Source organism: Salvelinus fontinalis, chromosome 20 (assembly GCF_029448725.1).
Source record: "Salvelinus fontinalis isolate EN_2023a chromosome 20, ASM2944872v1, whole genome shotgun sequence".
Classification (NCBI taxonomy): Eukaryota; Metazoa; Chordata; class Actinopteri; order Salmoniformes; family Salmonidae; genus Salvelinus; species Salvelinus fontinalis.
Window position 1 is genome coordinate 25,657,654 of NC_074684.1, and position 102,427 is coordinate 25,760,080.

Below are 102,427 nucleotides of genomic sequence, written 5' to 3' on the forward strand. Positions count from 1 at the left end.
CATGACGAGCAGCAGACAATTCCTGCTCGTGTCTGCCGAGCATTGCTCCCTGGATCTTGATGGCAGTGTTGCGAGAATCCGTAGTCGCTGGGTCCATTACTGGTCGGATCCTTCTGTTGTGCTGGTGAATGAGGACCCAAAAGCGACTTAACAGAAACAGAATCTTTATTCCAGTCTTAAACAAAAACGATACTCCTGGATATATCTTAGGTAACACGCAGCATCTGAAGAAGGCAAAAACACGACAGGGCGGAACAAGGACACAGAACAGCAAACATCAAACAAGGATCCGACAAGGACAGAAGCGGAAAACAGAGGGAGAAATAGGGACTCTAATCAGAGGGCAAAATAGGGGACAGGTGTGAAAGAGTAAATGAGGTAGTTAGAAGAATGAGGAACAGCTGGGAGCAGGAACGGAACGATAGAGAGAGAGAGCGAGAGAGGGATAGAAAAAGGGAAAGAACCAAATAAGACCAGCAGAGGGAAACGAATAGAAGGAAAGCACAGGGACAAGACATGATAATCAATGACAAAACATGACATCTTGCCTATGCTGCTCTGTCATTGCTCATCCATATATTTATATGTATGTATTCCATTATTTTACTTAGATGTATATGTATTAGGTAGTTGTTGTGGAATTGTTAGATTACATGTTAGGTATTGCTGCACTGTCGGAACTAGAAACACAAGCATTTCGCTACACTCGCAATAACATCTTCTAACCATGTGTATGTGACCAATACAATTTGATTTGAGTGAGTGTGTGTGTGTGTGTGTATGGTGTGCATATATAGAGTAGCGGTGCATTTGTACAGTGAGTACAGGAGGGGACTAAGAGTAAATCCCTGAGGGGCCCCTGTGTTGAGGGTCAGCATAGCGTAGGTGTTGTTGTCTACCCTCACCACCTGGGGCTGTACAGGATCCAGTTGCAGGAAGGGGTTCAGTCCCAGGGTCCCTAGCTTGGTGATGAGCTTGGAGGGGACTATGGTGTTGAACGCTGAGTTGTAGTCTATGAACTGCATTCTCACATAGTTATTTCACCTCTTGTCCAGGTGGGAGAGGGCAGTGTGGAGTGCAATTGAGATTGCATCATCTGTGGATATATTGATGAAGCTCGTGACTGTAAACTCTTCAATGCTATTGGATGAATCCCAGAACATAGGCGCTTACCCTTTAAATAGGCGCTTACCCTTTAAATCCAAGTCACATTAGGATTGATTTATAATTTAAACCTAACCAAACCTATGTCCTGGCCATGGAGTTGTATGGAGTCTTATAGTGGCCAAAAGCCTGTGTAGCATTGGCACCGCCATTGAGGACTTTCGCCATTTTGATTTAGTTAACTGGGAGGGACAATCAACTTCATTGGCTGATCCCTCCTGATGACGCGGTTGGCATGACCTGATGACCCGGTTGGAGTCGTGACAGCCGGGTCATCAGGCGGGATCAGCCAATGAATTTTACTTGTGAAGAAGAATATTGACTATTTCAAGATGGAGATGGCCTCTCACAGATGCCATTGTGACACAGATACAGAGATGTTATGTCTATCCAAGTCTATGGTCCATCAATTTATGTATTACTGCCCCCCAGTTTCAAGAAGTGGCATCATAAAACAACTATAAAACAAACTATAGGCCTACAACACATAAATGGCTACTAGCCTCCGAAGCATGTCCCTAACACTAAAACGAAATATAAAAACGAAATAAAAATGTTTTTATCAAACTGAAACTAAATAAAATATAGTAAATATAGTTTGAAAACTAACAAACTAAACTGATTTCTTTTTATTCCAAAAAGTAATAGAACTAAAAACGAATTTCACAAAACTGTAATAACCTTGTTTGGGAAGCAGCCATGGAGGGAGTGAGGCACCAGGAAGTGTCCAACACCACTGCTCTCTGGAGAGTCATAGGAGGGGAGGAAATAGGATAATATTACTGGAACTTGATCAACTGCCCAACAGCTTCTGTGAGAGAATGTGGCAACCACAAATTCTCCTTCCTTGAGAGGTGGTGGGTATCCTCACATTCCAGATAAAAAGTTTGGGTGCCATACCCTTACTGAAGGGATACAGTTTCATACACAGAAACCACGTCATGGAGAGTGGCACCCTAAGTGCTAGCCTATGTCATAGGTTTGCAACTACACGATGTGAGCTAAGGGTTCGGAGCCAAGGCTACCCAAGTGCCACTGTTAAGGAGTGTGCACATGCACAGATATCTCTGCCTGTGGGAGAGCGAGCCCTTTGTGAATCCTCTACGCCCTGGAGATGTGGATATGGTTGTAACCTGGACCTACCAGCTGCTGTCATCCACCGGGTTTTATGGGCGCTGTGAGAGATACTTGTGAAGGTGTTGACCTGTAGCCAAGGCTTACGTTGGCACAGAAGTTTTGTTTGCCCACATCAGGCAAGGTAACAGCTTAGGTGTATTAAACATGTCATGTCTGCATTAACTATGATGTGTACAGTTATTAAAAAGCAAGCATACCCTGAGAAGTAATCATACAGGGAAGTGCTTTTCTATTATCTCATCACCCAGGTAGCATAAAAGTATACATTTTAAATGGAAAAATCTGCGTAATTCCTTAACTGTGAAATTGCCGATGATTCTCTGCAATACAGCATTGTAACTGACTGTACTTGATGGTAAAGTTGGAGTATCGCCCTAGGTTATCCTTCGGTGTCAGATTTTTGTGTGTTACTACAAAGTATAAATCACCGCATTCTTTTGAGACATATGATATAGCGGTCAATACCTCTCATAGAGTTTACAGTGGTTTTAATTTGATGCAGGTCATTAAGACATGCACGTCACAATACCCAAGGGTGACCATTTCAAAGCAGCGAGCAAGGTAGAACATTTTCAGATGACCCTCCAAACTTGTAAAGTGTAAACCTAACATCTGAAACTTGAACGGCCAAACAAACCGGGGGCTCAGCTTTTTGCAGGGCACGTGGAGTGTGAGGTTCCTGGTAGAGAGCCAGACACGGTCCCAAGAGTGGCACACGGGGGTCGCATTGCGGTGGCAGTCTGCCTGCTCCTTTTGACTGTGGACGGCGCGCTGTAGTCTCACGTGAGCATCACTCCACACTTCTTCTGTGCGCCTGAACCACTCATCAACTGAAGGAGCTTTGGTCTGGCCCGGAGTCCACGGAGCCAGAAAACCCTCCGGAAGGCCATAATGCCGGAAGACCTGCTGGAGTAGTTCCTCAGCGACCTGGAGAGCAGTAAGGAGACCAAAAAAAGAGATTAAACAACAGGATTTTGAAAATCTATCCACAACCACCAAATTGGTGATGAAACCGTCAGAGGGGAGATCAGTAACAAAGTCAATGGATAGATGGGACCAGGGACTAGTTTCCCTGCTGGCGCGTTCTGAGGGGATTTGGTTTGGGCACGTACGAAGCAGGAGTTGACGTAGCGAGTGACATCCTGCGCCAAGCTGGGCCACCAGTATGTCCAGCAACAACAGCTGTGTGTGTCCAGGTTAGCAGCCGATCCCTTATCCCTGTGGGAACGTAGATGAGCTCGGAAGGACAGTTAGTGGGTGCGGTCTCCCTCTCCAGAGCCTGGAGAATGTCCACATCTACGTCCCAGACCACAGGAGCTACGACTCGGGAGGAAGGGATTATAGGTGCATTCTGGACAGGACCCTCTCCCGAGTCGTAGAGACGGGACAGGGCATCGGCCTTGGTGTTCTTTGAACCTTGTCGATAGGTCAGCATGAAGTCGAACCTTGTGAAGAAAAGAGCCCACCTTGCTTGGCGCGGATTCAGCCTTCTCTCTGTCTGTATGCACTCCAGGTTCCGATGGCCGGTGAGGATGACGAATGGTTCCTTGGCGCCCTCCAACTTCACCTCCAGGAGCTCTTGATCACTGACGTTGTAATTCCTCTCTGCAGAGAGTCAGTGTCTTAGAGTAATATGCACACAGATATAATTTCTGTGGATTACCCTGTCATAGAGACAGAACTGCCCCCACGCCCGCCTCTGAAGCATCCACCTCCATCGTGGGATCTGGATGTTTGAGCAATGGGGCGGAGGTGAAACGACCCTTGAGTAGACTGAAGGCCTCGTCAGCTGCTGGGCTCCACACCAACTTACAGGGACCACCTTGAGGAGAGGTGAGAGAGGCAGCGACGGAGCTAAAGTTCCTGATGAAACGGCGGGCTGATTTGGTAGCCCAATTTCTTTTGCCACTTCTCAGCCTTGACCAACAGGTGGTTAGCCAGGAGGCGTTCCAGGACTGCTCGGATGTGAGTGATGTGATCCTCCAGGATAGCCGAGTAGACCAGGATGTCATCGATTTACACGACCACCTGTCGTCCGAGCATGTCCCTGAACACCCCATTAACAAATGCCTAGAACACTGACGGAGCATTGGCTAAGCCATATGGCATCACCAAGTACTCGTAGTGGCCAGACATCATGCTAAATGCAGTCTTCCATTCATCCCCCTCCTGGATGCGGATGAGATTGTGGATGAGATTGTATGCACTCCGCATGCCTAGTTTGGTAAAGACCCGGGTCCCGCGGAGCTGCCGGCACCAACAGGAGAAGGTAACGGTACTTCGTGGTGATTTCATTCTCTGTAATCAATACATGAAAGTAACCCTCCATCCTTCTTGGCCACAAAGAAGAAACCAGCCAATGCAGGAGAAGTGGATGTACGAACAAAACCTTGTTGGAGCACCTCTTGGATGTAATCCTCCATGGCCTAGGTCTCAGCCACCTCTGTGCTGGCCAGCACCCAGGCCAGCAGGTCTATGACACAATCCCAGGGGTGATGAGGAGGAAGACAGGTGGGAGGAGGAAGACAGGGGAAAGGGGAAGCAGATCTTCTGGCATACGGGTGACCAGTCTGTGATTCTCATCCTCGACCATGAGATGGTGGGGTTATTGCGTTGAAGCTAAGGGAGGCCGAGGATGATCTTGTGAACTGATGCACTGGTGATAAAGGGTATAAATGGACTCCACGGTGAGGGTGAGTGGTTGGGTGATGTGATTGATGGTTCCAGAGTGGCCGATTATCGAGGGCTTGAACCGGGAAAGGAGAGGAGAACGGATATGAGATGATGTTAAGAGAGGAGAAAACGATCTGGTCAATAAAGTTCCCCGCGGCACCGGAATCCACTAACGCTGTAGACACAGTACGAGGGACTATCAACTAGTGTGGAAGATCACGTGACCGTCCCTCTGCTCTTGTGGATCCCGGAATAAGGAAGTACCGGACACCGCTGGAGCTGGTGACCTCCTTGACCACAATACAGACAGAGCACCAGCTGTTTCTGTCTGCATTGCTCCACCACGGGGAGGCGTGACCCCTACCTCCATGGCTTCAGGCTCTGATCCAGAGTTTTCACTGAGGGAGGGAGAGAAGCGATGAGAGTACCAACGCTCCTGAAGTAGGTTATCCAGACGTATGGCCATTGCAATGAGTGAGTCTAAGGAGAGGTTGTCGTCTCGACGGGCCAGTTCCGTCCGGACCTCCTCGCACAGACCTCTTATGAATAGCGTACGAAGCTCCGGCTCATTACATCCGCTGGATGCTGCTACTGTCCGGAAGGTGAGCGCGTACTCGGTAGCCGTCTGGTCCCCTTGATGTAATTGGAATATGTGCTCACCCCCCTCTCTACCCTCTGGGGGATGATTGAAGATGCATTTGAACAGAGCCATGAAACCCTCATATGAATCTACCTCCTCTTCTCTCTCCCAGACGGCCGTGGCCCATTCCAACACCTCACTGTCAGCAGAGAAATAACAGCGGCAACCTTTGATCTCTCGGTGGTGGGGGCTCCCATCTGGTGCATAAAGTAGAGGGAGTACTGAAGTAGGAAGCCACTGCATTTAGATGGTGTGCCGTCATATTTATCAGGGAGGGACAAACGGGCATTGCTGACCTGAGTGGGTTGCTGAATGGGCTGTTGTGCTGGCTCGCTGGGTCGACTGGTTGTAGAGTATCCTTTGCTAGTTGATGGCAATGCCTCCCGGGTATATTTGAGACGTTGCACACTGCGAAGAACCTCTTCCATAGCCGTCCCCAGTTGTGCCAGCTGGTCTTGGTGTTGACGTAGACGGTATCCCTGCTCCTCAACCGTCTGGGAGATATTCTGTTTTCCTGCTGCTTCCATTGTTGGAGTCAGTATTCGGTAACGGAGACACTGAGAGTCGAGAAGCAGGTGCAGGTGAAACGTTTAATAAAACAACAAACATGGAACGAGACAACATAACAGTAGTGCCTATGCATAAACACCGGAACAATACTGACTGGAGAAAGAACCTAAGGGAGTGCCAGATATAGGGGAGGTAATGGAGTCCAGGTGTGCCTCATGATGACGTGCAGGTGCGCGTAATGATTGATGCCAGGTGTGCGTAATGATGGATCCCAGGACTGGTGGTTAGTATACCGGCGATGTCCAACGCTGGAGGGGAGGATGTCTGACATGTATTGGGGTGCACAGTCATGGATTGATTTAAAAACCAATAGAAGAATCTTAAAATGAATTCTAAATCTCTCAGGCAGCTATTGCAGAGACCTTAAAACCGGTGTAATGTGTGCTCTCCGTCTGGTCTTGGTCAGTACCCATTCTGCAGCATTCTGTATGTTTTGCAGTTGACCAATGGCTTTCTTGAGTAGACCAGTCAGGAGAGCAGTACAACCCAACACATTTCACAGAACTTGTTGTAGTCATTTTGCTTCTTTGATTTGAACTTGAACAGTCTTAGTTTTTTGTCTGTTTGTTTGTTTATATGTCCAGTTTGTCTGGTGGACGGTGCTGTAATTCCGGGTAGCGCCTTTGATTGCACACCCTCAGTGTGTGATTGCTCCATTATAGCTTACGCTAGTCCCGCACCATCACTTCCTGTCCTGTTCGGATATGGCACTCCCGGCTGCCGGAGAGCATCTTTGCTTGTTTGTTCAGCATTTCATTGTGCCTGTTTGGCTTCATGATGTACAGCTGTGTGCGGAGAGGCCACCAGATCATCAGTGCTGCTGGGCTTTCATTTGTCGTGGCATGTGGGGTGATTTGGTCAGAATTTAGTTTGCAAAGTCCCTTTGTCTCACTTTGCTGCACAAAATCCTTGCTTTAGGGTTTCCACAAAGCGTTCTGCCAGCCCATTGGTGGCAGGGTGGTATGGAACTGAGGTTGAGTATTTGATTTTGTTCACTGACATGAATCTTGTAAAGTAGTCACTTACGAAAGCTAGCGCATTGTCGCTTATCAGCTGCAGAGGCAATCCGAAGCATGCAAACGTTGTTCTGAGACACTCTATAGTCTGAGCTGAGGTGGAGGAGTCAGTGCCAAACACCTCTGGCCATTTAGAATGGGCATCAACTATGACCAGAAATAACTGCTTTTCAAAGGGGCCAGCATAGTCCACATGAATTCTCTGCCATGGGTGGACTGGGTCAGGAGCAGGCATGTGAAGGGTTTCCAAACATCCGCTACAGTTCTTCACCATGTTTTCTATCTGTTGACCCAGACTGGGCCACCAGAAGTTGCTCCTGGCCAGCAGCTTCATTGTTTTCTATCTGTTGAACCAGACCGGGCCACCAGACGTGGCTCCTGGCCAGCAGCTTCATTGTTTTCTATTTGTTGACCCAGACCGGGCCAACAGAATATTTTAATTTTGACAATTTCATTTATTTGCTGCAAAACCTGATGTTTCTGGGGTATCATGACTATCATTCCCCATCAAACATCCTTTGTGAGTTTTCATTTCTCTGCTGGAAATACGGTGCCAGGTCCTTTCTGCCCATAGCTTGCCCTCCTGACTTGATGTAGGTGTATACTTTATACAATGTCCCATCTTTCCTTGTCTCCCATTTGATACCTGTGTTTGTGACAGGTAGTGCCTCGAGCTGTAAGGTATGGAAAATATCCACTGCATCCACACTCCTTTGTCTTTCTCTTGTACAGGGCAGTCTGGACAATCCATCTGCATTTGTGTGGAGGGATGTTGACTTAAACTCAATGTCATATATATCACCAGCAAGAAACAAGGCATAGCGCTGTAACCTGGTCACTGTCATGGCTAGAATGCCCTTCTTTGGACTGAAAATGTAAAGCAACGGCTGATGATCGGTAACCAGCGGGAAAGGTGTGTGTGGAATTTCTTGACGCTCCACACTAGCACCGGTGCTTCTTTGTCGATTTGTGAGTAGTTCTTCTCTGCATCATTCAAAGTTTGCGACGCAAAGGCCATAAGGGGACGCATCACAAGCCAACTTCATTGGCAGTTCAGGGTCGTAATGCATCAGGACCTGTTCTGTCAATTTTCACACTGTGCTGTCCACTGCTGTTTCATATTATTTTCCAGAATCTTCTGTAGTAATTGATCAGTCCAGTGAAAGATCTAACTTGTGTCACATTTTGCGGTCATGGTGCCTGACCACTGCATCGATTTTGTCCTGTGTTTTGTGCAATCCATTGCGGTCGATTTCATGTCCACAGAATTCAATCCTGTCTTTAAAATAACTCACACTTCTGTAAGTTTGCCTGTAGTCCATACTCTTTGTCTTCTCAGGACCTCTTCCAGGTTAGCTAGGTGCTCTTTGACTGTGTGCCCTGTTATGATCATGTCATCCAGGATACACTGGGTTCTTTGGATTCCTTGCAAAATATGGGCAATGGGTCGTTGCCAAAGGGCTGGGGCCGATGCAATGACAAAAACCAGGCGGTTATACCTGCATAGACCTTTCTTTGTGCTTATTGTCAGGTACATGTTTGTAGATCTTTTCAACCTGTAGCTGCAGGTAAGCCTGTTTCAAGTCGACTTTACTGAAATGTTTCCCACCAGCTAGTGTAGAAAAGATGTCATCCAGACAGGGCAGGGGTTATTGGTCCACATGCAGCATTGAATTCACAGTGACCTTGAAGTCCCCACACATTCTAACAGACCAGTCCTTCTTTACAATAGGACAATGGGTGTGGCCCATTTGCTTCTGTCCACTTTCATCAGGATCCCTGATTCCCGCTTCTACCTTTGGTCTCAGGGAGTATGGAACAGATCTGGCTTTGCTGAATTTTGGGGTTGCATCATCTCTCAGTACGAGTTTGGCTGTGAAGCCTTTTACTGTTCCCATCTGACCATTGAAAACTGTGTCGTATTTCTTCAGCAAGGGTTCCAGTGTTTGGTTTGTGCCTTTCTCTTTAGGCTGAGACGTGTGAAGAATTTTCCAGTTTTCCACACCAATTCAGCTTTATTTTTGGACAGCCATCCCCTGCCAAATAATGATGAACCAGTTCCAGGCACCACATACAGTTGTAACTGCCGTGTCTGCTCCCCATAACTCACTCTGACCTGCTACGCCCCCATTGGGCTCAAACTCTCTCCTGAGAATGTCTTCAGCAACACATTTGTTTTCTTCAGTTTGATAGCCTTGAAGTGCTCAATGTAGACAGCCGTGGAAATTATAGACTGCAGATCTTGTATCCAGCTCCATTTTGAGGGGTATGCCTTTAATTTCTGATGTCACCCATATTATGCTACTACTGGGAGAATGAATTGTACCTGTCACGTTCTGACCTTAGTTCCTTTTTTATGTCTTTATTTTAGTTGGTCAGGGCGTGAGTTGGGGTGGGCATTCTATGTTGTTTTTCTATGTTTTGTTCTGTTGTTATATTTCTATGTGTTTGGCCTAGTATGGTTCTCAATCAGAGGCAGGTGTCAGTCGTTGTCTCTGATTGGGAGCCATATTTAGGTAGCCTGTTTTCTATTGTGTTTTGTGGGTGGTTGTTTCCTGTTTCAGTGTTTGCACCATACGGGACTGTTTTGGTTGTTTGTTCGTGTTTTGTTATTTTTGTTCTGTGTTCATTTTGATTTATTAAAAATCTATTATGGACACTTACCACGCTGCACATTGGTCCGATCCTTGCTACTCCTCCTCAGACGAAATACGTTACAGTACCAATGAATTGTTCTTCTGAATCACTGCCATTGTTCTCTACTAGTGCATTCACAAACCATTTCATTTTCTCAGTTTTTCTGTTGTGACTATTTTGCTCTGGATGCTCTTTGAATGTCCCCCTTCTATTGCATTTGTGACAAATGATGTCTTTGAAATGGCAGTCCTCTGCTTTGTAACCATCTCTGTCACAACTGCTGCATTTCTCGGCCGCTGTCGTCTGCGTAAAAACTTGAAGGGAAGTTGTTAGAGGAGGTCAGTATTGATTTTGCTTTGCAATTAACAGCCAATTTATGCTTGCTCCGCAATGCGATTCTGAGTGTGACGCAATTGTGGAGCTTCTGGAGGCCAAATCGAACTCTGTACCGCATCGCCATGCATCTCCCTAATTTTTTAACAATGGGGGGGTCCTGTATAAACACAAACTCACTTCCTTCACAACAGCTCTGCGAAGCGCAAGAAGTATGAATACTCTGACGGAGGCTGCATCACAGTAAATGCTGTACGGCCACTGCAGACGTCAGACTGGCCATGGAGAGCCTTTTAGGTCGAAATTTCCATAGCTACAGCAATTTCAACAGCCTTAGCAAAAGTGAGATCTGATTCTGTGAGCAAACGTTTCTGAATGTGTTCATGTTTCATCCTACAAACTAATCTATCCCTTAAAGTGGCATTTAAGTTCTCTCCAAAATACCAATTCTCAGACAGTTTCTTCAACTCTGTTACACATGTACTAACACCCTCCCCCTTGTTCTGGTCTCTCTTGTGGAAACAAATATGTTCTGCGATGAGGAGTGGTGTCATGACGCTGGCCTGGGGGTAGGTTTATGACAGTCATAAATACCTCTTCCCCCCCTTTTTTCCTCTCTCTACCCTACTGATGTGACTATTGAAAATCCCTTGGTTAACATAGAGATTCTGGGAACATCAGAAGGTGGGGGAAATGAACCATATTTTGGTAATCCAACCAGTTGAACATATGCGTTGGTACTTAATGAATATGATGTCAGTTCGGTTGTAATCTGAGACATTCTCATCAATGATAGGATGACATAAATGGTACAGTGGAAAGTCTACACATTATAGTTATCAGATTCACATGGACTTGTTGTGCAATTTAAATGTTTGAATATGAAATTATTTGTGAGGGGGTGAAATGTGATTTTAGCTTCTAAAATGTGAGAATTGGGTTTTCATGAGTGAATTAGGCCCGACTCAGTGGCCCGCCCACGTGAAGAGACATTGGTTATAAACTATGAAGCACGCCCTCCTCTCCCTTCCTATATAAAGCCTTGACGACAATATAACTTCCTGTTCCCGGGTACATTAGGATGACGATCCGATGTCAGAAGGGTTCAGACAATAACTACAGAATGAAGCCAACCTCAGCGTGAGCTTTGGTTGCGAATGGTATGAACTTTGAACTCTTATTCGCTACAGAAGTGATACCTCCTAGCCGTTGAGTTAGCAACAGCAGCTGCAAACATGGGCTAGGAAAGAACAGACAGAGTATCCCATCTACCACACAACGACGTTGCTACAACGTAGCCAATTTACCACCAAAGACATTCTTCCGAGGACAGGAAGATCTCTGTTGGCCAACACGACCAGCATCTACGACCAACCTACCGAAGCGCAGCTCAGAGTAAATATTGATTACATTTTTCTTTTCCAAATGGGCGGTAATTTAGAATGCATAACATTCTGTATTTACGATAGAGTAGCTGCCTACGGCCCAATAAAGACATCGCTTCTCCCTTTGTTCTTCAGTCTTCCCGTCCTTTCACTCAAACCCAGCCCCCTTTTCTTTGTGTAACCAGCTGTCATATCTGTTCCGTCCGCTAGGGATGTTTTCCTTTATGACATAATTTGTAATCAAGGTATGACTCATTCTGTGTATATGTAATTCTGTGTGATTAGTTAGGTATTTAGTAAATAAATAATTAAACCCAATTTTGTATTGCTGATTCAACTAGTTAGCCAGGGTTCGTGACTTTCTAATTAATTACATTTACATGATTAGCTCAATCAGGTGATATTAATTACAGAGAAAGGATTTTATAGAACAGCATGTCATATCACTTAATCCGGCATAGCCAAAGACACGACAGTGGTTTAGGTGATATGTGATTTCGCAATATATCCACAATCTCCGTGAATGTTTTAATGGAAGGCTTTAGAGGGGCAGTCAGATCTCTGAGCAAACTGTACGTTTTTGGGCCAATTAAACTCAACAACCCTGGTACTCTCTTGTTATCAGTAATGTCATTTTGCAATGGAGTACTGTTCCAGGCGTTCAATGTAAGTTGCTTGGTTTTCTTGCATGTCATCAAAAACATCTATTTTCCCAATGCTAGCCAATCTCTTTACCTTCGGCTCCGCGGGACTTTGATCTGCCGCCTTGTTCTCATCAGCACTCCCCTCGCCGTCACTGCTTGCTAGCTGCTGTGCTACAGTCAAAATCTTCCTCTCTTTCTACGAGCTCCAAGAAAGTGAGCTTCACTTTCTACAGCTCTGTTTCTACACCGACAAAGTCATAAACCCAACACAAAATACATGTACAACACAAAATACATGTGTACAGTGCGTATGTGTGTAGTGTGAATGTTATCGTGTGTGTCTATGCCTGTGCTTGTGTCTCTTCACAGTCCCTACTGTTCCATGTATTTTTATCAGTTTTTTTAAAATTAGGTCATCAGGAGGGATCAGCCAATGAATTCTAATCATGAGCAAACATTCTAGAACTGCAAGTGGCAGTAAATCGCCAACCGTGGCTTTATACCTATTCAAACAATAGTCCCACTAATCCCAAACCAGATGGGATGGCGTATTGCTACAGAATGCTGTGGTAGCCATGCTGGTTAAGGGTGCCTTGAATTAAAAAAAATCACAGACAGTATCACCAGCAAAGCAACCCCACACCACAACACCTCCTCCTCCATGCTTTGCGGTGGGAAATACACATGCGGAGATCCTCCGTTCACCTACTCTGCATCTCACAAAGACACGGTGGTTGGAACCAAAAATCTCCAATTTGGACTCATCAGACCAAAGGACAAATGTCCACCGGTCTAATGTCCATTGCTCGTGTTTCTTGGCCCAAGCAATTCTCTTCTTATTATTGGTGTCCTTTAGTAGTGGTTTCTTTGCAGCAATTCGACCATGAAGGCCTGATTCACACAGTCTCCTCTGAACAGTTGATGTTGAGATGTGTCTGTTACTTGAACTCTGTGAAGCATTTATTTAGGCTGCAATTTCTGAGGCTGGTAACTGTAATGAACTTATCCTCTGCAGCAGAGGTAACTCTGGGTCTTACATTCCTGTGGCGTTTCATCATAGCGATTGATGGTTTTTGCGACTGCACTTGAAGACAAAGTTCTTGAAATGTTCCGTATTGACTGACCTTCATGTCTTAAAGTAATGATGTACTGTCATTTCTCTATGGTTATTTTAGCTGTTCTTACAGTACCATGTAATACAATGGTGCAACAAAAAAAAGCTTTAAAAAAAAAAATCGGTCTCGCTCAGTTGTGGCTTGACCAGTAAAAATAAAAACACAGCTATTAGGACACACCATTAGGACAATTCAAGCTGATTTTTTTTTTTTTTCTGTATTTTTTTTCTGTATTTAAAAATAAAAAATAAAAAAAAATAACCCCTTTTCTCCCCAATTTTCGTGGTATCCAATCGCTAGTAATTACTATCTTGTCTCATCGCTACAACTCCCGTACGGGCTCGGGAGAGACAAAGGTCGAAAGCCATGCGTCCCCCGAGGCACAACCCAACCAAGCCGCACTGCTTCTTTAACACAGCGCGCCTCCAACCCGGAAGCCAGCCGCACCAATGTCTCGGAGGAAACACCGTGCACCTGGCCCCCTTGGTTAGCGCGCACTGCGCCCAGCCTGCCACAGGAGTCGCTGGAGCGCGATGAGACAAGGAAATCCCTACGGGCCAAACCCTCCCTAACCCGGACGACGCTAGCCCAATTGTGCGTCGCCCCACGGACCTCCCGGTCGCGGCCGGCTGCGACAGAGCCTGGGGGCGAACCCAGAGACTCTGGTGGCGCAGTTAGCACTGCGATGCAGTGCCCTAGACCACTGCGCCACCCGGGAGGCCCCAATTCAAGTTGATTTAGCAATGACAAATATACTTCAAATGAGTAGGCAACACTTACCAATACGCCTCCACACATTAAGACTGGAAACCTTATCTGTTCACATAGTTGAAAACGTTTTGGTATGGTTATTTTATGGCAATGTGGCTGCCATTTATTGCTCCATTTGTAAACTATGTGCGAACTCATTGATGGCATCATGGCAATGAATTCAACCTGTTGTGCGATGGTGTATAGAAATTGTATGTGTTACTGTTTTTTTTGCTGACGATTGCATCCAAAACATTGGCTCATCGATGGCTGTGAGGTGGAAACCTCTCTCAAGTAAGTTCAGTTGAGTGTGGTGTACTGCAGGGCAGCCAGCTAGGGCCATTATTGTTTTATATTTTTACAAATTACCTTCCACATACCTTGAATAAAGCCTGTGTGTCTATGTATGCTGACGACTCAACAGTGTACACGTCGGCTGCAACAGTAAAAAAAATAACTAAGACACTTAACATAGAGCTCTAGTCAGTTATAGAATGGGTAACTAGCAATAGGCTGGTGCTAAATATCTCCAAAACTAAAAGCATAATTTTTCTGACAAATCACTCGCTCAACGCTAAACCTTCTTCAGATCTATTGAGCAAGTTGACTCAATGATTGCTAAAATGGGAAGAGGTCTTTCCATGATAGGGCATTTCTCTGCCTTCTTGACATCTCAGTCGACAAGACAGGTCCTACAGGCCCTAGTTTTGTAGCACCTGGACTACTGCCCAGGTGTGTGGTCATGTGCGGCAAAGAAGGACATAGGTAAATTGCAGTTGGTCCAGAATAAAGCAGCATGTATCACACTTAGATGTGCATGGAGGGAAAGTGTCAGTAACATGCATGTCAGTCTCTCCTGGCTCAAAGTTGACTGCATCACTATTGGTCTTTGTGCAAGGTATTGATGTGTTGAAGGTACCGAAATGTCTGTTCAAGCCATTGGCACACAGTTCGGACACTCATCGGTACAACACAAGACATGAAACCAGAGGTCTCTTCACATTCTCCAGGTCCAGAACAGAGGCTGGGTGTAATAGCTGTCGCTTTCCTCATCCTCAGATGAGGTGAGGAGAGAAGGATCTTCTGACCAAAATGCGGAGTCTGGGAAATATGCCATCTTTATTATAAATTACAACGATGCAGATGGCAACACGAAAACTAAACAAAACACTTTAACAAACTACAAAATAACAAAACGACGTAGAACGAAAACCTGAACATAAACTCACATCAACAAACGTAAACTCACGAACAGGAACGTACATCAAAACGAACGAACAGCCAAACAGCTCCAAAAGTGAATACATCGAACATAACGAAGACATCACAGGAGACAATCACCCACAAACAAACAGTGAGAATGCCCTACCTAAATATGACTCTTGATTAGAGGAAAATGCAAACCACCTGCCTCTAATCAAGAGCCATACCAGGCAAACCGAAACCAACATAGAAACAGATAACATAGACTGCCCACCCAAAACACATGCCCTGACCATAAACACATAAAAACTAACATAAATAGGTCAGGACTGTTACAGTACCCCCCCCCCAAGGTGCGAACGCCGGGCGCACCAGCACAAAGTCCAGGGGAGGGTCCGGGTGGGCAGTTGACCACGGTGGTGGCTCAGGCTCCGGGCGCGGTTCCCACCCCACCATAATCCATCCTAACTTCCTCCCACAAAGAATGTCCACCCTCTTTTTTCCCCCACACAATTCTCTTAATAATATATTTAATAAGGATAACACCGGGACAGAGAGATAAATCAAGATAGAGGGATAGATAAGACTATAGAGATAGATGAAGATAGAGAGGGAGATTAGGATAGAGGGGCAACTCCGGACTGAAAGGCAGCTCCGGACAGAGAGACAGCTCTGGACTGATGGGCAGTTCTGGGTATCCAGCCTTTTCAGGCTGAAGGGCAGCTCATGGCTGACTGACGACTCTCGATGCTCATGGCTGGCTGACGGCTCTCGACGCTCATGGCAGGCTGACGGCTCTCGACGCTCATGGCAGGCTGACGGCTCTCGACGCTCATGGCAGGCTGACGGCTCACGACGCTCATGGCGCTCTGACGGCTCTCGACGCTCATGGCGCTCTGACGGCTCTGGCTGCTCATGGCGCTCTGACGGCTCTGGCTGCTCATGGCTCTCTGGCGGCTCTGGCTGCTCATGGCTCGCTGGCGGCTCTGGCTGCTCATGGCTCGCTGGCGGCTCTGGCAGATCCTGTCTGGTTGGCGGCTCTGGCAGATCCTGTCTGGTTGGCGGCTCTGGCAGATCCTGTCTGGTTGGCGGCTCTGGCAGATCCTGTCTGGTTGGCGGCTCTGGCAGATCCTGTCTGGCTGACGGCTCTAGCGGCTCCTGTCTGGCTGACGGCTCTAGCGGCTCCTGTCTGGCTGATGGCTCTAGCGGCTCCTGTCTGGCTGACGGCTCTGTAGGCTCATGGCAGACGGGCGGCTTTGCAGGCTCATGGCAGACGGGCGGCTTTGCAGGCTCCTGGCAGACGGATGGCTCAGATGGCGCTGGGGAGACGGATGGCTCAGATGGCGCTGGGGAGACGGATGGCTCAGATGGCGCTGGGGAGACGGATGGCTCAGATGGCGCTGGGGAGACGGATGGCTCTGGCCGGATACGGCGCACTGTAGACCTGGTGCGTGGTGCCGGAACTGGAGGCACCGGGCTAATGATAAGCACCCTCCTACTAGTGCGTGGAGCAGGGACAGGGCACACTGAACTCTCAAAGCGTACTCTATACCTGGTGCGTGGTACCGGCACTGGTGGCACCTGGCTGAGGGCACGCACCTCAGGACTAGTACGGGGAGAAGTGACAGTGTGTACAGGACTTAGGAGACGCACAGGTGGCTTAGTGCGTGGGGCCGGAACTGGAGGCACTGAACTGGATACACGCACTATAGGGAGAGTGCGTGGAGGAGGAACAGGGCTCTGGAAATGCACTGGTAGCCTAGTGCGTAATATAGGCACTGTAGGTACTAGGCTGGGGCGGGGAGGTGGCGCCGGAAATACCGGACCGTGCAGGCGTACTGGCTCTCTTGAGCATTGAGCCTGCCCAACCTTACCTGGTTGAATGCTCCCGGTCGCCCGCCCAGTACGGGGAGGTGGAATAAGTGTATTTCGTTTCGTCTTCGTCTTGTTTAATAAATCATTATGTCACATAACCACGCTGCATTTTGGTCGAATCACTACTCCTCCTCTTCGTATGAAGAGGAGGAGGAACGCCGTTACACTACAAGTACATTTAGTTCCAATGGAACGCTGCGTTTGCCTCCCAGCATTGCATGGCAGAGGCAGTTGCAGTGTGGTGCATACCTTGGATTTATCGAATTTATTTGTCAAACTGTATGCGTAGACAAAATCAAATCAAATGTTATTGGTCACATACATATAGTTAGCAGATGTTAATGTGAGTGTAGTGAAATGCTTGTGCTTCTAGTTACGACATTGCAGCAATATCTAACATGTAATCTTACAATTCCACAACAACTACAGAATACACACAAATCTAGTAAAGGAATGGAATAAGAACACAAACTCAGCAAAAAAAGAAATGTCCCTTTTTCAGGACCCTGTCTTTCAAAGATAATTTGTAAAAATCCAAATAACTTCACACATCTTCATTGTAAAGGGTTTAAACACTATTTCCCATGCTTGTTCAATGAACCATAAACAATTAATGAACATGCACCTGTGAAACGGACGTTAAGACACTAACAGCTTACAGACGGTAGGCAATTAAGGTCACAGTTATGAAAACTTAGGACACTAAAGAGGCCTTTCTACTGACTCTGAAAAACACCAAAAGAAAGATGCCCAGGGTCCCTGCTCATCTGCGTGAACATGTCTTAGGCATGCTGCAAGGAGGCATGATGACTGCAGATGTGGCCAGGGCAATAAATTGCAATGTACTGTGAGACACCTAAGACAGCGCTACAGGGAGACAGGACGGCCAACTGATCGTCCTCGCAGTGGCAGACCACGTGTAACAACACCTGCACAGGATCGGTACATCTGAACATCACACCTGCGGGACAGGTACAGGATGGTAACAACAACTGCCCGAGTTTCACCAGGAACGCACAATCCCTCCATCAGTGCTCAGACTGTCCGCAATAGGCTGAGAGAGGCTGGACTGAGGGCTTGTAGGCCTGTTGTAAGGCAGGTCCTCACCAGACATCACCGGCAACAACGTCGCCTATGGGCACAAACCCACTGTTGCTGGACCAGACATGACTGGCAAAAAGTACTCTTCACTGACGAGTCGCGGTTTTGTCTCACCAGAGGGGATGGTCGGATTCGCGTTTATCATTGAAGGAATGAGCGTTACACCGAGGCCTGTACTCTGGAGCGGGATCGATATGGAGGTGGAGAGTCCGTCATGGTCTGGGGCGGTGTGTCACAGCATCATCGGCCTGAGCTTGTTGTAATTGCAGGCAATCTCGTTACAGGGAAGACATCCTCCTCCCTCATGTGGTACCCTTCCTGCAAGCTCATCCTGACATGACCCTCCAGCATGACAATGCCACTAGCCATACTGCTTGTTCTGTGCGTGATTTCCTGCAAGACAGGAATGTTAGTGCTCTGCCATGGCCAGCGAAGCGCCCGGATCTCAATCCCATTGAGCACGTCTGGGACCTGCTGGATCGGAGGGTGAGGGATAGGGCTATCCCCCCGGAAAATGTCTGGGAAGTTGCAGGTGCCTTGGTGGAAGAGTGGGGTAACATCTCACAGCAAGAACTGGCAAATCTGGTGCAGTCCATGAGGAGGAGATGCACTGCAGTACTTAATGCAGCTGGTGGCCACACCAGATACTGACTGTTACTTTTGATTTTCACCCCCCCCCCCCTTTGTTCAGGGACACATTATTCAATTTCTGTTAGTCACATGTCTGTGGAACTCGTTCAGTTCATGTTTCAGTTGTTGAATCTTGTTGTGTTACAAATATTTACACGTTAAAACTTCTTATGGCTGCAAGCCCGACGTCGGTACACTTATGACAACAGCCAGCTCAAGTGCAGGGCGCGAAATTCAAAATATATTTAAAAAAAATATTTAACTTTCACACATTAACAAGTCCAATACAGCAAATGAAAGGTACACATCTTGTGAATCCAGCCAACATGTCCGATTTTTAAAATGTTTTACAGCGAAAACAGCGCGTATATTTATGTTCGCTCACCACCAAATACAAAAAAAGGACAGACATTTTTCACAGCACAGGTAGCATGCACAAAGCCAACCTAACTAACCAAGAACCAACCAAACGAACCAACAAACAACTTCATCAGATGACAGTCTTATAACATGTTATACAATAAATCTATGTTTTCTTCGAAAAATGTGCATATTTCAGGCATAAATCATAGTTTACATTGCAGCTACAATCAGAAATTGCACCGAAAGCAGACAGAATAATTACAGACACCAACGTCAAATACCTAATTACTCATCATAAAACATTTCTGAAAAATACATAGTGTACAGCAAATGAAAGACAGGCATCTTGTGATTCCAGCCAATATTTCCGATTTATTAAGTGTTTTACAGCGAAAACACAATATAGCGTTATATTAGCTTACCACAATAGCCAGAAAGACAAGCCATTTCCCAGTAGCAAAAGTTAGCGATCGTAACAAACCAGTAAAATATATATATTTTTTGACTAACCTTGATATTCTTCATCAGATGACAGTCCTATAACATCAGGTTATACATACACTTATGTTTTGTTCGAAAACGTGCATATTTAGAGCTGAAATCAGTGGTTACACATTGTGCTAACTTAGCTACTTTTTCCACAACGTCTAAACAGCAACGATATTTTTCGGACACGTTTTCTGACACACATATTCTGACCAAACAGCTATTCATAAACATAACAAAAAAATGCATGTTGTATAGGAAATGTTAGATCCATTAGTTCTTAATGAAATCGCAGTGTTAGAATTCTAAAAAATAACTTCATTACAACATCCAGCTTCGGTATAGCTGAGTACCCCAAAGTTGGGCGCCGGCGACTAGTTCACATGCACGACAGATATATGAAATAGCATCATAAAATGTTTCTTACTTTTGGTGATCTTCCATCAGAATGTTGGACAAGGTGTCCTTTGTCAAGAACAATCGTTGTTTGGATTTAGAACGTTCATTTTCCCTCTTGAATTAGCAAGCGCACTTGCCAAGTGGCACAAAGCTCTCCATGTCAACAAACGGAAGAGAACGGAACACGGCAAAACTCCCGAAAAATTTTCAATAATCTGATGAAACTATATTGAAAAAACATACTTTACGATGATATGGTCACATGTATCAAATAAAATCAAAGCCGGAGATATTAGTCGCCTATAACGGCAGCTAAACAGAAGGCAAATCCATGTCCCCTTTCGCTCTCTCCAGAAAACAGGAAATGGGCGGACACGTCATACAAAGAGCTTGTATTCCACTTCAGACCAAGATAAACACGAAATTTCTTCTCTCACCGCCTCTTGACATCCAGGGGAAGGTGTATGAAGTGCACGTATACTAATACGTATCATGCCCATGTATAGGCAGGAAGTAGAACAGAGCATCGATTTCAGACTTTCCACTTCCTGGTCAGGAAGTTTGTGCCAAATGAGTTCTGTTTGACTCACAGATATAATTCAAACGGTTTTAGAAACTAGAGAGTGTTTTCTATCCAATAGTAATAATAATGTGCATATTGTACGAGCAAGAATTGAGTACGAGGCCGTTTGAAATGGGCACCTTTAATCAGAGCTACTCAATACTGCCCCTGCAGCCATAAAAAGTTAAGTTTGCTGAAAATCAACGCATTTGACAGTGAGAGGACGTTTCTTTTTTTGCTGAGTTTTCATGTAAATATATGGATCAGCAATGACAGACTGGCATAGGCAAGATGCAATAGATGGTATAAAATGCAGTATATACATATGAGATGTGTAAGCCTTGGTTTCTCAAATGACTGGCTCGCCTGGTTCACCAACTACTTCTCAGAGTTCAGTGTGTCAAATCGGAGGGCCTGTTGTCCGGACCTCTGGCAGTCTCTATGGGGAACCACAGGGTTCAATTCTCGGGTCGACTCTTTTCTCTGTATAAATCAACGATGTCGCTCTTTAAAAAAATGTATATTTATTACAAAAAACACAAGGAAGGGGTAACATTATAGTATTAGAACAAGAAGGACGAACAATACAGCATCAAGACACTATCAAACATGTATCAGTCTTTCCGCAACAGAGCCATCCTTATGTGTGAGGGTGCGTGTGCATGATAGTGATATAAAATATATGTCATAGTTTCCTTTTTCATGATCACAATCTTATTGAAACCCGAACCCACCCTGTACCATAGAATCGGTACATCAAAAATCTCTTCCCAACTATTTTGCAATCTGTATGGCACAGTTGTCAACATCCTGGTCCTCAAATTAAACTGGTTTACTTTCCTATTTATGCTATTTTTATTCCTCCGCCAGTTTTGATCCTTTATATTGGGCAGACAGACCAGTTCCCTACCTCCTCCCGCAGCCACCCGCCTCCTCCATTTTTGAGGCAATGCTGTAATCAATTGGTTGTACTCTTGGATTGAGCAGACCTTCCCGTACAATGTCCTTAACTCCATTAAGGACACAACTCTACCATTACAATTTACAATGTCATTTAAGTACAAAATACCCTTTTAAACATCTTTCCCATAAATACAAGTATTTTATCAACCAGTACATTTGAGTTCAGCCGTAATATTTGTTGTAATATTTGTTCTATCTTTTCATGGGAATGAAATTGAAATTGTAGCCAGCTCTGCCATGCTTGTTTGAAAAAGACAGATACTTTGAAAAAAGTAGCATTTTCAATTAATCGAAAATGAGACATGGCAATCTGCACAAAGGCAAAAAGGCAATTTTTAAACAATGGATGAGCTTTTCTTATTAATATACTTGAGAACCATTTAGGGTTCAAGTAAAACTTTTGAATGAGTGAAGCTTTTAGAGAGAGGTTTAGTGCTTTTATATTTAATAATCTCAACCCACCCAATTCATATTCATTATATAGATAGGCTTGTTTTATTTTTTCTGGTTAGCATCCCAGATAAAGCGAAACATTTTTTGCTCATATGATTTGCAAAACAAATCATCAGGAGTAGGCAGCGCCATAAGTAAGTGAGTAAACTGAGATATGACTAAGGAGTTAATCAGGGCAATTTTTCCATAAATTTACATGTATTTAAATATGATCCCCAATTAGAGACAACGATTACCAGCTGCCTCTAATTGGGAATCATACAAAACACCAACATAGAAAAAATAAACTAGAACACAACATAGAAATAATATACTAGAATACCCCTGGTCACGCCCTGACCTACTACACCATAGAGAAACAAACTATGGTCAGGGCGTGACAAATGGAGCTTTTAGTATATCAAAAAATATTTGATATACCTCTACCGGTATGCCATCAAGCCCTGGGGTTTTTCCAGACTGAAACGATTTAATAGCCTCAAAAAGTTCTTCCTCTGTAATTTGGCCTTCGCACTGATCTTTCTGTACATTTGTTAATTATCCATTTTTTATATTATTTGGAAAGAATTCCTTAACGTAATCTTCATTCAGTGGGAGAAGATGAGACGGAAGAGAGAACATCTGCCTAAGATAATTAGCTTCCTCTTTTAAAATATAATTTGGAGAATCATAGATGACTCCGTCTTCAGTAATGAGTTTCTGCAAATTCTTTTTGTCAGTGTTCCTGTATTGGAGATTCAGGAAGAATTTTGTGCATTTTTCTCCATATTCCATCCAGTTTGCATTATTTTGTAATAGATTACATTAGATCGTTCTTGAATAAGTTCCTCAAGTTCTTTTTGTTTTTCCTCTAACTTATTTTGTATCTCTGTAGTATCGTTTTTATTACTATCTACCTGTACTATTAGTTCATGGATTTCCCTTGTTAGTCTTGTTTCTTTAGCCAGAAACTGCTTTATAATTATTGATGAATATTGAATTGAATGACCCCTGAAGGTACATTTAAAGGTATCCCAAACAATAAGGGGATTTGCTGAACCTATATTATACTGGAAAAAATAAGTTAGAAATTATTTTGTCTTAGTTAAAAATAAGTTGTCCTCCAGTAATCTTTGATTAAATGTCCAATATCCCCGTTCACGTGGAAAATCTATAAGAGTTATATGAATGCCAATTAGATGATGATCCGATCGCATTCTGTCTCCTATTAAAACTTTTTGAACCTTTGATGCAAGAGAGAAAGAGACAAGAAAGTAGTCAAGATGACTAGCTTGATTTAGTCTCCTCCGTGTATATCTCACTAGGTCAGGGTTTTTTAGTCTCCAAATATCCACTATTTCTAATGTGTCCATAATATTTGTGATTTCCTCATATTTGTGATGATAGTTTGTAGAGTGATTACCTTTACGGTCCATTGAGGTACTTAACACTGTGTTATAGTCTCTTACCATAATGATTAGATCATTTGTTGCCTGTAAGTTCAATAAATTGGTATAAATGTTTTTGAAGAAGTGTGGATCATCCTGATTTGGACCATATAGATTAATGAGCCAAATCTCTTTTTTGTCCACTTTCATATTCAAAAGGATCCACCTTCCTTGCGAATAATTCCTGATTATTTGCACATTCAGATCGAAATTTTTGTTAATTAATATCATCACACCCTTTGAGTTCCTTTGTCCATGACAGAAAATTATTTCACCACCCCTGTCACGCTCTGACCTTAGAGAGCCGTTTTATTTCTCTATTTGGTTAGGTCAGGGTGTGATGTGGGGTGGGCATTCTATGTTTTGTATTTCTGTGTGTTTGGCCGAGTGTGGTTCCCAATCAGAGGCAGCTGTCTATTGTTGTCTCTGATTGGGAATCATACTTAGGCAGCCTGTTTTGCCACCTTAGTTGTGGGTTGTTGTCTTTGTTAGTGGCCTGTACAGCCCTAGTAAGCTTCACGTTTGTTTTTGTTGTTTCTTGTTTTGTTGGCGACATTTATAATAAAGTCAAATGTACGCTCACCACGCTGCACCTTGGTCCGGTCTTTTCCCTGACGACGTTCGTGACAGAACTACCCACCACAAACGGACCAAAGGGGCGTGGCCGGGAGGAGCAGCATTTTCTGGAGGAATGGACATGGGAGGAGATCTTGGAAGGCAAGGGCTCCTGGGCAAAGGCTGGAGAGTATCGGTGTCCAAGGGAGGAGATAGAGGCGGCGAAAGCAGTGCAGCGACAGTACGAGGAGTTGGCACAGCGGAGCAGGCACGAGAGAAAGCCCCCAAAAATTTTGTGGGGGGGGGGGGGGGGCACACGAGGAGATTTGGAGTCAGGTTGGAGACCTGAGCCAACTCCCCGTGCTTACAGTGGGGAGCGTGTGACTGGTCCTGCACCGTGTTATGCAGTGATGCGCACTCATAGCTCGGTGCGCTATATTCCAGCTCCCCGCATCGGCCGGGCTAGAGTGGGCATCCAGCCAGGACAGATTGTGCCGGCTCAGCGCATCTGGCCTCCAGTGCGTCTCTACGGCCAAGGATATCCTGCGCCGGCTCTGCGCACTGTCTCCGGTGCGCCTGCACAGCCCAGTGTGGCCTGTGCTAGCGCCCCGCATTTGCCGGGCGAAATTAACCATCCAGCCAGGACGGGTTGTGCCAGCTCTACGCTTGAGACCTCCAGTGCGCCTCCTCGGCCCAGTATATCCTGCGCCGGCCCTACGCACAGTGTCTCCGGTGCACTTTCACAGCCCAGGGCATCCTGTGACAACGCCCTGCAGTTGCCGGGCCAAAGTGGGTATCCAGCCAGGACGAGTGGTGCCAGCTCTGCGCTCTAGACCTCCAGTACGCCTCCACAGTCCAGTACGTCCTGTGCCTCCTCTCCGCACTCGTCCTGAGGTGCGGGTCATCAGCCCAGTGCCACCGGTACCGGTCCCACGCATCAAGCCTCCAGTGCGTCTCCACGGTCCAGAGCTTCCGGCGACAGTTCCCAGTCCAGAACTTCCAGCGACAGTTCCCAGTCCAGAGCTTCTGGCGACAGTTCCCAGTCCAGAGCTTCCGGCCACAGTTCTAAACATATATAAACTTGTAGACAAATACATAAAAAATGTAGACAAACAATAAACACATTAAATTATAAAACAGTTCTCGACAATAGAGAGAGAGGGAGAGAAGAGAAAGAGAGAGTGAGAGAAGAGAGCGAGATCAGGTGTGTGTGTGTATGTATAAGTCCGTATGTGTAAGCAAGCATGTAGTTGAGTACGTGTGATCAAATCCACTTCATAATGTTCAGATATTTTAAACAGTTCCCATACCTTCTTTTTTTTCGTAACTTGAAGTCCCTGTAGAATTTTAGTACAGCCCCGGTGTTATGGAGCTGCCTCGGAATAGCTGTTCATCTATAAAGAGTTTGTCCACAATGATAAAGGCATGCCTACCATCCATCCTTTGTTGTCTCTGTACCGGATACAGTCCCTTACAACGTTTGTTTATCTCCTTTGGAAATTGGTCATTGAGACCCAATTTGGTCCCTTTAAGCTCCCTTCCTCTGCTTTTGATCAGCTCCTTTTGTTGGTAGTGTTCAAATTTTGCAATGATTGGTCGGGGACCCTTGGTCTTGTCGCTCCGAGCTCCAAGTCGTTGTACTCGGTGGAAAGCCACCTTGTTTACAGTCTCTATAGGAAGTTTCAATGTGGATTTCATGAATTCTCTGATCGCGCCCTCTGGATTATTGGGCGCGTCTTCAGGAATACCAGAAAAAAATAGATTTTCACGCATGCTACGACTTTGTATGTCTAGTAGCGTCTCCTTCATCACCCTGTTTTCCCTGAGTAGACAATCCATGTTGGAATCGTGTATTTTTACCTTGGCTGTGAGTGTCTTGTTTTCTCTTTGGAGCTTGAGAATTTCACTCTGGCTGAACTCCAAACTCCCCCTCAGCCCTGCTACCTCCTCACACAACTTTACCATTGTTGCCTGGATTCCAGCCAGAGCACTAGCCTCTACCTCAATGGAGAGGAACACAAACATGCAGTTCCAGCCTTAAAGGCTAACCGCCTTGTGGAATCCTTAGTAACAAAACTTTAGTTCGGATTAAAATCGATTTAATGAAAAGGTTTTAATGTAAACAACAAACTGAGTGTAGACAGAACAGTGTCCTGTTGCGCACTCTGATGACGTCTCTCTCTCTCGATGTCGCTCTTGCTGCGGGTGTCACGCTCTGACCTTAGTTTTTTTGTTATTTCTTTGTTTTAGTATGGTCAGGGCGTGAGTTGGGTGGGTTATATATGTTCGTTTTTCTATGTTCGTTTTTTCGTTTGGCCTGGTATGATTCTCAAGCAGAGGCAGGTGTCGTTAGTTGTCTCTGATTGAGAATCATACTTAGGTAGCCTTTTAAAAAATATATTATGGACACATACCACGCTGCGCATTGGTCTGACATTTCTTACTCCTCCTCAGAGGAGGACGAAGACAGCCGTTACAGCGGGTGATTCCCTGATCCACCTCTACGCAGACGACACCATTCTGTATACATCTGGCCCTTCTTTGGACACTGTGTTAACTAACCTCCAAATGAGCTTCAATGCCATACAACACTCCTTCCATGGCCTCCAACTGCTCTTAAACGCTAGTAAAACCAAATGCATGCTTTTCAAACGTTCACTGCCCGCACCCATCCGCCCGACTAGCATCACTACTCTGGATGGTTCTGACTTAGAATATGCGGACAACTACAAATACCTAGGTGTCTGGCTAGACTGTAAACTCTCCTTCCAGACTCATATTAAACATCTCCAATCCAAAATTAAATCTAGAATCGGCTTCCTATTCTGCAACAAAGCCTCCTTCAATCACGCTGCCAAACATACCCTCGTAAAACTGACTATCCTACCAATCCTTGACTTTGGCGATGCCATTTACAAAATAGCTTCCAATACTCTACTCAGCAAACTGGATGCAGTCTATCACAGTGCCATCCGTTTTGTCACCAAAGCCCCTTATACCACCCAACACTGCGACCTGTATGCTCTAGTCAGCTGGCCCTCGCTCCATATTTGTCGCCAGACCCACTAGCTCCAGGTCATCTATAAGTCTGTGCTAAGTAAAGCTCCGCCTTATCTCAGCTCACTGGTCACGATAACAACACCCACCCGTAGCACGCGCTCCAGCAGGTATATCTCACTGGTCATCCCCAAAGCCAACACCTCTTTTGGCCGACTTTCCTTCAAGTGCTCTGCTGCCAGTGACTGGAACGAATTGCAAAAATCGCTTAAACTGGAGACTTATATTTCCCTCACTAACTTTAAACATCAGCTATCTGAGCAGCTAAACGATCGACGCAGCTGTACATAGCCCATCTGTAAATATCCCACCCAATCTACCTACCTCATCCCCATATTTTTTTTATTTACCTTTCTGCTCTTTTGTACACCAGTACTTCTACTTGTACATCACCATCTGCACATCTATCACTCCAGTGTTAATTTGCTAAATTGTAATTACTTCGCTACTATGGCCTATTTATTGCCCTACCTCCTCACGCCATTTGCACACACTGTATATAGACTTTCTTTTTTTTCTATTGTATTATTGACTGTATGTTTGTTTATTCCATGTGTAACTGTGTTGTTGTTTGTGCCGCACTGCTTTGCTTTATCTTGGCCAGGTCGCAGTTGTAAATGAGAACTTGTTCTCAACTAGCTTACCTGGTTAAATAAAGGCGAAATAAAAAATAAAAAATAAAATAAATAAATAATGCAAAATATGTAAACATTATGAAAGTGGCATTATTATAGTGACTAGTGATCCATTTCAAGTCTGTATGTAGGCAGCAGCCTCTCTGTGTTAGTGATGGCTGTTTAACAGTCTGATGGCCTTGAGATAGAAGCTGTTTTTCAGTCTCTTGGTCCCAGCTTTGATGCACCTGTACTGACCTCACCTTCTGGGTGGTAGCGTTGAGTGAGAGGTTGTTTTCTTGACACCACACTCTGAGTGCCCTCACCTCCTCCCTGTAGGCTGTCTCGTCGTTGTTGGTAATCAAGGCTACTACTGTTGTGTCGTCTGCAAACTTGATGATTGAGCTGGAGGCGTGCATGGCCACGCATTCATGGGTGAACAGGGAGTACAGGAGGGAGCTGAGCACGCACCCTTGTGGGGCCCCAGTGTTGAGGATCAGTGAAGTGGAGATGTTGTTTCCTACCTTCACCACCTGGGGTCAGCCCGTCAGGAAGTCCAGAACCCAATTGCACAGGGCGTGGTTGAGACCCAGTGCCTCAAACTAAATGATGAGCTTGGAGGGCACTATGGTTTTGAATGCTGAGCTATAGTCGATAAACAGCATTCTTACATAGGTATTCTTCTTGTCCAGATGGGATAGGGCAGTGTGCAGTGTGATTGCGATTGCATCATCTGTGGACCTATTTGGGCGATAAGCAAATTGAAGTGGGTCTAGGTTGACAGGTAAGGTGGAGGTGATATGATCCTTGACTAGTCCCTCAAAGCAATTCATGATGACAGAGGTGAGTGCTACGCGGCGATAGTCATTTAGTTCAGTTATCTTTGCCTTCTTGGGTACAGGAACAATGGTGGCATCCATAGGGATGCCGTCTGGGCTGGCAGCCTTGCGAGTGTAAACACGTTTAAATGCATTTCTCATGTCAGCCACGGAGAAGGAGAGCCCACAGTCCTTGGTAGCGGCCGCGTCGGTGGCAGTGTACTATCCTCAAAGCGGGCAAAAAATGGGTTTAGTTTGTCTGGAAGCAAGACGTCGGTGTCTGTAACGTGGTTGGTTTTCCTTTTATGGTCCGTGATTGTCTGTAGACCCTGCCACATACGTCTCGTGTTTGAGCCGTTGAATTGCGACTCCACTTTGTCTCTATACTGACATTTCGCTTGTTTGATTGCCTTGCGGAGGGAACAACTACACTGTTTGTACTATTCCCAGTCACCTGTCCATGTTTAAATGCGGTGGTTCGCGCTGGGGAGGGCTTAATAGAAATGGTAGCAGAAGGTGAATGTTGAACTTTTGTTGCACACATTTCCAGATGATGCTGCAAAACCATTTTGCCGTCTCGATCACACTGACAGCTTTAATGCATTTTGGGACACCAGAAGTACATTTATTTGCAATGGAACGCTGTGTTTGCCTTGCAGCATTGCGTTGCAGAGGCAGTTGCAGTGTGTTCTGTGTGGTGTAGATGATGGATTTATCGAAAGTATGTGTCAAACTGTATGCGTAGACGGCATAACAGAAACGGTAGCAGAAGTTGAATGTTGAACTTTTATAGCACAGGTATCCAGATAAAGCTGGTCACATTTTGTGCAAGGTCGCTATCGGTGTGATCGGGCCATTATTCCACAACTTTGCACTGTGTGCGCACATGGTCATGGCTGTTTTCAAATTTATGCACATTCTCAAGCAAGCGTTCATATTTATAAATCTCACATTTTGCTTGGAAATGATCCCACGCATGGTTTAAGCACAGATGTGTGCCTACTCGTGATTGATAAATGAGGCCCCTGACTTGAAAGTTGGAAAAGCACACTTGTTGAGGTGAGAAGTGAGAAGTGAAGCTGCATAGGTTGAAGACTGAGGATGTCCTAAAATGGATTCTGTACAGTGGAATATCCCTCACTGACAGTGTTCTAGGACTGATGGGGTGTCTGATGTTTGGTGACCAATGTTTCCCATTATAGATTCTTATTAAAATTTCACACAGAATGCTTAAATTTCTCCTATTACTTTTGAGAATGCCCCTATTCCTCTCACCATTGACAATTCTCCAGTTTCAATGCATCAATTTGGAATGTCCAAACAATGAATTTGCGGAGTGCAGACTGTTTTAAAGGTTTCTCTATGACGTTGGCTTAAAGGTCCAATGCAGACATTTTTATCTGGGTATGAAAACAGCTATATTTCTGGGTAACAATTAAGTATCTAACTGTGATTTTGACCATTTTAATTGAAAACAAAGACAAAAATAGCTTCTGTCTGGGAGTGGTATGACTGGGTAGGGGAAAACTGAAAAAAAGCTCTCTTATAAGCTAGGTTTCCATCCAATTGGTGACAGATGTTTATGCGAATACGTCCTCCAGGACACCTACAACACCCGATATCACAGGAAGGCCAAAAAGATCATCAAGGACAACCACCACCCGAGCCACTGCCTGTTCACCCTGTTCACCCTTCCATCATCTAGAAGGCGAGGTCAGTACAGGTGCATCAAAGCTGGGACGGAGAGACTGAAAAATAGCTTCTATCTCAAGGCCATAACACAGGCAAATCACGTTTTTGACTGCACTGGGCATTTGACCTGTAAAATGCGATTAAAATCACAGCATTATTTTGCAGATTTAGGGCAAAACTATTAATACATTGACCAGTAGGTGTCAGCAGAATGCAAAGAAACATCATAGCAGCAGGGTATGAAACCAGCTGTTAGAGGACAACGGCTCTGTGCTGCATTGACTCTACTGAAACATGACTTGGCTCTGTGCTGCATTGACTCTACTGAAGCATGACTCGGCTCTGTGCTGCATTGACTCTACTGAAGCATGACTCGGCTCTGTGCTGCATTGACTCTACTGAAGCATGACTTGGTGCAACGTACTTCATAATGCCCTCTGCGCCCATACATGACTAATGATATTGGCGTGAAGGAGAGAATGTACGGGAAGCAAAATAACAAACACTTGCAATGTGAATTCATATGGAAAACAAGAGTTACTCAAGGGCCATCCCCTTTATAGTGCTATGCAAATTGATATGGAAAGATACCATTATCCAAACACTGCCCGGGTTTTTGCTTTCTTATCAAGAAATTGACCTTGACACACCACTCAAGTTAAATATTTAAAAAAACATTTACAAAAAAAATCTGTGGTCTCCTTTGCAATAGAATATGACTGCTAAAGTACTGTCTCGAATGTAAATACAGGGCAATGGACTGTATGCTACTGCAGTGTTTCTCTAAAACACTGTTTTGTGTTTACTGTATTTATATTGTACATTCTGTATGTTGACTTTGTGTAAATCCCTCTGTCTGTATTCTGTCTGCACATTTGTCTATTGCTGGCAGCACCTGTTCACTAAGTAAAATTCCAGGTATGTGTACTTTTACTGTACTTGGCGAATTAAATGATTCCGATTCAAAGTGTCTCTGGGTGATGATACTGTAAATACGAAAATAGAGACAAACCAAATAGTGAGATCCAACTAGTGTACATTCAGCAGTGAGTGGTCATTTCATTTCATTGATTGATTGATTGATTCTGCACATATTCTGTTTCAAGATGTTGGGGACTTTAATCTGCCATTAAAGTAAAGGCATGGCATGTAACTAGGCATGGCTAATTGTCTTATAGGGATAGGTTTTTTCTCACCATATTTTCTGACCCAGTTTCTCAGAGAAGTATTGAAGTTCTCTTCGATTTTTCTACAAGTGCTGCTACAATTTGATTATATCCTCCACCTGAAAAACACTGGCTTATCCTGCCCAGACACTTCAATATGTTTTATTTAGTTATAAGCATATGAGATTTCAACCACAGAATTATATTATCATGGTAACCAATTTTCAACTTTGACAAACATTGTATAAAATGTGTTGAATTTGTGCCTTCGAAACAATGTCAGATCTTCAACGTTATATCCACTTTCAGAAAAAAATTAACAATAGGCCGAGCAGCACCTCCTACTGGAGATTTGATCAATCTACAGCTACCGGTTTAACGAAGTACAGCCCTGCTCAGCTTTGATTTTTGTCACGGACTACTACCAAAGTGCTATTGGGAGAATTATTATTGAGAGATCTCTTAATAACTAAAAGATTTCACTGTTGCTATCCAAGTCATTCCAAAAGGGTAGGTTTAACAGAGAAAATGAAATGGAACCATACTTTATCACTCATATCATCAATGATATTATTTAGGCCTATAAAGCATTTGTAAAGTCATCAACAGCTATTGTTTCAATTCAACCCAGGGTTCAACAAAAATGACCAAAATGGACAATATATATAGGCCTAGGGTTTCATGCTTTGGTTGATGTCAAATGTGATCTTAAGTTAATAATTCATATTTTAGATGTACATCTTCATTTCAAAAATCAAAGTTAAATAATAGGGTAAAATCAAATCAAACTGTATTTAAAGTGCATTTAAAGTTTGATTTGATTTAGTCCTATTCTTTAACTTAGATTTTTTTCAACTAGTTAACAAATGATCTGTTGGATTCACGTCTCCAACTAAACCAAATATAAAAGTTAAAGAATAGGATTAAGCCAGTGGCTCAGATGAAACTATCCAAGCATTAGATACATCTCCTTTAAATGTTGATATTTGGTTGCTTTGTCAACCTAACACAATTCAATATGACTTTGTAATACAGTAAATGGCCTAAAGTTAAGGCTATCTTACAAACTAATGTAACAGTTTTTATTCAACCTTAAAATTAGTTAATCACCACTGGCCACATTGAGGTTACTGTAACACAAAATTATTATTATGTAATCATAGAAACGGGCATGTTAAGATAGCATGCAAAGGTCGCAGGTCTGTGGAGATCTTCACAATATAAATATATGTTCCGAATTTCGCAGCACTGATCACTTAACTGTGTACTTTTAATGTAATCTCAACTACAATCGAGGTAATTTGTTTGTGCTATTAGATGAAGCACAGAGATAACACATTAAGTTGTTGGGGGGGGGGGGGGGGGGGGGCCCGTCCTCCTCAATTAAGTTGCCCAGGATGTGTAAATGTTCGGGTTTACACACGAAAGGGCTAATTTTTAGTAAGTCTATTGTCCATGAGCCTGGTGATGCATCCTCCTAGGTTTAGAGAAGTCCAATTCCCTTTATTCATGGTGAAAAAAATCACATCCTTGAGTGGTTCAAATTGAATTATAATCAAACATGATCAACAAGCACCATGCATGGCCATTGTGTCATCCAAATAAGGGCTGACTTTTTGGTGGAGCCAGGGTTAGTTACATCTATGGTAAAAAATATCTCAAGAGTTGTTATATTCTGTCTTTTATAATGATGTTATATATGGAAGGCAGTCATTGCGTGGTCGGGCTACATTAGTAATGTACACATAGCTAGCAATTGCCTGCTGGGCAGTCATTGGTGAGTGTGAGTCTCACACAAAATAACATAATTCGAAAATGTTATAATGTTTGAAAATATTACATCATATTTTGTGAATCATTTGAGGTGGATTTAATCAAATGAAGATTAATTACATATAATCCTGTGTCCTGTACTCGTATTCCCCTTGATGCAAGTTGGCAGGCTGAGGTGGGGGACAGCTGGCTGGCAGTACAGAGACAGAGTCGACTGGAGGGTAAAGATGTAAAAGGGGAGGGTCCTGGGGTACTGCAGAGATTACATTAACCACAGCCGTAAAGCCCTCCCTTTAATCCTGTTTCACCATGGAGCTATGAAAGGCCACTGCAATCCCATTAAAAGTGTTTCTGGATAAATGGGAAAATATTCTGCATTGGCTCAAGTATGAATGCTCTCTCACACACACACACACACACACACACACACACACACAGACAGACAGAGAGAGGAGAGAAGGAGAGAACGAATGAAATAAAATTGATTTTAATAATAAAATGTATTTTAATAAAGTTTTATTGTTCAAAACTTGACTTTTCTACTTCCTGTTTACGTTTTTTCCAGTGACATCACACGACTAACATTTTTCTTCGAACAGGTCACCGTCCCACCAAATTAGTGGAACAACAAACTTGTGCCACGTCAGGATTTACGTTGTAGCAAACTAACTGCATACGACTTTTAGCTGTTGCTGAGCTTTACCGAATACACTGTTTGAATGTTTTGGACGTTTCAGACGAAGCAAAAGTCAGTGTTAGCTAGCTCCTAGCTAGCTAGTAAAGTCAGCTGTCTCTCATAAAAATACACTAGCTACATTTTCAGTCCAGTTGACTTGTTAAAATGGAGAACAAATACAACCTGAAAAGCCCAGGTAAGTTTAAATAAAACAGTTTTTACTCCTTTCAATATCTCGACCGAGCAAAAAACAGAGCGACGGTGCTATCCTGGCTCGCTAAACTAATGCTAGCTAGCCTGGCAGAAATGATTAGGCTTTATTTACTTCCGCATTGGGTTTCCCATAATGATGGAGTGATGACACCCGCATTCTATTAATTTATTTATCTATCAACCCTAACACTAGCTACCTAAGACATGACATCCCTTTCACTTTACCACCATGTTAGCTAGCTTGTTCCTGTATGTTTATCCAACTTCGTGCCCAGTGATAATTTAATAATCAGACTAAACTTTATTATTGCCCTGATAGTGGAAATGGACATTTTCAATCATTGAGCTATTTTCTCACAGTCATTTCCTGATTTGTGCAGCTCAACAGCCTTTTGTCGCACATCATTACTGTATTCTCGAGTCTTTCCCACAGTGATGGATGACTATGGGAACTTGGCCTGTATGTCACCTCGTATGTATACCCCAGTGAAACAGGAAGTCATAGCTTACCACTTAAGTATTCCTAATCACTCAGGTGAACTTAAAAACGTAAAATATGCATGGGAAATACTTCAGTTAGATTTTACTTAAGAATTTCTAGGGGTGCCAATAATTGTGGCACACATGTTTTGAACAAAAATATGTATTTCATTTACTTCAAATTAATTTTTTCCCAATCATTTTACTTAAATTAAAGGTTTGATTTTTTGTGAATAATTTGAATGAGACCAAGAGGATAAACAGATAAACATATCTGACGTTAGAGAAGCTTCCATTGAAGAACACTCTCTGGGTTCCATTGAATAAGTAACTCTTCAATCATGTGATGGCAGGTGATGTAAAGTCATAGCAAGTTTTTTTCAATAACAATTTATGATCAATAACATCAAAGGCTGCGCCGAAATCTAACAGTACAGCTCCAACTATCATCTTATTTGGGGCTGACCTCAATTAGTCGACTAGTCGATTGTTTGGTCGTTAGGCTGTTTGTCGCCCGATATTGTTTTAGTCGAACAGTAACAAATATACACTACCATAGAAAAGTTTGGGGTCATTTAGAAATGTCCTTGTTTTTAAAAGAAAAGCACTTTTTTGTTCATTTTTAAAATAACATAAAATTGATCAGAAATACAGTGTAGACATTGTTAATGTTGTAAATGATTATTGTAGCTGGAAACGGCTGATTTTTAATGGGATATCTACGTAGGCGTACGGAGGCCCATTATCAGCAACCATAATTCCTTTGTTCCAATGGCACGTTGTGTTAGCTAATCCAAGTTTATCATTTTAAAAGGCTAATTGATCATTAGAAAACCCTATTTTAATTATGTTAGCACAGCTGAAAACTGTTGTTCTGATTAAATAAGTAATACAACTGGCCTTCTTTAGACTAGTTGAGTATTTGGAGCATCAGCATTTGTGGGTTCGATTACAGGCTCAAAATGGCTAGAAACAAAGACCTTTCTTCTGAAACTCGTCAATCTATTCTGATGTTATTTTAACGGACAAAAAAATTGCTTTTCTTTCAACAACAAGTACATTTCTAAGTGACCCCAAACTTCTAAGTGAACATTGCGGAGGCCTAGACTAAAAGCCAATTTATGGTCGGAGGCTTCATATGGAGGCTGTGACGTAATTGCGGAGCTTCCAGAGACATGCAGAGGCCAAATCGAGCTCCGTACCGCATCGCCATGCGCCTACCAAATTTTGTAACAATGTGGAGGGCTCTGTATAGCTCTGCATTGACATGATTGGTTAACATTATACATCCTGTTTAAACACAAAACTCACTTCTTTGACAACAGCTCTGCACTGCTCTGCAAAGCACAATAAGTGTGAATGCCCTGTCTTCTGCTGAGGCCAAATCACCGTAAATGCATATGTTGGATTGACCATACGCCCAGATGCACAATGTACTCCTCTCTCTGTGTTCTCTCCCACTAATCTGTGCACATTCATTGTTTCATAACGTCATTGTGTGAATTGTTTGTGTTTGATTGTTAGTGTATATCACTTCCCCATTACATACAGTACCAGTCAAAAGTTGACACACCTACTCATTTTTTTTTTTTATCAAGGCAAAGGGTGGCTACTTTGAAGAATCTCAAATATAAAATATATTTTGATTTGTTTAACACTTTTTTTGGTTACACATGATTCCGTATGTGTTATTTCATAGTTTTGATGTCTCCTATTATTCTACAATGTAGAAAATACAAAAAATTAAGAAAAACCCTGGAATGAGTAGGAGTGTCCAAACTTTTGACTGGTACTTTATATCGCCAGTAGTACATTTACCGTTAATTCCTATAATTTCTAATCTACAATGTGTGTTACTTTGGTTTCGGTCATTTATTTGAATGCATTCAATATTATTATTCCAGTCTTCCCGTTCTCATTGCAAGCAAACAAAGTCTGTTTCAACATCCATTGAGAATTACAATAGTTCCTCGGTATATTTGAAAAATCTCTCCAGCTCTCTCCCTTTCGATAACCACTCAGCGTGAAACTGAAAAATGTCATGCTCTGACCCAGTGGAAAGGTCATAAAATAGGCCTACTTGATTACTTCTTATCAGTGCTTGACTTGGACTGAAATAGGTTCCGGTGCTCATTTTGGGTGCTGATACTGTTTATTTTTAGGTGCAGGAGCTCCACAATACTTTTGAACTAATATTCTATAGGAGGAACAGGAGCTCAAGCAGTAGAACATTTGAGGTGCTGGTAGTCAGCTCCGGTGATACCCTGCCATAGTCAAGCGCTGCTTCTTATCCCTTACGCAAATACCCTACAGCATTGTCTGTCCCGAGCTCACTGGTGCAGGAAACTGAGGGCCCTGAATATTTTATACAATGTTGCTAGTGCAAGCTTGGGGCTGGACCCAAGTTAATAGTTGAGAAAATGTTTCAAGTTCGTTGCAGACAGGCCATGTGTAGCCAATGTGATTTATAGGATATTTATTTTTATCAGGATATTTTCTACCTGCAGGCTGCAATGTTTTTATTTGTTGGCTTTATGTAGGCTATTTTTTACATCGTTGGCAATGTCATTGTTATTTTTTAGGTTTGTATCATTTTCATTTAGATTTCGAATGAATGTTGATTAACCACATAACAATGATTTTGAGATATGAAGAAATTGTTATAAATGAAATGAAACTGTTTCATGAAAATGTGCATATATAAACCATAACTGGCATTGGTAAGATAAATTGGCATTCCACATGAGAAAGGTTGCCAACTCCTCGTGTCGCCTATTACCGACAACTTCAGGAGAGTAATGGCAGAATCTGTGAAAGCCAGCAGGAGAGGGAGGAGAATAGTTGCGTCAGGTTAAGGTTTTTTTCTTCTGGTGATATAGATCTATGGCGCACTCTTGGGGCATTTGTCTTATTTCATCAAACGATAAGCTGAAAGCTTCAGACAAGCTCAATGCATAAACTCAAAAAAGAAACGTCCCTTTTTCAGGACCTTGTCTTTCACAGATCTTCATTGTAAACGGTTTAAACACGGTTTCCCATGCTTGTTCAATGAACCATAAACAATTAATGAACATGCACCTGTGGAACGGTCGTTAAGACACTAACAGCTTACAGACGGTAGGCAATTAAGGTCACAGTTATGAAAACTTAGGACACTAAAGAGGCCTTTCTACTGACTGAAAAACACCAAAAGAAAGATGCCCAGGGTGCCTTCTCATCTGCGTGAACGTGCCTTAGGCATGCTGCAAGAAGACCTGAGGATTGCAGATGTGGCCAGGGCAATAAATTGCAATGTCCGTACTGTGAGACGCCTAAGACAGCACTACAGGGAGACAGGACAGACAGCTGACCGTTCTCGCAGTGGCAGACCACGTGTAACAACACCTGCACAGGATCGGTACTTCCGAACATCACACCTGCGGGACAGGTACAAGATGGCAACAACAACTGCCCGAGTTACACCAGGAACACACAATCCTTCCATCAGTGCTCAGACTGGCCGCAATAGGCTGAGAGAGGCTGGACTGAGGGCTTGTAGGCCTGTTGAAAGGCAGGTCCTCACCAGACATCACCGGCAACCATGTTGCCTATGGGCACAAACCCACCGTCGCTGGACCAGACATGACTGGCAAAAAGTGCTCCTCACTGACGGGTCGCAGTTTTGTCTCACCAGTGGTGATGGTCAGATTCGCGTTTATCGTCGAAGGAATGAGCGTTACACTGAGGCCTGTACTCTGGAGCGGGATCGATTTGGAGGTGGAGAGTCTGTCATGGTCTGGGGCGGTGTGTCACAGCATCATCGGACTGAGCTTGTTGTCATTGCAGGTAATCTCAACGCTGTGTGTTACAGGGAAGACATCCTCCGCCCTCATGTGGTACCCTTCCTGCAGGCTCATACTGACATGACCCTCCAGCATGACAATGCCACCAGCCATACTGCTCATTCTGTGCGTGATTTCCTGCAAGACAGGAATGTCAGTGTTCTGCCATGGCCAGCGAAGAGCCCGGATCTCAATCCCATTGAACACATCTGGGTATGACACATAGGGTGTCTCTTGTAAAAATACATGTTTAAAAATTTGGACTAATCGATTGGTCAAAAGAACAGACGACTTTCAGTCGACTCCAGAAATGTTTTGTCAGGGACAGCCTTAATCTTATTATCAATTTCCTTTAACAATCATCAGTCATCAGAGTCAGTGTAGTACAAGTTGAGTGTCCTTCTCTATATGCATGCTGAAAGTCAGTAGTTAACTTGTTAGTGAGTGGGCAGGAAGAACATGCCACTTTCAACCAGTTCCAATCAGTTGCACTAAGCTCCATTTGTTCGCAGGTTCTGTGGTTTGACACTCAATCAAATTAGAGATGGTTTCTAGATTTCATTTTCTGCCTTCTGTGGCATTTGCCTTGGGCTGTGTCAAGATAATCGAAATGTACCGAAACCTTGTTTTAGCATGAAGCATTTTTTTGCCTGTTGCTTCTGTCACACTAGATCAGGTATAGAGGTAGAATTCTCTCTGATCAGAATATTGATCAAAGCTGTCTTGTCCTTGCACACTTGGTGTTGGTTGGCAAGTGAGCTGGATTTAAGGTAAGGGCTTACAATAAGGCATGGGTTAGCTAGAGTTTGGATTTTGAGAAATAAGTCTGAGGCAATAGTTGAGTTAGAGAAATGATCAAATAAAAAAAACTTGGTTCCAGTTTTGAAATGGGGTCAAAAGAAGGATAAGGCTGCAACACTTTGTAGTAGTTCAATTATATTATGGGGAACTAGAGGAATTTTTCACATTGTAAAATAATGCAATTACAGTTTGCCCTCTGTGTGGAAAAGCAAATGAAGATCCTATGTTTAGACCTGGCATTACCTCCCAGTTTGGAGAGCAGATGTGAACAAACAGCATTAGAAACCCACAACCAAAACATTGTTCTTGTCCCAAATGGCACCCTATTCCCTATGTAGTGCACAACTCATAGGGCTCTGGTCAAAAGTAGTGCACTATATAGGTAATAGTTTCAAGTTTTAATGCCTTGTGCACAAGTGCTGTGAAATGTCGTTCTTGCAAGCTCTAAACCTAACAATTCAGTGATCAATATCAATGTAGTACTAAAAAAATTACATATGGTAGAAGAAAAATACACGAGAAATAAAAATGAGTGCCATTTGGGACGTAGCCCTTTTCTACGTTTGGAAAGGGGAGTGGTCAGTAGTGAGCTCCACGTTTTCTATCATCACCTATGTCTCTAAACCCTATCGTGTCTTCTTAAGAGTTTGGTTAAAAGTGGTTACATAACGGTGTCTCCCTGCTCGCAGGACAAACCCTGCCTGAATCGCCCCCAGCTGCAAACACTAAAATGCGTTACGTAAAACGATTTTGTGTACAGGATTATAATCCTATCTCCCAGGGCCGTTGACCGAAACCCTTCTCACCACTGGAGTCAGGAGGCCCATGTGGCAGCAGAGGCTTTTCTTCTTTCACTCCCACTCATTGTTATTTCGAGACATGGCTAAAAAAGGACTCCACATAAAATGTGTCCCAAATGGCACCCTATTCCCAGGGCTCTGGTCAAAAGTAGTGCGCTGAGTGTACAAAACATTTGGAACACCTGCTCTTTCCATGACAGACTGAACAGGTGAATCCAGGTGGAAGCTATGATCCCTTATTGATGTCACCTATTAAATCCAGATGAAGGGGAATGGACAGGTTAACGTGCGGGGAGCTGCCTTTATCGACATCCACGTCTTCTGCGCACTTTTAAGTGCCTTTTAAAAGAGGTATGATAGTATGTCTCAGGCGCACTGGTTTGAGTGTCAAGAACTGCAACGCTGCTGGGTTCGGGATGTGTTCGGGATGCAGCCATAGAAAAGCAATGAGGGTTTTGGGCTTCTGTCAAAGTGCATCCAGGTGTTTGAGGAGGACCAACGGGCTCAGCCCTAGTCTGTCTGTTCCTTTTTAGGAACAGTCACAGCATTGACTACTTCCATAGGGAGACAAGTGCTTCACATGTGTAGAGTTTTTATTTCACCTTTATTTAACCAAGTAGGCTAGTTGAGAACATGAGTTCCACTCCGATGCTCACCAAGTCTCCAAGTAATGAGGCGTGAGGAACTTTGATTGTATTCAGCAGAGCAATCAACTGATCCAGTGAAGAAAAAAACGTCACTGTCTGTCTGCAACATCTGGTCCCTATGTATCAGCAGTGAGTATCAGTATTGATGAAAAGTCTGTGAGCCTTGGTAAGAGCACTGTCGTGTAAAGCTTGACGTTGCTGTTGTCCTGATCTGGTTTATTATATGATTTTGAACAGCTGGATTCCTACTGACAAAATTATGCAATACTGTTGTCAAGGATTTTTTTCTTATTATTTTAGCTCTGTGCCCTAACTTGTGAATTTTTACGATAACTCACCATGCTTAACCGATAGCCTGACTCTCACTTTAAAAAGCCCCTGATCCCACAGTGGCTTTAATGAGGGACGGCTGAGTAGTTTAGCCTATACAAGGGGGCATGTTCGCTGTCGGAGGAGGGGTCTAAAAACTGCATCTCACCTTTCTATCCCCCCGGGAAACACGAGTGCAGACTAAGCTATATCAGACTGCTCCAAGACCATGCCGATTTGACCACCCACATGCGAAGAAAAAAAAATAACTAGGCTTTTTATTCTCTTCAGGCTTTTTTTCTCTCTCCCTGCCACAACCAGAGTGCCAAGTGTTTTTTTTAAGGCAGCTGCATCTCTTTCAGTAGTGGGAGCCAGTGCTTAATCCCCAAACCAAATGAATTGGACTTGAGGCCGGGTGGTTCTTAGAGTGCTTAGTGGCGCTCCAGGATAGATTCAGCTCAGAAGAACGGAGTGCTCACATGGCCATAACACACATTTTTATTTAACCTTACACTCATTATAATATAGCCCTTGAACAATTAGGCTATGCATTGAACTCCCCAGATTCAGAGTTAGAAGTTTACATTAAGCCTATTTGCCTAGTAACAAATGGGCAATTGCAACTTTATGACAAGGTAGGTAGGCTAAATGCACAATAGGAATTGGAAGTGAAGTGTAAGCTATGTAGCCCTATACTGTATGTTCACTGTCATGGCAGCTGTCTCTTCCGGATAATCGTCACAGCGGGGGTGGTGTGCACAAGCCAACCACACTGTGCTAGTGTTATCTGGGAATCAACCCTCCACAGACCTGTCAAATCAAATCCCAATTGAAACCACTCAGTATACAATATTTTGCTCTTCATCCCACCAGCCTACTGTATTAAACCTGGTTAGTCCAATAGTGGGTGTTTTCTGTGAAATCTCAGAATATTAGTCAGCCAGCTGCTGAGAGAGACAACCACCATGCCAAAGTTGGAGGGGGACCCACATATTACCCAATGAGTTTCCGGACAAACTGTTGACAGCTGCCATGGCCCGGGGATCAGGCCCATGACTGGAGAGCTTAGTGGCACAGGCAGTGTCTGAGTCGCCATTGGCCATGCCATCAAAGCCTGGTGCTGACAGACACCCAGTCATCACCGTAATCAGGCTGAATGAGAAATGGAGCTGAGACACTCCAAGTGGCCCTCAACATAGCAAGCCTGGCATGCCCGCCTCTGATACCGTATCTCACCTCCGTCACAATAATTTCCCCATCGCTGAACCGTAAAGAAGTCCCAAGTGGAAGATTTTGTCTGCCACCCCACAGCAGTAGAGATAGAGGGGAGGTATCAACTTAAAAATTGCTGTGAAAATCTGTATCCACACGTCCACATACAGTGTCCTCTGTAATTATTGGGACAGTGAGAAGACACACAAATATCATACCCCCAAGACGCCATTACAATAACGGGAGGTTATCATTTTTGTGGGTGTATGATATTTGTGCGTCTAACTTAATCACTCATCATTATTCACGATTCATTCAGTTCTATCCATAATCATGGTAGCATCTACATTAATGTAGAAGTGTTTAGAAATATATTCTATTCTTATTTACAATAAAAGTAACTCCAAAATGCTACAATACATTATTTACCATTAATTTCTATTGGGCACAAAATAAAATGGAACACAACCAAAACAAATAGCAAATGCATCCAACAAGTTTGTAGAGTCACAAGCTTGATGTAATCATTGTGTGCTAGGAATAGGGAACCAAATACTAAACATTTGACTACTTTAATACACATAAGTGAATTTGTCTCAATACTTTTGGTCCCCTAAAATGGGGGCATGCGGTGGACTATGTACAAAAAGTGCTGTAATTTCATATGGATGAAAATACCCTCAAATTAAAGCTGACATTCTGCACTTTAACCTTGTAGTCATTGTATCATTTCAGATCCAAAGTGCTGGAGTACAGAGCCAAAAGAAGAAAAAATAATAATAAAAATTACGGAGGGCACTATATACTGTAGTTTTTTTAGACCAGAAAACACTTTTCTGCTCATAATCACACACGGTCCTCCTCCACAATAGCTGCTCCTTTGTGTGAATACATCATCTGTTGCTGCTGGGGAGTGCGAGAGAGGATTGCTCGCTCTGCTTTGCAGGCTTGTTGTGTCAACCTGCTGGAGAGTTGTGCCCTAGTTTGGACAGTTCTAACTCACAGTGGCTGTCACTGTAATTTATTGCCCTTGCCGTCTCCTCCGGTCCAGGGTTTCTGTGGGCCCAATGCATTAGGGCAGAGGCTGTAGCGCACACACACACACACACACACACACACACACACACACACACACACACACACACACACACACACACACACACACACACTGCATTCGGAAAGTATTCAGTTCCCTTGACTTTTTCTAGACATTCTAAAATGGGTTAAATTGTTTCCCCCCCATCAATCTACACACAATAACCCATAATGACAAAGCAAAAACAGGTTTTTAGAATTTTTTGCAAATTTCTACAAAATAAAAAAATATGCATTTACATAAGTATTCAGACCCTTTACTCAATACTTTGTTGAAGCACCTTTGGCAGTGATTACAGAATCAAGTCTTGGGTATGACGCTACAAGCTTGGCACACTTCTATTTGGGGAGTTTCTTCCATTCTTCTCTGCAGATCCTCTCAAGCTCTTCTCAAGCTCTGTCAGGTTGGATGGGGAGCGTCGTTGCACAGCAATCAGGTCTCTCCAGAGATATCCAATCGGGTTCAAGTCCGGGCTCTGGCCGGGCCACTCAAGGACATTCAGAGACTTGTCCCGAAGCCACTCCTGTGTTGTCTTGGCTGTGTGCTTAGGGTCGTTGCCCTGTTGGAAGGTGAACCTTCGCCCCAGTCTTAGCATTCTGGAGCAGGTTTTCATCAAGGATCTGTACTTTGCTCCGTTCATCTTTCCCTCAATCCTGACTAGTCTCCCAGACCCTGTTGCTGAAAAACATCCCCACAGCATGATGCTGCCATCACCATGCGTTACCTTAGGGATGGTGGCAAGTTTCCTCCAGATGTGATGCTTGGCATTCAGGCCAAAGAGTCTTGTTTCTCATGGTCTCGGGAGTCTTTTAGGTGCCATTTGGCAAACTCCAAGCGGGCTGTCATGTGCCTTTTTCTGAGGAGTGGCTTCCGTCTGGCCACTCTACCATAAAGGCCTGATTGGTGGAGTGCTGCAGAGATGGTTGTCCTTCTGGAAGGTTCTCCCATCTCCACAGTGGAACTCTGGAGCTCTGTCAGGTGACCATTGGGTTCTTGGTCACCTCCCTGACCAAGGCCCTTCTCCTCCGATTGGTCAGTTTGGCCGGGCGGCCAGCTCTAGGAGAGTCTTGGTGGTTCCAAACTTCTTCCATTTTAAGAATGATTGAGGCCAGTGTGTTATTGGGGACCTTCAATACTGCAGACATATTTTGCTACCCTTCCCCAGATCTGTGCTTCGACATAGTCCTGTCTCGGAGCTCAGCGGACAATTGCTTTTTTGCTCTGACATGCACTGTCAACTGTGGGAACTTATAGACAGGTGTGTGCCTTTCTAAATCATGTCCAATCAATTGAATCTACCACAGGTGGACTCCAATCAAGTTGTAGAAAGGATGATCAAGGTTGATCAATGGAAACAGGATGCACCTAAGCTCAATTTTAAGTCTCATAGCAAAGGGTCTAAATACTTATGTAAATAAGGTATCTGTTTTTTATTTTTTATACATTTGCAAACATTTCAAAAAACCTGTTTTCGCTTTGTCATTGTGGGGCATTGTGTGTAGATTGATGATAATGTTTTATTTAATCAATTTTAGAATAGAGCTGTAATGTAACAAAATATGGAAAAAGTCAAGGGGTCTGAAAACATTACGAATGCACTGTATATCTTCTGCCATGACCTCTTGACTCCCTACAGTCTTTGTTCAATATTTACTGTGCTATTCATTCATACTATACAAGGTCCTTAAGCTCTATCCACTGTTCTTTCTTCATACTAAACTAGGCAGTTATATTCCTTATTTTGTTCTGGAAGAATATTATTTTAAGCACTGCAAATGTTAAGCACTGCAAATTAATATATATAATATTAAGCACTCTGTCAATTGATCAAATTGTATTAGAATGCAACATTTGAATTGATGCCCTGGTCGGTGTCAACAAACAGGGTACAACTTAAAACAACCTATTGCACAATTCCACAGAAAATGATTAATATTTCCTTTGTAATGTGGTTGAAGTTGTGACTAGCTTGAGTGCTTACATACATTGCAGCTTTGTTGTATTGTGCCACTTCCTGTTGAAGCTTAGCATCTATTTGTAACGGATTTCCAAGCTATACTTCAATATTTGGGAATCGGGATTGTTTCTCTGCTATTGATTATAAACAGAAATGCATCTGTCGGTGTCTGGCTCCTACAACATAATGTCTAAGCTTGATTTAAAGGTCCTACACAGGATTTATTAAAAAAATTCATCAGCAAATGTCCAAAATATATCTGTCGCTAATAGTGAAATGATAGTGTTTTACAGTATTACTTACCCGCCAGTGTTATGATTGGCTGTGATATTTGTATTTCTCCTGCCGGAGCGTCATCTATTGGGAAAAATTATACTGGGAAAGCTGTTCTGACTTTGGCTGTGTTATCAAGTGGATTTGCTAATTTCCTGGTTGCTGCAATTCTACACTGTTCACTCAATTTCAGTTTATGTGAGAAAACAAGCACTGAATAGTGTAAGGAATGATTCTACCATCTAAAATCGCTGTGAAATATATTTTCAATTACACAAAATATCGTTTTTACAGCTATTTGAAGCTGGTGGACTCAAACCGCTGTTTGAAGCTGGTTGATATTTTTTATTATGGAAAATACACTGCTCAAAATAATAAAGGGAACACTAAAATAACACATCCTAGATCTGAATAAATGAACTATTCTTATTAAATACTTTTTTCTTTACATAGTTGAATGTGCTGACAACAAAATCACACAAAAATTATCAATGGAAATCAAATTTATCAACCCATGGAGGTCTGGATTTGGAGTCACACTCAAAATTAAAGTGGAAAACCACACTACAGGCTGATCCAACTTTGATGTAATGTCCTTAAAACAAGTCAAAATGAGGCTCAGTAGTGTGTGTGGCCTCCACGTGCCTGTAAGACCTCCCTACAACGCCTGGGCATGCTCCTGATGAGGTGACGGATGGTCTCATGAGGGATCTCCTCCCAGACCTGGACTAAAGCATCCGCCAACTCCTGGACAGTCTGTGGTGCAACGTGGCGTTGGTGGATGGAGCGAGACATGATGTCCCAGATGTGCTCAATTGGATTCAGGTCTGGGGAACGGGCGGGCCAGTCCATAGCATCAATGCCTTCCTCTTGCAGGAACTGCTGACACACTCCAGCCACATGAGGTCTAGCATTGTCTTGCATTAGGAGGAACCCAGGGCCAACCGCACCAGCATATGGTCTCACAAGGGGTCTGAGGATCTCATCTCGGTAACTAATGGCAGTCAGGCTACGTCTGGCGAGCCCATGGAGGGCTGTGCGGCCCCCCAAAGAAATGCCACCCCACACCATGACTGACCCATCGCCAAACCGGTCATGCTGGAGGATGTTGCAGGCAGCAGAACGTTCTCCACGGCGTCTCCAGACTGTCACGTCTGTCACGTGCTCAGTGTGAACCTGCTTTCATCTGTGAAAAGCACAGGGCGCCAGTGGCGAATTTGCCAATCTTGGTGTTCTCTGGCAAATGCCAAACGTCCTGCACGGTGTTGGGCTGTAAGCACAACCCCCACCTGTGGACGTCGGGCCCTCATACCACCCTCATGGAGTCTGTTTCTGACCGTTTGAGCAGACACATGCACATTTGTGGCCTGCTGGAGGTAATATTGCAGGGCCCTGGCAGTGCTCCTTCTGCTCCTTCTTGCACAAAGGCGGAGGTAGTGGTCCTGCTGCTGGGTTGTTGCCCTCCTACGGCCTCCTCCACATCTCCTGATGTACTGGCCTGTCTCCTGGTAGCGCCTCCATGCTCTGGACACTACGCTGACAGACACAGCAAACCTTCTTGCCACAGTTCGCATTGATGTGCCATCCTGCATGAGGTGCACTACCTGAGCCACTTGTGTGGGTTGTAGACTCCGTCTCATGCTACCACTAGAGTGAGAGCACCGCCAGCATTCAAAAGTGACCAAAACATCAGCCAGGGTGCATAGGAACTGAGAAGTGGTCTGTGGTCACCACCTGCAGAACCACTCCTTTATTGGGGGTGTCTTGCTAATTGCCTATAATTTCCACCTGTTGTCTATTCCATTTACACAACAGCATGTGAAATGTATTGTCAATCAGTGTTGCTTCCTAAGTGGACAGTTTGATTTCACAGAAGTGTGATTGACTTGGAGTTACATTGTGTTGTTTAAGTGTTCCCTTTATTTTTTTGAGCAGTGTATATTTCACAGCGATTTTAGATGGTACAATCATTTAGATGTTACAATGATTCCCTACACTATTCAGTGCTTGTTTTCTCACATAAACTGAAATTATCAATTTAGTAACACTATCATTCCACTATTGGCACCAGAAGTATTTTATGAAATTACGATACACCTTTTAAAGCCACAATAGAAACTACTCGCTTCACTAATTTAACAAGTCAGGATGTGAAAAGAAATTTCTCAGACAGTAAAATATTATTCCCCCATTGCTTTGGTCACACTGTTTGACCTGCATGTCATTCGCTCTTCGAAAGGGGCTTATTGATAATTATTAGCAAGTCATAACTAGGGCTGTGGCGGTCATGAAACTTCGATTGTCAAGCAAATAACTGTTGGTCTCACGGTAATTGACCGTTAAGTAACAAACTTAACGGTCAAGAGATGCTAAATGTTAGCATCTCCTGGCTTCTACACATAGCCTACAAGTCACGGATACCTTTGGAACGTCTACATTTTTTTTAATGTCTAATAAATCCATGTAGTATAGCCTACACCTTCACAATAAATAAATAAAAAATGTAGACAGGTCTAAAGAAACATGATTTGAAGATAATGTTGTCTATTTCAGAAAAACAGAATAGCATTGTCCTTATGTTAGGACCTGATCTGGCTATGCCATATTGCTGTGGGCTACACTAGTTCATTTAGTAGACAAGATTTGCTTAGAATTCCGTGGCATTATTTATATATTATTTCATAGTATGAATACAATTAAACAAAGCTGAATATAATAGAAAGGATATTATCTCCGAACGATTTGGGGGAGTGTGGTTAAATAAATAGGTACTCCTATATGCTTAATTTAGAGTTATTAATGTATCTTTAGTTGTTCTACAAACATTGGGTTTATGTTTTTATTTTTAATACATTGTAAAGCTGCATGATGCGACTCTAATGATGATTTGAAAAAAAGTGTCTTGAAAGGCATGAGCTCTGCTATGTTTTTTGCGCAGGCTGTACACACTTCATCACTCTCATTCAAAATTTGACAAGCACTTGATAATGCCTCAAATTTCACAGTGGCATCCCCTTTGTGTGGCCGTAATGCACCCTAAAAAAATCCATGCCTTTTGCGGCCAGTGGCCATGGTGCCCTTGGCCCAGTGTGCTGCGTTGTGTGTGCCCTTCTCCCTGAGTGCTGCGGGCTCTGAAGCACCTCTCACATGGCTCTCCATCACGTGATCGGGTCTTTCTCACAGGCTACAAGTGAAGATAGACACACCGGGGACGCAACTGCGTCCTTATCCAATTCCGAGGTGCATATTTAAAATATTGCAAGAACTGTCCACATTTACTTTTTGTCAGCCAACAAGATGAGTAATTCTAACGAACAGCAAAAGCACTAGCCTATGTCAATCTACTATCCCCCATAGTATAGAAGTTTACCTATTCTATTCTGTGCGAGAAACAAATATTCCAAACATAGTCTGGGACAGTTGTGGGATGCTATAGATCTCAAATGAATACAACCACTAGCATCAAACCCACTTTTTTTACGCTATGTGGCTGACGCAACAGATCTGAACGTTTAGCTTAAAATGTTGATAAACTATTAGGCTATTGCTTCACATAAGTGCAGCAGTGCACACACAACAGTAGGCTATAAGGGCCAATGTTCCATTAGTGGGAGAACATTATCAAAAGTGACCGGAAATGCGATTATGCATGTGATGCATTTATTATAAAAGGTGCATGTTTATGGTAAATGATCTTCCACAAACTGGAAACTCACACACTGCTAGGCTCTACACCTCTTGTAAAGTGGATTAATGTGCATCATTTTAAGAAGTTATTTGGACACCTTCCTGTTTTGGAGGACGCATGGTTCTCGACCTTCACCTCTCCCGAGTCTGTACGGGAGGTGCAGCGATGGGACCAGACTGTAACTACCAATTGGATATCACAAAATTGGGAAGAAAAAGGGCTAAAAAGTACTAAATAAATAAATTTAAAGAAAACATATAGGCCTATGGGCTAGGCTACATGAGGTGCTTGACTATTATTCAAAGAAGTTGCAAAAAAAGGCTTTGTTTCTTGCCTTAAGCTGGGCATCATTCACAAGCTAATATTGTCAACCATCAGACTATTCTTGATTTAATTTTGTCTTTACATATACTAAATAATGCGTGAAATTTGTTTTGATTTAGAATGAACCATTATCATGCACCTGTCTCGAAACAGGGGCAGTGGAAAACGCTTTCCCGGGGTTCATTTTCATGCCAGCCAGGTAGACTATACTCCTATTGTCAAGTTAAGCAATGTGCTTAATATTAGGAAAGTTGAGAAATAAATATAGTAAGCCTAGCCTATAGAAAGCTGATGGGATCCTCCTCTTTTTAATAGAGGTCATCATTGTTTTCTCGCGGAATTGTATAGCCTATAGAAATGTTGCACAACATGAGCTCATGGGCTCTTATCTAAATGATTAGATTATATTTCTAATAGATTTGCATTTATGTCAAAGTGATTTAGAGGGACCATAGAGTGCTGAGTACCAGGCAGTTAACTTCTCTGGGATATGTGGGACGGCAGCGTCCCACTTGGCCAAAAGCCAGAACAAATGTAGCGCGCCAAATTCAAATATATTACTATAAATATCTATCTATCATGAAATCACACATGAAAGACACTAAACTACACATGTTGTGAATCCAGCCAACATGTCTGATTTCAAAAAGGATTTACAGGGGAAGCACACCAAACAATTATGTTAGCTCAGTACATAGCCACAGAAAAACACAGCCATTTTCCCAGCAAAAGATAGTAGTCACAAAAAGCAGAAATAGAGATAAAATGAATCACTAAACTTTAAAGATGACACTCATAGGACATCATGTTACACAATACATTTTATGTTTTGTTCGATAATGTGCATATTTATATCCACAAATCTCGGTTTACATTGGCGCCATGTTCAGAAATGCCTCCAAAATATCCGGAGAAATTGCAGAGAGCCACGTCAAATAACATAAATACTCATCATAAACTTTGATGAAAGACACATATTTTACATAGAATTAAAGATACACTTGTTCTTAATGCAACCGCTGTGTCAGATTTCAAAAAAACTTTACGTAAAAAGCACACCATGCAATAATCTGAGACGGCGCTCAGATAAAAACAACATTTTTCCGCCATGTCAACAGAAATACGAAATTACATCATAAATATTCCCTTACCTTTTATGATCTTCATCAGAAAGCAATCCCAGGAATCCTAGTTCCACAATAAATCGTTGTTTTGTTCGATAATGTCCATTACTTATGTCTAAGTAGCTACTTTTGCTAGCATGTTTAGTGCACATGTCCAAACGCTCGCGCAGCTGCAGGCGAACTCGGACGAAAACTTCAAAAAGTTATATAACAGGTCGAATAAACTGGTCAAACTAAGTAGAAAATCAATCTTCAGGATGTTGTTATCATAACTATCCAATAGCGTTCCAACCGGAGAATTCCTTCGTGTCTCTAGAAGAAATGGAACGCAAGGCGATATCATGTGTAATGCGCGTGACCAGGAACTGGCATTCTGCCAGACCACTGACTGAAACACCTCCCATCCGGCTCAACATCACAGCAGAGGCTTCATCCCACGTTCTACAGACTGTTGACATCTAGTGGAAGGCGTAGGAAGTGCAAACAGATCCATATCTTACAGGGAATTGAAAAGGCGATGAGTTGAACATCGACCAGCCTCAGAATTCTCACTTCCTGTTTGGAATATTTCTCAGGTTTCTGCCTGCCATATGAGTTCTGTTATACTCACAGACATCATTCAAACAGTTTTAGAAACTTCAGAGTGTTTTATATCCAATAGTAATAATAATATGCATATATTACCATCTGGGACAGAGTAGGAGGCAGTTCACTATGGGCACGCAATTCATCCAAAAGTCAAAATGCTGCCCCCATCATAAAGAAGTTAACAAGTTTGGTAGGCTACTAATGACCATCAGCAGCATCAGAGCTTGGAGAAGCCTAATTACCTTGACTAAACGGCCATGTGGAATTTGACTGCCTTCATGACTCGTAACCGCCAGTGTGTGGCGGTAATACAGTCACCGCAACAGCCGTAGTCATAACCTCATCTTTAGTTTATGCAAACAGTTTTTTCCCCAGAAAGATAAAATTGATCTTACCATCTGTGAGTGAACAGGGGGGTGGAGGCGGAAGAGTTTACTCAGCGCATTCTAGTTTCACACACCGACTTCCTTTTCTTTTCCTTCTCTTTTCAGTGTGGGATTACAGAATAGTACAGATAGATCTTTAGAGGGTCTGGCCCGAGGCGAGATTAGACCTGGAACACGTGCCCTGGGAGGCGTGTGGTGTCAGAGCCTCTCTGTTCCACTGCCTTGAACTGCCTTCCTCCCCTGCTCTTCGCCCTGTAGTCATACAGGGGATGTGTCTGAAAACCTTACTAGCTGTCAAATCCTTGTTTCTTCTGTCCTTGTTTTTCTCAATTCCTCTCAAAGCAGATTCAAGGGAGGGACCTTGGATCCTCCTCCAATGTGCTTTAAGAGAAATGTAGGAAACTAGGATGCAGGAAGCAAGGATTTGATTGCTGGTAATGTTTTCAAACATAGCCAGGCCAGCCAGAGTTTCTTTCCAACTGATGGTCCCCACTCCCACTCCTGAGCTCATTTCACAGGCTCACTTCTTCTAAAGGATTCCAAACCAATTCCGTTCATCTGAATACCCCTTAGTTCCACTTTCCTTTTCCAATTATTTTCCAATTTCGGTTACATCTCGCCTCCTTTTCAACAGGTCAGTGGGTAAGCGTAACAACTCAATAACTGAACAATCATAGAGAACTCCATGACCTTGCGCGCTGACAATTTTTTTCAATTTAAAATTTGTTTTCGATTTATCAGGGGCTGCTGCAGCACCCTCAGCACCCATACTTCCCGCAGCTATGAGCGCTGTGTACTTCAGGAGTCTAGCCTTTCTGTCATGTCTGTAGGGCTCTATCAGGAGTCTAGCCTTTTTGTCATGTCTGTAGGGCTCTATCAGGAGTCTAGCCTACTGCCGTGTCTGTAGGGCTCTATAGAATCTATTATTTTTTGACTGATTTCATTTCGTTTTCCCCCAAAATCGTTTAATGCTTTTTCTAGTAAGTTCAATAGAATTTTGAATATTGTTGAATTCTGTTTTAATGTCTGAATCCTGTGATTCTGTCCGCGTTTTCCACAACGCAGATTTTATAGGGCCCTATATCTGTCTGTGGATATGGGGATGTAGACCTACCGGTGGAGAAGATGCCTGGAACACCACATGCTAGTGGAAGTAAACTGCAAGCTTGGTGTCAGCTGGGATAAAGAATGAGTGGATGTCAGCTTTACCTGGCGCTAACCGTGATGTTTTGTTTGTTCTCTTCCCCGGGTGGGTGCTAGCTGTGAAGAGGCTGATGAAGGAGGCAGCTGAACTGAGGGACCCCACAGAGCACTACCACTCCCAGCCACTGGAGGTCAGTCATACCTGGGGCCACCCAAACTCACTCAGGCTCATCATCAGATGACGCTTACCTGACACACTTGTCTATATTGATGGTTCATGTGAAGGAAATGCTATAACCACCCCCAGTCACATCTAGCTAAGTGGATGGGTCACTATTGTCTAGACATGTGCACGTTCATGAAATACAATAAATGGCCGTAATCACCCCCAAACATACCTGGCTAATTTGATGGGTCATGTAATAATCTGGCCGAAGTGGAGTCTTTTGTTTAGACATGTAGCTAGCTAGTAGGTAGCTAGCAAGCTAAACAATGAAACGGCATAATCCCAACTCATAAAACTAACCAATACAAACATTGTCATAGCTGTAGTATAAATTTGCAGGTAGCTAAAGCTAACAAACTAGGTTCAATGTTAGCTAGCTAACATTAGGCTATAACTAGCAATGCAAATGGCTTTCTGATTCTAATAATATTACTACACAGATCATACACGTAACTTTAGCTAGCGAGCCAGCAAGCTAATGTTCCCTAACTAACAGTACAATTGAACTTGCAATAAAAAAATATTTTCTGACTAAATTAAAAACTTATATCAGAAAATGTAGCTAGACTCTTACCTGTATAACATGGATGAATGCTTCATGGCAGGCTGGAACCATTTAACTCCGTTTGTAGCTACATCTTGTTTGGCCAGCATTGTGTCAAGTCACTCCGGTTCACATTGACCGTGGCATGTGCAGAAAGTAGCCCATCACTTTTTTCCAACTGATCTGTCGATAGCGCCTGCTAAATTCAAGGCATCAATGTTGTTGAGAAAAGTAGCAAAACTTTTGTTGTTCTCGATGGCTAACGTTATATCTTTCAAAAAACGGCGCGTTAGAAAGGACTATCAACACATACTGAAAAGCTCACATTACAAACTGAAGCATGATACATAGCAGACCAATCCAAACTCATCTCCCAGCATGTCCAGCCCTTCCATTATCTCAGCCAATCATGGTTGGTGGGAAGGTTCCTGTCTTTTTCAGTGGCTAAATCAACTAGGCTTGTAATTTAACAATTGTATTCGTATTTATGGATGGAATACAAGTTTGTTATTAAGGCACATGAAAGTTCACATGTTCCAGAAGGCATTTTAATAAAAAAAAAAAAATGTTTACGTTCAAATGCCTCTCCTGTGTAGTAGTGATGTGCAACATACGCCTAGTTTCCTGAAACGAGTCACATATGTGTTTGTGACTGGCTTGTTGGGTACCCGCAGGATAATCTGTTTGAGTGGCACTTCTCTGTCCGCGGGCCCCCAGACTCAGATTTTGACGGTGGGGTTTACCACGGCAGGATCGTGCTGCCCCCGGAGTACCCCATGAAGCCCCCCAGCATCATCCTACTCACAGTAAGACCCCCAACACACACATGCACACACACACTTATGAAGATATTCCCCTGTTTCGAACAATCACAGCCAATTATGTGTGAATTGAAGTAACAATGAAAAGCAACCAATCAAATTATCAAAGGCTGGATGATAGACAGCTATAGATGTCTTTTCTTAACCCGGAGCCACATCATATGACACACCGAGACACTATTGTCAGAACAAAGCCATGCCTGTCACTGCACTGTCACAGAGGACGTGAATGGTTCTGTGGGAAAGAAGCGGTAATGTGTTTTTTTCATGCACCAATAATAACCTGAAGAATCAATGACAGGCTGATGAAAGCCAGTGGATCAGACAAGTTGTGACAGTCTTTTTTATGTCCAGAGTCTCTTTTTTCTCTCTCTCTTAGCCCAGGTTGGCAGGTTTTGCTTGGTCTTTGAAGGCTCACTCTCTTTCTCTTAATATCCCTCCCTTCAACCACCCCCCAGCCCCCACCTCACCTCGGCCTGTCTCACTCTCCCTATTGCTTGTTCAACCTGGTTGTCATAGACCGTGATATGGTAATAGAGATCCTATCATCGAAATCCTATAAATCACTTATCTTTATTATACATGTATTCTATATGTAATTCTATAGATATGCTTCTCTTTCAGCCCAATGGAAGATTCGAGGTGGGAAAGAAGATATGTCTGAGCATCTCTGGCCATCACCCGGAGACATGGCAGCCATCTTGGAGCAGTAGGTATCCCTTTGTAACTGGTGTCACTTGCTTATCAGTATAGATACCTTCTTTATGAGCCCGCACTGGTACTCGATCTCAGATCTTCTGCCTCGTGAACCACCACCGCTATTGAAAAGATAGCAGCCTGGCAGATAGTTTTGATTACTTTAACCAAAAAAAGGTCTTGAAGCAAGTTAGAAAAGGCAAATTATCTTGATACATTTTCTGTGTAAGCAAAATCAAGTAAATGGCTTGTCTCCTCCAGCCTGGAGACACACACACCCGGCTAACCACAAAGTCCTTGTTCCCTCTTCCAGTCCTACTCATCCAGCTGCTGCACTAAACTTAGCCTAGCATCCCCACTCACTCGCTCTCTGCCTGCCAGGGACCAACAGGAACAAACGACGGATTAAGACTTTTAATTTGAATTTAAATGAAGGCAGATATGCAAATGTTTTTTTGCTCAGGCATTTTTGTTCTATCATTGAGCTTTTTCCCCACAATTTAAAGAGTGGAAACTGGAAGGGGCTGAAAAGAAGACTTCATTTCAGAACAAAGTAAATAAGAAGAAAGTGTGTCACTGGAAATGCATATTTGGCACGCACGTCTTATTCGCTCACAAAGCCCCGTATTGGCAGCAGGCAGCACACTATTTCCTACATTAAGTCTGATATTTCCATTATTTTCTGGCATGATTTCATTTACCACCGTTAAGCCATCCTATTTCTGAGTATTCCTCTCATGTTATTCTCCGTACCAAAAGCATGGAAATGTAATCAGATTCAATGGGAGAATCCCGCACTGCTTTTCTTTATATTACTTTCAGGGTATTTTAATGAGCATAAAAAAGCTAATCTAAAATAACTCCCGCTTTTGTCCTCTTGGGTCACATGGCAAGCCACGCTCAAGGTCCTAAACGATATCATAACCTCCATCGATAAGAGACAATACTGTGCAGCTGTATTCATAGACCTGGCCAAGGCTTTCGACTCTGTCAATCACCACATTCTTATCGGCAGACTCAACAGCCTTGGTTTCTCAAATGACTGCCTCGCCTGGTTCACCAACTACTTCTCAGACAGGTTTCAGTGTGTCAAATCGGAGGAGGGCCTGTTGTCCGGACCTCTGGCGGTCTCTATGGGGGTGCCACAGTGTTCAATTCTCAGGCCGACTCTCTTCTCTGTATACATCAATGATGTCACTCTTCCGCTGGTGATTCTCTGATCCACCTCTACGCAGACGATACCATTCTGTATACTTTTGGCCCTTCTTTGGACACTGTGTTAACTAACCTGAAGACGAGCTTCAACACCATACAACTCTCCTTCCGTGGCCTCCAACTGCTCTTAGGGTTAACCCTAACCCTAACCGAAAGCTACCAGCACCTGCCCGCCCGTCCAGCATCACTACTCTGAACGGTTCTGACTTAGAATATGTGGGCATCTACAAATCTCACATTAAGCATCTCCAATCAAAAATTAAATCTAGAATCGGCTTACTATTTTGCAACAAAGCCTCCTTCACTCATGCAGTCAAACATACCCTCGTAAAACTGACTATCCTACCGATCCTTGACTTCGGCGGTGTTATTTACAAAATAACCTCCAACACTTTACTCAGCAAATTGGACGCAGTCTATCACAGTGCCGTCTTTTTTGTCACCAAAGCCCCATATACCACCCACCACTGCGACCTGTATGCTCTCGTTGGCTGGCCCTGGCTTCATATTTGTCACCAAACCCACTGGCTCCAGGTCATCTATAAGTCTTTGCTAATTAAAGCCCCACCTTATCTCAGCTCACTGGTCACCATAGCAGCACCCACCCATAGCACACGCTCCAGCAGGTATATTTCATTGGTCACCCCCAAAGCCAATTCCTCATTTGGCTGCCTTTCCTTCCAGTTCTCTGTTGCCAATGACTGGAACGAATTGCAAAAATCACTGAAGCTGGAGACTCATATCTCCCTCGCTAACTTTAAGCACCAGCTGTCAGAGCAGCTCACAGATCACTGTGCCTGTACATAGCCCATCTGTAAATTAAATAGCCCATCCAACTACCTCATCCCCATACTGTTTTTTTGTTTTGTTTTTCTTCTTTCCACCCCAGTATCTCTACTTGCACATTCATCTTCTGCACATCTATCACTCCAGTGTTTAATTGCTAAATTGTAATTATTTCGCCACTATGGCCCATTTATTGCCTTACCTCCCTTATCTTACCTCATTTGCACACACTTTATATAGAATTGTTTTCTATTGTGTTATTGATTGTACGTTTGTTTATGTGCACTGCTTTGCTTTATCTTGGCCAGGTCGCAGTTGTAAATGAGAACTTGTTCTTAACTGGCCTACCTGGTTAAATAAAGGTGAAATAGATATATTTTTTAAAGCCAATGAGTCCATGACCCAGAGATTGAAAATCCCCCACTGGGTTTTTGGTGTCTCAGCTTTCCACTACAGGTTCACTCCAGGGGGGCAGCTGCATTGGTTCCTAGCTTATGTTTGTTCTGGAGTACCATGTGCAGTACCATGAGCCCACAGTTGTAATAATTTGTGGAGAGAGATTTCAGACTAATATCACCTTGAGAGCATTCTTCAACCAAATCATTATCTGTTGAAACAGACTTTCACTGTGTTGCAGGCCTTATGGCTGCATCCCTCGTTCTCAATTTCCGCCTGAAGACATACCCTAATCTAACTGCCTGTAGCTCAGCCCCAGAGGCATGTATATGCATATTCTTGGTATCATTTGAATGGAAACATTCTGAAGTTTGTGGAAATGTTAATTGAATGTAGGAGGATATAACACAGTAGATCTGGTGGAAGAAAAGAGAAAGAAAGAGCATACGTTTTCTGTTTTTTATTGTTGTAGCATCATCTTTCACATGTACTAGAATAGCCACACAGTCAGATAGGATGCTGGAGATCATTTTGATGGGTAACACAAGAGGGCAACTGTAGGTGTGCAAAGTTTCAGACTGATAACTTCAGGAATGGGTGAGCTACATGACATTTAGCATGAAGTCACCCAGGTGTCCCACACAAGTTGCCCAAATGTACCCAAGTGGCCGAATTGGTGAAATTACCTATAACTATATACAACAGTGCAAATAACTATATACAACATATCAAAAAGCAATTCTAACACACACAAAAATATATAAAAATGTTTTAAAAAATATTAGAAAAAATATATAAAACAAACAGGGGTAGACCCTTTGGAAGTCCTCTACACAATATTTTGCTGCCTGTGCCATGTCCCATAGCAGTCACTTTCTGATGTAAATCAGAGGCAAACTGAACAAGTGGTGCAGGTGATGGGGGACTTCATGCGACACAGAACACAACGACGCCTCCATGCTTTGCCCTTTTGGCCCTGAGGCATTGTCATGCCTGCAGTAATGAACTGTGGCATATGAACACCACTGGAGGCAGGAGTAGAGTGGCAGAGGTAGAGGGGGCAGAATGTGATGCAGTGGACTTTTTTCTATAGCCAGCAAGCTCCCGGATGAGCAGCTCCCTGAAGGGTAGCTGGGAGATGGGGGGCTGTCCACAGCTCTTCGCCATTTCCTTCTGCAGGATGAAGGAATTCACCACAGCAATGTCAATGAAATGGTAAAACAATGTCTTGGATGAACCCGCTTCAGTGGGGGATGGGCACCTTGGCACCGGGGTCTCCCAGTCGGAGTCGCTATCACTGTGAAAGAAAACATTAAAAAAATATTTGTATTCTATGAGCCTTTTATCATCACATAAAATAAACAGATATGTGTTGTATAGAGCAGAGGGAACAGTCACTAAGGTGAAGTGCTGTTCCATTCAACTCCGGCCATTGTTGTGGGCCTGCCCTCCCCCCAACAGCACCCAATGGCTATTTCATATGGAAATGGAGAGGAGTAGCAGGCGCAGTGGCCATGTGTGGGTTTGCTGTTCTACTCCATTCCATTTGAATAAAAAATTGAAAATATATATATCTGACATGGAATATATATATATATATATATATATATATATATATATATATACATACATACACACACACACACACACACACACACACACACACACACACACACACACACACACACACACACACACACACACACACACACACACACACACACACACACACACACACACACACACACACACACACACACACACACACACACCCAAACAAACAAACAAACACACACACACACCCAAACAAACCAACAAACAAACAACACACACACACACACAGGTTATGGGTCGTACACATACATACACACACACACACCGTGCCGTTCTGTACCATCACTCATTCATATATCTCTATGTACATATTCTTTATCCCTTTACACTTGCGTGTATAAGGTAGTAGTTGCGGAATTGTTAGGTTAGATTACTTGTTGTTATTACTGCATTGTCGGAACTAGAAGCACAAGCATTTCGCTACACTCGCATTAACATCTGCTAACCATGTGTATGTGACTAATAAAATTTGATTTGATTTGATTTGACACACACACTATAGCCAATGTGTACTTTGCACATTTCATCGCAAAATTTTTTATTTTTATATATATTTATATTTCATAAAACGGCATTAGCACTTACCAGTCCAGAAGTACGTCCTGTCCTTGCAGAAACAGCTCCTCAAAAATCTGTCTCACTTTCCCGATCAATCTCTTCTATAATCTGGTGAAAATCTGTATACATAGACTTGGACTTCGCTTTTCCTGATTTATTCGCCATGATGTCTTCAATGAAATCGTTGAAAAAACACTTTCCAAAATACTGCTTCCAAAATACTACTTTCCAAAACACTGCTGTGCGTAGCAAGCGTGACTGCAACTAGTCTGATGGTCAATGGCGAGAATGAAGTTTGTTACGCGTGCGTTTACAAACAAGGGATGGTGGTCCAACCCATAACCATCACATACTGGCGTTTACCTCAGCTCATTGGCTATCTACCCAGCTAGATTTCAAAAAGATCAGTGGTCATTGGGCAGAAATACAGTCAATCAACGAAGCTTCGCTAATATTATTGGTGCGCAATGAAGTCATTGCTCGTTGTCTTCAAATCAGTTCACTTCGGTCAATACTCCCCGCAAAAAAAACAATCAAGTTTGGCTGTGTTGCAAACATCCAGAGGATTGCAATGAAACCAACTATGACTAGATAAACGGTTGTTTAGTGTGTGTAATTACGTCGAATGCTCCGTAAAAAGTTGATAAAGATGGAATTCACGACACAAACGGTTTACAAAATGTTTCGTTTTAGGCTATAAAAATGGATTTTATCAAAGAAAACCGCACTTCATTTGATCACTGGGACCCTCAGGAAGAGAAATAAAAGCAGGATATCAGAATGTAAGTCATAATTTTACCTTCAGATGTGAATGTGTCAAAACTGTCATGGCGGAAAATGTTTGTTAATGTTGATCGCTCTTCTCAAACAAAAGCATGGCATTTGTTCTCTGTAATAGCTATTTTAAATCAGAAAACGTAGTTTGATTACCAAGATTCTAATCTTTTGAAGGATGTAAGACACTTGCATTTTCAAGAATGTTTAATGTTACGACGTTGTATTTTTATTTAGTCACTCTGAAATTTCCCCGGATATTGATCCCTGTACGGGGATCGCAGCCATAAGAGGTTTTAAATTCTCTCTTCTCGTTTCCCTGTAGTTGTTTTCTCACCTGCTGTCCATTCTTTGCCTCCAGTCAGCCTGCTAACTGATTTCATAGGTGTTTATAATGTACATTCTAGCCATTTTACAAATGTCTTTATTCAAATCATCCATTGGTTTTGAGTTGTTAGAAAGCCCTGAAGCAACCATTGACATGACAGAAGCTCTCCCAACATTTTGTGAAAAGTGTCCCATGTCAGCTGGAGAATGCTATTTGAGGAGTTGCTGTGGCGAATGTCCTCAGAAATACTTTCTAAATCCAGGCTTACGCAGTAGAAAACAAAGCATTACTCCCGCAACGCATTACATAACATGGGTGGCGAACTTGACAGAATGTGCTGTGGTATTTCATGTGATTTAGCGACTCCCTTTATCCACTGCTGTTACGAGACGACAGACAGTTTTGGGGGGTTTTGTCTCTCATAATTTTTCTGTTTCTCCCTTTCAGTCAGAACGGCACTAATAGCTATAATCGGATTCATGCCAACCAAAGGGGAGGGTGCAATCGGATCCCTTGATTATAATCCAGAGGAGAGGAGAGGCCTGGCCAAAAAGTAAGATTACACAGATTAAACCCTCCACTGTTTCCACTTTACTCTCTTTCCAATGCAAAGATTAAGCCATGCAAGTCTAAGTACACACGGCTGGTAGGTACAGTGAAACTGCGAATGGCTCATTAAATCAGTTGAGTGTCTGCACTGAGGGAGGGATGGATGAATGGTGGCGATAACAATGACTGGGAGGGGAGCAACACAACAACACAACAGTCTGGGGTGAAATGTCTGTTTGCTGTTTGTTTCAATGTGTAATCCTTAAACGCATCATTACATGTATGGTGGATACTTGTATCAAGCACTAGCTTTACATACAATTAGATGGACTAACTGGATATACATCAAATTGAATTGTATTTATCACATGTGCCAAATACAACAGACCTTACCGTGAAATGCTTACTTACAAGCCCTTAAGCCCTTAACCAACAATGCAGTTAAGAAAAATAGTTAAGAAAATATTTACTAAATAAACAAACGTAAAAACATTTAAATAAAAGTAATACAATAACAATAATGAGGCTATATACAGGGGGTACTGGTACCGAGTCAATGTGTGGGGATACAGGTTAGTCAAAGTAATTTGTACATGTAGGTAGGGGTAAAGTGAGAACATATAGTGATAGACAGGTGTTTATTTAACAAAGTTGAGAATAAAGTGATGCTTATGCAAGCATGTCATGTAATTAACACCTGGGCCACAGTGGATTTGCATTCTACAAATAGCTATGGTCATTGCCAGGGAAACAAAGGCATGTCTGGGCATGTTGTTGCTCATTCTTCTCCTCTTATTGTCATGGGTCTCTCCCTTTGAAGAAACATGCAAAAGCTCTGTTGGAGAAGGATAAAAAATGTGTGGGGGGTCCAAGAGCTGTGTCCCAAATGGCACCCTATTGCCTTTATAGTGTATTCCTTTTGACCAGGGCTCTGGTTCAAAAATATACAATAAAGGGAATAGGGTGCCATTTGTGACGCATCCCAGATGACTGTCTGTTCTATTAACACATACAGACAGGGGGTCTTTAGCGACTGGCTGTTTCATTAACACATGAAGATGAGATGTGACACGGGAACATATCCTTGTCTATAAATACATACAGTACACTGCCTGCCTGTTTATCTTCCTGATGAAAGAAAGGCCCATGTTTCACAAAGGGCTGTCGTGGCTGCGGTTGAGACAGAAACTTTGCTTTGATTCAAAAATTCCTTCTTGGTTGTCTCCGTACCCTATGGTAATTGTGAGAGCTGTCAGTCAACACCAGGGCCAGGGGCCCCTAGCAGGAAGCAGATAAACAGCAGCACAGAAGAAGAATTCGGAGTTTTCAGAGTTGGCTCTGTTTCCTGACAGAAAAGTAAACTGCTGGAGAAGTTTTGCTGGCTGGCAGGCTGCTGTAATGACGAGCGTTAATAATGCAGAAGTTAGAGGAGGAACATTTTCAGATGGTTGTCTTTTCTGCCTATAAAAATAATGATATTGGTTGAGCGGGAAAGCACCTTGGAAGAATAGCAACTCTTGGGAGGTGATGCTTGACTTCATTGATGGAATTGTATTTTATATTTATATTGGTCTAGCTGTCAATATTCACAGTTGAATGTTGTCTTCACATAATGAGTTTCAATCCATCCGTCAAATTGCCATCTACCTACCCACACGAGTCATTTTTGACAAACCAAATCTCTAAGAAGTTTGTACGTTTCTCTACGTTTTTTGTGTGTTGTGATGGGAGCTCCTGTCTGACTCAAAGTAAACAGCCTTGTGATCAGAGAGCATCAGCCAACATATCTCAACAGGGTTTCTGTCATAGAGGATATAGGCCCAGATTGGCTCAGTAAGCCAAGGGTTGTGTCCCAAATTATACCCTATGTCCTATAAAGTGCACTACAGGTCAAAAGTAGTGCACTATATAGGAAATAGGGTGCCATTTGCGGCAGACACCTAGACTCTGGAAACCCCTCAGGTCTCCTACCTGGATCAACTTTAATTCAGCTGTATAGGACTAGGAAACGGCTTTGACTTGTATCACTTAATGCCTCCAAAACGTACACTAATCCAGGCCCTCTTTTCCTTAGGGGGCTGCTAGGGGTGAATGATTTCCCCTCGTTTGTATACTGGTTTTATTGAGTCATCTAATCTATTCTTTACCCTTCTCATCAGATGAATCCATTGGGCTCCTGGAAAAGTCAATGGAAACCCTTTCTGCCCCTAACTTCCCTAACGCTCCCTCCCTGCCGACCCACTGACAGATCCCAGGACTTCTGCTGTGAGACGTGTGGCTGCTCCTTGCGCTCTGCCCTCCTAGGTCCCTCCCCCACTAACCCCAGTCCAGATGACCAAGAGGACCAAGAGCTCGCCCAGCAGATCAACTTCAAGGTGTGCTTGCCGCTGCCAGCCACAGTCCAATCCCATCCACGTATTGTTGTTTATTTACATTCTAGTCCAGTGACTTCAGAAGTGTTAACAGTTGTCAGAATTGGATGAATTGTGTTTCCATGTCTTTACCCATTCGTGCTTCAAGCAGTCACAGACAGAAAAGACAATGGGCTTTTCACCCGAGGAATATTGTCTCGGGCCTGTGGCCAGTATACTGTATTCTCCGACATTGCTCATCCAAATATTTACATATTCTTAATTCCATTCCTTCACTTTAGATGTGTGTATTGTTGTGAAATTGTTAAATATTACTTGTTAGATATTACTGCACTGTTGGAGCTAGAAACACAAGCATTTCGCTACACCCGTAACATGTGTATGTGACCAATACAATTTGATTTGATTTGAATACATTGTGGGTGACAGCAGCCATTTCCTGTGTGTTGCTTCCTGCAGGCAGAAGCCAGGCAGGCCAGTGAGAGCACAGGGGCAGAGAGCGGGCCCCCCACAGACCCCCGGGGAGAGACGTCCACCTCGGGGGGACAGGAGGAGGAAGAGGCCCACGCTGAGCAGGTGAGACGAACACCACCAGGGTTCTGCTTGCTAGATTGTGATGGACTGAGAGATCCAGCTGGAGTAGAAGGCCAGCATCCCGGAGTCGCCTCTTCCCTGTTGACGTTGAGACTGGTGTTTTGCGGGTACTATTTAATGAAGCTGCCAGTTGAGGACTTGCGAGGCATCTGTTTCTCAAACTAGACACTCTAATATACTTGTCCTCTTGCTCAATTGTGCACCGGGGCCTCCCACTCCTCTTTCTATTCTGGTTGGAGACAGTTTGTGCTGTTCTGTGAAGGGAGTAGTACACAGCGTTGTACAATATCTTCAGTTTCTTGGCAATTTCTCGCATGGAATAGCCTTAATTTCTCAGAACAAGAATAGACTGACGAGTTTCAGAAGAAACTTCTTTGTTTCTGTCCATTTTGAGCCTGTAATCGAACCCACAAATGCTGATGCTCCAGATACTCAACTAGTCTAAAGAAGGACAGTTTTATTGCTTCTTTAAATCAGGACAACAGTTTTCAGCTGTGCTAACATAATTGCAAAAGGGATTTCTAATGATCAATTAGCCTTTTAAAATTATAAACTTGGATTAACTAACACAACGTGCCATTGGAACACAGGAGTGATGGTTGCTGATAATGGGCCTATGTAGATATTCCATAAAAAATCTGTCGTTTCCAGCTACAATAAATTGTAATGTCTACACTGTATTTCTGATCATTTTGATGTTATTTTACTGCACAAAAAATGTGCTTTTCTTTCAAAAACAAGGACATTTCTAAGTGACCCCAAACTTTAAGGTAGTGTACATGGGTAGAGAAATAACTATATACTGAAGATATTTGCTATGTTGGGGGATTATTCATTTATTTGCCATAGATGAGGTTGGCATGGTTGCACACGATTATTGTGCCTTGTCGCAGAAGACGTCCCAAAGTCTATTTTCTCCGGGATCTGTATTATTCACGAACCATTAAATAAAAAAAGTGAATTATGAGAGGCATAGAAAAAGGCGCGGCGGGGGGTCCCTAGGCTCCAGAACAGAGGATAAAAGGGAGAATATGGCAATGTTGTTATCCCGTAAATCATCCCTCATCTCTCATAGTGCTTTATGTAATGTTGTGGCTCCGCTGTGCTACATCAGCCACTGTCACTCACTCAGTGAACATCCCTTTTTAAATCACTGTGTTTAATGGCTCGGTGGGTAATATTGTATGATGACGGTGCAGGCGACACTCTGCTCTCTGGCCCTACAGCTTCTCCAGGGTTCTCCAACTCTGTGTCAATGAGGCATGATGCCACTGTCTAGCAGTCACCTATGATAACATTAAAGATAACTGTGATAGGTGTTTTCTTATAAACCGATTATAGCTGGATATCATCGTTATAATGTATTATTTTAGTAAAAGGCATAAGCTGACTCACGCCCTAAAATGTTGTGTAGAGCTGTACTCCCTGTTCATCCATGACTGAATGGCCAAGCACGACTCCAACACCATCATTAAGTTTGCCGGCAACAAAACAGTGGTAGGCCTGATCAATGACAACGATGAGACAGCCTATAGGGAGGAGGTCAGAGACCTGGCAGTGTGGTGCCAGGATTAGAACCTCTCCCTCAATGTAATCAAGACAATGGAGATGATTGTGGACTACAGAAAAAGGAGGACCGAGCACACCCCCATTCTCATCGACAGGGCTGCAGTGGAGCAGGTTGAGAGCTTCAAGTTCCTTGGTGTCCACATCACCAACAAACTATCATGGTCCAAACACACCAAGACAGTTGTGAAGAGGGCACGACAATGCCCATTTCCCCTCAGGAGACTGAAAAGATTTGGCATGGGTCCTCAGATCCTTAAAAAGTTCAACAGCTGCACCATCAAGAGCATCTTGACTGATTGCATCACCGCCTGGTATGCGGTGAAACTGCACGCCCTCCGACCGCAAGGTACTACAGAGGGTAGTGCGTACGGCCCAGTACATCACTGGGGCCAAGCTTCCTGCCATCCGCGACCTCTATACCAGGCGGTGTCAGAGGAAGGCCCAAAAAATTGCCAAGGACTCCAGCTAAGCTAGTCATATACTGTTCTCTCTGCTACTGCACGGCAAGCGATACCGGAGCGCCAAGTCTAGGTCAAAAAAGCTTCTACCCCCAAGCCATAAGACTCTTGAACAATTAATAAAATGGCTACCCGGACTATTTGCATTGTCCCCCCCATTTTTACACTGCTACTACTCTCTGTGTATTGTCTATGCAGTCATTTTACCTCTACCTAAATGTACATATACCTCAATTACCTTGACTAACCGGTGCCCGCGCACATTGACTCTGTACCGTAATCCCCGTATTTTTAAATATATATATATATATATTTTTTTTACTGCATTGTTGGATAAGAGCTTGTAAGCATTACACTGTAAAGTCTACCTACACCTGTTGTATTCGGCGCATGAGATAATAAACATTTGATTTAGGTGCTGACTAACCGAGAGTAAACTGTAAAAAGAAAAAAGGTTGCTAATTATGCTCCAAGACATTGAATGTGTCTAGCAACCAACGTTTCAGCATGCAGTGCCTTCTTCTGTGTGCCAAAACGTTGGTTGCTAGACCCATTAAATGTTTGGGAGCATAATTAGTGTGCAACTTAATTTTTATAATAACAATTGAAAATATGACAGGAAAACATGACCATTTCCAATCATGGTAAAGATGAGTGTGAGTATTTCTCTTCATAATAGAAAGGGTCTATGTAAATTGAGATGAAATCTGTCTGAACTGATCTGAGAGAGCGAGACAGTCAAAAAAATGTACTTGCCATCTGCTGCTGGACGCAGTAATAAACGACCGATATAACCTCTGGCCGGGAGAGGGACCGACCAACTTCACCCCTATAGAAATAGAATAGATCATTCTGGTTCTGTGATTATCCCACCCATTAACTGCATTGTCACTGCCTGTCTTGCTCTTCCTATATCAAACTGAACAGAGTGATGTAGACAGGATTACAGCTCCCTGCTCTGTCCCAATGTCTCTCTCTGCATGTCAGCCCTCCCTGTCCTGCAGCCATGCCCTAATTATGAGTAAGATTCAGCTTTCTCTCTCGGTGTAAAACCTGAGCTGTACCCTATTGCTCACTGTTTAGTCATCATGCTTAAAGCTGCTTTAAAGAGTTCCCCCTTAAAACAACCGACTGTAGCATTTTTGTTAAATTCAACTGCGTTGGTTTGACTGCACTGCAAGGACAGTTAGTCCCAAGCAGATTCATAGTGTATACAGTGCCTTCGGAAAGTATTCAGACCTCTTGACTTTTTACACATTTTGTTACGTTACAGCCTTATTCTAAAATGGATTCAATTGTGTTCCCTCCTCAGTCCACACATATTACCACATAAAAAATCTAAACTTGTTTTTGCTTTGTCATTAACAAATGTATTAAAAATAAAAAACGGAAATATCACATTTACGTATGTATTATTACCCTTTACTCAGTACTTTGTTGAAGCACCTTTGGCAGTGATTACAACCTCGAGTCTTCTTGGGTATGACGCTACAAGCTTGGCACACCTGTATTTGGGGAGTTTCTTCAGTTCTTCCCTGCAGATCTTCTCAAGCTCTGTCAGGTTGCATGGGGAGTGTCACTGCACAGCAATTTTAAGGTCTCTCCAGAGATGCTCGATCAGGTTCAAGTCCTGGCTCTGGCTGGGCCACTCAAGGACATTCAAAGACTTGTCCCGAAACCACTCCCGAGTTGTCTTGGCTGCGTGCTTAGGGTCGTTGTCCTGTTGGAAGATGAACCTTTGACCCAGTCTGAAGTCCAGAGCACTCTGGAGCAGTTTTTCCTCAAGAATCTCTCTGTACTTTGTTTTGTTCATCTTTGCCTAGATCCTGACTAGTCTCCCAGTCCCTACCGCTGAAAAACATAGATTGATTAGGGGGGAAAACAATTTAAGCTATTTTTTAATAAGGCTGTAACGTAACAAAATGTGGAAAGTCAAGGGGTCCGAATATTTTCTGAATGCACTAAAGCCCTAAGCATGGTTGTGTCTGTGTATTCATAAAGTGTGTGTGTGTAACTGTTGTATGCACGTGTGTGGGTTCTTGTATTGTGGGTGTGTGTCTGCATGCACGTGTGCACCATGTCGAACGAAATGTGTGTGTTTATTCGTACTGTGTGTGTGTGTGTGTGTGTGTGTGTGTGTGTGTGTGTGTGTGTGTGTGTGTGTGTGTGTGTGTGTGTGTGTGTGTGTGTGTGTGTGTGTGTGTGTGTGTTGTACCACAGTCTGATCCTGTGTATGCTATGCTGTGCTCCCAGCAGGCCGAGGCGGCTCCAGCTGCCAGTGAGGACGAGCCATGTCCCACAGCCTCAAGCAGCCGTTCTCTCAGCCCCCGCCAGCGCCGGGCCCAGCAGCACCAGAGAGAACCCCCCAGCAGGCCCACCTTCCCTGCCTTCCCCCACACCGCCGCCCCCCACCCCCCTCAGGACGCCAGCCACACAGGCTCTGTGGTGCTCATCATGGTGCTCTCCCTGCTCCTGGCTGCCCTCATCTTCCGTAGGATCTACCTGACCAACGAGTACAAGTTTGACTACGAGCTGTGATGACACTGACCTGAACTTCCCCAGACCACCTGACCATGACACCCTAGCTGGCAACAAGCTGACTTTATCTCTTTACATTGTCAGCCTAGAGCCCTGGAAAACATTCTGTTCATAGAGGGTTAGGCATAGCCTTGGTGACTGTTTCTCCCACTAAGTAAAGAGGGCTTGCGGTCCACCTCCAAGTTGTCTTTTATTACTTTGAATTGACTCTAAACTGTACCACATTTTAAAGAAAGGTCCAAACCTTTATAGAACACAGACACTGTGGGCTGTATTCACAAAATGTCTGAGTAGGAGTGCTGATCTAGGATCAGGTCCCCCATGTCCATATAATCTAATTCATTATGATCTAAAATAAATATAGATCCGCACTTCTGAGGTGCTTTATGAATACGGCCTGTATCTCAACTTTTTATTTTGTCCGGAAGCTGTTAATCATGGACGGCTGCTTGCTCTCATTTAAACAAGTTAATGCTGTATCATATGACTTGTAAACAATGAAGACTATTACATTGATTTGTTTGTCTCAAATAATTAATTGTGCACAGGGAATCAATATGCATAATAAATTGTATACAGATAAGATGCTAATTATTTCTGCTCAAATGTTACGCCATTGACATTTATTATTGGTTAGCCAATTCTCCGGTGGTTTCTACTTTAGCGGCAGCAGATACAGTGCAGCCTTCTATACACATACGTCTGTCAATCTTAGCCTGAGTGTGTTAAAGGAATTTCATTCCTATATGTTCATCAACCAGTTCAATTAAAACACTCTGCCCATTCATAAGAATTTGTAAGATACTTATTTGCATAAAATGGACAGAAACCAGTCTCAAAATCAATCAATCAATAGCGTTTATTCTCGAGAGTACTGACCATAGTATAATTTACATCAGGTTATATAATAAAAATGACGTCATAGGTTTTAAAATGTCCTTCCTCCTCTCGGATACAACGGCAGTACAGTTTACAAGCCTTCTTACATTGTCTGCCACCTGTTAAACAATCTACAACCAGCCCAAGGTCTCTCTCTCCCTCGGTAGAGGCAGAATGTCCTGTAATGAACACATCATTCCAGCCTGTCTGATGATAACTCCATTCGTTTCTAACAAGGAACAGACAGTCCTTGTTTTAATACTTGATTAAAATTACACACATTATATTCAGCATTATGATTATAATAAGATTCATACATCCATACAGTAACATAGTACTATTCTGTTTAGTTATAATTCTAAGTCAATAATTTAGTCATTATTCATAAAAATCCCATAACAGAGTGTCAGTTTGTTTCTGCTCTCTTGCCAATTTCATGCTGTTCATAATGTAGGAACCTGGCGTTATCACTGATTGGGTCCAAAGATAGTGAGACAGGGATGAGGCAATAAACCATTGTCAACACAGGCGCTTCAGAAAGGGAGATTAAACAAGAAAGAGGCTGTATGACTACCTTTTTGAAGGCCTCACAAGAAATGGATTGGGGACTAATGCAAAGCAATTTAAATATTGTGGTTACATTGTACTTCAAGGAAAATAAAATGTCCAGAGTAAGTCCTCTCTCTAAGTTGTGTTCTCATGATATTTGAGCCATATATAACAGCTTTGTTCATGTGAATACTGAATCCATTGCAGACAACTTCATGTCTTAAGATGGCATTCACACATCTATCTATCATTTCAGACTGTATTTGAATGCTACATATGAACATTGTATCAGAAAATAAATTCCTTGAATAAAAAAATAAATGTTCATGTGTCACAGTTTACAGATTCTGAAATGTTATTTATTTATTTTCTAGGTCTTGGTGGATGACAAAGTAACACAGTTATCCATCACCACACACACACCATTAAGTAATCTGAAGATTTTAGAACACATTTGATATGTGCATACAGAAAGGTCAGGTTACACCATCCAGTATGTGTTCTCTCAAATCTGTATTCTTAGGATATGCACTTGCTGATATGAGACTTGATTCCAAGGTCTTTTACATTATCGGTATATGCAAAGAGCTTTCCCAGTTGTTGCAGAGACGTTTATTAAGCACAGGATCCATATATATATATATATATATATATATATATATATATATATATATATATATATACACTTTTTGGTTTTTCGAAAGTGCCCAGAAAGCTGTGCGAATTCTGAGTATGTTACGTCAATTGATCGAGGATGCCCTGGAATGTGGTCATGTCATTATACTGTAGCTAAAACAGTGCTGCTGCTGAAGCTGCGCGCGCGGTGCCTTGGTTTGGAGTGTGTTGAAACCAACCGCTGTGGACCAATCAGGGAGCAATAAGCGGGACAAGCCGCTTGGAGTCGTAAACATATCTGTCGTTGTTACTTAATCAACCGACACACTGCCTCACTACAATGCATGTTACCACACATGTTCTGCTTTAGATCAGAATACGCTACAATGCTCAAACCATTGCGGACGTCGATTAAAGGGATTTCTTCACTCGACGACTTTTGAGTTTTCACACATAATGCCTTATTATATTAAGTTCCTGTTTTTAATTTTTTGCTTGATACTTATCGGAGAATGCCGAAAGCACAAAAGTAGGAAAAGGAGGTGGTCCGGGGCGGTAGAATCTCACAAGCATGGCGCGTAAGTACCTGGATCCTTACCTTTCTTGACAGTTCATCCAAATAGGAGAAAATGGGCGTGTTACATTCGCCACATGTTACTTTCTTCCCATCTCCCCATGATTTTCTTGTTTCATTTGCACGTTCACTCTTTAATTTGCAATTTAAAGCAACAGGGGGTCATCATGACATGACCCTCTTTCTTTGGTTAAATGCTGCACTTGTAGACGGACCCTTGCGTTCCGTTTGATTTGAATTCGATTCAATTTGTCACGTTCCAATCATTGATGGCTCGTGTCAGTAATGCAAAACCAGTTATAGTTCTTGACACAGACTATGTAAATATTAGCCTAGGGGTGGTCTGGACTCGATGGGGATTGCGCAACGGGTAAACCATGCCGGTGCGTAAAGATGATCCAGAGCGCAGTGCGCATTGATGGGAAGGATGTAATGGGTGGACCCTGTCTACGCAGAGATGTCATGAATCATCCCTATCTGCAAGTTTCATCATCCATACAATTAATTTGAACCTTGCATCATTATTCTGCATCACACTTCACTGTCGGTTGGGCTATGCTCTGCTTCAGATGACCCATGATGTGTTCCGTCATTATTAATAATCTTATCTGTGAAATGAGAGGCGATCCACATGTGAGGCTGTTCAATGACACAACGCTGTCAAATGCACTTGAAATACAGTAAGGGCAGAACATGTTAATGTAATCTGCGAGATTTAACAGTCCCATGGTGACAAAGGATGAACTGGGTTCTCCAGACGGTTCTCAGGCTCCCTTGCTGTATTACAAGTAGCCCCCCAATGTCTGTTATTCTTGCATATTGAGTTATAACATGATACGTTTTTGTCCATTACAAAGTATAGGATTACAATTCCGAATCGACCACTAACATGAACCGTGCGTTTCACTATTAATTGCGCAAAATCACAATCACACCAAGCGTGCCTGCCGATGCCGGTAAAAGTGGTTGTCTGGTGGTTTAATTAGCCAGCCTCCACGCGTTCAATAATTGTCACCCCCTCTATTTTGGGACGCGTAAACGCGTAAATTGAGTCGGATGGGGGTCTATTTGGAACAGAGTTTTCCCTCTCTTCACTGAGCTTTATAACCAAGGAACATAATAAATACAGAATATCGGAACGAACTTCGACCCATGTTATCCTCAACTAACAAACATAACACAAATGGGTTAGATAAGACCACCTTGACAGCAAAGCATAGTAGGTTTCTCTTGATTATTTGAGGGCATGCAATACACACACACACACACACACAAACACATATGTTGTAAAGTCTGTGTTCTTACTCCTAATCGTTCTGTGCCTTTCATAATCTCCCTGTTGTGGTTTGAGGGTCATTTTAAAGGTGGTTGTATGGTTCTCTGTAAGGAGTAAATGGAAAATTTACACTGTTATCTGCCAATCTTTTCAGAAGTATTGATTGCTGTTTTCTTTTGTAGTCCACTGACTGGAAAAAAGATAGTTGATAACACCAAATCTCACAAGGTGAAGACAGACCACCTGCTGCGAGTTGATGACCATGATTTTACCATGAGACCAGCCTTTGCAGGTAAGGACATAGATCTAAACTAATTGGCTGATGTCACTAAAGTCGACTTCAGTGCCCTCTAGAGCAGGTTTGGGCAACTGGCGGTCCGTCTGTGCCCCCCCTTTTGTAGGATCAACCTCACAAGGTGGGACTGGGGGGGCCAATACAATTTCGCTTAAGTCCTCCAAAAGGCTAGGGCAGGCTCTGACTGCATGTGTGGTTAGAGATGTGGGTACGCAGACCCGCGAGCCACTCCGGCCTCTCATGATGAGTTCAGATTTTTTGTGGCCCCCACCCCCAACAAAGTTGCCCATCTCAGCTCTAGAGGTATTAGGCCTGGCGAAGGGGCACTGATATCACTGGTCAAATCAGGGGTGCAAAACTGTTCCTCCAGGGCCACAGCAGTGTTTCCATGTTTGTTCTCCTTGGGCAATCAGATGTTTCTAGTCTCTCTGAACAATCAATTAGTGGCATTAATGGATCAATTAACTGCCAGGATCAGCTAGCAAGGAATGTTCCTACTGGGCAAAAACTGGTTGAATCAACATTGTTTCCACATAATTTCAACCACAAAACATCTACGTAATGATGTTGAATAAACGTGGGAAAGTGATTGGATTAGCAGAAAGTCATCAACAGGACACTTCACTTTTTCAACTTTTAACATAAATCCAAAGACATGGTAATTTTTTGTTGTTGATTTCACGTTGAAGTCACGTTAGTTGACAACTCAAACCAAATGTAAATCAAAACTAGACTTTGAACTGATGTGCCCAAAGCTGGAAGCTACCAGTATATTATTGCATTGTAAAGGTGTTCTAGCCTGTATGGACATTGTTTTGCGAACAGTAATTAACAGTTTCAACATTTCTGCATGCCGTGTCGCATTATTCAAGTGTGTTAACTTCTGTTCAGCAGGAGTGGGGAGCAGCCCAGACTCCAAGTGCAGGCTAGCAATGAATAAGTGGAGCGTGGAGCAGGCACATGATTGATCCGTGAGACACATTTGACAGAAGTACCGAAAGTAACAAAAAGTCTAGTACTGAACCATTTTTCATGTTCTAGTATCAAAAAAGTACAGAAGTTTCAGTTTACCATGCACCAGTTTAGTTCTGAAGGATGTCAAACAAAGAAAAGGATATCGATGTTCATTAGTAGTCTTTTCATATCAATAACATGACCCCAGTGTCTGGTCTGGAGCGTGAAGTCATTCACAAGCTCTGCTGGGTGACTACTGCGTAGCAACCTAGCTGTGCCAAAAGCCCTGGTCTGCCCTAGAAAGCCTATGTAAATTGCAATAGCCAGAACGGCCAAACCAAAAGAATGTAGTCGCCTGTTCTGGGCTTTAAAATGTGTTCATTATGATCAAGTTCGATCCCCACTGTGAATTATTTTTCAAGTTTTCTATGAATCGAGATATTTAATTAAATAGTGACCCATTCTGACTACTCCATTTATCCTCACACCGGACCACGTGCTGACACAGACCAATCACAGACCGGCAGGCTACGAGGAGACTCTGGTTGACTCTTTCAGGCAGGATGAAAACGGCTACATCGACCATGATCCTATGCTAGTTACAGCCATTTTCACCACAGATAGAACAGTAGGTTAGTTTAAAAAATGTATTGCTTTCACCATGATCTTTAGCGATTTTTTTTGGTGCCATTCAGCCCCATTCAGCAATATAGCGTGTTTCAAATTCAAATATTTCCCGGGTCCTACATTAAAAGAAAATGATGTCTGTGAGTGGGACACACAGCCTTGTGTCCTGGAAGAGAGCACTTTGGGAGATTCTAAAAGTCTGTCTCATACATTTTGAAAAGCTGACTTGTGTAAGCATCGTGACGTCTGTAAAAACGGTATTAATTTGGGTGGGTGATGTGTAGTGGTAGCTGTGTTTTCTTCCCTAGCTTCAAAAGGAAGTGGCCGTACAGTGTTGCTAATGAAAGCCTCTTACACTACTGCTTCCCACTCGCTGGAGGAATGTTATCTGACTGTGTGACGCTGTGACATGCCAGCAGGGGGTTTCTCTCCACACTGGGGTGGAGAAATCCCACTGTGAAGGAGCAATTGCATTGTCCCATTGCTCATAATAAACAGCTTTGTGTAACATTGTTATCACAAAGAACAGGCAGTTTCACAGAGAGAGAAAAGTTAATTGTTTGGTTAGAATTAGGACTGTGCAAATGTAGTTTCTGTGGATGTTTTTTCAGAGACAACGAGTGTGTGAGATTTTACATTATGCATACAGTGCTCTGCAGGTGGGAAGGCCTTTATGGGGATAAGCCTTCAAATATCCCCAGCATAAAGGTTAGAGCTACTCCCATGTGTTTCAGGTTAAGATTGTAGGGAAGCACCCCCGCTGCTCAATAACCATTTCAACTTTTATAAATAGCAGACAAAAGAAGATTCACTTTTATATCCATGCAAGTTGTCTGCATAAAATCACCAGGAATATTCCATTTTGCAGATCGTTGGAAGTTTCTGGTTGGTTTCTGGTTTAGAATCCACCATCTAAACAATGTTAGGATATTGAGACAAAGATTTTTCTGTTGTAGTGAATCTCATATTTGTCATACGATACATCAAGTTTAACTTTGCTGTGTTCACCTATAAATGGAAGTATTAAAAAATATATATAATAATCTTCCACCGGGTATAAAACCCACCTGAGAAGTATATAGACCATTCATGGCTTAATCACATTTGCATTACACAGATTAATCAAATTTGCATTATGGTTTTTGCATCCCCCCATTTCATTCCGATGATTTCGAAGAACATCCGCCAAAGCCATCCCATCAATCGGATTTCTTTCAGGAGTGAGCAGCAGTGTCTAATGCATGGGCTTAGGTTAGTGATCTGGCCAGTGATAACCAATAGTAGATTTAGAGTTGCTAATCCATGCAAAGGGGAGCACTCCAGTGTTATTCGGTGAAATAGATACAGGCTATTTTTCATTCAGCATACTGTATATGTCTCTTCTAGACATTATATGACCGCCACGTGCAACACTTGAATTTCTATCTATTTAAATCAGACATCTAATCCAGTGGAGGCTGCTGAGGGGAGAACGGCTCATAATAATGTCCAGAACGGAGAAAATGGATTCAAACATCTGGAAACCATGTGTTTTAATGCATTTGATACCATTCCACAAATTCCGCTCCAGTCCTTACCACAAGACCGCTCTCCCCAAATAAGGTGCCATCAACCTCCTGTGATCTGATCTGTGATACTTGTAGCTTGAAATATAGTGCCTTCGGAAAGTTTTCTGACCCCTTGACTTTTTCCACATTTTGTTAAGTTAGAGCTTTATTTAAAAATGTATTAAATATATAGATTTTTTTGCAATCTACACACAATACCCCATAATGACAAAGCGAAAAGAGTTGATTTTCTATTTTTTGCAAATGTATTACAAATAAAAAACAGATACCTTATTTACTTAAGTATTCAGACCCTTTTCTATGAGACTCGAAATTGAGCTCAGGTGTATCCTGTTTCCTTTGATCATCCTTGACATGTTTCTACAAATTGGAGTCCACCGGTGGTAAATTCAATTGATTGGACATGATTTGGAAAGGCACACACCTGTCTATATAAAGTCCCACAGTTGGCAGTGCATGTCAGAGCAAAAACCAAGCCATGAGGTCGAAGGAATTCAAATCAAATTGTATTTGTCACATGCTCCAAATACAACAGGTGTAGTAGACCTTATAGTGAAATGCTTACTTACAAGCCCTTAACCAACAACGCAGTTTTAAGAAAATACAACAACAAAAAAGTAAGAGATAAGAATAACAAATAATTAAACAGTAGCAGTAAATAACAATAACGGGGCTATGTACAGGGGATACCGTTAGAGTCAATGTGCGGGGGCACATTGAGGTAATATGTACATGTAGGTAGAGTTATTGTCCGTAGAGCTCCGAGACGGGATTGTGTCGAGGCGCAGATCTGGCGAAGGGTACCAAAACATTTCTGCAGCATTGAAGGTCCCCAAGAACACAGTGGCCTCCATCATTCTTAAATGGAAGAAGTTTGGAACCACCAAGACTCTTTCTAGAGCTGGCTGAGCAATCAGGGGAGAAAGGCCTTGGTCAGGAGGTGACCAAGAACCCGATGATCACTCTGACAGAGCTCCAGAGTTCAGTAAAATGCACATGACAGCCCACTTGGAGTTTGCCAAAAGGCACCTAAAGGACTCAGACCATGAGAAACAAGATTCTATGGTCTGATGTAACCAAGATTGAACTCTTTGGCCTGAGGGTGCGGGCAGCAATCGGTTGAAGAGCATGCACTTAGTTTTACTAGCATTTAAAAGCAGTTGGAGGCCACGGAAGGAGTGTTGTATGGCGTTGAATCTTGTTTGGAGGTTTGTTAGCACAGTGTTCAAAGAAGGGCCAGATGTATACAGAATGGTGTATACATCTGAATGTCCTTCAGTTGCCCAGCCAGAGCCCGGACTTAAACCTGATCAAACACCTTTGGAGAGACCTGAAAATAGCTGAGCAGCGATGCTCCCCATCCAACTCCCCAAATACACGTGTGCCACGCTTGTAGCGTCCTATTCAAGAAGACATGAGACTGTAATCGCTGCCAAAGGTGCTTCAAGAAAGTATTGCATGAAGGGTCTGAATGCTTACGTAAATGTGATATTTCCAGTGTCGATGTTAGCATGTAAATCTCGGTGGGGAATTTTTTTTAAAGAAAGTGGGATGCACGCCAGCAAAGCCTGTACACAACACAACATTAAACAATACATGAATTGCACTATAACGGCGACAAACGGTGCCCACAAACTGTTAGGGCCTACATAAAGCAGTCCCAACATCTTACCACTGCTACACCTGGCTATCAGCGGAGCCTTGTCTGGCGTCTAGCAGCGAAACAGTTCATTCAGCCTCATTTACTGCCTTTTGAAAAAACATAGCTGATATGGCTGACTTGCTAAAACAAATGTGGCTTCGACTGACAATTAATATGTGGAAAATATTGCATAATGGCACGACAAGCTGTTAAGAGGCAATCTGTAATTTCGATTAAGACATTAATGAGCGAGCTAGGATGGACGTAGTCAATATAACTATTTGTTTAGAACTTTTGAAATGTTCAGCGATAGAAATCAGAACATGGGCTGTTCTTACAGTGTTCTCGCTGTACACCAAGTCAGAACCGCAGGATAAATAAACAGGGCATATAAGCAGGCAATGAAAGCTCTTACAAAATTTTATGATTACATTTCTCTAAAACTACATAGGCTACATGTGCACCACCAAGTCAGAACAGTAGGCAAAATGAAGAGGGCTAAATAGACCAAATTATTAGGGTGAGGCACATGGGCTACTAACAGCTTACTACACAACATACACTTAGTATTACTTTCTTAGCTACAGTATACATATCTCCCTGGCATATTACATAATTTATGCAGCAACATCTCACCTTGATGTGAGTCGGTCCTTCGTGGCCATCAGTCTGGCATTCTCTGGATTTATAGTGCTTCAAGACAACTGGGAACTCGGGAAAAAAACAAGATCGAATCATGATGACGTACGTCATTGATCTTCAAGTCGTAGCTCTAGAAAGAGGCCCGAGTTCCCGACTTACAATTCTTATTTAGATGACCATTCCGGAATTCCTAGTTATCTTGAACTCACTGAAGTCAAGTTAACAGTTGTTTTGAGCATGGCACAAATCATGCTTCATTGTCAGCATGGCCAATGTTGAATGTTTATCATTTTAAACTTGGAAAAGAGACAATCCCAGATTTGGGACCATACAGCCACTCCACTGAATAGCAGGCTAGTGATGGTTTTGCAATGCTTGCAGTTAGCCACTGTCACTGATTCCTTCCAAACCACTCATTGTTGAATTTGCGATTTCCAGCTTGTTGTGTAATGTTTATGTCCAGTGGCTGATGAGCACCGATACGTTTTATCTATAATTTCTCGTCATTATTTCTCTTCAAATGATAAGGATTAAAAAGGATTTGCCAGTAGATTGTCGACTTGATTCATGATGATGACTGCTAACTAAGATTTTGAAAGTATGATGTTGACAGTCCAATCAAAGCTACTGTAGATATAACGTGATTTGACGTAATTTTATCTGTGGCCAATGACCTTGAGCCTTGGATGGACACTTCTAATGTAACTCTATGGCAGCACCCAAGGGGCTTGAATTTTCAAGGTCTACCCTTAGACTTGGCTGTGAAGTACTGTCCTGACGAGTGACAGAACACTGAGCTAATCATGGCGCAACTAGAGAACATTACCAATACCTACGCTCCGTATTTTCCGCTAGCTGCCCCACCACCACAGAATGCACTGACCTAGGCTGAAACACCTGCATTTTGGAGCTGCCTTACTCAAGAAAGCTAAAAAGAGACCATGTTTGTATGCAGCTTTATTAACTTAATGATTTTATTTATTTTTACATTGTTTGCAAACTGATATGTGACACTTATTAATGCCAAAATAACATGCAAACAGGTAAGCTCAAAACAGGTGGGTAATGACGGGTCGCCACTGGATATTTCAGTAGTTTTTTAAAAATACATTTGATAAAATTTCTAAAAACCTGTTTTTGCTTTGTCATTATGGGGTATTGTGTGTAGATTGTAGAACAATTTAATCAATTTTAGAATAAGGCTGTAACGTAACAAAATGTGGAAAAAGTCAAGGGGTCTGAATACTTTCCGAATGCACTGTACATAGAATTCGCACTGATATAGGACCAGGCCTACTGTAAACTGCATTATTGCTGAGCATGGACATGCCAAATGTTGTCAATAAGCAAGATTCAATTCACTAAAAAGAGAGCAAATAATTCAAATCAAACAACTTGTTTTAAATAGGCTATGTCTAAAAACCCTTACAGACACCATAATTGCTTCCCATGGGCATATAATATTAAAACAACGCACATCCAAACTTTTCACAGTAGCTGGACAAAGATCCAATACAAATAGAAAGGGAGAATGTCCACTCACAGTTATACTCCTCCCAAATAGGCCTGTGTTTTATGAACATAATCGGAATCATTTTACAGATCAGATCGCATTCACACATCTCCAGAAGTTGCATTGCAAGCACGCCACGGACATTGTCACCATAAAACATTCTAATACGTTTGGTTGTAATAAAATTCTACAAAAAACAAGCAAGTGTTTTCTTTATTGTGCATGTCCAAAACGGGACCTTAATGGCTAAAATAATGTGGGCCTGCCTACAATGCATAGATAAAAAGGGAATGTCAGCTCACTGTTTTACTCCTCTTAACCTTAATATTTTAATAGAGCTTTGGTGATTCATATTTATATCCAAGCGGTCTCAAGAGCCAAACCCTTTATCGACAGTCTTGACTACTTCGCAAATGCATTGGGCAGGACAAAAAGCCTTCATTGAGAGGAGGCTATGCTTGGTTTTTAATCAAATAAAACAAAATGGTAAAAAACATTTGTTTTTTAGGTTTCTAAATACGAAGTATACAGGCACCAAAAGCACGTTAGTCTACTCTTGTTCCATCTACAAATGGGCAGTGTGCATCATGGGTGGATAGGCTGCGTTTCCGCTGTCAAAATTCATGCCATAACCATAACCGCTACCGCTAAATCCAGATTTTTGTTGGTCTTAAATATCCCTATTAGCGCTGCCTGAAATTAGCACTTTGGATCATGTTTTTAAGGACACACCTCAAATATTTCCACCCCACCCATCTGAGCGCAAGCAAGTTGATATAAGACCGGTAAATTGCAGAACCTGACGTTAGGCCTGGAAAATGACAGTGCAGTAGTTTTTACATGACAAAATTGCAAACTAACGTGCTATTTGAATTAGAATTTTAGACCCCGTTAGGGGTCCCATTAGCCCATAGAAAACATATTGAATGACAGATTCACACATGGAAAAACAGTCAAAAAACAAATACCCTTTTTTTGGGCAAAAAAACTACTTCCATATACAGTACCAGTCAAAAGTTTGGACACACCTACTCATTCAAGGGTTTTTCTTTATTGTTACTATTTTCTACATTGTAGAATAATAGTGAAGACATAAAAACTATATAATAACACACATGGAACCATGTAGTAACCAGAAAGTGTTAAACAAATCAAAAAATATTTTATATTTGTCACGTCTATTCCTGCTCCCCCTCTCCGGCATTCGACATCGCTGGTTTACTAAATCACCGGTCCTGGCAACCATCATTACGTGCACCTAGCATCAATCATTATGTGTACCTGCTCCTCATGATGACACACACCTGGACTCCATTTCCTCACTCATTACCTCACTATATCTAGCACTCACTTAGGTTTATTCCCCAGGCAGTATTGATGTTGTTTCAGGTCTGTACGCTACTATTGTTTCTTGTATTGTTCCATGTTTATTGTATTATTAAACTCACCACTTGCACTTGCTTTCTGACTCCCAGCGTCTACGTTACAGAATACAGCCTCAACAAATGGAAGCAGCATTCACAAGTGATAGGCTAATATTGTCACCCATCAGACTACTCTTGATTTCATCTTGTCTTTACATATACTAAATAATATATGTGGTAAATTTGTTTTGATTTAGAATGGACCATTATCATGCAGCTGTCTCGAAACAGGGGCAGCGGAATAAAATACAGTTCATCTATACACTTAAATATCGAATGGAGGACACTTTTCCCGTGGCTAATTTTCATGCCAGCCAGGTAGGCTATACTCCCGCTGTAAAGAGAAGCAATGTGCTTAATATTAGAAAAATAAATATAGTAGTCCTAGCCTAATAGAAAGCTGATGGGATCCTCCTCTTTTTAAGAGGCCATCACTCTGTTTAATCGAGCAATTGCATAGCCTGTTGCGCAACATGAGCTCATGGGCTCTCATGAAGTATTTGATTAGATTTTCGATTACATTTGCATTGATGTCAGAGTGATTAGAGGAACAATAGAGTGCCAGGCAGTCAGCAAGTTTGGTAGGCTACAAATGACCATGAGCAGCATCAGCGCTTGGAGAAGCCTAATTACCGTGACTAAACAGTCACTTGGAATTTGACTGCCCTAATGACTTGTGACCGCCATTGTGGCGGTAATATGGTCACCGTAACAGCCATAGGTGTAAGTCAATATTAGGAAAGTCTTCCCAATGTTTGGTATACTCAGTGTATACTTCCATATTTTGTTTTTACCTGGTACCGGGCTACCTTCAGACGAGTCTTGAGAGGCCGGGGGCATCCTAGAGCAAAACAACCGATATGTACGTGTTCGTGGGAGTCTCACCATCCGATAGTGTGTAGCCAAAACAGTTCGGATGCTACAGACGTTTTTGTGAGAAGATTGATTTTCAGGATGTCTCCTGGTCTGACAAACACCGCTGTAGCGGTGGAAGGCCGACATCAGCGGATGCAGTGGATTGAGATCTCTAGTTTAAATGGACAGATTTTTATAGGGATTTTTTTATTATGCTCTAGGCCTAGGGGACTTACAGATTTTGTGATCTTTCCTGATCTGCTGGTATTTTACAGCAACATTACATAATTGAGTACGTTTACATGCACAGTAATAATTCAATATTAAACTGATTATGGCAGTAGGCAGATTATGCAATAGTCATGTAAACACCTTACTCTGCTTATCGTAATCGGCGTGAGGTCAACATCGAAGTAAGCATACAACGTTTAAACACCTGGTTTTCTGAGCAATCATTCAAGTTATTAGGACACGTAAACACCATAACCTTTCGTTCTACCAGTGTATTTGATCTGCGCATTTGCTAGCACAAGCCGAGTGAGCCTCCGTCTTTAGCTCGATTGAAGTGAGTTCAGAAGAACTGAATGTATGCATCCTAGAAGTAGTTTTCATATACAAACTTTATATGTCCCAACTCAGAATCAAATATGCTTCCCAAAAATAACATGGTCGGTGTGGTAGAGCGTTTATTTTGATTGGTGATTTTCTGCATTTATCATAGTGCCATCAGGTAACCTGATCTCAGATGTGTCCATGTAAACAGGATTATTAGGGAATTCGTTCTTCTTGCAAAGCATGTAAACGTTTTAATCAAACTATTAAATTAATCTGACTGTCCACAACAATAATTGCATTACTGTGTGCATGTACCATACTCATTGTTCTGTACAGAGATCTGAATAGCTAGCGGTTGTCTTGACTCCTGTGTATGAGAAAACTGACTAAATTATGCTGATCAACCTGTTTGTTATTTTATTTTATCTGTATTTAACTAGGCAAGTCAGTTAAGAACAAATTCTTATTTTCAATGACGGCCTAGGAACAGCCTTGAGGTGTTGTGTACGTGTTAATATATATTTTTTTGTAGTAGTAGTTTCGTAATTTCAGTGTTATCATTGAAGTCTTTGTGGCAGTCAGCTGACTGGGGAATTGCTTACTCTATCATCTTGACTTCCACAACAGAGACACTCTCCACAGCACAGGCCATAGTGGCACAGGCCACAGCACAGGCCATAGTGGCACAGGCCACAGCACAGGCCATAGTGGCACAGGCCACAGCACAGGCCATAGTGGCACAGGCCACAGCACAGGCCATAGTGGCACAGGCCACAGCACAGCCCATAGTGTCTGGAGTTGTGTGCCCCATTGACAACTGTTTACCAGATCATAGTAACGTCTAGGGTTGCAAAATTCTGGTAACTTTCCCAAAATGTCCATGTTATCCGGATCCCTGTTTATTCCCTCCTGATTCTGGGAATCTTCCAAACGGGATTCATAGAAAACCAGGGAATTCTGGGAAAGTTACTGGAATTTTTCAACCCTACTAACGTCCCACTCTATGAAGAGACTGAAGAGAACAATATAAGTCAGTCACACAGGGCTTTGCTGTGATCTCATCAGAATATCTTATACGTGAGCTTTAACAAACAACTATTTTCTAAGGGAACAGGAAAACTGATACGGAGTCAACTTGAGGTTAAACGCACAGTGAAAATGTCAAACACATAGTTCTCCATTCTCTGGACAGGAGCCTATAATGACCCATAATGATTGTTCTCAGGAGTGGTCTTCTAAGAAGAGCACACCTCCCACAGCCACAGCCTCCACACCCCCCTCAGCCACAACCTCTACACCTCCCTCAGCCACAGCATCTCCCTCAGCCATAGCCTCCACAGCCACAGCCTCCACACCTCCCTCAGCCTCCACACCTCCAACAGTGTCCACACCACCCTCAGCCACAGCCTCAACACAGCCACAGCCTCAACACCTCCCACAGCCTCCACACCTCCCACAGCCTCCACATCTCCCACAGCCTCCACATCTCCCACAGCCTCCACATCTCCCACAGCCTCCACATCTCCCACAGCCTCCACATCTCCCACAGCCTCCACATCATAACCATGCCCTCCTGTGGCTCCAGATGGAGGGAGCACATGTAATCACTATGAATTAAAGATATGTTTCTTAAATAACCACCCCAATCCCCCGCTAGTTCCGTCTAATCCAGGGGAAGAGGCCACGGGAGGTCAGGCTGTTCTCCCAGCAGTTGGCAGGTGTGGCAAGCAGCATCATCCACACAGGTCCTGGGAGGGGAGGTGGTCCCGGTGGAGCTACTGCCTGGGAAGCTGGTGCCTGGGTCCCTGGGTCTCTGCCCAGTTAAGGATCTGATAGATGGCATATGGTGTGAGTGAGGAATGACAGGGCACCCAGCTGGCACAGGGCGATGAATTAATATCCTCTCTTCCAGGTAACAGGCTAGTGGAGGCTGAGTGACAAGAGGCTTTAGTTACTAGCGATTACATAAGAGGCTGGCACTACGGCAGCGCAGGCAGATTAGACAATGGCAGGCGATCAGGACACTACCAAAATGCATAACAAACATACAGTTGAAGTCGGAAGTTTACATACACCTTAGCCAAATACGTTTAAACTCAGTTTTTTACAATTCCTGACATTTAATCTGAGTAAAAATTCCCTGCCTTAGGTCAGTTAAGGTCACCACTATTTTAAGAATGTGAAATGTCAGAATAATTGTAAAGATAATTATTTATTTCAGCTTTTATTTCTTTCATCACATTCCCAGTGGGTCAGAAGTTTACATAAACTAAATTAGTATTTGGTAGCATTGCCTTTAAACTGTTTAACTTGGGTCAAACGTTTTGGGTATCCTTCCACAAGCTTCCCACAATAAGTTGGTTGAATTTTGGCCCATTCCTCCTGACAGAGCTGGTGTAACTGAGTCAGGTTTGTAGGCCTCCTTGCTCGCACACGCTTTTTTAGTTCTGCCCACAAATTTTCAATGGGATTGAGCTCAGGGCATTGTGATGGCCACTCCAATACCTTGACTTTGTTGTCCTTAAGCCGTTTTTGCCACAACTTTGGAAGTATGCTTGGGGTCTGTAACGTCCTGACCAGAGTTCTTATGTGTTTTGCTTGTTTAGTGTTGGCCAGGACGTGAGCTGGGTGGGAATTCTATGTTGTGTGTCTAGTTCGTCTGTTTCTGTGTTCAGCCTAATATGGTTCTCAATCAGAGACAGCTGTCAATCGTTGTCCCTGATTGAGAATCATATATAGGTGGCTTGTTTTGTGTTGGGGATTGTGGGTGGTTGTTTCCTGTGTCAGCGTTTGTACCACACAGGACTGTGACGGTTAGTTAGTTAGTTAGTTAGTTAGTTAGTTAGTTAGTTAGTTAGTTAGTTAGTTAGTTCGTTTGTTATTTTGTATAGTGTCTATGTCTAACGTTAGTAGCTTGTGTATTGCACTTTCGTTTGTAGCTTCGCGGTCGTTTGTTGTTTTGTATTAGTTTGTCAGTATCTTGTCTTTGTGTTAATTAAATTCATGGAAAATTACCACGCTGCACATTGGTCCTCCGATCCTTCTCTCCTCTCCTCGTCCGAGGATGAGGAGGAAGAGCTAGACTGCCGTTACAGGGTCATTGTCCATTTGGAAGACCCATTTGTGACCAAGCTTTAACTTCCTGACTGATGTCTTGAGATGTTGCTTCAATATATCCACATAATTTCCCATCCTCATGATGCCATCTATTTTGTGAAGTGCACCAGTCCCTCCTGCAGCAAAGCACCCCCACAACATGATGCTGCCACCCCCGTGCTTCAAGGTTGGCATGGTGTTCTCGGCTTGCAAGCCACCCCCTTTTTCCTCCAAACATAACAATGGTCATTATGGCCAAACAGTTCTATTTTTGTTTCATCAGACCAGAGGACATTTCTACAAAAAGTATGACCTTTGTTCCCATGTGCAGTTGCAAACCGTAGTCTGACTTTTTTATGGCGGTTTTGGAGCAGTGGCTTCTTCCTTGCTGAGCAGCCTTTCAGGTTTTGTCGATATAGGACTCGTTTTACTGTGGATATAGATACTTTTGTACCTGTTTCCTCCAGCATCTTCACAAGGTCCTTTGCTTTTGTTCTGGGATTGATTTGCACTCTTCGCACCAAAGTATGTTCATCGCTAGGAGACAGAACGCGTCTCTTTTCTGAGCGGTATGACGGCTGCGTGGTCCCATGCTGTTTATACTTGCGTACTATTGTTTGTACAGATGAACGTGGTACCTTCAGGTCTTTGGAAATTGCTCCCAAGGATGAACCAGACTTGTGGAGGTCTACTGAGGTCTTGGCTGATTTCTTTAGATTTTCCCATGATGTCAAGCAAAGACGCACTGAGTTTGAAGGTAGGCCTTGAAATACATCCACAGGTACACCTCCAATTGACTCAAATTATGTCAATTAGCCTATCAGCAGCTTCTAAAGCCATGAGATCATTTTCTGGAATTTTACAATCTGTTTAAAGGCATAGTCAACTTAGCGTATGTAAACTTCTGACCCACTGAAATTGTGATACAGTGAGTTATAAGTGAAATAATCTGTCTGTAAACAATTGTTGGAAAAATGACTTGTGTCATGCACAAAGTAAATGTCCTAACCGATATGCCAAAACTATAGTTTGTTAACAAGAAATGTGTGGAGTGGTTAAACTATTTTTAACCTTTTTGTGCTAAACGTGCCATTAGCACCCCACCTCGACAACTACCGGTGAAATTGCAGAGCCCGAAATTCAAAATACAAATATCGTAATATTAAACATTCATGAAAATACAAGTGTCATACATCATTTAAAATCTTAACTTCTTGTTAATCCAGCCGCTTTGTCAGATTTCAAAAAGGCTTTACGGCGAAAGCATAACATGCGATTATCTGAGGACAGCGCCCCGCGTACAAAAGCATTAAAAACATTTTCCAAACCAGCAGAGGCGTCACAAAAGTCAGAAATAGCGATAAAATAAATCACTTACCTTTGAAGATCTTCCTCTGTTTGCAATCCCAAGGATACGAGCTACATAACAAATGGTCGTTTTGTTCGATAAAGTCTTTCTTTATATCCCCAAAAAGTCCGTTTAGTTGGCTCGCTTGATTCATTAATCCACCTGTTCCCCTCATTCAAAATGCATACAAAGGAATCCCAAAAGTTACCAATAAACTTTGTCCAAACAAGTCAAACAATGTTTCTAATCAATCCTCAGGTACCCTAATATGTAAATAAACGATACAATGTAAGATGGAGAATAGTGTGTTCAATACCGGAGATAAATAACGAAGTGTGCGCCCTCGTCCACGCGCGCCACCAGACTACAGTCAAAATGAGAACCACCTTGAAAAACTACAAATTCTAGCTAATTTTTCAAAAAACAAGCCTGAAACCCTTTCTAAAGACTGTTGACATCTAGTGGAAGCCATAGGAACTGCAATCTGGGAGGATTTCCTTTGATTTTCACATAGACAGGCATTTCAATGGATGGTCACCTCAAATAAATTCCGGATGGATTCTCCTCGGGTTTTCACCTGCCATATCAGTTCTGTTATATTCACAGACATTATTTTAACCGTTTTAGGAACTTCGGAGTGTTATCTATCCAATACTACCAATTATATGCATATCCTAGCTTCTGGGCCTGAGTAACAGGCAGTTTACTTTGGGCACCTCAGTCATCAAAACTTCTGAATACTGCCCCCTATCCCTAAGAGGTTTCCAACCTAAGTGTATGTAAACATCCGACTTCAACTGTATGTATTATGCGTTACTTGTGCTTCTCATGTGAACCTTTAACATGGGTTAGATGAAACTGTGTGCTATATAATTGCATAGAGAACTGATTTATAAGATCTATGTGCTGTTTAAATAAATATTACTTTATTTGGAGAAATTCTCAAATCAAAATCAAGTTTATTTTATATAGCCCTTCGTACATCAGCTAATATCTCGAAGTGCTGTACAGAAACCCAGCCTAAAACACCAAACAGCAAGCAATGCAGGTGTAGAAGCACGGTGGCTAGGAAAAACTCCCTAGAAAAAACAAAACCTAGGAAGAAACCTAGAGAGGAACCAGGCTATGAGGGGTGGCCAGTCCTCTTCTGGCTGTGCCGGGTGGAGATTATAACAGAACATGGCCAAGATGTTCAAATTTTCATAAATGACCAGCATGGTCAAATAATAATAATCACAGTAGGGTGTAGCAAGTCAGCACCTCAGGAGTAAATGTCAGTTGGCTTTTCATAGCCGATCATTAAGAGTATCTTATACCGCTCCTGCGGTCTCTAGAGAGTTGAAAACAGCAGGTCTGGAACAGGTAACACATCCGGTGGACAGGTCAGGGTTCCATAGCCGCAGGCAGAACAGTTGAAACTAGAACAGCAGCAAGGCCAGGTGTACTGGGGACAGCAAGGAGTCATCATGCCCGGTAGTCCTGACGCATGGTCCTAGGGCTCAGGTCCTCCGAGAGAGAGAAAGAAAGAGAGAAGGAGAGAATTAGAGAGAGCATACTTAAATTTACACAGGACACCGGATAAGACAGAAGTACTCCAGATATAACCAACTGACCCTAGCCCCCCGACACAAACTACTGCAGCATAAATACTGGAGGCTGAGACAGGAGGCGTCAGGAGACACTGTGGCCCCATCCGATGATACCCCCGGACAGAGCCAAACAGGAAGGATATAACCCCACCCACTTTGCCAAGGCACAGCCCCCACACCACTAGAGGGATATCTTCAACCACCAACTTACCATCCTGAGACAAGGCCGAGTATAGCCCACAAAGATCTCCACCACAGCACAAAGCACAAACCAAATCAAATGTTATTTGTCACATGTGCCGAATACAACAGGTGTAGGTAGACCTTACCGTGAAATGCTTACGAGCTCTTAACCAACAATTCAGAGTTAAAAAAAAGTGAATAAACAAAATGTGCTAAGTAAACTAAAGAAAAATAGTAACACAATAGAAATAACAATAACAAGGCTATATACAAGGGGTACCGAGTCAATGTACAGGGGTACAGGTTAGTCCAGGTAATTGAGGTAATATGTACATGTAGGTAGTGGTAATGTGACTATGCATAGATAATAAACAGAAAGTAGCAGCAGCGTATGTGAAGAGTGTGAAGGAATGTGAAAGTGTGTGTGTGTGTGTGTTTTGTGTGTGTGTTGGAGTGTCAGTGTAGTATGTGTGAGTGTGTGGTTAGAGTCTAGTGAGTGTACATCGAGCCTGTGCAAGAGAATATGAAATAGGAATAGATAAGAATAAAATAAGGGGTCAATGTAAATTTGACAATGGCAATTTTTAGGGCCTTCCTCTGACACCCCCTGGTATAGAGGTCCTGGATGTCAGGGAGCTCGGCCCCAGTGATGTATTGGGCCGTACGCAATACACCTTGCGGTCAGATGCTGAGCAGTTGCCATACCAAGCGGTGATGCAACCAGTCAGGATTCTCTTGATGGTGCAGCTGTATAGAGGGCAATATGGTGTTGAACACTGAGCTGTAGTCGATGAACAGCATTCTCGTGTTGGTATTTGGCGTTCTTGGGCACAGGGACTATGGTGGTCTTCTTGAAACATGTAGGTATTAGAGACTGGGTCAGAGAGGTTGAACATGTCAGTGAAGACACTTTCCAGCTGGTCAGCGCATGCTCCGAGTACACGTCCTGATAATCCATCTGGCACTGCAGCCTTGTGAATGTTACCCTATTTAAAGGTCTTACTCACATTGGCTACAAAGAGTGTGATCACACAGTTGTCTGGAACAGCTGGTGTTCTCATGCATGGTTCAGTGTTGCTTCCCTCAAAGCGAGCATAGAAGGCATTTAGCTCCCCTGGTAGACTCATGTCACTGGGCAGCTCGAAGCTGGGTTTCCCTTTGTAATCCGTGATAGTTTGCAAGCCATGCCATTTCCGATGAGCGTCAGATCCGGTGTAGCAGGACTCAATCTTAGTCCTGTATTGATGCGTTTTCTGTTTGATGGTTCGTCATAGGGCGTAGCGGGATTTCGACATAGCGTGTCCGGATTAGTGTCCCGCTCCTTGAAGCGGAAGCTCTAGCCTCTTGCTCAGTGTGGCTGTTGCCTGTAATCCATGGCTTCTGTTTGGAATATGTACGTACGGTCACTGTGGTCACTTATTATTGAAGCCGGTGGTATACTCCTCAATGGCATCGGATGATTCCCGGAACATATTCCAGTCTGTGCTAGCGAAACAGACCTGTAGCTTAGCATCCGTTTCATTGGAACACTTCCGTATTGAGCGCATCACTGGTACTTTTTTGCTTGTAAGCAGGAATCAGGAGGATAGAGTTATGGTCAGATTTGCCAAATGGAGGGTGAGGGAGAGCTTTGTACGTGTCTCTGTGTATGGAGTAAAAGTTATCTATTTTTTCCCCCCCTAGTTTTCCTGCATTAAAGTCCCAGGCCACTAGGAGCGTCGCCTCTGGATGAGCACTTTTTTGTTTGCTTATGGCCACCATTTGCTTAATGCCACCATCGGTTTGTGGTGGTAGATAGACAGCTACACTCTTAGAAAACAAATTGCCATCTGGAACCTTAAAGGTTATTTGGCTGTCCCCATAGGAAAACCCTTTGAAGAACCCTTTTGGTTCCAGGTAGAACCATTTTGGGTTCCAGGTAGAACCATTTCCACAGAGGGTTCTAAATGGAACCCCAAAGGGTTCTACCTGAAACCAAAATGCGTTTTTCCTGGAACCAAAAAGGTTTATCTTTGGGTACAGCCGAAGAACCCTTTTGTAACCCTTTTTTCTAATACTGTACGAAGAATATAGAAGAAAACTCTCTTGGTAAATAGTGTGATCTACAGCTTATAATGAGGTACTCTAACTCAGGCAAGCAAAACCTTTAGACTTCCATAATATTAGATATCGCACAACAGCTGTTGTTGACAAAGAGACACACCCCACCCCCAATCTTACCGGAGGCTGATGTTCAGTCTTGCCGATGCACAGAAAACTGAGCTAACTGTATATTATCCATGTCCTTATTCAGCCACGACTCGTGAAACATAGGATATTACTGTTTTTAATGTTCTGTTAATAGGATAGTCTCGAACAGAGCTCATCAAGTTTATTCTCCAGTGATTGCAAGTTCGCCAGTAGAACTGAGAGGGTAAATGCGGATTATCCACTCGTCGACACAGTCTCGCCAGGCATCCGACTCGCCAACCTCTGTAGCGGCATCTCCTCTTCTTACGAATGACGGGGATTTGGGCCTAGTCTGGGAAGAGCAGTATATCCTTTGCGTCCTACTCATTAAAGAAAAAAATCCTCGTCCAGATCGAGGTGAGTAATCACTGTTCTGATGTCCAGAAGCTATTTTCGGTCATAGGAAACGATGGCAGTAACATTATGTACAAAAAAAGTTCAAAACAACGCAACAAAAACACACAAAATAGGTCAGGAGTGCTGAAAACGGCAGCCATTCCCGCTGGCACCATTTTGAGTCCATATACTCACAAAACCACACACCTAACACAAATCTATCACTCATGACTCATCCACTGCAATCAAATGAATATTTGAAAATATGAGTGTGTGGGTTTGCCCTCAAACGGTTTTTGATATTAGCTGTAGATTATCTGTAGCTGTAATATCGTGTAGTAATAATTGGAGTCTTGCTGGGATTGTGGTGCTGATCAAAGGAAAAGGATACCAGCGATAACGAGGAAGAAGTACTGTATGTAGAAGATATGGAAATCCCATGAGCTCCAAGTTAAGACCTAAACTCAGACAAAGGATTTTTTTACCTACACTAATACAATGCAGTAAAAAAGTTTCCACATTTTGTGGTGTTAGAGTCTGAAATGTTGACACTTTTAATGTATTTACATTTTTCTACACAACTTACTTCCCAGGGTTACAATTGAAAGTGTGAACATGTCAGACTCTAACACAACAAAATGTGAAAACTGTGCAGGAGTTCACATGCATTTTCACTGCATACCATACACTGAGTGTACAAACATTAAGAACACCTGCTCTTTCCATGACATAGACTGACAAGGTGAATCCAGGTGAAAGCTATTGATGTCACTTGTTAAATCCGCTTCAATCAGTGTAGATGAAGAGGAGACAGGTTAAAGAAAGATTTTTAAGACTTGAGACAATTGAGACATGGATTGTGTATGTGTGCCATTCAGAGGGTGAATGGGCAAGACAAAAGATTTAAGTGCCTATGAACAGGGTATGGTAGTAGGTGCCAGACGCACCGGATTGTGTCAAGAACTGCAATGCTGCTGGGTTTTTCACGCTCAACAGTTTCACGTGTGTATCAAGAATGGTCTACCACCCAACGGGCATCTAGCCAACTTGACACAACTGTGGGAAGCTTTGGAGTCAACATGGGTCATCATCCCTGTATAATGCTTTCAATACCTTGTAGAGTCCATGTCCTGACAAATTGTGGCTGTTCTGAGGTCAAAAGGGGGAGGAGTGCAACTCAATATTAGGAAGGGGTTCCTAATGTTTGGTATACTCAGTGTATATCAAGAGAAAGTTGCGTTTTTATGTTTGATATCTGATGTCTCTGTGATACGCTTTCACACTAACTCACCTTAAACCATTTATGTCAACTCGCAAAGGGAACCTGTGTTTTCACCTGAAACCTTGTCTGATGAATATGAGTACACTGATTAACAAAAATAATCTCATTCTTGTGACTGTTGTTTTGCAGGCCCTGCTGTCCCTGTGGGAGTGGATGTTCAGGTGGAGAGTTTGGACAGTATATCAGAAGTGGACATGGTAAGTGAATTGATAAACAAACATTGACATTTTAACATTTCAATGAAGTCAATGTTAATAACTTATCACAGGTCAGTGGAACATTTGAAGTGGTCATTGTGATAATGTTTAAATTAATCAACTATTGGATGCAATGGGTAGAGATGCTAGCCACTCCTACAACAAATTGAACCCCTGAAAATGAATGGGTCATTCACAATCTGCCAACAGGTGTTTTGCAGCTGATACGCTATAATCCACTATATTTGTCATGCTCATTAATCTCTTATTCACAGACGGATAATGAAAATGGATAATAGAAGCACAGTGCTAAAAATTATGTTTTATGTTCAAACGATAGACCATGCGCATGTTCCACCACAGTAATATAATTAAATGGAACTTCTTTTCTAAGCTGCAAATTGGAGTCCAAACAGCAGTCCTGATGTTCTGTAAGCCTCTGTGTGGGAGGATAACCAAGGATTACATTTCATTCAGATCTCAGTATTTGTATATAATTGTTTGAAAATAGACAGGACAAATTATTGCTTTCAAACAATGACTTTCCTTAATGATATAATGTAAGAATGATGGAGGACAAGTGTGTTCAGTCAGACTTATCAGCCATGCCATTATCATTATGCAATGTTACAGTGGTCTATATTTGATAAATGTGTCTACATTTGCTGTTCTACACGCATTCTTTGTAATGACAAAGGAACTGAAGTGGGCACTGTTTTTTTCGTTGTTGTCATTATTATTTTAAGTCATTATTTCAGATCTATATGAGTTTGAGTCTCTTAAAACAGGTGTGATGAGTGCAGATGCATGAAGACAGGACACACCAAGAGGATTTATCAATAAAACAGACAGCATGGGGGGTGGGGTCATCGTTGTTTTATCAGACTACAGTATGTAGGGGTGGGACATAGTTTGTACTACATAGAAGGAAATAGAGATACAATAACAAACGCAAGACCACCTCTTGGGAAACATGTTTTTCTTATTCTAAAACTCACATCCTTGGGAAAAAAATGGAACAACACCAATTATATGATTATGTAATGCTGCGAGGTGAATTGAAAAGAGGATGATCTGCTGTGGTAGATAAAGTGGTGTAGTCGGGCATAAAATAGATCCGTTTGCCTATTAACAGATACAGATCAATGAGCAGATAGGGAGGAAAGGGATATGTGTGACCAATGCAACCTCTAACCCAAAGCTGTCATTACTGTATGCGTCTCATCATCATTAATGTCAACTCTGACGGCCCTCTCTGGACATATTACATAATATGTTCCCTACTTATACTGAGAACATATGTCTGATCATAAACCTACGCTGTAATCCAGGGACAGGGTGAGACCCTGGTAATCCCAATATACAGTTCATTTGGAAAGTATTCAGACCCCTTGACTTTTTTCACATTTTGTTGTAGCCTTATTCTAAATTTGATCAAATTATTTTTCCCCTCATCAATCTACACACCATACCCCATAATGACAAAGCAAACTCAGGTTTTTAGATATGTGTGCAAATGTATTAAAAAGAAAAAAACAGAAATACCTTATTTACATAAGTGTTCAGACCCGGAATCAAAATTGAGCTCAGGTGCAACCAGTTTCCATTGTTCATCCTTGAGACATTTCTTCAACTTGATTGGAGTCCACCTGTTGTAAATCCAACTGATTGTAAATGATTTGGAAAGGCACACACCTGTCTATATAAGGGCTCACAGTTGACAGTGCATGTCAGAGCAAAAACCAAGCCATGAGGTCGAAGTAATTGTCCGTAGAGCTCCGAGACAGGATTGTGTTGAGGTACAGATCTGGAGAAGAGTACAAAACAATTTCAGCATGGAAGGTCTCCAATAACACAGTGGCCTCAATCATTCTTAAATGGAAGAAGTTTGGAACCACTAAGACTCTTCTAGAGTCTCTTCTAGAGTCACCACTAAGACTCTTCTAGCTGGCCGCCCGGCCAAACTGAGCAACAGGGGGCGAAGGGCCTTGGTCAGGGAGGTGACCAAGAACCCGATGGTCACTCTGACAGAGCTCCAGAGTTCCACTGTGGCGATGGGAGAACCTTCCGGTAGGACAACCAGCTCTGCAGAACTCCACCAATCAGACCTTTATAGTAGAGTGGCCAGACAGAAGCCACTCCTCAGTAAAAGGCATATGACAGCCCGCTTGGAGTTTGCCAAATGGCACCTAAAGGACTCTCAGACCATGAAAAACAAGATTATCTGGTCTGATAAAACCAAGATTGAACTCTGGCCTGAATGCCAAGCATCACGTCTGGAGGAAACCTGGCACCATCCTTACGGTGAAGCGTGGTGGTGGGAGCATCATGCTGTGGGGATGGTTTTCAGCGGCAGGGACTGGGAAACTAGTCAGGATCGAGGGAAAGATGAACAGAGCAAAGTACAGAGAGATCCTTGATGAAAATCTGCTCCAGAGCGCTCCGGACCTAAGACTGGGGGCGAAGGGTCACCTTCCAACAGGACAATGACCCTAAACACACAGCCAAGACAACGCAGGAGTGGCTTCGGGACAAGTCTCTGAATGTCCTTGAGTGGCCCAGCCAGAGCTCAGACTTAAACCCTATCGAACATCTCTGGAGACCTGAAAATAGCTGCGCAGCAAAGCTTCCCATCCAACCTAACAGATTTTTAAAGGATCTGCAGAGAAGATTGGCAGAAACTCCCCAAATACAGGAGTGACAATCTTGTAGTGTCAAGCCCAAGAAGAGGCTGTAATCGCTGCCAAAGGTGCTTCAACAAAGTACTGAGTGAACGGCCTGAATACTTATGTATTCCGTTTAAAAATAATAATAATAATGTTTACAAACCTGTTTTTGCTTTGTCATTATTGGGTATTGTTTGTAGATTGATGAGAAAAAACAAACAATTTAATAAATTTTAGAATAAGTCTAACGTAAGAAAATGTGGAAAAAGTAAATGGGTCTGAATGCTTTCCTAATGCACTGTACATAGCCACGGGAAGATGTTTGGGGGTGGGGGTGCTGCTATTTTTTTGGGGACGGCTACAGACTGCTATATCAGTCCGTTAATACAGGGCTAGTAAAGGCCCAGTGCACTAGTTTTGAGAGAAAAAATATATATTTTTTAATGTTTTATTAGTAATATTTTTTTATTCAGATTTTTCATGGGGCACCCTCAGCACCCCTACTTTCCGCGGCAAAGCCAATATATACAATGGTTCAATCTAGAACTCTCAGTCCAGAAAAGGGTTCAGAGGATTTATACAAGGCTGCAACCAACCAACAAGTTAATCCAAAAGCAATCTCTTTTTGTTTTGGTGAACTGCAGGACTTCACTATGACCCTGTATCTGAGGCACTACTGGAAAGACGAGAGGCTGTCCTTTCCCAGCACAACCAATAAGAGCATGACGTTCGACGGGCGCCTGGTCAAGAAGATCTGGGTGCCTGATGTGTTCTTCGTCCACTCCAAGAGGTCGTTCATCCACGACACCACCACAGAGAACATCATGCTCAGGGTGTTCCCAGATGGACACGTGCTCTACAGCCTTAGGTGAGGATAGAAGCTGCTGCTGTTCCTAGACTCCTTTTGTGTCAATCTCCACGTTCTTCAGAAATGCAACAGTGACATTTCTATGATGGCAGCGCAGAACTCAGTTCATCCAAATTTTCCCAGCAGACATTTACCCAATCTCATAGAGGATGTAGCATGTTGATGTGTTATGTTTGCGTCATCGTGGGTATGTTGTGTTTAAATCCCCAGGGTGACTGTTACTGCTGCCTGTAACATGGACTTCAGTCGTTTCCCTCTGGATTCACAGACCTGCACATTAGAGCTAGAGAGCTGTGAGTAGTGGGACTCTTACTGCCTTACACTGTGTTTAAAAAGGGATTTGGTGTGGTGGTACAAAAAATCTGGCAGATTTGAATTTGAAATCCATGTCTGTTATCTCCAGATGCTTACACGGATGAGGACCTCATGCTGTACTGGAAGAGTGGGGATGAGTCCCTGAGCACGGACGACAGGATCTCTCTGTCTCAGTTCCTCATCCAGAAGTTTCACACTACCTCTAGACTGGCTTTTTACAGCAGCACAGGTAGATCCACAAATCAGGTTTTAGGGTCTGATGATAATATATATTGTATACAAATCACACATACTGTACAAAAATTGACTCCACGTTGCAGGATATTAATAGTCAACATTTGAATATATTGTAGCATAAGAGTTTGTATGGATTTTTGGATGTAACAATTTCACTGCATCCCTATACAGTACATTGTTGTACAAATACCTCTTCTCTTAGGTTCTTAAGAGAAACATAACCCATTTTCATATTCATGGTGATTCCTCACGTGTCTTTGTCCTCTTCTCTCCAGGCTGGTACAACCGTCTGTACATCAACTTCACCCTGCGACGCCACATCTTCTTCTTCCTGCTGCAGACCTACTTCCCTGCCACTCTGATGGTCATGTTGTCCTGGGTGTCCTTTTGGATCGACCGCCGGGCCGTACCGGCCAGGGTCTCACTAGGTAAGTTACACTCTTTGAAAAAACCATTCAACCTAAAACATAAAACAGCTGTCCCTCTGGAGAACCATTTGAAGATCCTTTTCTCTAAGAGTGTGGATTTGTTGGTTCATATCTATATGAGGATACTTCCTTCAGTCTTGTGCTCACACAGATGTTGTGTGTTGTACTGTGCTCCAGGTATCACCACGGTGCTCACCATGTCCACCATCATCACTGGAGTCAACGCCTCCATGCCCAGGGTTTCCTACATCAAAGCTGTGGACATTTACCTCTGGGTCAGTTTTGTGTTTGTGTTCCTATCGGTGTTGGAATATGCCGCCGTCAACTACTTGACGACGGTGAGGGACGGAAAAGATCGGAAGCTTAGGGAAAAGGCCAGAGAGCAGGTAAGGGCCCCCATCCTATCATAACGTACTGCTGTTTTTATGTCCTTTCAGCATTTTTTCTACTCTGATCTCTCTCTCTCTCTCTGATAAATAAATATGCCTTTCAGCAGATGCTTTTATCCAAAACGATTTAGTCATGTGTGCATACATTTGTTTAAATGTAATCTCACTTTCTCTCCCCTGCCCGCCAGTCTCTGAGCCTAGCCAGAGAACAGGTAAGGATCCTCATCATACCACACTGAACTTTGAGTCCTTTCAGCATTTTTCCTACTCTGATCTCTCTATTTTTCTTGCTCTCTCCCCCTCAACCCCCACCTCTCTCTATTTCTCTCTTTCTCTCTGCCCTACAGTCACTCCCCTGCACCTGTGGCATGTCCCACACCGGGACCGGGATGGTGGATGGCGACGGGACCTACAGCGAGGCCGACACCAACAGCCTGGCCGGATACACCAGGGCTGACGCTCCCGAGGACACCCCAGAGAAGCAAGAGCACATGGTGGTGCACCTATCCCTGGACAATGAGTCCACGGGAACCAAGAAGAAAGCGCGCTTCCGCAGCTTCAGCCTCATGCAGAACACCCACGCCATAGACACCTACTCCCGCATGATCTTTCCAGGATCCTACATTATCTTTAACCTCATATACTGGTCTGCATACTGCTGAGGCTTTCCCAGATGGCCCTGGTACAGTCAGCAGAGAGACAATCTACTGGTGTTTACTGTACCAGATAAAACAGGACAGCTATTGGACTCTGATAATGACTCAGTGGTAATGACCTCCATATTTCACATTGTGAAGGATATCTTAACACCTGGGTGCATAACGGCAGATCTCACAAAGGATTTCCCAGATCTCTGGATGGATAACACCATACTATCCTCACCATTAGCTACAACCATCTTACTACTTGACTCAACTGTACAGCTTTCCTACTTTCTCTATATAAACTATTTACACAACCATGCAGGTCCAAGCAACAAACTACGATGGACTACCTACCTGCTCTTCTATTTATTTCAATTTGATCTCTGGAATTCAATCCTGTTTTATCTTCATGGTACTGTCAAAGCAGGGAAACAATATCTGTAATACTGACAGTATACGTACATCTGGAATGGACTAAGGGCTAAGTGTTGCCCAAGCTTGCCTCTTTAACCAGAAAACAGAACGCTTGCTCTATAATGCGAGGGTTTGATCTCTAAACCATGTTTATTTGACAGATCAGAGTGAGTGCAAGCACCAATTGCTAATGAGCACATTGAAACACAGCCACAGACTTATGTCTTCTAGGAATGCACCAAGTGTTATTATTTTTAACAGTTGATAATGATTGAGAAAATCACACAAAAATGTAAACCGACATAATACAAGATGGAATTATCATGAAAAAGATTCACATAGATACAGTATTTCATTGTTTATTTCATTATTTATTCATTATTAACCTATTTATTTATGTTTATTTATTCATTCATTTTTGGCCTTTCACTTTTCTTACATAATTACTTTTTAGTGCACTGATAGACTCATATTCCATTATACCTTAAGATGTTAAAAACAATGAGGCTGGATAGATTTTTATAGAGTGGCTGCAGTTCCCGAATTTCTTATGAGGTCAGTGGTCACAGAAATTATGTGAGGATGGATACCATTTATGAATGCTTATGTGAACTATCATGAAGCATTATCAGTGATGTAATGAACTTGAACAGCCTTAAGTGAACTGTTTTTTTATGGCTGTGGTTTCACGCTACAGCTATATTTTTCCTGTTTGTTTGTTTGATTGACTGTTTGGATTACGAGTGACTACATATCACTTTGTGCAAGTTTTCTATCCAGTATTCTAGCCAACCAATATATTAGTAAACATGGTACTATATGTAGTAAGTAGGTAGCCACAAGCATGAGCTGGATTTACTAGCTGTGATGTCACTCATCAGAACGCACGAAGCTCTTGCATCCATATTGCCGCTGTAGATATGTCAGCATGTTGGACAAATGCTTAACCAATGCAAACCTTGTCCACAAGCTGCACAACTACGGCTGATTATTGTTGCATCAAATATTAAGAATGTATCCTTTTTGGAGCAGATTTTATAAATAAAGGCTTTAAACTAAAAGCAAGTTTGCAGTAAAAGTGTTTGAGAATAATTCATGACCATACAGATGTGTTTGCCTGTTGTCAGTCTAAGAAACATTTTCTTTTAAATGCTGGAGGTAGTTATGGTAATTTTCCCAAAATTCCCAGGTTTTCCAAAAATCCCAGTTAGAAGATTCCCTGAATCAGGAGGTGATATGCAGGAAATCCAGAATTCTCCAACCAAGATTTCTGTAAACCCTGGGAATTTGGGGAAAGTTACTGGAATTTTGCAACCCTGGCTGGATTATGATATTGTTTCCTTATGGATGAGACAGCGTTACTCAGGACTAAGGACTATGAGATATTATTACTGGAAATCTTAACTTCTAAGAATAATTTATATCGGAGACAATCTTCCCATTTGACGTACATCCGTCTATCCGTATTATATATATATATTTTGGAGCGCATTCATTGAACATTTAAATCCCCAAACAAATCTAATGAAATTAGCCTCAGTGAGAACGTCTAAGCTGCCACCACCTACACAGCACACTGCTGCCATATGTGCCTATATATTACAGCATATCATTACAACATAGTGGAGCTCACAGGAGGCTGCTGAGGGGAGAACGGCTCATAATAATGGCCGGAATGGAGCGAATGGCTTCAAACACCTGGAAACCATGTATTTGATGTATTTGACACCATTCCCCAATGCCACTCCAGTCATTACCACGAGCCTGTTCTCCCCAATTACAGTGTCACCAACCTCCTGTGGAGGAGCTACAGTACAGTTGCTTATACATTGCCTTCAGACATTATTCACAGCCCATGACTTTTTCCACATTTTGTTGTGTTACGAAGTGGGATTAAAAGGGATTTTATTTATATTTTTTGTCAAAGAAAACCACAAAATACTATGTAATGTCATGGTCAAAGAAAAAAGCTATTTAAAAAATATATATATTATAGAAAATAAAACACTAATATACCCTGATTCAATACATGTTAGAATCCGCGATTACAACTTTGAGTCTTTCTGAGCAAGTCTGGATTTGCCCATTATTCTTTAAAAAAATGATTCCAGCTCTGTCTAGTTGGTTGTTGATCATTGCTAGAACCATTTTCAAGTCTTGCCATAGATTTTCAAAACTATAACTAGGCCACTTAGGAACATTCAATGTCGTCTTGGTAGGCAATGTATATTTGGCCTTGTGTTTTAGGTAATTGTCCTGCTGAATGGTGAATTTGTCTCCCAGTGTCTGTTGGAAAGCATACTGAACCAAGTTTTCCTCTAGGATTCTCCTTAGTCCTTGCCGATGACTAGCATACCCATAACATGATGCAGCCACCAGCATGCTTGAAAATGTGAAGAGTGATACTCAGTGATGTGTTATGTTGGATTTGCCACAAATATAATGCTTTATATTCAGGCCAAAAGGTTTCATGCCATATTTTTTGCAGTATTACTTTACTGCCTTATTGCAAACAGGATGCATGTTTTGGAAAATGTGTATTCTCTATAGGCTTTCTTCTTTTCACAATGTCATGTACAGTACAGTATGTTAGTATTGTGGAGTAACTACAATGTTGTTGTTCCATCCTCAGTTATCTCCTATCACAGCCATGAAACTCTATAACTGTTTTAAAATCACCATTGGCCTCATGGTGAAATCCCTAAGCGATTTACTTCCTCCCCGGCAACTGAGTTAGGAAGGACGCCTGTATCTTTGTAGTGACTGGCTTGAAATTCACTGCTCAACTGATAATTGTATGTGTGGGGTACAGAGATGGGGTAGTCATTTAAAAATAATGTTTAACACTATTATTGCACACAGAGTAAGTCCATGCAACGTATTATATTTACTTGTTAAGCACATTTTTACTCCTGAACTTATTTAGGCTTGCCATAACAAAGGAGTTGAATACTTATTGACTCTAGACATTTCAGCTTTGAATTTTTTATAAATGTATAAATAATTCCATTGTGAAATTCTATGGCATTGTGTAGAGGCCAGTAACACAAAATCTCAATTTAATCCATTTTTAATTCAGGGTGTAACACAACAAAACGTGGAAAAAGTCAGTAGTATCCCTTTTAGCAGGATATATCTGACCTAGAATTGACCAGTCAAGCAAGGCCCGGTAGTTGACATACTGAACATCATAGATGTCAGGGGTCTTGGCTGAGACATTCAGCAGAAAAATACATTGCTGTCATCAAACTGCAACACAGTTTGACCCTCTGTCCTCTGTCTTCAGAGAAAGAATAGTTGCCTGCTAGGTTACAGTGATGCATGTTACATTATGTAATCTGTGTATAGATGAGCAGGTTGTTGTCTATTGTTGTCGCATCAACTGACTGCTGTCTGTCCCCCTCATAGTAACTCAGTCACAGAGGGTGAGGTGGGTCCAGGGATGCCCAGTGCCACTACCC

General features: G+C 42.7%; 2 protein-coding genes across 3 annotated transcripts; both read left to right on the forward strand.

Annotated features, from left to right (window-relative positions):
- Positions 1-33,753: 33,753 nt before the first annotated feature.
- On the forward strand, positions 33,754-70,546 carry LOC129817575 (ubiquitin-conjugating enzyme E2 J1-like). 2 transcript variants are annotated; one of them, XM_055872974.1, is made up of 8 exons: positions 33,754-34,073; positions 52,857-52,930; positions 54,184-54,315; positions 54,955-55,039; positions 61,145-61,250; positions 63,495-63,621; positions 64,078-64,194; positions 68,493-70,546. In XM_055872974.1, exons 1-8 carry the CDS (start codon positions 34,043-34,045, stop codon positions 68,775-68,777), a joined length of 957 nt encoding a protein of 318 aa, XP_055728949.1. In that variant the 5' UTR covers positions 33,754-34,042; the 3' UTR covers positions 68,778-70,546. The 2 variants fall into 2 exon arrangements, with proteins under 2 accessions (XP_055728949.1, XP_055728950.1); XM_055872975.1 differs by having other exon boundaries at positions 68,496-70,546.
- A 414-nt stretch (positions 70,547-70,960) lies between these two features.
- Positions 70,961-100,027, forward strand: LOC129817576 (gamma-aminobutyric acid receptor subunit rho-2-like). Its single transcript, XM_055872976.1, has 10 exons — positions 70,961-71,398; positions 72,853-72,962; positions 92,938-93,005; positions 96,316-96,539; positions 96,750-96,832; positions 96,943-97,083; positions 97,367-97,519; positions 97,697-97,905; positions 98,097-98,120; positions 98,256-100,027. The coding sequence occupies exons 1-10, from the start codon at positions 71,277-71,279 to the stop codon at positions 98,568-98,570; spliced, it is 1,449 nt and encodes a 482-aa protein (XP_055728951.1). The 5' UTR covers positions 70,961-71,276; the 3' UTR covers positions 98,571-100,027.
- The last annotated feature ends 2,400 nt before the right edge of the window (positions 100,028-102,427 follow it).

What these genes read in the sequence shown, in the direction of transcription:
- LOC129817575 (XM_055872974.1), top strand. Translation starts at nt 34,043, where the DNA reads ATGGAGAACAAATACAACCTGAAAAGCCCAG. An exon ending in ACCACTCCCAGCCACTGGAG is followed by an intron (nt 52,931 to 54,183) that starts GTCAGTCATACC and finishes GGGTACCCGCAG; the next exon opens with GATAATCTGTTTGAGTGGCA. An exon ending in ATGGCAGCCATCTTGGAGCA is followed by an intron (nt 55,040 to 61,144) that starts GTAGGTATCCCT and finishes TCTCCCTTTCAG; the next exon opens with TCAGAACGGCACTAATAGCT.
- LOC129817576 (XM_055872976.1), top strand. Translation starts at nt 71,277, where the DNA reads ATGCCTTATTATATTAAGTTCCTGTTTTTAATTTTTTGCTTGATACTT. An exon ending in GTATATCAGAAGTGGACATG is followed by an intron (nt 93,006 to 96,315) that starts GTAAGTGAATTG and finishes GGTGAACTGCAG; the next exon opens with GACTTCACTATGACCCTGTA. An exon ending in CACATTAGAGCTAGAGAGCT is followed by an intron (nt 96,833 to 96,942) that starts GTGAGTAGTGGG and finishes TGTTATCTCCAG; the next exon opens with ATGCTTACACGGATGAGGAC.